Source organism: Lynx rufus, unplaced genomic scaffold (genome assembly GCF_022079265.1).
Source record: "Lynx rufus isolate CCGP_SWC_20201006 ecotype Redwood Valley unplaced genomic scaffold, mLynRuf1.p SCAF_6, whole genome shotgun sequence".
Lineage (NCBI taxonomy): Eukaryota > Metazoa > Chordata > Mammalia > Carnivora > Felidae > Lynx > Lynx rufus.
Genome location: NW_025814878.1, coordinates 41460972 through 41605150, shown reverse-complemented (window position 1 = coordinate 41605150; position 144179 = coordinate 41460972). Strand labels below are relative to the sequence as shown.

At 38.0% G+C, this 144179-nt stretch overlaps 1 protein-coding gene across 1 annotated transcript; it reads right to left on the bottom strand.

The window, feature by feature from the left end:
- Nucleotides 1-31607: 31607 nt before the first annotated feature.
- FRK (fyn related Src family tyrosine kinase) lies at nucleotides 31608-137286 on the bottom strand. The gene is made up of 8 exons (XM_047102488.1): nucleotides 136916-137286; nucleotides 86722-86843; nucleotides 50638-50801; nucleotides 48796-48964; nucleotides 44085-44243; nucleotides 34051-34232; nucleotides 32787-32952; nucleotides 31608-32398 (listed from the first exon to the last, which is right to left on the bottom strand). The coding sequence occupies exons 1-8, from the start codon at nucleotides 137284-137286 to the stop codon at nucleotides 32187-32189; spliced, it is 1545 nt and encodes a 514-aa protein (XP_046958444.1). The 3' UTR covers nucleotides 31608-32186.
- Between the last annotated feature and the right edge of the window lie 6893 nt (nucleotides 137287-144179).

The following is a 144179-nucleotide window of genomic DNA, read 5'->3' as shown; positions in this document are numbered from 1 at the left end:
CTCTCAACAATAGCCAAATTATGGAAAGAGCCTAAATGTCCATCAACTGATGAATGGATAAAGAAATTGTGGTTTATATACACAATGGAATACTACGTGGCAATGAGAAACAATGAAATATGGCCTTTTGTAGCAACGTGGATGGAACTGGAGAGTGTGATGCTAAGTGAAATAAGCCATACAGAGAAAGACAGATACCATATGGTTTCACTCTTATGTGGATCCTGAGAAACTTAACAGGAACCCATGGGGGAGGGGAAGGAAAAAAAAAAAAAAAAAAAGGGACGTTAGAGTGGGAGAGAGCCAAAGCATAAGAGACTGTTAAAAACTGAGAACAAACTGAGGGTTAATGGGGGGTGGGAGGGAGGGGCGGGTGGGTGATGGGTATTGAGGAGGGCACCTTTTGGGATGAGCACTGGGTGTTGTATGGAAACCAATTTGTCAATAAACTTCATATAAAAAAAAAATAAATAAATAAATAAATAAATAAATAAATAAATAAGTGGCTTAGTAGTGGCTATAATACTAACTACTAACATTCTATAGGGAAAATTTTTATTTTCTGCTGTGTAATTTTTTGCAAGCTCACTTAATTAAAAACATAAACTGATACACTCGATTTGATTCATGGTTTCTCCATTTTAGCATCCTTTCCTGAGAGTGACACTGATGAGGGAGCGTGGGGCGAGCTGAGGGCAAAATACAGACTGACACCCCACCCCCACCCCCACCCCCCCACCTGCCCAGGTGGAATATGTGTGGCATTCCTCTGACACTCCTGGCTACTCAAGAACAAAGGAAAGGGGATTAAGTGCTTGCCACAGTTCGGGAAACTAAGGCAAATGAAAAATTAAATTCCCTTACTGCTTACAGCCCACTGACAAGTCCTCAAGACTGGCAGAGTGACCTCCCTCTAGGAGCTTAGCTGCCTCGATGATGACACTTTGCGAGGGGCAAAAGAGAACCTTAACTTAACATTTTCCCAACCTTGAGGATCCTGTAAGTCTACTTCCTTTATCCCAACTGCCCCAAAGATATACGCTGGCAATCATATTCCAAGCTTTTGGACCCCTAATATACATCTGAAAGGTCTCATGACTGAGGTTTTATTAAATGGTAATGAGTGGCATTTCCCTAGCAACAGCTAGCCCCTCAACGTCCTGGAAACCTTGCTTCCAAAGTTCCTTAGAGACTTACTCTATCCCTGATCCCCTCCCAATCTGAGGGTATATAATAAGTTCTCCGTCATGACCCAGTACAGCTCTTCCTGCCCATGGGTCCTGTCCCCGTGCTTTAATGAAATTACATTTTTGTACCAAAGACATCTTCAAGAATTCTTTCTTTGTCGTCTGCTCCAGACCCCATGAACCCCGCATCACCCCAAACTTCATCAGCACCAAAATAGATTCACAGGAGCTGCAATTGTTCCGTAGAAAGTAGCTCCAAAAATGTCATTGATACATTCCAGGTAGCCTTAGCTCTCTTAAATTACTTATTAGTAATCCAAAATTATTCCACTTATTTAGGCTTTATGTGGAGTTCTTTGTATTTCATGTTTTCTCTTCTCTTCGAAGCCAAAAGCAACCAGAAATGCTCACGAATTACAGATGCAGATGTAGGCCATGTTTTTCAAGATTATGTTTTCTATGTCATTTCATGCATTTGGTTTCCTGCCACAATATCACACTCCAGACCCTGGAGTCAGAGCCATATATAGCATACTTATATGTTCAGCTGTGAGAATAGTTAAACCCCAAGGCAGGGATGACACCATCTTCTGGGTGCCAGTATTCAGATCCTAGGTGAACCCATCCTGCGGTTCCTGTGGACCACACATTCCAGTAGTGGTGCACCCCAGCTCCAGGGTTGGGTCTCCCTGTGTGCTTTCCTCGGCCCCTACCTGGCTCTCTGTTCCCTCCCTTCACCCTTCCCAGTTCTGTCCTGGCACTGGAGCCTTGTTTCACAACCCCAGTTCTTACAACGCTCTCTGCACCTGTCTACAACTAGCCCCATGGAGGTGTGTGTTAAGCTCACCCAGCTGCAACTTCGCTTTGCACATCTTGTTGGACCTTTCCCTCACCTCTGTGCTACCTGACGGGATCCCTTTGGTGCCCGAATTCCAGCCTTCTCCGATTTGGTGCTAACACACATATGCTGGTTAGGGCAATAAGTTCTGTGTGCACATCACTGACAGCTTTACACTGTGTCCTTACATTTCATGAAATTTCCCTCTGTCGGGTTAAAATGGACAGCTCCTTATACTTGGGACTGGAATTTGATGAACGCTTCCTCCTCACATCCTTTGTGTTTTTTTTACACTTTAGTTAATTGTCCTTTCAGATTGGCTGACAAACTAGACGATCCCAATTCTTTCTAAGCCCACCTTTACATCCGGCCCTCTTTTGCTGCCCTTTTGTAGTCCTTATCCCATCCCGTTATGTTTTCTTGAGTTTTAATAGCCAGCATTACACATAAAATCCAGAGACATATATCCCACATATACCTGGAAGATTATGTTCTCTATTACTTGCAATTTATTAATAGATGTTGCAAAGCTTTTCCTGACATTTTTGTATGTAGCAGCATATCCATTCAGCCAATGAATATTTCCCAAGCAACTACTATGTGCCATACCTTGTTCTAAGCATTTGGGATGCTTCCATGAGCACAATAGACAGGGATCCCTGCCGTAGCAGAGCTGATATTTTAGCAAAAAGAGACAGACAATAAACATAACACAAAGGAAATTATAGAGTAGTGAAAAAGTGATAAGCATACAGAAAAAAAGGAAAGAGAGAGCAGTGTAATATAACTGAGATTGCTGAAGGGTGGGGAAGAAATATTGAGGGAATCAACTAGACTGATTATGATGCACATATAATGATATATGGAATCCACACATTATATATGCACACGGATGTATAAATGGGATCACTTTTCTGATGTCATACAGATGAGGGCATCAGCATAGGGCTGCTGTGGAAGTTGTACAGTGTAATCAATAGCCAAGGCTGGCTTTCTGCTTGCCATTTTCATGGCACCAATTCTCAGAGCCACCTTGTGATCGCAGATAACCACTGTTCTCCATCCATCACATCTCCATTCCAGGGGAAAAAGTAAAAAGAAAGAGGCATAAAAAAGGCACCTGCAGCCGAGTAAGCCCCCGGGGTAAAGGTCTGTGTTTATATCTCACTAACACCTGTATCTAAAGGGAGATTGGGAAATATTTTTTAGCTGGGTTGATAGTGACTCATTGATATTGACATTCTTTTAGTGAAAAAAAAGGGAAGACAAGTGGATATTGGGTAGGCAACTAACAATTTCTGACACGATAGTTTTAATATAATGTTGTAATAGCCTCCCCTAAGAGAATCTTAAACTAATAGTATAAATTTTAGTATCAAGTACTTAGGTGTTTTTTTCTCCCTAATTATTGCCTTAAACATTCACACAAAGAACCTAAAGAGTCATTTTCTTGCTCACATGGCCGGTTGGCTTCTTGTCGAAGTTTGTTCTACTCGTTTGGCATTTTGTTCCTGGTTTTACCTAATTGCTTAACTATCACAAATTTTTTTATATCTTCCTTTAGCAAAAAACATGGGAGGACCTGTCACATTACTGCCTATTGAATTTATAACTGATTTGTAACAACAAATATCACCACATATTGTGGACATTTTAATGATTTTAGCATAACAATTATTAACAGGAGGCAAAGTTTCAAGTTTAGTGACTACCAGATAGTGAGACTTTTATAATTAAAGATCTCCTCAGATGAATTTTGTCTACTGGGAATCAGCCTTTTCTCAGCATCCCCAGCCCACCTGTAACACTTCCTAATTTTCTTATTAAATGTTAAATTTTTTATGCCAACCTATTATTTTTAAGTGTCATGACGTGATTCTTGTTTTACAAGTCGTTGGGAGAAAAAAATTGCTACCTAGATATGTAAGACCAAAACAAAACCAATAGTTTTCTTTTTCCCGTTTTGGAGGAAGGAGAGAGGAAGCCAACAAGTAAGCCAGAGCGAGAAAGAGAGAGAGACGTGGATACATAAATACATAAATGGGGATATAGAAATAAAAGTGGGGATGAAGAAGGAGATGCAGGTGCAAACGGAGATGCAGATGGAGTAGATATCCTGACCGCATCGGCCACGCTAACTAAACAAGCTGTTGGCAAAAGGAAGAGATACTACTGGTCCCACAGTCAAGCACGACAAGACATTCTGGCCACTAAGCTCGCTCTTGACTTCTCAACTGTTTGTCAAACAAAGACCAAAATCTTTTGTTCTACCTCAGGGACCTACCTCCCAGTGCCTCAGAGAGACTGATAAGAAAATGGAAAGAGTAAGAGATTCACAGAACTGGTGAAGGGGAGAAAGATCGATGCTGAGGGAAAGGGAAAAGAGAAGGAGTGGGGACGAGAGTGTATGGATGAGAAGATGGGAGGAGAGATCCAAGGAATTCTGGGGGATTCTGTAAAGTGTTCTTGTCACATCCCCTCTCCATTTAGGAAGTAAGTTGTTTGATCTTTCAGCTTCTCCTGATTTTTATCATGTCTTCTAGAGTAACCAAAAAAGCCAACTCTCAGAGAAATGGTGCTTCCAACAGAACAGCAGTGAACAGAAAATATTCCTGGAAGGCAGACGAAAACAGTCGAGCCCACCCCCTCCAGATACTCATCTACTCCCATCTTCCACTAGCGTCTTTTATTCCTCTTCTCCCCCTTGTTTTAAATAGCTGTACACAAAGCAGCTGTAAATAGAGAAGACAATGGCCTGTGCCACTGTTCCTAGTAACTGAGATAAATATCCCCCTTCCGAAAAGCAAGATAACGCCATGATTGAAGCTCCAAACAAAAAATCTAAGGCCATCTTCCATCTACCACCTGCCAACCTGCAAGGCACTCAACTTCCCTGAGCAAATACGATAGCTGTAAAATGAGACTCATTATTTCAATGAGCAAACGAATTAGGTGTTAAAGCTCTTTTAAAAGTATATAATGTTATGGCAAATTGATAATTTAAAAAACAATGAAATGATGAGCCAAATAATGGTTTCCAAGTGTGTTAAATTCAATCCCTTCGGCAGTCGTATAAGGTCTTTGAGGTTAGGAACATAAGAAGAGATAAAACTGAATGTTGTCATAATTACAATCTCAGAAAAGCTGGAATAAAAGTTCTTGGAAAGTCATATTTTCAGGCTTTCTGTGTAGAAAGAAGATGGATAGAAAATTATAGCTATGTGAACTGAAACCAACTTGGTGGGTTTTATGTTTGCTTTTTCTTCTTGTTTGCTTCAAGAAATGATAGCTACGGGGTTGCATTGCTGCAGAATTTGCGAGCACAATCACTCAGGTGAGTAGAGAGGAACTATCATACATAAGAGGAAAACACCCAAAATTGCTTAAAGTATATTCTTGGAAACTCATTGTTATAGTACCGTATGTACCGGGTATTGCAGCTTCTCTTATGAGGTAAAAATTAAAAAAAAAAAAAAAAAAAAAACATTCACCTCAAGTGTTTCACTATAATGACACACATTAAAAATGCTAGTAATTAGTATAATCACTTTTGCCCAAGAATGAAACACATGCAAGATTGTTTCCAGTGTATTTATAACTACCCACATCAAAGGAAGTACGGTGCATCGGCTGAGCTGTGTGAGAGACAGCATCCTGCTGTGAGGCGACAGTAGTTTGGATCCTTCCTTTTCAGGGACAGCGTGCCCCAGTTGGTATCAGTAGGGTTCCCCATTGTTATCACTTGTTCCTGCCTCCAGGACAGCTCCTTCCATGGCCCCCCACTGTGGGGCCCTCCATCTTGCAGTGAGCCATCTGGAGAGGAAAGACTGGCCCCAACTCCCTCTGGAAGTTGTTAGCTCTGTCCCACAGTTGGCGCCCAGGGCCTCCAGGGAGTTGACCTCTTCACAGGCTTTCTTCCCATGTCAGGAAGCTGATTGTACCCTTTTCACCACACTGTCAGCTTCTACCGGTTCTCCAAATTACCGGACAAATCTCTGAAGCAGACATGGGCTTCCCATGAGGAATGCAGGCTGCTACCCTTAGAGTCCTTCTTAACAAGCGTGAGGGCCTTGCGGTTTAATTGAAGGGGAAAGTGCCCCATCTTGTTTCCTTTGTGTCGCTTTTGAAAACAATTAAAATCTAAAAAACATAAAAAGAGAATAAATAACAGAACAAGCCAAATAAATCTCTCATTACTATAGTCCGTGGCCATGAGCTTGGGAGTTAGAAAGGCTTCTGTGTTCCATCATTGACTAGTTGTGTGAACTCAGCCAACTTATCTAACCTTGCTGCTCCTCAGCTTTTGCATCTATAAAAAGTGTGTGCGTGCGCACATGTGGGTGTGTGTTCAAAGATTCCTAGAGCTGTTAGGCATTAGTGTAAACATAAAAGACATCAGAAGACCACTGGCGTTCCTCTGCCACATTTATTTATTAAAAGAACTTATTTAATGTCCCTGCTAGGTGGCAAGACCCTATGTTAAGTCCTGGGGAGCAAAGGCAAACAAAAAACCTTCCTTCCCCTCAAAGAGATTCTTTCTATAAGAGTGATAAGGGGGTATATGGTCCTAAGGCAGATTTTAACAGCAATCCTTTAATTACTGAAATTCAGGACTGTAAAGTGTCGTAAATGACCCTCTGGTCCAACCCCTTACAGCACGCTTAGATTTCTTCCCTTTACTGTCCTTACTGAAGAACAAAAAGCCAGCTCCTTTGTAATAAGACAGATCTATATGACAGTCCCTGGGGAAAATTCTAAGCTTCAACAAAATAATAGCATTTAATGCTTTGTTGGCTACAAGGCCCCTTGCAAATGTGTGTTATCATCACCCTTTGCAAACAGCCCTTTTCAAGTTTACTCGCTTCAAGCTCCACCTTCTCCCCACTGCTGAGTATCATGAGCATGAGGTCTCCCCTCTGTTACCTGAGTGTCATGGCACCTCTCCTCCCCTGTTAACCAGCAGGGAAGGGGGGAGATGATCTGAAGTAGCACTTGTATAAAAGAAAATATGCAATTTTGATGTGTCAGGGAACTGGGGTGTAATGGTCCCACCCTCCTTTTTTTCTGCAGTGCAGTTCTTTTAAAGACAAGCTTCTGTTTTATTTTGAGCCCATGTTCTGTTCTTTTCTGTAGCACTAATAAGTGGTCAGGTCACCTGCCTGGGCTTGAACAGGGAAACCTTCATTAAGGCCCATTCCCTCTTTAGACAAGGCAGGCTATTAGAAACATCTTTCTTCTACTGAGTTCAAGGTTGTTGGTGTACCTTTCTTGTCACATATCCTGCCATCCCTGCCTGACATCTGTGTTCCCACCAACATGAACTGCTTGAGGTTCCTCACAACACACTCTACTCTTCTCTGCCCTGAGTCTCTGTTTTTGCTAGTCCTCTCTCTGGATTACCCCTCCCTTCTCCCTTTCCCCTTCCCCTTCATCTGAAGATTGAGCTCAGGCCTGCCATTCTCCAGGAAGCTAACCATGACCACCCCAAACCCACACATACACCTTTATGTAGCTTTGCTCAGCTCTCTCCAAATTGCTGTCTGTCTCCAGCATTGGGCCCATTTGCCTATATTGTGATTGTCTTTGCACCTGACGCCCTGATTCTAAACTGTGAACCCTGTGAAAGCTGAAGCCATTTCTTATTCCACCTGATAATGCCAGTCTCTGCTACAGAATAGTCTCTCCAAAATGCTTGTTGAAAGAACAAACTGGTTTTTCTGCCTTCCTATAACCGTCACTCATTCCTTCTTTCCTTCTGCTTTGATCACGTAGAACTGAAAACAGGGCTAATTCCTCCTTGAAACAAGAGTCATTCATACATTTGAGCAGAGATATCATCTCATGTTGCATCATTTACATGTTCAATCATTTGTTCATTTGAGCAGCAAATATTTAATCGATAGCCTTGTACATGGCAAGTATTATTGAAGATACTATGGAAAAGAACAGATAAATGAAATGTAAACCCTATCATTAGGAAGAAGATAATTTTGGATAGTGTTCCTGAACTTCTCCATTGTTAATTTCAACCAACCACCAGTCTCATGTTTTTAAATAATTTTTAATTGGGCAACTTATTCAAATGGTCAAAATAAAATAAAATATAAAAGGTTACATTGAGCAACCTGATTCCTATCCTGTCCCTGCCTACTCCATTCCCACTCTGCCTACTATGGGTAACCATATTTTTAAAATTTCTTTTGTATTTTTTTGGAATTTTGTTTTGCAAATGAAAACAAATATGATTCTGTATTCTTATTTCCTCTATTTCATGGATAAAAGGTAGCAGGCAATATATACTATTATACACCTTCTTTTCTTGCTTAACAATGCATCCTAAAACTCTTTCCCAATTAACATATAGATAGCTTCTTTATTCTTTTTCATAACCGCAAAGTATTCCATTATGAGAATGCATCATAGTTTATTTAATCAGTGCCCCCCAGTGATGAGCTGTTTCCTCTGCCTCAATTTTAGACATTTCACATATCAAATTACAGATTCTCCTGAGCTGGACCCAATATTCTCCCAATTCATTAAACTAGTTTTATATTAGCTTTAAGGCAATCATGTTACCCTCGTAGCATCGTTAGTATGTAAGCTTTTCATCAAGTAAAATGCTAATCTTTTCCACATGAAGTAATATTAAGCCATTTCTCCTCCATTCTCACTTTAAATGATTTACTTTAGTATAAGGGGAAATTTTTACATTTATCACCATTAAACTTCATTTTGTTTGTTTCAATTTATCACTCCCACATTCCAGTATGACTTCTCGAATCTTAACTCTATTATCAATCATATTAGTGACTCCTCACAGATTAGTAGCATGAACTGATTTGATAAGTGTGTTTTCTATGTTTATCCAAATAATTTATCTTCTCACTCTACTACAATAAATCTCTTCCCCAGAGGATGAGGTCTCCTTCCTCATTCCTACGACTTTCCCTTCTCCCTAGACCCTTGGCTTCACTCTTTCCAGGTTTCCCAGTTCCATGTTCTTTGGTTAGTCCTGTTCTCCACAATACTTCACTGTTTCCTCTCCACTCACACTATTCATATCTTACCCTCCAATCCTTCCCTCCCCCTTTATGGCCATCTTAAAGAAAATCCACCAGACCTTGCAAACATCCTATTTTCCTCCTTTCATAGGTAAACCTCTCAAGTGCACAATCTGCACTCAGGGTCTCTAATTCCTCCCTTGCTGTTCAGTCACCACATGACTGAAACATGACCACCAATGGTACCAGTCACCTCCAAGTCACCAGACTTCCTTGCAGTCTCCACAGATTTGGAAATATCAGTGATTTGGCAACACGGGGCCCAGAAGTGTCCCTGACAACATCTGGCTGTGGCTGAGTAGCAGCTACCTGCTCTTAACGGCCTCGTTGTTAAACCCACCACACTTTCTGTTGTCTTATCCCCGACCCAAGTCACTCAGTGAGCTTATGACCCCTGCTTTGAGGTAACAGACTGAGTTCTAAACAAATACACCAAAATCACTCCCTGTGACCCCTTCAGAACAGTCATCTTTGCATAATACACATTTATTCCAATAATATGGCCACTGCTTAAAATATTTTAACAAGCTGTCTATGGTGCATTTTTTTTTTGTCTATGGTACATTCTTAGCACAATAAGTCTTTTCTTTTCCTTGAGGGGAATATTTAAATTCATCTTTATCCAAAATTTATTTGAAAAGGCAAAAATTTTAATTTGGCTAATCATGCTTTTAGTCAAAAACAAAGAGTAAGTAATTAATATTGTAGAAAGTTTTCTCGTGAAATTGTTTTAAAAAGCAATTCTGAAAGAGGAAGGAAAGATGTTATTTGAAAAATGGCATCATCCTTATTAAAATGAGCATAGTTTTTTAAGGAGACTACTTTGAAGATCAACACTTCTAATGTATATGGTTTGGTTTGTTTCAAATAAAGTCTCCTTACTTACCTAACTGGAATAATGAAATTACCATCCCCAGCTTTCCTAAAAACATCCCTAATGGGGACTTGTGAATTTAGTACAACATATGAAATGATGGCACCAGCCTTCAGGCATGCCACAGAGAATTTCATACCATTGTTTTGTTTTACTTTGTTTTAAAACAGGAGAGAGAGAGAGAGAGAGACAGAGACAGAGAGACAGAGAGATTGAGAGGGATAAAGAGGAATTGGCTGCTCCCACAATTCTAGAGACATCATTTCAGACAATGAGAGAAACTAAGAAGCATATACACAATTTATATTAATGGAGAGACCTCAAAAGAGAACAAAACTGAGGTGCCAGTGACCATACCAATGACTTCTAAAAGATTTGAAATGCCAAGATCCCTTCGCCTTCCCCTGACTTCCCTAAGGTGCAGACAGTGACAAAAGGCACCCCAGACTGTCTTACTAGAATTCCTGGGGCATTATTCTAGACTGAATTATGCAGACGCAAGAACATGTCATGTTGGGAGAAAGGGACTAGATCTTGAGGCAAGACAATAAGTCCTAGAGCCTCTGCATTGATTGAAATAGAAGTGATACTGAAAGTGAGTAAATGCCCTAGGAGATTGGTTACTAGGCACTTTTTTAAAACATCGATTTCTCAATCCTTAATTTCAGACAAATATTGGCTGTTTCTTAATGCTAAGAGGCATAAGTGAAGATTAAGCACTGAGCCAGAGAGCAGCTTTGGACTACAAAGAAAATTAAACTCCATTACAAAGTGGCGAATCCAAGCAGTGAATCAATTAATAAATGGTATCTACCTGCCTAGGTTCCTGGGTTCCTCTAACACCTCCTTCCACTGTTCACCAGGAACCCTCCAAGTAGCCTGTTATAAGCTTAATTTTGAACTCTGGTGGGCTGTAAGTTCCTTTAGAGGGAAAAGCATATCATATTTTTATATTCCCCATGACTCTGAAAACAGGATTTTCACATAATAATGGCTCAATAAATATGTATTAAATGAATGGATTTAATTTCCTTAAATAGATTCTTCATAGCTGAATACAACGTTCAACTGAGCAAAAGGCCTGCTGTAAAGAAAATGAAATTGCGATAGATAATCACACATACATACATACACACACACACGGACACACACACACACAACACCAGTTAAAGACACTCTACCTTGTTTTTTTAATCAGCGTGTTGGATGCGGGAAGAGGGAGTCAGTTCTCACATTTATAAATGTGTTAGGTACATGTGCATAATCCTTTTGTAACATATAGTGATTGAATCTTCCAAATATAGATTCCTAAATTAACACATTTTTCTCCCACAACCAACCTGTTCACCTAATTTATACTTGAGGGCAATGGTACACATGGAATTTCTGATTCTTTCATGTGCTGAAAATAGTAAAGAAATCAGAAGATCAGGTGCAGAACACCCATGTTAAACACAACAGAAGATTAAGGATAAAGAGCACAGAGCTAGATTGCAAACACTCTAATGATTTGCAAGGACTTTAGTGGTTTTTTTAAAGGGGAAAAACATGAACTGTTTTTTTAGGAAGAACTAATCTGGCACTTCTTCAGACTCTCCCCTTCTAAGGCGGGGGGGGGGGGGGATAGTTGGATGATGCTACAGGAATGCCCTGATCCAGGTGGGAGGAAATGGCTTGCATTAGTGCATTGCTGAGAATGGAAAGACAGTGACACATGTAAGAGATGTGTTGAAGGGAGAGGCGCCTGGGTGACTCAGTCAGTTAAGCGTCCCACTTCAGCTCAGGTCATGATCTTGCAGTTCACGAATTCGAGCCCCACGTTGGTCTCTGTGCTGACAGCTCAGAGCCTGGAGACTGCTTCAGATTCTGTGTCTCCCTCTATGCCCTCCCCATTCATGTGTGCACGCTCTCTCTCTCTCTCTCTCTCTCTCAAAAATAAAAACATTTAGAGATGTGTTGAAGGGATAATTGACAAGGATCCATGCCTGATATAGGCAATGAGAGACAAGGGGGAAAAAAATCAGTGCAGTATCTAGGGCGTATGGGTGGCTTAGTCGGTTGAGCTTCCAGCTTTGGCTCAGGTCATGATTTCATGGTTGGTGAGTTCTAAGCCCCGCATCGGGCTCTGTGCTGACAGCTCAGAGCCTGGAGCCTGCTTCAGATTCTATGTCCCCCTCTCTCTCCACCCCACCCCTGGTTGTGCTCTGTCTCTCTCTGTCTTTCAAAAATGAATAAACATAAAAAAAAATAGTGCAATACCAAAGTTATTACCCCATGGGATTGAGATAATGAGAATTCCATTGATATAAATAAGACTGATAGAATTAGAAGTAGTAAAGTAGATCCTCAATCTGCCAAGTCTAAGGTGACCATAAGATGTATCTTTTCTGTGGAGAAAAGAGCACCTGTTTTTAAGATTTAAATGAGATAATATAAAGCACTTATGACAGTGCCTGGCACAGGGCAAGTACAATCCAAGTCTTAGTTCAATGTATTAAAATATATACCTATAAGCAGTTTCAGATGTCAGAGGAGAATTTAAATATGAGGCCTTCTACTTAGATATAGATTTAAGTATCACCAACCTCTTTTCCTGCCTCAGGCCCTTTGTATTTGCTGATATTTTTCCCCTGTCCTTCAATGGCTATTTTACTTGTCATCATTGATGTCTTACCTCATAGGCTACCTCCACAGGAATATATTTGCATATCTAAATTAGCTTGCTCTGCAAATCCCCACATCTGTCTGTCCTTTATGCCACCCTGGTGCTAGCATAAATTTCACCACAAACAGTAATCTTTTTTTTCACTAGTTCACTAGGATACTGACTGTGCCCAGACACCAGGGTATAAGCTCCACAAAGACAAACACATTACCTCCTTTGTTCACCATGGAATCTCTAACATTTAACATGATTTCTGGCACCCAATGAGAAGCTGTCTCTATTGGGATTCGAAGTGTGGGCAGGATGAAGGGACAAGAGAGAGAGCGAGAGAGCGAGAGAGAGAGAGAGAGAGAGAGAGACAAGGGGGAGAGAGAAAGAAAGAAAGAAAGAAAGAAAGAAAGAAAGAAAGAAAGGGTCACAAAACTAGGAACAGAAGGAAGCTGCTTTAATTCCAGATACCCAGGAGCAAGAGGAGGATGTGATGTTACCTGAGCCCAGTGGGAGCTGCCATGGAAGAGAAGGGGGCCAGCCAGCAAGAGCTGAAACAGAATAACTGTTCAGCAGTGAGAAGGGAAGAAAAATAATTACCCAAACTCACTTTCCTTCCATCCATCTATTGTCTAAATCCAACGAGAGGCCAGGGCAAGGAGCCAGCGATGTAGTCTATGGAGATCAGCCTCCCATGGCACAGATGCAGCTGGAGAAAAACCTGAGGGCAGGCAGAGAATAACCAGCACAGTTCTCAGTGAACACTCACAGTTGTTCACTCTACATACAGATGATAGTTAAAGCAAAAGAGTAGATCAGGACTCTAGCAGAAGTGCATTTCGAGATAAACAGAAAACCTGGGTGCAAATGGGATACCCATTTCTCATTTAGGGAATGAGAAAAGAAAAAGGAAGTTTAAAAAAAGGAATATGACTTTTGCTGAGGGCCACCCCATTCTTTCACTGATATTTCTCGTGTGCTGATTCTATAATGTTAACTGTGAATACTTTGAATAGCCATCTTTCCTATCCCACATTTCAGCTGAGACTGGTTTCTCATCCATTTTGAGGCTTATGGTGTTCATTTGATTGTATTAGAATGTAGAGTTCTGCTTTTGACACCACTGGTAGGAAAACAAATGACCGATAGAACAAAAAGAGGGGAAAAGTCAACTGACTGCAATCACCACAGTGCTAAACAAATTACTCTCACTAACTTTAAAGGCAAACTTGGACAAGGTGAGGTAAGTAGATATGCACATATCCTGCTTTCTGGAAGAAGTCAGACAGGGGAGTGGAAAAATGAAAAACATAACAGACAAAAGATGGATATCAATTTTATTTTTTATATATGTATTTTTTTAATTTTATTTTTTTTATTTTTTTAAACATTTATTTATTATTAAGAGACAGAGCATGAGCATGGGAGGGGCAGAGAAGGGAAGAGACACAGAATCCAAAGCAGGATCCAGGCTCTGTCAGCACAGAGCCTGACACAGGGCTCAAACTCACAAACCACGAGATCATGACCTGAGCCCAAGTCGACACTTTACCGACTGAGCCACCCAGGCGCACCTTTAATTTTAGTTTTTTAATTTACATCCAAATTAGTTAGCATATAGTGCAACAATGATTTCAGTAGATTCCTTAATGCCCCTTACCCATTTAGCCCATCCCTCTCCCACAACCCCTCCAGTAACCCTCTGTTTGTTCTCCACATTTAAAAGTCTCTTATGTTTTGTCCCCCTCCCTGTTTTTATATTATTTTTTCTTGCCTTCCCTCATGTTCATCTGTTCTGTGTCTTAAAGTCCTCATATGAGTGGAGTCATATGATTTGTCTTTCTCTGACTAATTTTGCGTAGCATAATACCCTCTAGTTCCATCCACGTAGTTGCAAATGGCAAGATTTCATCCTTTTTGATTGCCGAGTAATACTCCATTATACACATATATATATATGTGTGTATACATATATACACATATATATAAAATGTATATACATGTATATGTATAATGTATATACATGTACATTATATGTATACATATATATAATATATATATATATACACATACACACACACACACACATATATATACATATATATATATATATATACCACATCTTCTTTAAGGATGGATATCAATTTTAAACCTGAAAATTTTAACATAAAAAAAAACCTGCCAGTTGTTTTACCAGCAAAAAATGGGTTTATTTAGGAATAGCAGAGAATTGTAATCCAGGACAAGCCAGCTACAGGGAAAACCATAGGCAAGTCCAGAGACCAAAAGAGAGAACCACTCTTTTCTAGAGAAAAGCAGGGATTTAGGAAGGGCTGTTACAAACTAAAAGTCCATTAAGAGTAAACTAGGAGCTGGAAGTATAGTGGTTTTTCATTGGCTTAGCTGCCACTGTCTCTCACTGGCTGGGCTATTGCCCAGAAAACTTCCTTCTTCCTGCTGAGGTAATCAAGTAGTATCCAGAGCAATTTCCCTCTCTTCCCATTGGATTTGCAATGGTGGTAGGGGGTAAGAGCTCCCCCTGCTGGCCTCCCAACTCCATTCTAAATGAGGTTTCTTTTTATTAATTTTCACAAAGGAAATGCTTCTCTACACAAAGGAGTAAGCTTTAGACTGAGTCATTCGAAGGGAATCATACCTATGGAGTACAGTTGTTACCTAGAGTACAATACCAACACAGAGTTAATTAGGACATTGGTAAAGGTCTGAAAATCCACAGTCCATGGTAGGATTTAAGTTTCTTGGCAACAAGAAGTCTCATAAGGCTCTTCCAAGCTTTGGTCTACTGATCAGATGTTTAAAAGAACATAGGGATTTTGTTGCTGTTGTTGCTGTTACAGCTACAGAAACACTGCAATTGACAAAACTCAGATAGATCTTCATAGCAGAACTGAGTGAAATGTTTGTCCAGACATCAACGGGACTTATATTTTCAGTTTCTCTTCAGAAAGATTTACCATTGTCAACAGTACCCTGTTGTAGGTACCCTAATGTAAAGCATGATAATCTAAGCTTGAAACATTACATTTTTTACAAAAATGTAGGCACTTAGATAATTTCATATAAATTCTACCTAAAATATCTCTAGAAAGTTTCTAGAATAAAAAAAAAAAAATCTAGGAATTATTATTGAACTAAGAGATAGGATTACTAGTTCTCTGCTTTCCAGGCATACGGCAGTCAAGACTGGTTTCAAATAATCATCAAACCTTTGGAATTTAGTTCAAAAAAAAGCTCAACTACATGGCAGTGTAAGTAAACAATTTTAGAACTTCGAAGATTAACTATAATTAGAAGCACTTTAGTTCCATTTCACCCTTATATGCCCATAATATTGTCCTTCTGGTTATGGAAACTGCAGGATTCAGGCAAAAATACTGGGTCAGAATAAGGGCAAGGGTGAAATCATACTTTGAATATGGGACAGAGACTTGTTCCATTTTTGTTTGTTCCATTATCCCCAGGGCCTAGAAAACACCCAGCACATAATAAGCACTCAATAAATAGTTGCTGAATGAAAATGAATAAATGAATAGTCACTTTAACCTGACCTAAAATATCTATCCCCAGAATGGAGAAAAGCACTAAAAGTGACTCATCCTGGGACCTGGAAAGAAGACTTAGCCTGAGGGTAGCTGAATTATATTATAATGATAACATTTGTTTGACCCAAAGTTTCCTTTATGGTTCAGGAAGCTCTTCTTATAGGACCAGCCCATAGTGTGGAAACTCCTCAGTCCAAGATTTGACAAAGCATTTCCTATTGTGACATTCCAGTTTCCTCAAATTATTAAGCCTTTGTCACAAGCCTGACAAACTGATATCAGCCATAGCAGGCTTCATGTATGTGTACTTAATTTTTGTCTCAGCACAGATGAAAATTGAGACAATAAATTTTTTTTTTTTTTACCTGGCTTATGTAAATGAGATGATCTATCTTCATATTGAAAGAGCGGACCTAGGCCGGCCGACTCCATTTTGTTCTGTGTCCTCCATCTTGAGTGACTATGTCCCCGGCATGGTCCCCTTTCCGGGAAAACCGCAGAAAGAAATTCCCGCTCAAACCTCAGAGCACGCCTCCTTCCCTTGAGTAACTTCCCGCTCACCTGTTCAAACTTCCTGTTCAAACCACGCCCGGCAACCTGCGCAACTGGACTCTGACCCTTCCCCAGCCAGTCGGCCAAGGCCACGGCCATTACCCCACCAACTGCCCCTAGATCCCTATAAAACCTTTGTGCTTTTGAAACTCGCTCTCTCTCTCCAGCATCTCACCGCTGCGTCAGTGCAGGTAGGGGATTGAGCTCGAGCCAGCTCAAATAAAGGCTCTTTGCTTTTGCATCGGACTCAGCTCCCTGGTGGTCTTTGGGGATCATGAATTCTGGGCGTAACAATATTAAATTTGGTCTCTGTTGATGCCAATCACAGGTAACTTCGTGATTCTACCTTGAGATAGAAGTATCTATCTGGAAGATATCTGGAAGGTACCTTCTGGAAGCAGGTATCCTAATAAATCAATCAGGAACCCTATCCTGTGCTTCTCTGCAGAAAGCTTTCCAGGGAAGATTCAGCACCATGTGACATTTTGTAGAAACAGAGTTGTGAGGAGATGACCAGGGGAGAACCTTTGGACTCGGCTTCAGGCTACATTCTTCACATTTACCAAATGGCTCCAGCTCCTCCTGGAGGTTACCAGGCGGTTACCCCTCTTGACCACCAGCCACTAGCTGATCTGGGTGTCAGTAAACCATGTGATCTTTGGTGTGCTCTTACAGACATGATTAACTTGCTACCTGCTGAGAAGACAGAAGCTGTGATTGTAGTTGTGGAGGTTTGGGTTATCCCATTCTTTTATTTATTCGTGCACACAATATATACTGATTACCTACTAAGTATCAGCACTATGCTAACATTAGGCATTTGCAATGTAGAAGCCAGCTCCCTTGAGACAAGGAAATCCTTGTCAACTGCAGGATGGGGGATGGGCTCTGTTCATGAGCATGAACTAGATGCAGCTTAGATTGTTCAGAATATTCTGTGTGCTGGCCATTTCCATACTCATTATTCCATGTGATACCCATATTTTAGAAAATTTTTAAAATGAGTTAGAGTCATTAATTAGTCAGTTCAAGGTCACAGAGTTAAGGAACAGGCCTCCTCCTCCGCATACAGAGTTCTCTGTACCAAACCTGACTATGCGCTGCAGTTACTACCCTAGAACCAGCTCTCCTAAACCAGTGCTTTCTCTTCTATAATATATGCCAGACTTGAAGAAAAATCTGGGGCAAATAAACACATTTTCTAAGGGCCAAGAAATTCCAAAATTGTCCAAAGAAAGAGACTAAATTGTAAGATAGGGATGAAATGCAAAGAATTAGTAGTAATTTGAGAAATATGGCTAATGAAAGTAGATAAAAACAGTTTAGGGGCGCCTGGGTGGCGCAGTCGGTTAAGCGTCCGACTTCAGCCAGGTCACGATCTCGCGGTCTGTGAGTTCGAGCCCCGAGTCGGGCTCTGGGCTGATGGCTCAGAGCCTGGAGCCTGTTTCCGATTCTGTGTCTCCCTCTCTCTCTGCCCCTCCCCCGTTCATGCTCTGTCTCTCTCTGTCCCAAAAATAAATAAACGTTGAAAAAAAAAACAGTTTAAACATAAAACTAATTTTTAAATTTTTGGTGAGATAAAGGGCCCCATAAGAACTAAGCCAAATCTCTGATGGACGAAAAGGGTCAAACGCTAAAGATGTAAAACTAAGTTCTTTCATGTCTTAAGAGAGGGATTAGAAGTTGAAAACCCTAATTAGAGTTTCTTGGACAAAGATCTCCTGAGCTTGAAGCTCAGACTAGAAGTCTATATGCTGTGTACTGTTATGCCCAGAATTCATGATCTCCAAACACAGCCAGGGAGCCGAGTCCGATGCAAAAACAAAAGAGCCTTTTATTCGAGCTAGCTCGAGCTCAGCCCCCTACCTGCACCTACGCAGAGGTGAGATACTGGGGAGAGAGAGCAAGTTTCAAAAGGACAAAGGTTTTATTGGGGCCTAGGGGCAGTTGGTGAGGTAATGGCTGTGGCCTCAGCCGATTGGCTGGGGAAGGGTCTGAGTCCTGTTAGGCAGGTGGGGGGGGGTTACTCAAGGGGAGGAGGTGTGGTCAAGGTGAAGGACACAGAACAAGATGGAGTCGGCCGGCATAGGCCCGCCCTTTCATATACCAATATTTTTTCAGACTACATACAGTATAGGTCCTTGGCATGCAATTCCCTTCAAAACCTGGTGTTAACATCCTTTTCCAACTTTGACCAACCATTCAGTCTGATTTTTCTGCATCTCCTGAGGCCTCATAAAGGCCTATGCAAGTCTGGGTTACCACACTGTGTTCTAGTGATTCATTACTTATCCATATTCCCCCTCAGATGACTGTTTTAGAGGACAGAGACTGAATCTTCATAGATTACATGTAGCGAGTACATAACCGTGTGCCAGATACTGTTCAAATTGCTCTCTTCACTTAATTTTCAAAACAAGTTTGTGACCTGGGTAATATCGCCATTTTGCAGATAAGAAAGGAGATAAGAGAGGTTAAATAACATGCTCAAGGCTAGCAACTCTTAACCAAATTTAGAATTCAAACCCAGTAAGTCTAGCTCCAAAGACTTATCACGTAACAACACAAGGTTTCCTCTATCACTCATATTTTTATTCCCAAACCCTAATGTGGTCCCTAGCTGGAGCAGATGCCCATTAAGTGTTGAAATAATGATTGAATGAAAGCCCAAAGCAGTTCCTCCTCCACTACTCCCCCACCTTTCATAGCGCAAACTTTCATAGCACAAGATTTACTGCCAATACGGAAATTAAATTAGATGGCTCTCCTTAACTACATAGTGACTAACTTGTAAAAAGAGACAAGCTCAGAAATATGTTATGTGGAAAGAAGATATCAGTCCAGAACTAAGTTCTCCACACATAACCCACTAAGTGGTTTCTGAGAGTTGGCTGTATTTGGTAACCATACTCAGATCTAAAAATCTCAAGATCTTCATGAAATATTCATGGATTTATGTTTATGAAACCCTCTTTGCAATTCATTAATACTAACAATAATACCTTTAAATGAGAAAAAAAAAAGGGGGGGAGGCTTATAAAATTAAGTGATTTGATTTGGCAAAGATCTGTCCGTAAATCTCTGGCTAAGACTGAAATGGGTACTATAAATCTGACTATATAGTCTCAAGAGGGAAGAGTTAGTTTTCTCCCACTAGCTCACCATCTCAATGCTTCACTACATTATTTCTTCTTTCTAATGCCCTTTTTTCTCCTTTCCCTCTTATCTCATTCCCACCCTCAGCCAATGCTTCACTACATTATTTCTTCACTACATTATTTCTTCTTTCTAATGCCCTTTTTTCTCCTTTCCCTCTTATCTCATTCCCACCCTCTGCCAAACAGAGTATGAAGTAGGGAAAGATAGGACAACCCCTGTGGGATGCATAGAGAAGAAAATTCCTAAATTTCTTTGAGAACATCCACCCTTTTCCTTTCTGCTACCCTTGTCTTTTCCCGAAACTAGTTAGTATTTATAAAGGTGTTACTGAACTTGCTCTGTAGGTAAATCAAGTGTTCTCTTAAATGGTCCCAGAGGCAGATTTTCTCTTAGCACAGCAGTCTGTCAGAACCGTACTGGGATTCTAACATTCTATATTTTTTTCATACATCTTACCCCAGAAACAATAAGACCAACAAGATATGAAGTCAACCTTCCACTGGAGTTTTTGCAGCATTAATAGAGTAATGCTTTCCTTTCCTAAAACCTTCTCACCACATAAGAGACCACCAGAGTTTAACTAAGTAATGTCAAAATGAAAAAGAAGGGGATCCTGAGTGGCTCAGTCAGTTGAGCATCTGACTTCAGCTCAGGTCATGATGTCACCATTCAGTTCATGAGTTCCGAGTCCCGCATCGGGCTCCGTGCTGACAGCTCAGAGCCTGGAGCCTGCTTCAGATTTTGTGTCTCCCTTTTTCTCTGCCCCTGCTCCCCTCTCAAAAATAAATAAACATTTAAAAAAAAAGAATCTTGTTTAAAAAAATGAAAAAGAAAATATAATTGTATCATTTATGCAGAAAAAGTACATGATTCTTTCTAAGTCTTCTTCACAGTATTAGAAATCTGATTATCATAATAGAATGAACCTGAAAGATACAATTCTTCTTTAGTCAACAAATTAACTTAAAATCATAATATTGAGCAGATAATAAAGTACACATCAACTGGCTTTCAGATCCACCAAAAAGTGTCAATGTGATTTACGTAGCCTTAAAATGTTAACACAAAATCAATATTTGACATAGTAATATATTTAAATGTTATGCTGAAAGTGCATTAAAGATTTAATGGAAGAAATAAAATTATTCTAAGTTTCCAAATTAGGTGGAGTTAATGCCACAAACAACATATCATTTTCACTGTTTCCTAAACTAAAAGTTCTAAAACACAGTGGGGGGAAAATGTGCAATTTTTCACTTGCATAATAATCACTTAACTCTCTTATGATTGAACAAAAAATGAACTATGATTCGTTGTCAGTTTTGCAAGGTAGTATTGAAAATGTTTTACTTTTCGTATTAGTAACAATATGCCTATAATTTTTTAAAATTAATTTCACAGAAGTCTATTCATACTTCTTTGTCACAAGAGTGAATAAGCAAAGAAAGCAAGCAATGACATGTAAAGAGTATGTCAATGCTTTTGGAATATAATTGGGCATGTGGGAAGATATTCAGGGTATACCATAAAAATACATATAAAAACAAGAACTGAAATATCAAAATCTATATTCAAAAAAGGAGCATTCATGAGGGCTCTTTACTTTGCTATTAAGTCTACTTTGGTGAGCAAAGTTATTTTGATAAGTAGCAGTTTGGGGAGGAGTAAACTGCATAATTGTGCAGTTCTCTGAAACTGTGGGGCACTGTGTTATAATCCATAGTCAATGTCTTCATTGCAGGTCTGAGCCTAGGTACCTATGATCAAGTGAGCTACCTCTACTATTTTTTTCATACAAATTAAATATTAGATGAGAATTTAGATTATTTTTAAGGTTCTTTTCTTTTCTTCCCCTTCCTCCCCAATCATAGCTCTTCGGCAGCAAGCTGGGCCCCCATCTGCTGGTCAGCTTGAGAACTTGTGTATTTCATTTATCCTGTTGCTTTGATTTCTGCTATTACTTGATGTTGGCACCCATTCCCATTTGTGCAACATTGCACATCTTGCAAGCTTTAAAATATTTTTAATATGCAGCCACAAAATCAGATCTTGAATTTTATCTTTGGTTTTTCTCTAAATTCAGAGCTATAAGTTTCTCTAAAATACAGGGGAAAGGCAATTAACTTGAGGCAATTTTATTTATGCCAAGTCTTTTCTTGAAGATTTGCAAATAATTCTGCAAGGATTTAAAGAGTCTAAGAAGCAGTTTCATTTGAAGAAAACTATCTCTCGAATGATTAAATACCCCTTGCTTTTTATTATTTTTGCTTCTGAGTTTTCATTTCAAAAGAAGGAAAGAACTCCTGCGAGACCAGCTATATGATCTCCAAGGTGCCTACCAGCTCTAAAATTCTGCAGTTTTATGAAAATAGGTTGATGAAGATAATGCCTAAAAAAGATTTTATTGCAAAATCACGTCTGTCTGACTCAAGTCCCAAAACTTAGGGTTTGAACTAAGGATATTTTAAAGCCAAATAAGTACATTTCTGCATTATTCATAAGCTGATTAGCAAGATAAATGAAGAAAGATTTCTCTTAAGATTTTGATGGCATGTTTTCTTAAAACAGCCTTGGCTTCCTTTATTTTATTTTTCTTTCACTTTTCCCTTTTATTCTTTCTTATGATTATATTCTTTGGGGTGGTTCAAATGTCCTCCCCCTGAAATATTAAAACTCCAGCTTCTTTTTTTTTTTAAATTTTTTTTTCAATGTTTATTTATTTTTGGGGCAGAGAGAGACAGAGCATGAATGGGGGAGGGACAGAGAGAGAGGGAGACACAGAATCGGAAACAGGCTCCAGGCTCTGAGCCATCAGCCCAGAGCCTGACGCGGGGCTCGAACTCCCGGACCGCGAGATCGTGACCTGGCTGAAGTCGGACGCTTAACCGACTGCGCCACCCAGGCGCCCCAAAACTCCAGCTTCTTATCACCTCCTTGACATTATTGTACCGTGCTCTGAAATGGATTTCCTAATTCATTTGCAATGAGCCATAGTGTTTCATTTTGAACAATTAGACCAAACATTCATATTCAAGGAAAATGAATAGATATTTTACTTGGGATTACTTGAATTTTTCTTTCTTTCTTTCTTTCTTTCTTTCTTTCTTTCTTTCTTTCTTTCTTCTTTTTTTTTTTTGTTTCTCTAATCCAGTTAAAACTTATGTTTCCAAAGAAAAGCCTTCTATCTACTCACAGAATATTAGCAAACTAAATCAATCTTGGGGAAACAAGTAAGAAAATTTCATTATGAAATCTTCATGAAAACAAAGTTAAGTGGTTCTGGCATAAGAGATGTATCCATTCAAAAATATTTTTACTACATTCCAGAACTTAATTCCCTTAAGGTAAAGATATTTAGCTTAACAACTAAATATCCGTATTATATAATGCACACAAATTCAGTGAGCAAGGCCAGAGTTATTCTTTCAGAATTATTTGAGTTGCAACATGTTCCCACACTACGTACTACCCTACTCCTGCTCCTACATACTCCTACTCCTAAAATAACCTCCAAAAACCATCCTAACAGCATTCAAATAAGATCTAGTCTCTAGAGCTGACTTTTGGAATTGCACACACCCGCCTCTGAATCCTGTATGCACACTCCCCTATGGAGAAAAACCATCCAGGCCCTAAATGTCCTCACCCATCTCATGCTTGTGCCTCAGCCCACTACAGTCTCACTTTTGATACCACTTCTCCAGTGAAACTACACTTTCTAAGGACAACTGTGTTTCTAAAACCTAATGGAAACTTTCACTTTCTCTCTTCTCCGAGCTCTCATAAACATTCAGTAGACTGGCACTCCTTAATTCTTGACTTTCTGTGATAAAACACTCCTGATTTCCCATCCACTTCTCTGGTTCCTTTTTCTTTGCCCAAATTTTTTTTTATGTTTATTTATTTATTTTTAGAGAGGGGAGGCGCAGAGAGAGAGAGGGAGAGAGAGAATCCCAAGCAGGCCTCGTGCTGTAAGTGCAGAGCCCCACACAGCACTCGATCCCACGAATCTCGAGATCATGACCTGAGCAGAAATCAAAAGTCGGTCGCCCAACCACCTGAGCCACCCAGGTGCCCTCCACCCAAATTTAAATGCCCCATCTCCTCAGAACTAGTCCTCTTTTGTTCTCATGCTCTGCTCTCTTCCTGAGTGGTTCCCTACCTTTGCATGGATTCCTGTAACAAGTCGTCTTCAACTTACATTTGGCTTCATACGTCACTTCTGAGCTCCAGGTACAAATATTCAACTCTTCAATTAATATCTCAAGTTGGGTACTTCATGACAACTCATCAGCTCACCAGCTTCTATGATCATTGTTCCCCTAAACTGCTTCTTTTCCACTGTTCCATATATAGTTGCTCCTAGAGGACACATGAGGTCATCCTTGAGACCCAATTATTCTTCACCCGCATAACCAGTTATAAGGAACTGTTGGCTCAACCTCCAAACGTCTCCCATGTGTTCAGTTTTCTAGATCTCCTGCCATCCGCTCATCTGACTCACTATCGTCTCTTTCCTGTACAATCGGACCTCCTAAATTGTCCCCTCATATCCATTCTCCATATGCTGGTGAAAAGAATATTTTAAAAATCAAAATTAGGTCATGCTGTCAATTTAAAAGTTTCAACGTCTGCCCATTAGGATTAATAATAATATTATTAACTTGGACTACACAGCCCCCATTATTGGAACTGAACTTTCCAGGCCAGCCGTAAATTGCATCTTTCCCCCATTCCACATACTCCAGGCAAACTTGATTTCTTTTAGTTCTTCAGTTGTCCTGTGCTCTTTGTCTTTGCTGTGCCTACCTTTCCCCTGGAGCTAGCAAACACCTTCTCGTCTTTGAGACCGCAGTAAAACATCATGTTCTGCATTCCCCCCCAGACCTAGTGATGGGGATGTGTTTTATTCACTGCCACAGCACCCCACATTTCTCCTTAATGATACTCAGCACAACCACAGTTAAGTAATTACTTGTGTAATTTTTGTTGAATTTCCATGTGTGGCAGGATACTACTTTAAGATATTAATGGGTGTTTTTCCCAGGTATTTTCTTTTATTTATATACTTTTTTAATGTTTATTTATTTTTGAGAGAGAGAGACAGAGTATGAGGGAAGAAGGGGCAGAGAGAGAGGAAGACACAAAATCTGAAGCAGTCTCCAGGCTCTGAGCTGTCAGCAGAGCCCGAGGCGGGGCCTGAACCCGCGAACCCCGAGATCATGACCTGAGCCAAAGTCGGACGCTCAACCGACTGAGCCACCCAGGCGCCCCTTTCTATTATATTTTGGTCTTCCCATATCAGGCAACTAGACCATGAGGCACTTATTATCTAAGAAAAAGATTATTACAGTGGAAAACAAGCTCAAATTCTTTTCTTTTAAAATCCAAGGCTTTTGAAAGCAATCGGCCTTCTGGTCCACCCCATCCAACTCTACTACCTTAAAAGACAAAAGATTCCAAGGACAGGGGAAGAATGGAGCCAAAGGGATGTACGATATACATGAGGTTTGTAGGACCCTATTCTGATATGTGAGGAGGGGGAATCCGGGAGAAGTATTCCCAAGTAGAGCCCAGAAAGGAGGAAAGCGTTGGAGTACTTCCTGACACGTGTCTTGGTGCAGGAGAGAACAGCTCCCGGAGGTGGAAGCAAATGGAAAGATGGGCCAAATGCTTCTTTTGGACCCAGGAAGAACATGAAAATAGATGAGAAAGAGCTAAGACCAAGACATCACTTCAGATGAGAGGAAAGACATTACAGGGGATGGCCACGTAGACAAGAGATAACCTGATACCAGCACTAGACAATTCCAACTCCTCCAAAACCTTAACATATCATAAGCACCCGTACTTAGGAAAAACTCCTAGAAATAGCAGGATGGGCACATGGATGGCTCAGTTGGTTAAGCATCTGACTCTTGATTTTGGTTAGGTCATGATCTCACAGTTTGTGGGATCGAGCCCCCTCCTCGGGCTCTGCACTGACAGTGCAGAGCCTGCTTGGGATTCTCTCTTTCCCTCTTTCTCTGCCCCTTCCCTACTTGCACTCTCTCTCTCTCCCCCACCCCCCAAAATAAATAAATAAACTTAAAGAAAGAAAGAACGGACTAAGAAGTTATTTTCCTTGGGACGCCAGGGTGGCTCAATCAGTTGAGCATCCGACTTCAGCTAAGGTCATGATCTCGTGGTCTGTGAGTTTGAGTCCCACATCGGACTCTGTGCTGACAGCTCAGAGCCTTGAGCCTGCTTTAGATTCTGTGTCTCCCTCTCTCTCTGCACCTCCCCCACTCATTCTCTCTCTCTCTCTCTCTCTCTCTGTCAAAAATAAATAAAACAGTAAAAAAATTAAAAAAAAAAGAAGTTATTTTCCTGGCAGAATACCTGGTAGAATGGAGGTTTTCAGTAGACACTGTGCCATTCAGAAATTGGCTGTCTCAATATCTAGAGAGAGAAATTGGAAATAAGAATTGCTTAAACAGCATAATGTTGGCTTATTTTTCTCTCCTCTAGTAGAATTTCTGAGGTCAGCCATCCAAGGCAGGTATGGCAGCTGCACTCTTATCAAGAACCCAGACCCTACTCAGACCCAACTATAAGGTTTCTTCATGATCTAAGATGGTTACTGAATTTTAGGCCTAAAGTGGTCAAAAGAGGGAAAGACAAGAAAGAGCTCATGCCAGTTGTCTCTCCACTTCTTATGGACTCTTCCTAGAAGTCCTTCTGAGCAATTTTCTCTTACATCTCCTTGTAACCCTTAGCTACAGAGAAGTCTAAGAAATGTAATCTTTTAGCTGGCCTCCAAGAAAACAGGTTCTTCTATTAAGGAGCAGCGAGAGAATGGATATGGGATAGGAGCTTTCAGACAATAAGTTTATTCTCAGGGAGAAAATAGGAAGGTAAATTGTGCACATAGATTTGTGAGCTGAGAGTCACATACTCCAATCTGTCTCCCCTGATAGATTGTAACCTTAGAGAAAGCAGGGTCTATTTCTCTCTTGTTCACAGTTTTATTCAGTTATGTAGCCCAATGTCTGTTACTCATTGGCAATCTACATTTGCTTACTGAATGAATAAAATAATTAAGGGAATGGGTAAATAAGAATACATGGCCTTTTACCACTCAGTACCACGTAAAATTTGCTTGATGTTCTTTTGTGGTATGACAGTGATTAGTGCTGCTTACTGAGTATTTCTGGTGTTCTGTCTCTGGATACATGGTAGGATGACACATCCAATATGCCCTGTGTCTCGGGGAAGCCATGCGATTATGGTCAATGAGTTAGTTGTGAACAGAAGTGACAAGTGTATCTTCTGGGTACAAGGATTCGATTGCCAACACGAGACCCACCAGGGCTCTCATTTCCACTGCCAGTACAGCTGACAACGTCAGAGCTGGGGGCCTCTCCGTCAGCCTGAGTCTCTGACAAAGGTCACATGAAGCAGCTGACCTGCAGTGAGTATGTGGCATAAGCAAGGTCTATTTCCTAGATTCATAGACTTACTTTCCCCATCATATAAACGTAAGCTCTTTTAATGCAGCCGACTGAGGAAACATTTTAAATACTATAAAACACATTAAATTTATGTCATGGGTCCACAACCAGCTTGACCTCTGAAACAGTGAAGTCAATTTTTAAAAGTCAAGTTAAAAATAATCAGTTACAGGGGTGCGTGGGTGGTTCAGTTGGTAAGCTTCCCACTTTCCATTTTGGCTTGGGTCTTGAGTTCAAGCCCCACGTGAGGCTCTGCACTGACAGCCTAGAGCCTGCTTGGGATTCTCTCTCACCCTCTCTCTCTGTCCTTTCCCGCTCACACTCTCTCTCTCTCAAAAGAAATAAAATAAACATTTTAAAAAAATAATAGTCATTTCCAGTGTAAATAAAGATAGAACACTTAGATTAAAATATATTTTCAAGAAAAGCCTTTGCCTTAATATTTTAAAGAACACAAAATAGAAATTTTAAAAAAATTAGTTGCATCTGAATCAAGATAAGTAACGGCATTGTAACAAGTGGCACAATTAAAAGAAGGTTGTTTTTTTTTAATTTTTCTTTTCTTTTTAAATAGGTTCCATGCCCAATGTGGGGCTTGAACTCATGACCCTGAGGTCAAGAGTTGCATGCTCTACTGACTCAACCAGTCAGGCACTGCTAAAAGAAGTCTTTTTTATCCTTCTTGTTGAATACATAAATGAATCATGTATAAATACACTCACATGTAATTGTGCAATATAAGTATGATTAAAGGGTATAATATAGAAATACTCATTTCTTTAGAGACAAATACCTCACAGTGGCACCTTCAAAGTATAGAATAGGGCTAATCGGCTTTGTTTCCCACTTTCTGAATCTATTATTAAATGCAGATTTTGAAAAACAATTAAAAGCCATAATATCCTTTGCTCTGAAATTGTGTGGACCATAAAAGTTAAATGCGATTTGGTTAATATCAAACAATTTTACCTTTCACATATAGTACAACATAAGCTCTATTCTAAAATCTCAGAGAATTATTACAAGACAACGTTTAGCTTCTTCCAAGCCAAGCAATTTTAGTTGCTTTTAACCATTTTTCCCTAACATATGATTTCAGGGCTATTATGTTATATGACTTGAATCCCCTGCACAGAAATATACATAACTAGATCCTTAACGTATGTTTGAGATTTGTTACCCTTTTCTGGAAGAGCCAATTATTTTCCATGAGGATGAAAAAGATGTTACATTGAAGTCTGTTACTTCAGATGACTAACAGATAAACTACCCAGGCAAGAAGAGAAAATGGAAATAATTGGGTGTTTCTTTCCTTATAACTTAATCTTATAACTCCTATGTAGACAGTACCATCTGAGTGCAGACTGAAGTTAAACTTGTAACAGGCTCTGATATTCAGAATTTGTGTGCTATTTTTATTCTTCAATTTATGTCTAAATATAATAAATAATTTAAGAGATTTACCACCACTTCCTTAATATAAAAAAGGAAGAATCTTAAGGAGTTTAATGGGGCAGTGTAGGCAGTAAAAAGATGACACTATGAAAATTAAAATATTGCTGGAGCCACGGATTTAAAAGATTTATAAGTATTCTCTCTTCACCAAGCTTCCCACCAGCTTTTTTTTTTTTTAATCCTACAACACTAAAATTTTGGATCATGTTGGAGACTATAGACCGAAACTTCTCCATAATGATGCCAAGGAAATACAAAAACATCTCCAGATGAGCCCACAGGCAATTCCAATATCCAGGTATAAACCTCATTTATTATTTTTTTTAAGAGTGGACTTTTCCAATGGGAGAACACAATAACACAATTTGAGTAAGTACCTACATTATCACCATTCCAGTTCACATAATGTGTCTTTGCAAAGAGTCCTAAAAAGTCATCACAAACACTGTAAGATAGGCTTTTGGTCCAGAAACCATATGCCCAACCAGACTATGAGAAGCCTTATTGCAGATAGGGCATATGCTTGACAAAGCCACAGATCACCAGCTGGGCCCTGCTTCCTCAAGGAAGCTCCAGCTGTGTGACATTATGGCATCCTTCCAAGGGCAAGGGTTCCCTCTGGGCCATCAGAGAATCAAAAGAGTGTAGGCCCCTTGTGATTGAGTTGACCCATGTAGTCCCATGCAGACATGTGTTGTGAGTACATGTTGTGAGTTGGCCTAGCCTGATAACTTCCCCACACTTGTTCTTCAGTGTCCTTTAAGACTCCCCCACAGCCCAGTTTGTAGATTGCTGGTCACTTTGATTTTACTTTTTTTTGATGATACAATATTCAGGTTCCACAACTATTAGGAATCCATTCTGTGCCTCTTTTGACCTTAGGTAATGTAAACCTATTTCCTTTCTAACCTTCTTAAAAGACGTTTAATGGAATTTTGAATTTTTCCTATTGCAAAAATTCTTAGGCTTTTGTCAAAGGAGATTTGAAATACCACATGAAATGATGTACTCACATCCCTCACCACCACCTCCAAATAACTGAATTACATAAATAAAACATTACATAGAAAGTGCTTTGCTACAATTTATGGGAGGTAAATTTAACAAGAACTGGCTCATTGTAGGAAAATTCAACTTATCTTTTCCTGATCTTTTTATTCTATACAGGAAAAGAAATTTATGTCAGCTTAAAAAAAATCTATTACTGCTTCTCATAACTGAATCCATTATTTTTCTCTATGATCCATCAGGCAAAAACAAGAATAATAGATTGCTTTGACAGAACCTTGAACATAAATGTCTCTAAGAATCAAATGTAGTAAGTAAAATGGGTTTCAGGTGTTATTAAAACAAAAGAGGATAACCTCCTTTATATGTTTCAAAATCAGATCTTACTTAGAAATTTATATAAGACAAATTATATAGTAGTTGAATTTTCACAATTAGACTCTGACTTTAAATAAAGTTGTCTTATACATAGTCAATTGATTTAAATAATTAATGCTGACCTTAGCTTGCAACTATTTTCTATTTATAAAAAAGTCAAAAGTCTCTATTATTGTTAGCTCTACATGACACATTTTAGTTTCAGAGAAGTTTGAGTGTCTGTATATACACCTACTTAAGTCTCAGGGGATTTTCTCCTTAATGGATACCTACCCAGCATCTAATTTTATTCAGATAAGTCAACCTCCCAACTTGTCTCCAGAAAAAATGGTCACATTCCCAGCTTGAGTGGCACAACTTCTGCCAAGCCAATCAGCACATAACATTTACGTTAAGTCTATCATTCATCCAGGGAAGGGCATATGACCCCGATTTGCCTGAACATAAAAAGAATGGTTTTTATGCACGCTAAAAATGCATAGAGAGATATTTCCCATTTTCTGGATGAGGAGAAAAGAGCAGGGAGCCCCAGCTGCTACCAAGCCATCTGTGACTATGAGAATGAGGACAACGCTGGTGACACAAGAGAGGATGGGAATAACATGAGTCCTGTCAACATCGCTAAAGTGCTAGCGGTCAGGTACCTAGAGCCCTCTCTACCTCCAGCCTTCCAGTTGGAGCTCACACATAGTGCTTCATCCACTTTGAATGTGGGTTTCTGTGATGGTTTAAATATGCTCCTCTTCTGCTTTAAAGATGAGAAAATATACTCAAAATCTTCTGTTTCCTCATGGCTTGTTTCATTCATATTACTTTATGGCAGAAGATCTTTGTATATCTCCTTGATTTTGAAACTACCTTTGAGAACCCTCCCTCATCATCTAATGAAACACAAAAATTTGACACACCCATTGCTTAAGAAGACAGTAACATTCTTACAAAGGTTAATGCCATTTAAGATGAGTAAAAACCCTTTTGTCTTACCAGACAAAAATACAGTTTCATAACCAAGGTCAGACATTATTTCTAGCCTCTAGATCTAAAACCAAGCTTGACCTATATTGTAGTCAATTTAAAACTCCAGCCTATATGTCAAAGGCCCATTTTTAAAAAATTATTCAGAAACCCAAGCTATAGCAATCCTACTACTCTCTTCTCATTTTCCTAAACTATTTTATACTTATTTCTCGATTTCGCGGGCTATTAGATGTTTCTCACATATTTCCAGAGATAATAACTCATCTGCCTTGCAATCTGATTTTTAACATTAGGAGATTAAAACTAACGTAGATGATTCTCATATGACACATACTGAGGTAAAGAAAAATCCCATGATTTCCTTCTACAAAATGAGAGAAATTTTAATTCTTTTTCTCAACAGCTGCTTCATTATTTTATGCATAGGAAAAAAAAATATGTGCAATTACTCCAAGTACAATCAAGTCATTTAACATGGCTTTACCATCATTGTAGTTACAGGATATTTTAAAAGAGAAAAAAAAATCTCAAAGCACAGGTCCTGCTGTGCAGCAAAGCAATCAGATTCCTTCATAATAACATCCTGATGGGATTCAGCAAACCGAGGAATAATGAATAACCACTTTAATCAGTAAACAGGAAAATGCTACAACAGTCACTGAGTAAAAATTGACTATCATCTGTTGATCCTCTTGATAGGTGATTCAAACAATAAATACAAATATAAGTACTTTTAAAAAAGAAAAATAACTGGATTTAGTGTGCTTGATTTTGCCAGACAGTGATAAAATATCATCATAGACTGTCCAGCAGTGTGGGCCAGTCGATAAAATGAACATATAATCTTTTTCATAATACATGGCCAAGTTGACCCTATCACTTGAATGTGTCAAGGTAAGCTCTTTTCACAGTTGATTAATAAGCTTTATTTCTGGACTGATTATTGAACTTTTTTGCTACTTCATTATTTAATGTTCCTTTCCGTGTTCATCTGATGAAGTTATTTGCCTCTGAATATGAAAATTCTGTTTCATAATAGTCTTCAAGTTTCCAGTGCAGTGTCTCAAAAGTTGGCCGTTCTTTAGGCTCTCCATTCCAGCATTCCAACATGATGTTGTAGAATTCTTGTGGACAGTTAGGTGGTTGAGGGAGTCTGTAGTTTTGACCCAACAACTGGATTACCTGAGCACCTGTCATGCCTAAATAATACAGAATGGGACCAACAAAAAACAAGTTAAAGATCAGGGTCTTAAATTCATAGATAATTATACTCCAGATTACAAAGCAAACTGATTTCCTTGGTGAGACTATGAGGTCTACCATCCCCTTCCCAGACTGCAGAGATTAAACTAAATCTTGCAGCAAATAATGTCTATAAGACTGCAATTTAAGAGCAAAGGATACAGAGGCAATAAACCACCTCATTAATGCAAATCATCGTCATCAAATTTTATCTATTATGCTCCCACAGGCACATGGTGTGGTCAGCCTCATAACTCTGCCCTCTAAGCCTGGGCAAAGCAGTTAAAGTCACACCTAAGTAAGTGACCTGCAGCAGAAAGGCTCATTTCAGGATTAATTACTCACCACTATAAGGTATTTTGCCATAAGTAATGATTTCATAAAGAAGGATTCCAAATGACCACACATCGGACTTAATGCTGAATTTATTAGCACGAATGGCTTCAGGTGCAGTCCACTTCACTGGCAGCTTTACTTCGTGTTTGGATTCATAGATGTCTTCATTATCTACCTGTTAATGCATTAAGGAATCAAGCCACGTTCCAGTGATATATATATATATTTTTTTTTCTACCCTCATTCATCTGTAACCTGCTTCACATTAAAATTTAGAGGGAAAAGATTCAAAATGAGCTTAGGTCAATTGATGATTACAGTAGCAAATTCCAAATCTGGCTTATAAGACTGAGAAATCTATGAGAAGTCATTAATGCAATGTCATATAAGGGCCTACTATGTGCTAAAAATAGCATTGGCAGGAGCACTCTACTACATATGAGAGAATTCATGTGCGATGGTATTTAGCAACCGGTCTTTAGCAAATAAAAAAAGAACAACAAAAAAATAATGAAAGCAAAGCCTGTCTGTTTTCAAACTTACTGCTGGGTTTGAAGAGCCACCGAGTTTAATAATTACCACATTACCACTTTTTAATACTGAAAAGTAGAATCCAAATGATTTAAATTAATATATCAACTCACTGGGGTTCTAATTAATTTATCAAGAAAAGAGATGATGAATTCATGAAGATCAAAAAAGAATCACTTATATGTTGTGTTTCATGTTCCACATCCATATTTTTAGGGCACAATGTAGAAATTGAAAATGAGGAGAAAAACACCTAATACTATATCTCTTATATAAGTTTCTTTTGGCCTGATGTCATGAAATGAGGGGAGGGCCGGAATTAAAAAGCCAATGATTACTGAAGAATTCTGGCGGCATGAAATTTTAGTTGGCATAAAGTAAGCAAAGGGGGATGGGGTAACTATAGAAAATGTGATGCCTTTTGTAAGGAAAACAGAGACAGACAACCAGAGGCTTCCTGGTACTGAAAAATGGATCATTAATTCAACCACAAACTTAATCACATACTTTCCCATCTGTGTGGGCATCATTTTCTCTGTTTTTTTTCTCCTTGGTGAAGAAATAGAAACAGGAGGTAGTTTATCTGTAAGGCTTTAGGCTACCACACAACTGCGGACAAAGATTGTGGACCACACAACTTGGACAAAGATTATTTTGAAGAATAACAGCAAATCTATTAGACTACTAGTATGTTAGTCTTTTAACCCATGACAAAACCTAAATAGAACAAAACAAAATTCACCTTAAAAACCCTTGCAAGTCCAAAATCTGCAACTTTGTAGATATTATGTTCACCAACAAGGACATTTCTGGCAGCCAGATCTCTATGGATGTAGTTCTGGGACTCCAAATAAGCCATTCCAGAGGCAACCTGTGCTGCCATGTCTACCTGCTGCATCAGGTGGATTTTTGTTCCAGCATCATCTGAGCAATAAGAGAAAGTCAAAGGTTTACTTTGGAGAACATTTGAATTATTAAAGTGAATTCTGAGAATTACGATGAATGAGCTACCAGTGGGCTTAAGTGCCATAGCACCGATCTGTTGAGCAAGAAACATAATACAAACTATTCATTTCCTGTGAAGGACAACAATTTTCAGAGTCCAAACACATTCCAAGGCTGTGGCCCTTCCTCCCCTAAAGGAACATTACACTGAGAAAGAAACAGCAGTATCACATGATTCAAACACAGCTATAAATACCTGAAAGAGTCCAGGTATTGTCATTTTCCATAGCACGCACCACTGACTCATCTCTTCATGGAAATTATTTACTTGGTTGCCTCTAGATTTCCTTCAAACATTGCACAGTTTGTTTTAGTCCTTGACGCTATAAAATAATACTAATTTGCATGGCTGAGCCAATGAAAATTTCTCATTCTTCCATCATATTGTTCTTAGAAATTAGTTCAGTAACAAAAATGAAGACTCTATCAGTAGTTATAAAATGTGTGTGTTACACTTGTACTTCATTAAACTTGATGCACTTTTTTCATTTCCCTTTTTAAGCCTGTTAATCCTAGAGATGGTTTGCTCATCTTTCCAGGCATGGACATGCCTTTGATAGACACAGTTTCTCCCACTACTCATAATCAGAAAATTATGCAGGAGAGTCAGTTTGGCCATTAGTAGAGAGGTTAGTTTTACTATGTGGGGACTTTGTGCAATGCGGTCAGCCATCCTGGATACTGTTTAGCTGCTATACTGGTTAGTAGATGTCTTCAGATTTCTGGAGAATTAAAAGGTCTCATATAAATCCAAACTATCATCATCCCTGACCGAATAAGCCAAATATCACCAAAAGTGTGTTGGATTCATGGTCAAGAGTCTTAGGCACAACTTCTGACTTGAGAGGCAACTATAGCTCAGGTGTTGGAAAACTGGCTTGAAGTTAGAGTACCAGAATCTGGATCAGGGCTTTCACAGGGCTCACATTTCTTCCTAACCTTAGGCAAGCCGCTTAACACTCCTGTGCCTCAGTGTTTCCATCTATATTGTGGTAATTGTAATTACCTTACGGTATTGGTTGTTAAAATGAGTTAATACATGTAAGGCACTTAAAGCAGAGCCTGGCACCTAGAAAGAACCAGGTAAACCCTACCTGTTTTTATTCTCATTGCTGCTGCCTAAATGGAATTAAACAGTTTAAGCTTTGTCATGGTAGAGATACATACACATTACTCAAACGGAAATGTCTAAATGAAGACATGCACAAGGGTCTGGAGCTCAGGAGAGAGCACGCAGCTAAAGATGTCAACTTAACAATCACAGTTGATGAGTAGGAGTTAAACATTAAAAGTGGGCGAGACTGCTGGGAAGTGACAGAATCATGAGAAACATCAACATTTAGGGTGGGCAGAGGAAGATAAATCTGCACGAAAACTGAGAGGAATCAGTTAAAAGAATGAAAGAAGAACCAGAAGAGAACACCCTAACAGTCAAAGGTTTTGAGAAGGTCACCACCATTGCCAAATTCCACAAGTAAGTCCAGCAAGGTAAGAACTGAATGCCTTAGTGGCAGGATGAACAACTTCACTGGAGATGGGGGACAAGGGGTTGAGGGCAGAACAGAAGCTGAGGACATGGAGACAGCAGGAGGAGATGTCAATTTCCAAACCCTAGTCAAGAAAGGAAGACAACAAAAGAGTTGGCAGTTGGCAGAGGAAAGTGTGAACCATGGGAAAGTGATGATCAAGAAATTCATACTGTGAGGGGCTGTCAATGATATGGGACTTAGGGAGTTTCTGGTGTGCTAGCCATGCTCTCACTCTTGATTTGTGCAGTGGCTATACCATTATTTACTTGCTCACTCTTAAGTAATGATAAATTATGCTCTATGATGTGTGCTCTTTCTATAATGTATGCTATCTTTTCAATAAAAAATGAAATAAACAGAGTTGAGGAGATTTTTTTTTAACGGTGAAGACCTAAGCACAGTGTGTGTATGCGTATGTGTCGGTAAATACATATTTATTTTTTAATGCAAGCAGCATATTTATTTATTTATTTATTTTTATTTTATTTTAGAGAGAGAGAGAGAGCATGTGCAAATGAGAGAGAGGCGCAGAGAAAGACAGAGAGAGAATCTTAAGCAGGCTCCACACTCAGCATGAAGCCCAACGTGGGGCTCAATTCCACAACCATGAGATCATGACCTGGGCTGAAATCAAGAGTCAGATGCTTAAATAAATGAGCCACCCAGGCACCCCTGCAAGCAGTATATTTAAATAGGATATGCGGTGAAACTAACTTCTCACTGATCCATTTGTCCTCTTCTTCCTGGGCAAACACAGAGGACTATATTCCCCATCTTCCCTAGCAGTTAAATTGGATCATGCCACTAGTTCCGTGCACTGCAATGCATGCAAGAGAGGATGTCCGTCACTTACAGGCCTAATCCTTAAAATCTCCCGCAGTTTTGTAGCTAGAAGAAATAAATTTTGAAATGGCAGAGCCACACGATGAAAGGAGTCTAAATCCCTACGTCACCATCTAAGGCGTGCCACTCAGAAGAGCAGTGTGATGCATATCAAAAATGCATATTTTTACAGCAATGTGCAGAATGAACCTGGACCACTTTCTTACACTGCACACAAAAATAAACTCAAAATGGATGAAAGACCTAACCATAAGACAGGAAGCCATCAAAATCCTAGAGGAGAAGGGTGCCTGGGTGGCTCCATCAGTTTAGTGTCCGACTTTAGTTCAAGTCATGATCTCATGGTTCATGGGTTCAAGCCCTGCGTCAGGTTCTGTGCTGACAGCTCAGAGCCTGGAGCCTGCTTCAGATTCTGTGTCTCCCTCTCTCTCTGTCCCTCCCCCCATGTATGCTCTGTCACTTTTTGTCTCTCTCAAAAAAAGAAAAAAAAATTTTTATTTTTTAAATCCTAGAGGACAAAACAGGCAACAACCTCCTTGATCTCAGCCACAGCAACTTCTTACTTGACGTGTCTCCAGAGGCAAGGGAAACAAAAAAATGAACTATTGGGACCTCATCAAGATAAAAAAAATTCTACACAGCAAAGGAAACAATCAGCAAAACTAAAAGGCAACCAACGGAATGGGAGAAGATATTTGCAAATGACATATCAGATTAAGGGCTAGTATCCGAAATCTATAAAGAACTTACCAAGCTCAACACCCAAAAAACAAATAGTGCAGTGTAAAAATGGACAAAAGAGATGAATAGACACTTTTCCAAAGAAGACATTCAGATGGCCAACTGACATATGAAAAAATGCTCAACATCACTCATCATCAGGGAAATACAAATCTAAACCACAATGAGATACCACCTCACACCTGTCAGGATGGCTAAAATTAACAACTCAAGAAACAACAGATGCTGGTGAGGATGCAGAGAAAGAGGAACCCTTTTGCACTGCTGGTGAGAATGTAAACTGGTGGAGCCACTCTGGAAAACAGTATGGACGTTCCTCAAAAAATTAAAAATAGAACTACCCTATGACCCAGCAATTGCACTACTAGGCATTTATCCAAGGGATACAGGTGTGCTGTTTCGAAGGGACACATGCACCCCCATGTGTATAGCAGCACTATCAACAATAGCCAAATTACAGGGAGAGCCCAAATGTCCATTGACTGATGAATGGATAAAGAAGATGTGGCATATATATATATATATATATATATATATATATATATATATACACAATGAAATATTAGTTGGTGATCAAAAAGAATGAAATCTTGCCATTTGCAATGACGTGGATGGAACTAGAGGGTATTACGCTAAGCAAGTCAGAGAAAGACAATTATAGGATTTCACTCATGTGGAATTTAAGAAACAAAACAGATGAACACAGGGGAAGGGAAGCAAAAACAAGATACAAACAGAGAGGGAGACAAACCATAAGAGAACAAACAGGGTTGCTGGCGGGGTGTTGGGTAGGGGGATGGGCTAAATGGGTAATGGGCATTAAAGAGGCCACTTGTTGATATGAACGCTGGGTGTTATATGTAAATGATGCATCCCTGAATTCTATTCCTGAAACCATTATTATACTATATTTTTACCAACTTGGATTTAAATTTTTTTTTTTGAAACCTTTATTTATTTTTGAGACAGAGAGAGAGCATGAACAGGGGAGGGGCAGAGAGAGAGGGAGACACAGAATCTGAAACAGGCTCCAGGCTCTGAGCTGTCAGCACAGAGCCCGACGCGGGGCTTGAACTCACGGACCGTGAGATCATGACCTGAGCCGAAGTCGGACGCTTAACCGACCAAGCCACCCAGGCGCCCCGGATTTAAATTTTTTTAAATGCATATCTTTGTCACATCACTAAATTTTTTGAATTGTATGTTATAGCAGCTAACATTGATTCTTCAGTGTAAAATGAGATGTAAGCAAAACGACAAAACATAACTTAGTGTGCAGCATAATGGCAAAGCATTGCTGCCATGACAGTCAAAATAGCTATGCCTTTTGATATCAAATTAACTCGATACAAAAAGAAATGTGAAAAAGCCAAGATAAACTGGTGACTAGTCCTAGGCCAAGCGGTAGACAGTTTCTAAAATGGCCCCTAATATTCTCTGCCTCCTGGTATTTGGGCTTCTGTGACATTCCCTTCTGTTTAATGTGGTCTGGACTACTGACTCACTTTTAACAAATAAAATATGACCAAAATGATGGGGTATCGCTTCCAAGATAAGTTATAAAAGACTATGGCTTCATCTTGCAAGAACTCTCCTCTCTCTTGCTCTCTCACTTGCTCAGTCTGATGAAGCCAACTGTCATGGCGAAAGTTGCCCTATGGAGAGGTCCATGTACCAAGGAACATAGGGCAGCTTCCTGCCAACAACCAGCAAGGAACTGACTTCCTCAATCCAACAGCCCTGGAGAAGCCAACTCCTGCCAACAATCACCTGAGTGAGCTTGGAATAGATCAACTTCCCCTAGAGCCTTCAGATAACTGAAGCACCTGCCAAGACCTTGACTGCAGCCTTGTGAGAAACCCTGAGGTAGAAGACCCAGCTCAGCTGCACCTGGATTCCTGACCACAGAAAATGTAAGATAATAAATGCTTGCTGACTTAAGCCACTAAGTTTTGGGTAATTTTTTGTGCACGATAGATAACGAATACAGGTTCACGTTAAGAAAATAATGTCAGTGCTATGCACACGGTTAAAAGCATGGACTACGGAGCCAGATTTCCTGGGTTTGAATTCTGGTTCAACTACCTTGGATAAGTTATAAACTTGTCCATCCTTCAGTTTCTTCCACTATCAAATAGAAATGATAATAATAATAATACTCATTTCATCAGGTCGTTAGAGGAAAGAACTAAGTTAATATTTGTACAACATTTACAAAAATGCCTGGCATATAGTAAGTACTATACAGTTTCTTCCACTATCAAATAGAAATGATAATAATAATAATACTCATTTCATCAGGTCGTTAGAGGAAAGAACTAAGTTAATATTTGTACAACATTTACAAAAATGCCTGGCATATAGTAAGTACTATACAGTGTGGTTTTTTTTAGAAAAATAAATTGTAAATATATGCACCTCTCCTACCACTATCTCATTTGGTTTTTTGGTACATCACCTCATTTTATACTCACAGCTACATGAAGTAAGTGTTATTACTATTTGCCCCCTTTCATAGGTGTTTCTGCTACTTAGAAGAACAGGTAATAAGTTGTAGAGTGGCGATTCAAGTTCAGGCATGTTTGAGGTTGAAATCTCATGCTCTTAAAAACTATTCTATACTCCTCCCTAAAACCTACGTTACACATGATTCCTGAGGACCTGAATGTTGGGGCTACAGTTGTAGCCAGCTGAAGGGTATCTTAGTAAAAACGCTCCTGTCTACCTCAGTCCACTTTAGTGAACGGTCCATGAGAATGATGAACAACATGCTGGAGCTTGATTTATTTTAAACAGTATGTATATATGCAAAAAAAAATGCAGATATTTATTCTGTTTAAATTTCAGCAGGAAATACTGGACATCAATTACCCTCAATGCTAAAGTTTTTTGGTAAGCCTCTTCTATTTTGGAGAAATTTATTACAAAAAAAATATTCAGCCAAGCTTAGGGTCTACAAAGGTGGTTCCATAGAAAACTATGTATGTCATTTCAACTATCAAATTCAACATCTAATTCTATTACAGTGGAGATAAAGTTTTCACTGACCGGCACAATAGTGAAGGACATCGAGTACTAACATATTTTCTACCCTGAAAGAGTAGAATGGCCTAGGAACTCTCCAGGGGAACCTCAGAACACACTTCTAATGCAACAGTCAGTTGTTGTCAAAACTGATATAAAGGTTCACAATTCTGTGACAATTTACATCCGCAACAAGAAAATATTTTCAACTATGTTCCATCACTTGAGTCTTTCAGCTTATAATGTGTATCATGATGGGCTGTTTAAACGTGGCAGATTCATTTTAAGATCACTTTGTTGAATTTAAGCCCTCTTGATTGGGAAGGGATCGTCTGTAATGAGCATCTCTTCATTATTTCTCATAGCTACTAAGTATCTTAGCAAATGAAGGCCTTGGTAAACTTGACCCTGATAGCCCAATCCACAATATGACAGGGTTTGTGATCACCCCTGAGTAAAACACATTAACAAACCACAAAAATTCTCAGTGCCAGAGGAGTTCGTAATTAATAAGTGGATCTTGTCAAGCTGACACCAAGAGTCTCAAGACAAGCTCAACCCCAAGTCCTGATCATATTAGGTTTAGAATAGCCCCAGTTAATCTATCCATTAATTTTTTTTCATTTATTCGGTCAACACATAATTAGAGCACACTTTCTATGTGCCTGACACTCTTCTATCATTAAAATAAAGAAAAATCTCTGTCCTCAGGGAGTTGTATTTGAGAAGATGCTAACAATAAGCCATATTAAAAAGTCATGCATTGGGATGCCTGGGTGACTCAGTTCAGCATCTGACTCTTTTTTTTTTTTTTTCAAGTTTATTTATTTTGAGAGAGAGGAGGAGAAAGAAAATCCCAAGCACACTCTGCAGTGCAGAGCCCGATGTGAGGCTCAAACCCATGAATTGTGAGATCATGACCTGAGCTGAAGTTGGATGCTTAATCAACTGAGCCACCCAGGTGCCCCAATCATCTGGCTCTTGACTTCGGCTTAGGTCATGATCTCACAGTTTGTGAGTTCAAACCCCACATTATGCTCTACGCTGGCAGTGAAGAGCCTACTTGGGATTCTCTTTCTCTCCCTCTCTCTCTCTGCCCCTCCCCAACTCGTGCACTGTTTCTCTCTCTCTCAAAGTAAATAAATAAACATCTTTAAAAAAGCAATGCACTATATGATGATTAACAGCTACGAAAAAGGAAAACAAAAAAGCGGAAAAGAGGAATACAAAGAGACAGGAGAGGGAGATTAAATTTTAGAATTCAGAGGTTGACCATTGAAAGACTCACTGTAATGGGAATGTCTGAGGAAAGACTTTTCAGAAGTGAGGAAATGAGTACATGGGCAAGTAATGGGAGGGGGGTGGAATTCAGATAGAGGATGGAAAAAGCACAAAGGGCCTGAAGCAAAGCGCACCTGGAAGATATGAAGAGCAGCAAAGGACAGTGCAGCTGACACAGACTCAACAAGGGAGACACTGGGAGAGATGTGGTCAGTGAGGTAATGGAAAGCTGGGCCATGTAGGACCTTATGGGTTATATAGAGAAAACCAGTGAGTCACAGAAGGCTTTGAGCTGAGGGGGGAACACAATCTGATTTACCTTTTAACAGGCTCTCTCCACCTCCTGTGTTGAGTGGAGACTGAAGGGAGCAAGAACTAAACAAGGGAGACCATTTAAGAGACTGTTGCCTAATCCAGGAAGGAGATGATGTCAGCTTAGACCAGGGTAGGAGTGCTGAGAGGTGACAAAATCCCGGATATATTTGGAAAGAAGCCAATGGGGTTTTCAGATTAGTTAGATAGAAACTGTGAGAAGTAGAGATGATCAAGAGATTAGGCCTGAGTGTTGACATTGTCAAAGACGGGAAGACCACAAGAGTAGCAGATTACTGGGGATACATAAGATCAGTTTTGGACATGGCTGTTTTGAGACTTTTTAATAGACACCTGGAGTAGAAAATTCCAGCTGTTCACAAACATTTTTTTTCCTCCTTGCAACCACTTTAAAGAATTGTACTTCCCTATTCCTTTTGACTTGATTTGACCAAATGAAAAAGGGCACAGAAGTTATCTCTGCATCTCCTGGTTGGAACTCGAAGAGCCAGAATGAGATTAGTCCCATCCCTTTCCCTGCCAAGGTGATCAAAACACCTGAGCGACCAACCAATCTATTTTGCACACATAGCATGAGCAAGAAATAAGTGCCTCTGGGATTTGGGAGAGGGGAGTGTTGCTGCATCATACCTATGTTATCCAGAGAACGGTTCAAGTAGAGTAGTCAAGAAAGCAGTTGGATTTATGATTCTGAAGTAATGGAGGGATGTAGTTTCAGGAGTCTTTGATACATAAATGTTATTTAACATTGAAACTGACTGTGCTTAGCAAGTAACTGGTGATGTTACAAAATTCCAAGAGGTCTGAGAGATAAGAGAAATCACACAGATGGGAGAAGAACCAACAAAAAAGACAGGAGGAAAAGCCATTGAGTGAAGTGTCCTGGAGGCCAAATGAAGAGGTATTTCCAAAGGGAAAGAGTATCCATTGAAATAAATGCTAACAGGTCTGAAGACTGAGAATTGAGTATTAGACTTGAAACTGTGCCCTTGACAAATCATTTTTGTGAAAGATGGACCCAAGATAATGACTGTACTTTTGTCCCAGGGAATAAGGCAAAGGGGGCAATGGCTGAGGTTAGTTTTTCCACGGTGGCTAACATATTCTGATACTGTTAAATTTGAAATCCTCATGCAAAGGAGCTAGGCATAATTTTTAACAGCATTTAACAGGCCCAGGTCCTTTGTTCTTCCCCAGTTTTGCAATTTAATACCGCCAGCTTCACAAGTCACCCTGAAATCAGAGAATACTCTTATCTTTCTAATATCTTTGTTCCATTATTCTCACCTCCCTTTACCTCTGCACGTTCTATCAATCCCACTCTGACATTTCAGGAAAGCAATAGAAAAAGTCTCTTTTTTAAGCATGAATTATTCTCTCAGTACTTGATCTCCACTACTTTGAACATCTCATTTTAATACTCATTATATTGTTGCTTATTAAATTATTCATTTGCAACAAACATCAAAATTTCACAATGCCCTTAAGTCTTCTCCGACTACAGGAAGCAGATGTAGAAATAAAGCAATTGTATATTTCTGCTTTTTAGTCTGAAAATTCTAATGCTGCCTAGCAGTGGAAGAATATTAAACACCAACAAGTATGATGTTCACACTGGCAAAGGAAAAAGAATGAGGGTACCTCTCCCTCTCTTTCCCCCAAAGTATCCCATGTTCCCTAATTCTGAGCCATAGAACAAATTGGCCCGTGACTGATAATGTTCCATTAGTTACAGCAGGAAACAAAGCATCACGCAAAACACCTATTCTTCAATTTTCTACATTACATTTACGTACTCTGATATGTCTGCTGCGAACAATTTGTTCTTCACTACATAAATATTTTCCCTCCCTTTGAGCACACGGTATATATCCTATTAAAAACTAGTTGAGCCATTCATTCTCACAGATATACACATAGTAAATATCCTTTGGGTTATAGAAGGCTTGCTAAATTGACATTTATAGGACTAGTTAAACTAAATCCCTCCTTTCTTCCTTTTATTAAGTCTTTAGCTTACTTTGGAGATATTCTTGCAGACTTCCATGTCTCATCAACTCTGTAATAATATAAATTGGATCTTCTAAAGTGCAAACAGCATAAAGCTGGATAAGCTTTGGATGTCTTAGGTTCTTCATTATCTGTGCCTCCCTCAGGAAGTCATTTGGATCCATTGAACCTGAAACAAGAAGAGGAGGAAATCACTTTCTGTTATTGAGGCATTCCTATCCTCACAGCAGTCTGGTGGGAATCACCAAGATTGCTTCCTGCTTCTCAGTAAAATAAGAGCATTGGTGTCACAAATCTTCAGATTTATCAAAGAAGAGAATCAGTCCACCCAGGGCAACCTAATAACTGATGTGTTGGTGCATCAAGGGTGTGTAATTTATGTGTTATGACCTGTAGGTGAGGAGAGGTTGATTCAGGTCCATATGAGAAATGAAGGAAAAAGGAGAGACTGGCAGTCTAACTGATAAAACAAGGCAAGCAAATTAAGAGCACGAAAAGAAGGCATTCTGTTAACATGAATGCTGGAGGACACTGAATGTTTAATTACTGCAGCCAGAGCTTTTTGGTCCAGGATTCAGGGAAGACTGATAGCTGCCCTGTCCTTGGTACCCACTGTGGGAACAGCTGGATAACAATCCTGAAGCCATGACATTCTGCCATATTTATGTCCTTAACTCTGTAGGGACATATGGTATAGGCCAAACAGAAAATATTCAAGGGCTACACCCAAAACTGAGTGTCTTTTTGCACTAGTCTTTTATGTCTAACTTGAAATTGATCTTCAACATTTTCTCCTATGTTATTACTTCCATAAGTCAGACTCTTAACAGATTAACCAAATGATAAGGGAGAAGTATTGGGACCTATTTTGAAGACTCACCTACAATTAAATTGTATTTTAATGGTTCAACTCTTACCTTGCAAAGTGCCACGTAGTTAATAACAAAATCTAAGAAGAGGAAGGATACCTGGAGTTTACACTTTACCGGTAATTTTCAAAAATCTTTCATTATTTTTAAAGATATGATGTATCAGAGGCATTGCTGTAATTGAAGGAATACTGTCATTTCATATCTCAGTATTCACTATGGATAGTGCAAATATCATTTCCACTGATGCTCAAAGAGACTGTCCCATTCATCAGTATCTCATGATGAAGACTTCACAACTGATATTTGAACCCAGGCATGGATAAGCTTTGACATTCTAAAATAGCAGTCTGACTTATTTATTAATATGAAGTCAAGACGAGTTCCATGTGACTTGCAGATCATTTCACATAAACCATTTAGGCAGTCTAGCCTTTGGTATTCCCTTGAGAGTCTAGAAGTTCAGAACACAGGCTTGATTAAACTCCAGATTCTGGTCAAATCCTAGCTCACTGGGTAATCTTCAGCGAGTTACCAAACATCTCCAAACTTCACTTCTTCATCTGTATAACATGGCTAATAACCCTACTGATACCATAATATCATTATCAGGAAATTGCAATAACAGGAACATATATGTTCAATGACTGTAGGCCATTATTTGTATTATTATTAATAGGCATATTCTAGGAAAAACCAAACAGATCAACTGTATTTTTTTCACAGACTGAGGAGAGGAAGGGGCAAGGACTTACTGAGGAAAAATAGAGAAAAATGACCTATTCTCATTTCCATCATGATCTTCTGTACTTCCTCAATTCCATCCCTACCATTGGAATTGGAATTATCTACATAATCAAAGAGGATTAAAATTTCGAGTCATAGTGGCAAAATGGAGCTGAGAATAAAAGAGGCACCCAAACCATAATGAAGGACTTTCTTCTTGTTAAATTTAGTTTGGCCTATGGTCAAATATGGATATAGTGGGATTCTTCCCACCACACCCTCAACATAATCTGATTCATTAAGTTTCCAGTGATAATAGTCACCATTCAGGCAATTTATATACACAATATGTTTCTACTCTAATGCTTTGGTAGCCATCAGATTTGTGAAATGCAGGACACTCGAATCATTGCCAAATCAGACTACCCACAAGACCTGAAAAACCACGGTACATCAGGAGCCTCTGCAGGTGAAGGCTGCTTAGAGCACTCCATGGCTACAATGGTTGCAGCTGACCAGCTACACAGCAGAGACCCAATTTCAAGTCAGCTAGTAATGCAGCATTAAATATTAATTTTTGCCTGTCAAAGCTACTATGGGAGTTGATTTCAGGCTCGTCTTTATTGCGTGGTAGTCTGCTAAGCAATAAATAGCTGCTAAGATTGATTAATGGCCCCGGTGAAGTGAAGACATTTAACCAATCACCAAAGCTGTTTGCTGCTATTACACTGTAAATCAATAATAATTATTCCTGTTGGAGAGAAAACTATCGTGGCGCTTTTTTTTAATATAAGAAAAGTGATTTTTTTTTTTTGTTCTTTTTTGACCTCCAGAAGGCCTTCCTTGGAGAGCAGTGTTAGGATGAATAGCTAGCTACTTCGTTTTGAGAAAAGAATGATTAGATTGAACAATAAAGTTTAGGCTCAAGTGTCAACGAGATTACGATTCAAAATAATATATATGCAGTGATTGTGAAAATCTCGGGTGCTGGAATAGATCATTCTCACCTGGAGTGCTCACACGGCATCAGCCACTTAAAAGTGCTTCTCCATCACTTCATGAGGCAGGTGTAAATGCCTGACAGACGTCCTGCACTAGCGAATCTGCACTTCCGTGGACATCTGTCAGCATCCCCATTGAAGCTAACATTTATTAAGAACTCACTGCATATATTTTATGTACGTTGACTCAATTTGTCCTCATAAAACTCTATGAAGTAGGAACTATTATAATCCCCACTTCCAGATGAGGAGATTCAAAAGATTAATACATTGTCCAGTGTCCCAGAGGGCAGAAGCAAGGTTGAACTCAGTTCTATTTTATACTAAACTTTATGCTCTTACTATAACACCAGAGGGGCCCAGACTTTCTTGGTTCATGGCATCCTCATTGTCTCAGTAACTTTTTTCATGATATGCCCTTAAGCCAAAATGAATACCTAAGAGTTCTATTGATTATTTGGTTAAATCAAAGCAACTTTAAAAGTATTTGTGTTCTAACAACTTAATACCCATTTAAAAAAGTAATACAGAGAAATTTTTGTGTGGCTCTTGAATGTGATCCCAGTCACCACCAAAAACCCAGTTTCACAAAGATATGATGTCACCAAAGGAATGGTGCTATCCAGCAGCACCCAGGTGCTCAAGTTCTGCCATCAGGAGGCTTTCAAAACCCTTAAGAATTCTGGTTAAGTAAAGAATGAAGGTCCCCTAGAGAACTAATTTCTAGCCTCTAGTTATTATTCTTACCTATGTTATTAGATGTAGATATGAGGTGACTACAGTAACGCTGTACTTTCATAGACTGTCTCCCCTGGGGTGTGATGCAATAGTGATAGATGTGAGTTCAGATCCTAGCTCTTCCATTTACTGACCTTATAATAATAATAATAACAGTAATAATAATAATTAAAATAAAAACAGTTTTTCTTGGTCACTTACTATGAACCAGACATTATTCAAAGCACTTCCACTAATGACCCAGTTTAATCTTCGTAATAATCCTGCTGGGTTGGCCTTATTAGTATCTCTTTTTTGCAAATGATAGAACTGAGGCACAGAGTAGTTTAAAACTTACTCAAGATCATATGACTAGTACATTTCAGGAAAGTTACTTAATCTTTTTAAATTTTCTTATCTCACTTTTAAAATGGAAGAGATAATGCCTGCCTGAATAAATATTATTTTAGTACACTCACTTTTAATTTCCATGATAGGAAAAAGGAAGATGGAAGAAAAAATAGTTCCTACATTTCCAAATATGAGGTCTTTTAGATGGACCATTTTACCTTTTAACCATAAACAATTAGTATTTAATAAAATTGTTTCTCCCTGAAGATCTCCAAGGTTCTATTGATTTAAGTATTGTTTTAAGTACTTCCAGTAAAGTCACCTTTTTAAGAGTTTATTTTATTTATTTTAAGAGAGAGAGAGAGAGAGAAACACGTGTATGTGTGGGGGAGGGGCAGAGAGAGAGGGAGAGAGAATTTTAAGCAGGTTCTGCACTGTCAGCATGAAGCCCGATGCGGGGCTCGAGAACCGTGAGATCATGACCTGAGCTAAAATCAAGAGTTGGACACTTAAGCGACTGAGGCACTCAGGCACCCCTAAAGTTAGCATTTTTAATGAAGGCTAGGAAAAAATGTGGAGAGGGACAATCCTAACTCCAGAGAAGAGATGCCTGGTTGAAATCTTGCATTGGGGATATTTTAAGACTTAGCTGATTCCAGGCACATGCTCTTGCCTTTAGAATCTGAAGCATGTTATGCTTTATGGTCACCTGGGCCAGAAAACATGATTACAGTGCTTGCTTGGTGCCTGCATTGGCTGTCCTGTGACCTTGCAGACATTTACAGTGGCAAGTTGAGCTTATAAAAATTAACAAATGCTGGGGCATCTGGGTAGCTTAGTCGGTTAAGCATCTGACTCTTGGTTTCAGCTCAGGTCATGATCTCACAGTCTGTGAGTTCGAACCTCACATCAGGCTCTGTGCTGTTAGCACAGAGCCTGCTTGGGATTCTCTCTCCCCCACTCACACTGTCTCTGTCTCTCTCAAAATGAATAAACTTCAAAATAATTTTTTTAATTAACATATGCCATTTAACCTTTGACATTCTCATTCTCATACCTGGTTTTAATGTTTTTACTGCTACTGGAGTGGTGTTGTTCCATAGGCCTTCCCATACTTCACCAAACTGACCAGATCCTAATCGCTTCAGAAGCTGTATGGAGTTGCGGTCTATCTCCCACTGGTCCACGGTTTTGTAAGACAAATCAAAAGGCGCTGGTACTTGTACCTGTTTCACAGAATAATTAGAAAAACTGTAAGAAAAAGATTTAACAATTTTTTGGTTGAAAATAATAGCCTAGGTACTTTTAAAAAGAGAAACCATTTTTAAAACCAAAATATTGTAAATTTTATTCTAATTACTTTAAAATGGAAAGCAATTATGGCAGAATCTGTATCATTACCTCTTTGAGCTGATCTCCTCCCTAAATCTTGCTACATGAGGCACCTTGCTGTCCATCTGCCCCACCCCACACCCAATGCCATCCCTGCCTGGGTCTGGCATGGTCTTCCTCTGCCTCTTTGCCTTCCTCTGCCAAGCTAAATCCTCCCAATGTTAAGACCCATTTGAAGTTCCACCTCATCCACAATTACTTCCCAGATTCTTTGGCCTATAGCATTTACCATATGTATCATATACTTTTGCATAATTAAATTTTTCATCTTATTTTGAATTCATTTATTTATTTGTTCGTTCATTCATGTACTTGTTCATTTAATAAATAATAATTTTTCAAGCACCAACAAAGTGCCATTCTGTAAACAAAGTAGGCAAGACCCCTGCCCTCCGAGAGTTCATAATCTAGTTTACTATCTACCAGAGGAAATTCTTAGCCCCTCTGCCAAGTCATTAGCATTTTGAGTACACAGAAGATCATTTATGCTTCTTAGTGAACACTTTTCAACAATATTGGTTAAACAGAGTATTTTCTAAGCCACAGGTAAGCTATTCTTAGCATGAGCTTAACCATTCTTGTGGGGTCATTCATACCTATTCCATCCAACATGTAATACTTACTCCAAAGTTGCATGTTCACTGGGCAGGATTTAAGTCAATGAATTCCCTACATACTGGACAAAAGTCTTCAGCTTCTAATTGTCCATAATATTTTGGTCAGGCATCACCAGGAAGCTTTCAGTGGTCATCCAGGCAAAAACCATAGGGCTGGCTGTCCCATGGACAGTACATGAGACCTGAACTCAAGACGAGGAGCTGAGGTTTTGCCCCACTACCATGTAAGTCCACTACATAACTTTAAATCAACCTAGGTAAAACATGCAATAATTGAATACTGATAGATTTAATAAACTCTATAAATGTTGTTTGGCCTGGCCAAACTATTATAACAGTTACTTAAATGATATTTCTGTATAGATATTTCAGCCAGATAATGAGCCTAGCAATTTCATATTGATATCCTTGAATACAGAGCTAAATAAGAATTATATTCCAGCACTTTTTTTTCCCTCCAGCCATATGAGTAAGTGCTCCAGTGTCAAGATACCAGATTAATTTCTTGGAGCAAAGGATGAATATTTTCTGGCTTCAATGAGTGCCTAAGGTCAGGAGTTGGCAAACTTTTTCTGAAAAGAATGAGATAGTAAATATTTAGGTCTTTGTGGGCCATAAGGTTTCTGTTGCCACTATTAAATGCTGTTCATACAGAGAAAAAACAAAGGGAATTTTTAAATAAATAAGCATGCTTATGTTCCAATAAAACTTAATATTCAAAATGTAAGTGTGGGACAGTATTGGCTCATAGGCCATGGTTTCTCTATCCATGCCATAGGTAATCAAATGAGTTTTTTTTTTTCCTGAACAGACATATCACATGACTAATACTCCAGTATCTGAAGGGAAAGAGTTAACCTCAAAATCAACACAGCTTGAAAGCATTTTACCTTTAAGCATGGTTTTCCCAGCTGGACACACAGGCCATCCCTTGTCTTGGTGTAATGGCTCACAAATTCATTCAGTGTTGAAAAGATTCTTCTCTGGGTAAGGAAAAACCCCCCTTCATCCAGTCTTCTGATCCTGTAGTGTTTCACAATCCCTTCATCTAAAACTGGAACCCAAAATAAGTCCTATTAACATACTTCTTGCCAAAACCAAGCAAATCTACTTATTTTGTGGTGATAGTTTCAATGCATGGAATAAAATTTTCATAAATTCTGTTCATTTCTCAACTTTGTTTCAGAAAAGACTTCAGAAAGTTTATAAAGGATATATAGCAAAATAAAAAGGGAAAAGAAATGGGAAACCACATTAAAGGAAATAGAAGATAAAAATAACAGAGTGAGGTCACCACTAAAAATCTAGGCTTTGAGGCCTATTGAACTTGATTAAAACAAGCCATAAAATTGACTCTATCATTCTAAGGGTTCCTGCCTGACTCGGTCAGTAGAGCATGTGTTTCCTGATCTTGAGGTCGTGAGTTCAAGTCCCACTTATAAAAAAAAATTTGACTCTATCATTCTGGCAATGCAAAGAGGGAAATATTATCAGTTTCAGAAATCACAGCGTTCATAAGATAAAATCACAAAAGTTGTTTAAAAATAGTTCAACTCTTCCTGGCACAGAGACCAGGGAGAATTTTCTCCCATGAGATCCTATGAAGGGGACACTGAAATAGAATAAAACGGTGTCCTCAGGACTATCCGACAATAACATCAGGAATTCTGCAGGGCCGCTTATTATTCTGTCTCTTAATGCCGGGTGATAACAGAATGTCCAAGCACAGTTCAATAAAAGCTATTCTACAGGGCCCAAAATAATGCAATCCATGTATACAACATCCCAGCACTATTGCTTGATCTCGTAACAGCCAGTGGAATGAACGGATTGCATACCCTTTTTCAAATCATCTGACTATAGCAGATTTCTTGCTTTTGCCTGCCACCAACAATTCTCCCTTCTTCTTGTAATAGCACCCCAATTTTTTTCAGAGAATCATTGCTCCTCTGAGAGCATGTGGTCCAGAGATTATCATTGCCAACCCTGAGCCAAGGAATGCACAATCAGAGCCAAGAAGACTCAATTCCAGGACTTGTGCTACAGAGCTGCAGGAAAACAGAAAGCAGTTGTTAAGATTGTTGTTTTGGTTTTGTTTCTGTTTAACTGCTAGGAGATTGGACCTACAGGCAAAATCTTGCCCCAGGCAGGGAGAAAGCTTTGCCTGGGAAGTTCTTTCCTTGATATGGAAAGTGAAGCTTAGACCCTGGAGCCAATCACACTGGCTTTTCAGCTTGAAGAATCAGTCACCTTTTTTACTTAAACTAGTAACTTTTTTACTTAAACTTTACTTAAAACTTTTTTACTTAAACTAGTTTTTGCACTTGCATTCAAAAATATTGACTAATACATTTCATAAGCTATTCTTTCACTTAGCCAAGTTATTGGTAAGTATTGAGCAGCATTTACCAGGATACAGATATTCTTAATTCCTTGCTAAATATAAAAATTATACTTTAATAATGGGTCATGCTAGAGCAATGCTCTCTTGAAAGAAAAGAAGACTAAGAAAACAGCTCAATTCTAGTTTGGAAGTTTACTGAGGGCATGCCAATGACTAGGGCAAAGTTTTCCTCACAAGAGAATTGGCGCACATCACAATAGCTCAAATAAAAAACAGACAATATCACACGTTGCCAAGGAGGTAGAGTAAATGGAACTCTCACACACAGATGATAGAAGTGTAATTTTTACAATCACTTTAGAAAACCGTCATGCTCTACTAAAACTGAACACAGTCATACCTATAGTTTAGTAATTCCACTCCAACATATAACCAACAAAATGTACAATATATACACCAAAACACATGTATAAGAATGCTTTTAGCAGTATTATTTGTAAGAGTCTAAACCTGGAAACAATCCAAATGTCCATCAACCATAGAATAGACTAATAAATTATTTTATGTTTGTCTAGGGAATCCTATGCAGATTTGTAAATAAACCGTAAATACACGCATCTACGTGAATGAATCTCACAAACACAAAAATATAGTTCCCTTATTTAAAAACTAGCAAAACTATTGATATTAGGAGTCAGACTGGAATGTTGGTAAGATTCTCTTTCTTGACTGGATGCTGGTTTACATGCATGTGTTCACCTCATAAACGCTCATCAAACCAAACTTTTATAAATTGTGTATTTTTATTACACATGTCATACATCGATTTAAAAGAATTTTTTAGGGGCACCTGGGTGGCTCAGTCGGTTAAGTGTCTGACTTTGGCTCAGGTCATGATCTCACAGTTCATGAGTTCAAGCCCCACATCGGGCTCTGTGCTGACAGCCCAGAGCCTGGAGCTTGCTTCAGATTGTCTTCCTCTCTTTCTGCTCCTCCCCCACTCATGCGCTCTCTTGCTCTCTCTCTCTCTCTCTCTCTCTCTCTCAAAAATGAATAAACACAAAAAAATTTTTTAAAGAATTTTTTAATGGTTATTTGCTCTAGTTCATGGACAAATAGAACATCAAGTCCCTAAAGTGCTACATCATGGCACATGCTGAATTATTTCAGTCTAGAAAGTTTTTAAGGTAAATGCTACCTAATTCTCATTTTGGATATCAAATTTTCTCAGTAAAGTATTCAAAGAACACTAATTTTAAGCAAAATAACTTTCTGATAAGCATTGTGAAAAACCTGGTTACAAAATGTCCTCCTAAATAACTGAGTTAATTTTTGATATAAGAATATAGGTTATAAGCCAGAAAAATACAGAGGAATATCAAACATAAATGAAAATTTTTTTGAGTGCGTGATGCTGAATTTGAAGGTAGCCTTTCTATTACATCAACAATACTAATAATGTAACCAACACACCACACAAGCACAACTAATAATGTAATAACATCTTTTGTTCAATGCTTTTTGAATAATATTGAATAAGAAAGACAGTTCCCTGCACCTAGATGAAAGCTCCAACAGAGCTTTTCTGATCACACTTAATTATAGGTTCAGCTTTCACTTAAAATCACAAATGCAGTCTCAACTCAAGCTTAGATTGCCCAGTCCAAGATATTAATCAAAACACTCTGCTATTCAGTTTAATAGCTAATCTGTCTGTTCAGGTGTACATCAGGCTGAAAGGCAGCAGTGGGAAAGGTAGGTGTGGGTGGCTGTCTTTCTTTCTCTGCCTAGAGGTGTTCTTTCCTCATGGCCTTGCCAGCCAGGATTTGAGTATCTAGGGTAAGAGCATAGAGAGGAGGAGATAAAGAATGAGGAAGTTCTTATTGGACTGGCAGAGTCTAAATCAGCTTCAACTCTCAGCCTGGCAGACGTTCAAGCTGATTCTTCTGTCAAGAACACTTCTGTAGCCCCCTCCCTCCTAAGATGCAGGTGTCTGCTAGGCCACCTCTGCCCTAATTGCTTTTCAGCTTCTGTTTCTTTAGCAGTTTACCCTCCACTCCAATGCTTACAGGTCCCCCCTCATTTTCTGGCAGAAGTCCTCTTGAGCAGAACCCAAAACTCCTCCAGACCATTTATCTACAGCTCCCTGGCACTTTTGCTCATGGACAAGGTCCACTTATGGTCTAAGATAACACTCACACATCCTTTACCCCGACAGTTGCTGGGGACTGACTGATGCCATGTGGCACCTCCATCCTACTGCTACAGGCTGCTTTAGCCTACTCAGCCATTGGAGTCAGGCTCGAGTGTTGCATCTGACCAACTGGAGAGAGCAGAGAATAAACTCTCACAGTGGACTTCTCACTAGGTTTGGGGTTCCACTCATCTCCCTGGGAAGATCAGAGGGACTCACAGCTTTTTCCAAAAGCAAAATGCCTTGATCAAAGCATTCCTCCCTCTTACTATTAGCACCCTTTTAAGATCACTAACAAGCTGAAGGATCCAAGAGCTGCAATACCTGTCTTTGACCAATTTCTTGGTAAACTCTGGGTACGGTGATTTGGCATTGGATTTTACTTCCATTGTATCTTCACAGCTATAGTCAAAAATTCCATCTAACATTCTGTAATACTCACACTCATTGAACCAAATGCTATGCTAAGCACTATAGTACATTATCTCTTTTTATCCTCATAATAGCCATACAAGGTAGACATTAATAGGCCTGTTTTGTAACTCGTAAAAGCAAGTAGTGATATTTCCAGGATTCAAACATGGGGACTTGTGATTCTAAGATTCCTTATAACTGGAGAGTTTCAGATAGTAGATCTAGTTGTCAAATAAGACACATCCAGTTCATGACCATAAAATCATGTCATCTGTTATGTTAGTATTACGTATAACAAATCTAAAGACTCCACCAAAAAATTGTTAGAACTAATGAACAACTATAGTACAGTTGCAAAATACAAGTCAATATAAAAAAAACCTGTTGTTTTTCGATACACTGATAATAAACTATCAAAAAGAGAAATTAAAATAAAAATCCCCTGGGGCACCTCGGTAGTTCACTTGGTTAAGTGTCCAACTTCAGCTCAGGTCCATGATCTCACAGTTCATGGGTTCGAGCCCCGCTTTGGACTCTGTGCTGACAGCTCAGAGCCTGGAGCCTGCTTTGGATTCTGTGTCCCTCTCTCTCTGCCCCTTCCCCGCTTGCACTCTGTTTCTCTCTGTCTCTCAACAATAAATAAATGTTAATAAATAAATAACATAAAATAAAAATCCCATTTACAACGGCATCAGCAAGAATAAACTACTTAGAAATAAATTTAACCAAGAAGGTGAAAGGTCTGTACTCCAAAAACTATAAAATATTGATGACGAAATTTGAACATACACATAAGTGGAAGGATATTCCATGCTCATGGATTGGAAGAATTAATACTATTAAAATGTCCATACCACCCAAAGTCTTCCACAGATTCAATGCAATCCCTATCAAAATTCCAGCTGCATTTTTCAGAAATAGAACACACAATCCTAAAATTTGTAGGGAACCATAAAAGACCCTGAATAGCCGAAGCAATTGAGAAAGAACAAAGCTGGACTCATCACACTTCCTGATTTCTTTTTTTTTAATATAACATTCTTTTTTATTTTATTTTATTTTTTATTTTTTAAAATTTACATCCAAGTTAGTTAGCATATAGTGCAACAATGATTTCAGGAGTAGATTCCTTAGTGCCCCTTACACATTTAGCCCATTTAGCCCTCCCACAACCCCTCCAGTAACCCTCAGTTTGTTCTCCATATTTATGAGTCTCTTCAGTTTTGTTCCCCTCCCTGTTTTTATATTATTTTTGTTTCCCTTCCCTTATGTTAATCTGTTTTGTCTCCTAAAGTCCTCATATGAGTGAAGTCAAATGATTTTTGTCTTTCTCTGACTGACTAATTTCACTTAGCATAATACCCTCCAGTTCCATCCACATAGTTGCAAATGGCAAGATTTCATTCTTTTTGATTGCCGACTAATACTCCATTGTATATATATACCACTTCTTCTTTATCCATTCATCTATCGATGGACATTTGGGCTCTTTGCATACTTTGGCTTTTGTTGACAGTGCTGCTATAAACATGGGGGTGCATGTGTCCCTTCGAAACAGCACACCTGTATTCCTTGGATAAATGCCTAGTAGTACAATTGCTGGGCCGTAGGGTAGTTCTATTTCTAATTTTTTGAAGAACCTCCATACTGTTTTCCAGAGTGGCTGCACCAGTTTGGATTCCCACCAACAATGCAAAAGAGATCCTCTTTCTCCGCATCCTCGCCAACATCTGTTGTTGCCTGAGTTGTTAATGTTAGCCATTCTGACAGGTGTAAGGTGGTATCTCATTATGGTTTTGATTTGTATTTCCCTGATGATGAGTGAAGTTAAGCATTTTTTCACGTGTCAGTTGGCCACCTGGATGTCTTTTTTGGAGAAGTGTCTATTCGTGTCTTTTGCCCATTTCTTCACTGGATTATTTGTTTTTTGGGTGTTGAGTTTGATAAATTCTTTATAGATTTTGGATACTAACCCTTAATCTGATATGTCATTTGCAAATATCTTCTCCCATTCTGTCGGTCGCCTTTTAGTTTTGCTGATTGTTTCCCTCGCTGTGCAGAAGCTTTTTATTTTGATGAGTAAAATAGTAGTTCATTTTTGCTTTTGTTTCCCTTGCCTTCGGAGACGTGTTGAGTAAGAACTTGCTGTGGCCAAGATCAAAGAGGTTTTTGCCTGCTTTCTCCTCGAGGATTTCGATGGCTTCTTTCATCCATTTTGAGTTTATTTTTGTGTCTGGTGTAAGAAAGTGGCCCAGGTTCATTCTTCTGCATGTCACTGTCCAGTTTTGCCAGCACCACTTGCTGAAGAGACTGTCTTTATTCGATTGGATATTCTTTCCTGCTTTGTCAAAGATTAGTTGGCCATACGTTTGTGGGTCCACTTCTGGGTTCTCTATTCTGTTCCATTGATCTGAGTGTCTGTTCTTGTGCCAGCACCATACTGTCCTAATGATTACAGCTTTGTAGTATAGCTTGAAGTCTGGGATTATGATGCCGCCTGCTTTGGTTTTCTTTTTCAAGATTGCTTTGGCTTTTCGGGGTCTTTTCTGTTTCCATACAAATTTTAGGATTATTTGTTCTAGCTCTGTGAAGAATGCTGGTGTTATTTTGATAGGGATTGCATTGAATATATGTAGATTGCTTTGGGTAGTATCGACATTTTTTTAAAAATCTTTTATTTTTGCGACAGAGAGAGACAGAGCATGAGCAGGGAAGGGACAGAGAGAGAGGGAGACACAGAATCTGAAGCAGGCTCCAGGCTCTGAGCTGCCAGCACTGAGCCCTATATGGGGCTGGAACCCACGAACCATGAGATCATGACCTGAGCCAAAGCTGGACACCCAACCAACTGAGTGAGCCACCCAGGCGCCCTGGGTAGTATCGACATTTTAACAATATTTGTTCTTCCTATCCAGGAGCATGGAACCTTTTTCCATTTTTTTGTGTGTCTTCTTCAATTTCTTTCATAAGCTTTCTATAGTTTTCAGCATATAGATTTTTCACCTCTTTGGTTAGATTTATTCCTAGGTATTTGATGGGTTTGGGTGCAACTGTAAATGGGATCGATTCCTTGATTTCTCTTTCTGTCGCTTCATTGTTGGTGTATAGGAATACAACCGATTTCTGTGCATTGATTTTATATCCTGCAACTTTGCTGAATTCATGAATCAGTTCTAGCAGTTTTTTGGTGGAATCTTTTGGGTTTTCCATATAGAGTATCATGTCATCTTTGAAGAGTGAAAGTTTGACCTCCTTCTGGCCGATTTGGATGCCTTTTATTTCTTTGTGTTGTCTGATTGCAGAGGCTAAGACTTCCAATACTCTGTTGAATAACAGTGGCAAGAGTGGACATCCCTGTCTTGTTCCTGACCTTAGGGGGAAAGCTCTCAGTTTCTCCCCATTGAGGATGATATTAGCATTGGGTCGTTCATATATGGCTTTTATGATCTCAAGGTATGATCCTCCTATCCCTACTTTCTTGAGGGTTTTCCCAAGAAAGGATGCTGTATTTTGTCAAATGCTTTCTCTGCATGTATTGAGAGGATCATTTGGTTCTTGTCCTTTCTTTTATTGATGTGATGAATCACGTTAATTGTTTTGCGGATATTGAGCCAGCCCTGCATCCCAGGTATAAATCCCACTTGGTCGTGGTGAATAATTTTTTAATGTATTGTTGGAGCTGGTTGGCTAATATCTTGTTGAGGATTTTTGCATCCATGCTCATCAGGGAAATTGGTCTATAGTTTTCCTTTTTTTTTTTTTTTAATGTTTATTTGTTTTTGAGAGAGAGAGAGCCAGAGCATGAACAGGGGAGGAGCAGAGAGAGAGGGAGATACAGAATCCGAAGCAGGCTCCAGGCTCTGAGCTGTCAGCACAGAGCCCGACGCGGGGCTCAAACTCACAAACCATGAGATCATAACCTGAGCCGAAGTCAGACGCTTAACCAACTGAGCCAACCAGGCGCCCCTATAGTTCTCCTTTTTAGTGGGGTCTCTGTCTGGTTTTGGAATCAAGGTAATGCTGGCTTCATAGAAAGAGTTTGGAAGTTTTCCTTCCATTTCTGTTTTTTGGAACACCTTCGAGAGAATAGGTGTGAACGCTTCCTTAAATGTTTGGTAGAATTCCCCTGGAAAGCCATCTGGTCCTGGACTCTTGTTTTTTGGCAGATTGTTGATTACTAATTTGATTTCCTTACTGGTTATGGGTCTGTTCAAATTTTCTATTTCTTCCTGTTTCAGTTTTGGTAGTGTATATGTTTCTAGGAATTTGTCCATTTCTTCCAGATTGCCCATTTTGGGCATATGATTGCTCATAACATTCTCTTATTATTGTTTGTATTTCTGCTGTGTTGGTTGTGATCTCTCCTCTTTCATTCTTGATTTTATTTATTTGGGTCCTTAACTTTTTCTTTTTGATCAAACGGACTAGGGGTTTATCAATTTTGTTAATTCTTTCAAAGAACCAGCTTCTGGTTTCATTGATCTGTTCTATTGTTTTTTTGTTTTGTTTTGTTTTGTTTTTGGTTTCAATAGCATTAATTTCTGCTCTAATCTTTATTATTTCCTGTCTTCTGCTGGTTTTGGATTTCATTTGCTGTTCTTTTTCCAGCTCCTTAAGGCGTAAGGTTAGGTTGTGTATCTGAGATCTTTCTTCCTTCTTTAGGAAGGCCTGGATTGCTATATACTTTCCTCTTATGACCACCTTTGCTGTATCCCAGAGGTTTTGGGTTGTGATGTTACCATTTTCATTGACTTCCATATACTTATTAATTTCCTCTTTAACTGCTTGGTTAGCCCATTCATCCTTTAGTAGGATGTTCTTCAATCTCCAAGTATTTGTTACCTTTCCAAATTTTTTCTTGTGGCTGATTTTGAGTTTCATAGCGTTGTGGTCTGAAAATATGCACGGTAGGATCTCAATCTTTTTGTACTTACTTAGGGCTGATTTGTGTCCCAGTATATGGTCTATTCTGGAGAACATTCCATGGACACTGGAGCACACTTCCTGATTTCTAACTATACTACAAGGCTATGGCAATCAAAACAGTATGGCATTTGCATAAAAATAGACACAAGGATCCATGAAACAGAAAAGAGAGCCCAGAAGTAAACCCATGCAGAAATGGTCATCTAGCTTATGACAGACAAAGAAGCCAAAAATATACAATGAGGAAAGTTCTCTTTAATAAATGATGCTAGGAAAATGAATAGGCACATGCAAAGAATGAAACTGGACCCCTACCTTACACCATAGCAAAAATTAATTCAAAAATGGCTGAAAGACTTGAATGTAAGACCAGATACCATAAAACTAGATGAAAATATACAGGGTAGCCTTGTTGGCATCAGTCTTGGTGATGATTTTTTGGATTTGTCACCAAAAGCAAGGCAACAAAAGCATAAATAAACAAGTGGGACTATACCAAACTAAAAAGCTGTAGAGAAAAGGAAATTAATAACAAAATTAAAAGGTAGCCTATAAAACAGGAAAAATATTTGCAAACTACATATTCAGAATGAATAATGAATTCTTACAAAGCCACATCAAAACAAAACAAAGCCAGTTTAAAAATGGGCAAAGGACCTGCACAGACATTTATCCAAAAAAAAAAAAAAAAGACAAACAGGGGTCTCTGGGTGGCTCAGTTGGTTAAGCCTCTGACTTTAGCTCAGGTCATGATCTCGTGGTCCACAAGTTCGAGCCCTGCATCAGGCTCTGCGCTGGCAGCTCAGAGCATGGAGCCTGCTTCAGATTCTGTGTCTCCCTCTCTCTCTGCACCTCCCTTGCTTGCATTCTGTCTCTCTGTCTCAAAAATAAACAAACATTTAAAAAAAAAAACTATTTAAAAAAAAAAAGGCAAACAAATGACCAACAGGTACCAGAAAAGGTGTTCAGCATCATGAATCATCAGGAAAATAAAGATCAAAATGACAATGAGACATCACCTCTCACCTGTTAGAATGCTACTATCAAAAAGATAAGAGATAATAAACACTGGGGGGTATGGAGAAAGAGAACTCTTGTGTTGTGCACTGTTGGTGGGAATGTTAAATGGTGCAGCCACTATGGAGTTTCCTCAAGAAATTAAAAATAGAACTAGCCTATGATCCATCAATCCCACTTCTGGGTATATATCCAAAAGAAACACAATCATTATCTCAATGTTCACTGCAGCATTATTCACAATAGACAAGGTATGGAAACAACCTAAATGCATTGACAAATGAATGGATAAAGAAAATGTATACAGCATTAAAAAAGAAGGAAATCCTGTCATTTGCAACAACATGGATGAACCTGGAGGCCACGTGCTAAGTGAAATAAGCCAGAGAAAGACAAATACTGAATGGTCACACTTAACATGTGGAATTTTTTTTAAAAAGTTGAACTCATAGAAACAAAGAGGAGAAAAATGGTTGCCAGGAACTGGGGGACAGGGAGAAATAGGGAAGAGGTTGGTAAAGGGTACAGACTTTTAGTTATAAGATAAATAAAGTGTGAGGATCCAAAGTATAACGTGGTCAGTATAATTGATAACACTGCATTGTGTAATTGAAATTTGCTGAGACAGTAGAACTTCAACGTTCTCTTACAAAAACAGAAAAAGTAAATATGTGAGGTGATGGATGTATTAATTAACTCAGTGGGAGTAATCCTTTCACAAAGTGTATGTATATCAAATCATCATATTGTTCACTTTAATAAATATCTTACAGTTTTGTCAATTTTTCTTCAATAAAACTGAAAAAAGAAACCTGTCATCTGCATATACAAAAATCTTGTAGTTTTAGTTTTTTTTATATAATACAGAGTACATTTAGGTCCTCCCAAAGCCACGTAAGTTTTCTTCCATTTCAATTTTTGAAGTTTCTGCGACACATTCTTGTACCCTTGTGTCAAGTTACCATTCCCACTGAACATGACTCTTGGGACAATGTTAGTTGCCCTGTATAATCATCACCAAGTAGAAGGGTTTTATTAGGATATAGAGCAAGGCTCATAACAATTCTTATTAATGGATTAAAAGGTTAACAAAAAAACTCAAAGAGAGCTGTCAACAATATTAGTCCAATTCATTTCTCCACAAAGTAATAAAAATATTAGAAGTAGAAGGGTAGCTAAATATAAAGCATACCTGAAATTTATAGAAATGATTGGCCTCAAAAATTCAAGCTTTGCCATTTATCAAAAAGAAAAGTACACAAATTATAGCTGAGACCTCTAGCAAGCCAATAGGTCTATAACAGGAAATGATTGGAAGCAATAAAAAAATTCCCCTCTTCTGAACAAGACAGACAATATCTAGTTTCAAACTGAAATGGACTATGTGGAAATTAAACATAAACAGGAATTTTTTCTTAATGCACAACAAAAAATCTAAAAGATCTCCAAGCTAGAGGCTAAAATCAATAAATGACTGAAGAGTTAAAGTACTCCTTGTGATTTTCTTAATAAGGATGCAAATCACAACGATTGATATGTGTTTGGCAATTGTTATTGATTATAAAGAAAGCCTAAATAAATGTTTGCCAACTCTGTAAAGGTTTCAACTCGAAGTTGTAAAAGCCAATACTTGAGAGATCCGACACAACAAAAGTAATTTTGTTTAATAGAAAAAGCAATAGAGGGGCGCCTGGGTGGCTTAGTTAGTTAAGCATCCGACTTCAACTCAGGTCATGATCTCATGGTTCAGGAGTTCAAGAACCATGTCGGGCTCTCTGCTATCAGCACAGAGCCTGCTTCAGATCCTCTGTCTCCCTCTCTCTCTGCCCCTCTCCTATTATCTCTCTCTCTCTCTCTCTCTCTCAAAAATAAATAAACTTTAAAAAATATTTTGGGGCACCTGGGTGACTCAGTCGGTTGAGCGTCCGACTTCGGCTCAGGTCATGATCTCACAGTTTGTGGGTTTGAGCCCCTCATCAGGCTCTGTGCTGACGGCTTGTTCAGAGCCTGGAGGCTGCTTCTGATTCTGTGTCTCCTTCTCTCTCTGCCCCTCCCCTGCTCACGCTTTGTCTCACTCTGTTTCTCAAAAATAAATAAATGTAAAAAATAAATTAAAAAAATAATAAAATAAAAATATTTTTAAAAAGAAAAAAGAAAAAGCAATAAATTGGGAGATGGGAGACCCAGGTCACAATTGAACTTGAAAATGACCAAAAACACCTCAATCTTACCTGGCCTCGGTTTTTCCATCATTAAAATAAAAAAGCTGGCTTTAAGAAATCTCCAAATTTCCAATTGTTTCCACCTTAGTGATCAAACATGTCTGACTGTTGATTTCTCTCCTTGAATTCCCATTACTTTTTGTAGCCCTTTGATAAAACAAGTAATTCTCACCTCAGAGCCCTTAACACCACCTTGGATGCTTTTCCTACTAATCTTCTTGTAGCCTGCCTCTTCCTTCAGATCTCAGTTTAAATCCTCAGAACCACCTTTGTCCCCCGACCCTATTGAATGTACCTCTCCCAGATCCCTCTTATCACCTTGTTTAATCGTGATAGTATTTATTTAGAATGGATCCATGATGGCAGGGACTCTGCCATTTTGATCCAAAACCTAACCAGAGCTTGGCACAGAGTAACAACTAACATAAACATCTGCTAAATGAACGAACAATGATTCACTAACTCTTGAATTTGAAGTGAAATATAAGCTTCTGAAATGTCTGCTGCAAAATTAAATAGGTAATTATACAAATATTTCAAGATAAGACTTCCCTGGAATTTTCTTTTTAAAGGGAGGAAAACACACTTGGCCCCAGAATATACATACTGTTAGAGGACAGACATTCATATTTATATCCATTTTTTTTTGTACATAACACAGAAATAACTATTCCATCCCCATATCCAGAATGGATATTTATATAAGGTTCATTCAAGTTTTCAACCTAAACAAGACTAAGAGACTATATATATATATATATGGTTATGAATATATATATAATATACATGATTTACAAATTAGACCACAGAAGCTACATCAGAAAAATTCAATATATTTTAGTCTGGATGAAGGCACTTTTCATATTGTATTTTTGAGTAATCAAATCCGAAATATATGATTGTTTTTTAAAAGTGGTTTTAATGTGTTAGGTGAGCCCCAAGTCATCATTTCTAATAAAGATTGAATTCACAGGGTCTCAGAACTAGGGAGAAATGAATTTTCTATTCTTTTTCTGGTTTTCTGTGATCTTTATTATTGAGCCAAACCTATTTCAAATTCCAGAGACTATAAGTGAATGATAATGTTTGTGCCATTCTTACTGTGAATGACGGAGTTCAGACTAGTTAAGCATTCTAAGTAGTTCATCTGCAAAAACCATAAGGCTAACTATAAAATATAATGAAGCCATCAATCAACAAACTCAGGAGCATCATGACTGAATGAATTTAGCTAAAAGGCCAGGCATCCTGAGTTTACATCTTGACTCTCATGTACGCTGTTTGACCTAGGGGAAAATGTTTCACCTGTCAACAGATTAATCTACCAGAACATGTCCAAGAATTAGGATATATTGCAGAGATGTAGGTAAGCATGTAGAAGGAGCAGACTAAAGGATTGTTGACTGTTGAAAGAATTCAACTCTTTCTTCCCACTAACTTCTGTAAGGACTGTGGCATAGGTCACGTGATTATTTGGCTACCTTCACATCCAGAGTAACTAATTGTGGGGGAATATGTGTGATATAGATGGAATCTTATGATTTCAGTCCTATTTGCCAGACTCAAATGCTTTTCTTTTTTTTTTTTTTTAAGATTATTTACTTTGAGAGAGAGAGAGAAGGAGAGACAGAGAGAGAGAAAGAGAAAACCACTGGGGGAGGGGCAGAGAGAGAGGAGAAAGAATCGCAAGCAGGTTCTGTGCTGTCAGTGCAGAGCTGGATGTGGGGCTCGAACTAACAAACCGTGAGATCATGGCCTGAGCTGAAATCAAGAGCGATGCTTAACCAGCTGAGTCACCCAAGCGCCCTAAAATGCTTTTCTAAGTGGTGGATGGCAGATACAGAAGTCCAGCTTTCTCCTAATGGCGAGATCCTAGTTGATATGGTCTCTGATGGTAGAAAAGTGTTTGCTGCTACACAAAGCAGTGCTGCAAGCTTTCATCTAAAAGCACTTTCAAGGAGTTCTGTCCCCGTTCTACCACACCACTAACACATGATTCAGTACATATTACATCATTATGAAATCCAAGATATTCCAAAATTAGGTTTTTTAAAAGACGCAACCTCCAGAAATGAACTTCAGAATGCAATATGAATGTGAAGTTAGAGACTGTCTGCAACACACGAAGACAACGTAGAAGCCCAGTGAAAAATGCCAGTAAAATGAGTAGTCTGGCATCTTACAGGCAAACAAATGGTTGATTGAGCAGATGTTCATTTTTCAGCTGATCTTCTGGCATCATCTGGGCACAGCCTTATTCCTCTTGACTGATAATAATCTGTTCCCATACTGAGTAAAACAATATGACTTAGTTGATTGAACAAAGGATTGAAAATCAAGAACTCACTGCCCTAATCTTATTCCACCAGTGATTTGTTCTTTGACCTTAGGCAAGGAATTTCATTTCAGTTTCCTTATCTAGAAAATGAGAATAATGATCTTATCTATAGACCCCCACAGGGACCGTTTGAGTGTCATTATTCACAAGGGATGATAGATCCATCTAAATGTGCAATGTGTGAGCACTATATTAGAATATCAGTACTATCAAATAGCTTTGTCAACAAAAGAGAGCCACTTAGAAAGTAAAATTTTCCACTCCTTGCACAATAATGATTATGTTACGCAGTGACCACCAAACATTAAGTGAAGAAATTGTTATTAAATCTGTGTGAGAGAGCTCCCGTACTTGCAAACTCCTGCTTATTAGTACTTTTCAAAACTATTATGAAGATAATCACAATAACTCCTCCTATACCATTGCCTCAGAAATCATGCTGACATTGGTCTACACCAATAAGTAAATAACATTCAATTGACTTATTATATCGTATCCCTATTAAAACAGAATTCAAGACACACACTCATTGTGCACTCTATTTTGTTCTACAGCAGATACAGTAGGATCCCAGTATGAACAGTTTTGAAAGCAGAAAGTACATCTATCTTAAAAGATTTTAAAAAGTATCATGCAGAAGAGTTGTTATCTTCTTTTCTCGGAAAATAAAACACACACAATACAACCAAAGGGAATAAATGGAACTACTTTTTACGCATATGACTCAACTAGTGCGTCCCCAAGGACTTTTGCCTTCCAGACAGGCATATTTCAGAGTGCTGTGGACATTGGTCAGTAAGTCTATTAAACTGGTAGGTTGAGCTAAGTGAAGACCCATGAAGAAAATGTCTTCATTAGCCGACTCAGAAAAATTTACTACAAGTGCTATTTGAAGATACACCCCAATACTAGGTACCTTTGTAAGTCAAAGACTACATAATCCGTTACCCTAAACTGTATGTCTGTCCAAATACTTATGACATTTTTGAGGAAAATGTTGGTCTTATCCACAAGACCCTTATGATCCTTCTAAAAGTAAGCCAAACTCCCTTTCAAAGCTGGCTCTTAAATTTTCAGAACAGAACACTAATTTTATTGTTTACACATCTTAAGAAGATGAATATCTGGGGGCACCTGGCTGGCTCAGTTGGTAGAGCATATGACTCTCGAGCTCAGGGTTGTGTGTTCAAGCCCCACATTGTGTGTGGAGCCTACTTTAAAAACCTAACTAACTAACTAACTAAAATAAAAAATTAAAAAAAGATGAGTATCTCTTTAAATTAGTAGTACATAGGGGCGCCTGGGTGGCTCAGTCGGTTAAGTGTCCGACTTCAGCCCGGGTCACGATCTCGCGGTCCGTGAGTTCGAGCCCTGCGTCGGGCTCTGGGCTGATGGCTCAGAGCCTGGAGCCTGTTTCCGATTCTGTGTCTCCCTCTCTCTCTGCCCCTCCCCCGTTTATGCTCTGTCTCTCTCTGTCCCAAAAATAAATAAACGTTGAAAAAAAAAAAAAAACCTAACTAAAATAAAAATTTTAAAAAGATGAGTATCTCTTTAAATTAGTAGTACATAATTGTAACATTGGATATGTTGCCAGATGACTGGGAAGTATCTCCCACAGTTTCACGTGAAAATGGCTTTTTGCAGCATCTGATATTGCAGAGAAAGTCTCCAGGAAACAACTTGACTCTTTATTCCTCTCGGGACTCTAATGTCTCACTCAATATTATATCTGCAATAAATCACCAGGAATTTACATGCTCGGATTATATTATCTCAGTTTCCTACAGAAAATCTTTCACTGGGTTAAGATTTAATATGACATGTGAGCCAGTGCTTCCACTTTTCAAAACTTACCCTAAGGAAATAATCCAAATATTGACATGCATGTATTTAACTGTATCCCTGCTTTGTTCCAGAAAGACTCAAAGGCTTGCATAAATTATCAAAATAAAATAAATTTAGAATAAGTGGATGAAGGAAATAGGACAAAAGGTGAAGGAAAGGACGATACTCTAGGAACAAGGTTGGTATGCTTTATGTAAGAGGTGCTTTTTACATTCCAATCCATGTTTGCTAGATACGCACCAAAGATTCAACTCTGCGTTTCTGGCAGCTCACAGCCATGAGGGAAACAATTCAGTTACCTGATTCCCTGAAGAAAATAGTAACTGTTACTCAAAAACAAAAACAGAAAAACAAAGCCAAAAAAACCACAACCATTCCTGGAATCGAAATGAGAAATTTCTCATTTGGTCCTCACAAAGAAAACACAGAAAATGAAAAAAACAGACAAACAAAACAAAACAAAAGAAACAAATAAACAAACAAAACACAGAAACTGTCATGAGTAACAACAGCAGCAGCATTCTTAATATAAATACACCAACACATTGCAAAGGGGTGGCTCTGACAGTGTCCATTAATGTGGGTCCATTTTCAACCTGAAATTCAACGAAAGCATTTATATGGGAAACTAAATGCAGTTAATCATCCAAAATAGGAAAAGCTATATGTATAAGGATGCTCACTGCACCATGTTTATAGCACTAAATGACTACTAAATTGTAATAGCTCTGAAAATTGAGAGTTAAAAATATAATCACAAAAATTATGAAGGAACAAGAAGAAACATAATGTGTGAAGGAAATAAGAGGGGTACAAAATTAAGAGAATAGTACAATTGCAAACATGAGGATACATCTGGCAGCTTACATATCCTGGGGCCTTTAGCGCTAAAGGAACCCTACTGAGGTCCCTGTGAAAACCATAATTGCATATGGGAAAAGATGATTAAATTTGCCAACATGAAAAGATTGCCAGATTTGTGAGTATTTTACACCCTCTGTTTTCCAAACCAACGGAAATAAAGGTACAGTGACTTTAAAATAAAAATGCATACATAATGTTTCCAGCTTTTTTAGAGAGGCAATATAAGAATTAACCATGTAAGACAATGTTCACACATTTAGCTCAAGACTGTCTATTCTGATACTTGATAGTCTTTATATAAAGACCCCCGTGAATTCATTTCTCTTTGAACTTAATGCTTAAAATCATAATGCATCTCTTCCTACATTAAGCCAGTGAGAAACACAATGTGTTCCCCTTTTTGCCTTATCTGCCAGAAAACCCGTGGCTAAACTGACTTCTAAACTGTGATAATTATCTCCCATTAGAGGCTCAGCAAATTCTATTTCTCTGTTCTTTTTCATTGGTTTTGTCTTTTTTATGTTTTGCTGTGTTTGACACTGTGTTTTGGTAGTGTAAGCCAACTTAAAACCTTTTGTAGAAGGAAGCAAACATGCACAAATGAAATGATAATCAAATGAAATGGTGCATCTACTAAACATAAGAAGGAACTTCAAATGGAAAAAAACTGTCCAACAATGGAATAGGCTAATTCTCTAGCTTTCTGATCATGGGAAGTTGGAAGCTCCTTTACAAATTATAAAAAACTCCTCAGGGGCACCTCAGTCGGTTAAGTGGTTAAGCATCCGACTTCAGCTCAGGTCATGATCTCACAGCTCATGGGTTCAAGCCCCACGTGGGGCTCTGCGCTGACAGCTCGGAGCCTGCTTTGGATTCTGCCTCTCCCCCTCTCTCTGCCCCTCCCCCACACGCACTCTGTCTCTTTCTCTCTCTCTCTCAAGACTAAATTTAAATAAATAAATAAATAATAAAAGATTCCTCAGAAAGAACAATATTAGACTAGTCTTTGCAAATTCTAGTAGTCTGTCAACAAAAAGAGAATGTGATATGGGAAAGACAAGACATTTTAAAATTGATTTAGTCTAAATCCCTCTTGTACTGATTGGGCAAAGTCCAAGGTTCCAAAATAAAATCCCTACTTGTTTGCAGGGCTGGAAGCCAAGTCTAGTCATCTGGGGTGTCAGCAAATGACAGTAGAACAGCAAAGCTTTCAACCACTTATTTCCTGTTTCCTGGCTTGTTTGTTTAACAGAGTCGTAATTTACTAATTTCTCAGGAGAATGTTTTAGATCTCAAAGGTTTCTGAATGGTATCTTTCTTTCCCTTCCTTGTAAAAATTCTCTCAAAACCCTCAGGAAGCTTTCCCCATGCTGGAGAACTCCTCTTCTCCCTGCTTTCAGTAAGTAGCAGACATATTAATCTGAGTGAACATCTAAGTCACTGTGGAATGTAGTGAATGATAATTAAAATACCCTGAAATCAATTTTTATCTTCTTGTGAAAATGGGAAGGACTTCTTGTGTATTAGCTGATTTACTTATTCTCATAGCAGAATATGACCTCCTTCCACTTTTTTCATGCTGCTTACATATGCATGACAACTACTGGTAATTTGCTCATTATTCCTTCACATTTCCAAGAGACAATAGCTCTCATTCTTGGAAATTTCTTCATATTGAATGAGGACCCAGGATATAGGATATGTGCCTGCTGTGCACTTCAGATAAGTATTTGATGATAGTTACACAAGGATCTGTCTGGTTACATTGCACTTGTCATCCTTCGGTGCATACGTACTACAGGTCACGTTCAGGTAAACACTCCACAATACAGACACACCATCCCCTAGTCACAGGCTGCACTTGGAAGGCTGGTCAATCATCTTCCTAATGACTCACCAGCTCAGGGGTGAAGCAGGTGAACAACTGTGAACACTCAGCATGATCCATCGCTACTCCCAGAAAAAGTTCAAAGCGCATGATCCAGGGCCAGGTGCGCCAACGCCTCCATCTTTCCGTGCAAAATGCAGCGCTTTTTGTGCATAATAAAAAGAGCAATTGGATTTTTATTGAGCATCTGCCTTAAGCAAGCAGTGTGCTCAGTGCTTTTTTTATGTAATATTTTATTTAATCCTCCTAACAACCCTGTGGGATATGGATATCATTTTCATCACATTACTGAGGAGAAACTAAAGTGTACGAAGAGATTAAGTAATTTGCCCCTGGATACAAAGCAGGTAAATATTAGTGCCATGAGCAGGTGATAAAACCCTGAACGCCACACTCTTACACCAACTGATCCTTACACCAACTGTCTCCCTTGATGGCCAGGCAGCTCTCGAAAGGCAACGCTCACTTTACTTGCTCTGGAAGCACGTGAATTTGTTGCTACTTCTTAATCATGAGATGATGATAATGCTGCAGATAAGGCCTATTTCTGCAATTGACATCTTTTAAAGGGAAACATAGCTTGAACATTCCCTCCTTGAAACATTGCACTCCATCTAATACCATGATTGTTTCTCATTTTTACTGCTTCTCAGGCTTCTGCCCCTCCATCTGCTCCTTCGGCTTTGCTCTGACCCAGGACATCGCATAATCTGTCACAACTTGTTCTTGATGTTACTGCAGACATTCGGCTTCCAATGACTATAATGAATATGCGGTGACTCCCAGTCTCTCTCTGCAATGCTGCCTTCACTCTTGCCTTCTAGATCCCTCAGGCACCTCAAATGTACCAAGTCAAAATTTTAACTCCCATTATCTTGCTTCCCAAGTTTCCACCCCAGCTTGAATACTCTCAGTGAATGGTACTGCCATCCTGAAACCCAGATGGTTAAACTAGAGATGTGGGGGTTACCCGTGTACCCCCTCTCTTCCTGACTTCTCATCTCTGACTGAGCATTGCACCCACCACCACCACCTCGTGGAGTGCCCCTCCATTTCTCTCTCCTGGACTACTGGAGCAAGCTCCAACACTGCTTTCCCTGTCTCCAGCCTCACTGTCCATCTGCCACAGTCACCCGAGTAGCCTTCTAAAACCTGAATCTGAACTTGCCATTCTACTTGTTAAAGCTCTTCAAGTGTTTCCTATTGCTAAGTTCAAATGCCTGAGGAGAGCTTTCTGCTGCACTCTACCTTCAAGGTTTAAATACCTATCTATAGTTTCCTGAATGCACCATACTGTTTCCTTTTTTTTTCCTCCCCACCCTCCCCAACCATGCTGGTTCCTTTGTTTTTGCTTTTTGTTTCCTCCCTGTCCCCCTCCAACCATGCTGGCTCCTGTCTGTGCATTTGCACAAACTGTTAACTCCAACTAGAATGCTATTCTATTTATATATTAGAGCTAAATTCATGTTTCAAGGCCCTGCCCAGGCATCTCCTACTCCGTTAAGCCTCTGGCCTAAGCAAGCAGAGCAGCTCCCTTGGTCCTTTGTATCTCACTTCTGTTATTGAATTCATTCCACACTATTGTTCCTATATATTGTTGGGGAGCAAGAATTCCTGTCCCCTCAAATGTCCTTCTAGCTGGACTAAGAATCAAGTTGACATGAGACAGATTAACAGGAGAAAAATCAAATTTAAAATAAGCGTGCATATGGGGAGGGGAATCCACACAGACAGGGAAATTCCAAAGACAGTCAAGCAAAATCAAGTACATACGTCATTCTGAACTGAAGAGAAGGGGTTTGGGGTCTGGGATTGCAGAGGAAAGAAATGCATTTGACAGGGTGATAAGAAGAGCAGATGTTTGGTAATTAGATGTTTGCCCTGCCATACAGATGGGTCACTCAGATAAAATGTATCTTTGTTGGGGCGCCTGGGTGGCCCAGTCGGTTAAGCGTCCGACTTCAGCCAGGTCACGATCTCGCGGTCCGTGAGTTCGAGCCCCGCGTCAGGCTCTGGGCTGATGGCTCAGAGCCTGGAACCTGTTTCTGATTCTGTGTCTCCCTCTCTCTCTCTGCCCCTCCCCCGTTCATGCTCTGTCTCTCTCTGTCCCAAAAATAAATAAACGTTGAAAAAAATAAAAAAATAAATAAAAAAATTTAAAAAAAAAATGTATCTTTGTTAATAACCCGTATTCTGGAAAGGCCCTAATTTAGATTCTTCTGTATGCTTAAAGGAGGGACAAAAGTTTCTCTTGAGCCCACAGGGTCTAAAGTGCCTTCAGCTCAAATAATCCATATGCCAAAGTGGCACACTCAGTGAGGGGGAGGGAAGCTGTCCTGAATGCCTTCAATATTTACACTGTACCTCTTCTACTGGATCTTGAGCCTTTAGGCTGCACTTATTGATACGAGGCATGTCAATGAATCATTCTCTCTTGGCCCTTGCAATGGCTTCCAATAGGTGCAACATACCTCCCCATCACACTGGCTTAGGATGCGGCTATGTGATTCCTTTGGAGTGGGGGCAAACACAACGTATGGCACTTCCTAGCAGAAGCTTTAAACAGTCTGAATAGTTTGCCCTCCTCTTCTTTGCTCCACCCCATCTTCTGCTCTCCACCCTGAGAGTGCCATACTCAGACTGCCCCTGCTCCCTCGGCCTGAGTCCCAGAATGAAAGATACATGGAGTTGAACCCAGGTCTGGTACCTCTGACAGAGCCTCACCAACCAACAACCCTCCCGCAAATGAGTAAACCACTGAGCTGAGGGACAAAAACTGACTAACAGAAGACATTTTAAAGAAAGCAGCATGATTTCTGAACAATATTTAAAAGATGTCAAAAGATCCAATTTTGCAGCTAGCCACCCTCACACCAACTTGTGTTACCTTGGACAAGTAACTTACCCTATCTGTCCTCTAATCCCTTCAATTGTACAATGCGTATTTTGACTGGATGATCTGAAAATCCTTTCCTGTCCAAATTCTAACTCTACTATTCTAGCAAGGGACTTTATAGAAATACATACAGTCATCACAACATTGGAATGTGGTGGAGAAAAATGATGATTTCTTCCTTCTGAAAGAGAAAAACTAAAACCCAAATTTAAACAGATGGAACCTAAGAATTCTGGAGGTTGATCATTGTGACAAAGGCCCATTCAGGGCAACATGGTGGGTTATACGTGGTCATATGTGATGATAAATGTGCTTGACTTTTGAGACTCTGCCCTGTTCACTGGGCATCCCTCCCACCCTGATAGCAGCTCCATTATCACACCTAATCCTTGCTTTTTACAACCTAAATTACCAAAGCTAACAAAACAAAATGCTGAAACTACACTGCAAATTTCAAAGAGATGAGAACAAAACTAGTGTCTTCTTAGGTCCATCCCACCTAGCAATTAGCATACTTTCATGGTCCTGTTGTTATATCACAACATGCTAAATAGTCTGAAGGCTCATTATTGCTTAGGTTTGAATGCTAACAACAATGGCAGATATATATATTGCCTGCCTGGTACCAGGCAGTGTCTTAAGTACCTTACGTGTATTGTAGTAACTCATCTAATCCAAAGGACACCACCAAGAGGTAGATGCTATTTTTAATTTCCATTTTGCTGAACAAGGAACAGAGGCACAGAGAGGCTGAGTGATTTGCCAAAAGCCACCCGGTATAAGAGGAAGAACCCAAACCAAACAACCAGGCTACAGAGCTCATAATCATAAACCGTAATACCTTTAATGGGAGAATCCAACTGAAGCTCTGATGACCTCATCTTCCCAGCCTAGATATTCTTAGTGTAAAATGATGCTTCCATATTTCTTTCAAATTGTCAGTGTTAGAAGGCAATTTTCATTTCTACTCCAATCCATCATTATTCTGTATAGGAAAACAAAGTGTTTTCCTTGATTTCAACTGTTTGCTTCCTCTTATAGAAACCAGAGTAACACAACAAATATATAGATATCTTTCCGCATCTCCCTTCCACTGCCAACTAGAATGTATGCTTCATGAGGGCAGAGACAATCTTGTTTGCCATTGTAGCTCAGCCTTCTGAATACTAAATGCACACAGTGGGCATTAAATAAGTATTGAATGAATGAGTGAATGAATGAATGAATGAATGAAAAGTTCCTGAAGGCCTGGGTCATCATTTTGTTCAGAATTATACACAGAAGAGATATACAGAAAATGATGCTTACTAAAATTATATAATAATAGGAATATAATTTTTGTTTTTCTCCCTTTACATTTTTGCCTCTTCCATATTTAACTTCCAGAAAAATATTTTTAACAGCATCTACAGGTGATAAGGAGCTAACTCTGCAGAGAGAAGGGATTTAAGAAAGTCTCTGCCCCACTAACACAAATAGGAAAATAAATTTAGTACCTGCCATGCATAGGCTTTTAAGACAACAGAATACTTTCTCAGATTGTAGCTCCTGTGCCAAAATTTCTAACAACTTAATGCAAAGCACGTTTCTAAAATGCATTAGAAATGACTTCATGATTGATGTGATGCTGATAAATAGTTATAAAGTAGCTAAAATACATATATCATTTTAAATATGTAGTTTAAAATCAAAGCTACTAACTTATTAAATTGGATTGTATTTATTTCATTCACTTATTACATCATGAACACATTTTGTGTAACTATCACCACACAGTAACTAGATACCTGAATCATTAAGAAAATTTAAACCTTGGTCAATTTTTTGAAATTAATAAAGTAAAATTACTGCCAGTCGGGGGTGTTTTCATTTATAGCATAGATTGCTAAAGATATTTTAAAACTGTAAACTTGTTTTCAACTAAAATCAGGTATTCTTTCCCATCCTATAAATTAATGAGTCTTGAAAACTAAAAACAAAACAAAACAAAAATGACATGTTATTTCCTGATGTGCCACAAGAGGGAGCAAAGCCCCAAAGCAAGGGGCTTTGACCGAAAGCCCTCCAATGGCCCAATGTTGTAAAGAGTATAAGCAGACAATAGAAGCCGGCATCGTGTTTTGGTTTTAAAATAAAGGCAGAGGTATAGCATTCAGCACTGTAGACAAAAGTCTTTGTTTGTATAAACACCATATGAAATACATTGGTTGGGCTTAATTCTACAGGATTTTTTCAAATACTTTTTTGTCACTTAAGAGTAACTAGAAGAAATTGATTACATGCTTAATTTGATTTAAGAATCAGGCAGCCCTGAGATGCAAACATTTATTTAGTTATTATTTCCCTGAAGTATAAACTGGAAGAAAATGCTCAGGACAAGTGGAAAAGAGAAAGAATTAGAAGGCCTGTGGGTCACAGACTCATTTACAAAGCCAAGATTCATTTCCTATTCAATCCAGAACTCAACACCATCTCTTCTCAAATGTTCTTCTCTTTGCTTCCTGCTGTCTTCCACTGCTCGACTTTTCTTTTAATCTTTCCTCTTTTTCCCTCTTTGAGATCATTAAGTTTGTATGTTATCTGGGCCCAAGATCCAGAGAGACCTAGGTTCAAATCTCAGTTCTGGCACTATCATGCTATTCAAAAATAAAACTCATATTGAATTTATCATGATCAAATGTATAATATATACAGTCTACTACCTTGATAGTTATTCAAGAATATGGGTAGTAATGGATGAATAATTTACAGATCTCTACCTTTTTTGTCAAAGGGTTCAAAATAATTCCTATCTCAATCTAATGAGCATAATCTGATTTTTTTTTCAGAGTAGGAAGGTTCTTAACAATGCGCATTATCTGAACAAAAAAATTAATTTTGTGCATAGTATTTTCCATTTACTTCTACTCACTATTGGGTAGTGTTGACTGTTGTCTCATTTCCCTGTAACGCCCTCCCTTATTTTATTTATTTATTTATTTATTTATTTATTTATTTATGAGAGAGAGAGAGAGAGCGAGTGAGTGCATGTACGAGCAGGAGTGGGGCAGGGAGAGAGGGAGAGAATCTCAAGCAGGCTCCACATTCTGCATGGAGCCCTGACTCAGGGTTTGATCCCTCAACCACAGGATCATGACCTGAGCCGAAATCAAGAGTTGGACATTCAACCAACTGAGCCACCCAGGCGCCCCTGCCCTCCTTTATTAATCCAGGAAATTACTGTTCTCTTCTCTCGGTTCTAAAAGTATTTTGCATATAACCGCTTTCTATGCATAATAATCAAATGCTTGTGATAGTGTGAGCTAGCTGTGTGTACAATTATGCCACATAGCATACACAAATTAAAGTTTTATGATGAATGAATCAATGAATAAATGATTTTTAAAAATTCAAAATATTCCTCCCAATATTTTTTAAATTTGCTTTTCTACATAAAGAAAAGGTGAGGTGAGAAAAAAATTAGTAGCAAACTGTTACAACAATTCAACCTTTAGTAAACATTTATCAAAAAAATTTTTCTACATGCAAGACACTATGCTAAGTCCGAGTACCCTGCTTACAGAAAGTTAAAAAAAAGGGTTAGGAAGAGAGGAAGTGCAAGGCATGGTCATGTAATAGCTGGTGTTCATCTTGCAGGAAGCACAGTTTGACTAAGAAGAGTATGAAAGATTAGGCTGGGAGACAGCCTTGAGCAGTACTATGAAGGGCTGAAATGTCAAGGTAGATAAGAATTTATGGGGTATGCAAAGGAGAGTTATCAAAGGCTTTGACTCTGCTAGATAAAAGAAACTAATGAGATACAATAACCAAATGCAATGCATAATCCTTTATTGCATCAAAACGCAAATAAATAAAGACGTAGCAAGGACATTTGGAGAGATTTGAGTATATACACTATAATAGATGATATTGTTCTATCACTGTGAAATTTCTCAAGTTTAATGGTATTATAGGAATGTAAAAGAGTGTCCTTATTCCTAAGACATACATATTGATACTAAAGTTTTTAAAGGGAAGGGATATGATCTCTGTAATTTCTATATATATGTCTATATAAAGAGACATATGAATGCGTGCCTGGGTGGCTCAGTTGGTTAAGTGTCCAACTTCAGCTCAGGTCATGATCTCATGGTTCATGAGTTCGAGCCCCACATTGGGCTCTCTGCTATCCATGCAGAACCCGCTTTAGATCCTCTCTCTCTCTCTTTTCTCTCTCAAAAATAAATAAACATTTAAAAAGAAAAAGAGGGATATGAATGATGGGAGAGAAAATAAATGTCACAAAATATTAAAACTGGTGAATTTAGGTAAATGTACACAGTTATCTTTTCAACTTTATTAGTAAAGTTGGCGGGGGAAAGAAGGAATACTTTATATGGTGGAGGTTTTCTTTTTCTTTCTGTATTTCTTTCTTTCTTTCTTTTTTTTTTTTTTTTTGGTCTTTTATCAGTGGTTAAATTTTGTTTCTTTTTTTCTTTTTAATTTTTATGTTGATTTTTTGTGTAGAGAAAGAATTCTTAACTCAATTTTCATTCTTTTGAAATTATTTTTTTCCTGGATGCTGGCAGAATTCTTTGTTTATCTTTGATACTAAATTATTTTGAAAAGATACACTAGGTAGGCAACAATGTGAGTCTTCTTAATTTACAAGCACAGATTTTTTTTTTCACCTCAGGAAAATTTTCTTCTACCACATATTTAACTGTTGCTTGCATTTCATTATCCTTATAAATTTCAAGAAATGTCTCCAGTTTGTGCATTATCGTCCCTCACAAATTTTCATCTGTTTTTCTTCTCTGTCCAAGAGCGCCTCAACTTTCTCCTTACATTCCTAAAGTGGCAATTTTGTTGTTTGCTATCTCCGATCTATTACCTTTTCATGCTGCTTTTTATGGCTAATTTCATGGAATTTTTATTTGCTTGAATTTTATAACTGCAAATCAAATGCTTTCAAAAAAATTTTCTGTTCCTTTTAGTGAATATCTCATGAGTATGAGTTTTCTCTACATCTTCTGATTATTGTTTATCATCTCTTATACTATCATTTTTTCCTAAACCATGTTTTATAGAAAAAGAAATGGTTCTCTAATCAAGTGATTTTTGGAAACTCCGGGTTGAAAAGTTAAATTTCTTTGCTGTAGGGCTTCTAAGACTTTTATGTGCTTTGTCGAGTCAGGGCTGAGGGAATGTTTTTCAAATGCATTTAACTCCTAAATCTTCTGTTCTATGGACCACTTCTGGCCTATCAAAGACTTCACATTCTGGAACATAAGTTGGGAAAGGTTGTTATTGCATATACAGAATCTCATTACTTCTATTTATTTTTCCCATTATACTCATCGTTGAAAGAAAAAAAAGCTTGGCATTTCAGAAGAAAACATATGCACTGGTCTTCCTCTCCATCCAATTCAATGAGTGTACATTTCTTTCTCTTAGAGCACACACAGGAAGGCTGCTAAAGCACCAAGCCTCTGAACATATTGCCAGTGTTTAGCAATTGTTCAGCCCCCGTGGCTTTGCTGGAAGAAAGGTGGATCTTCTCTTGCCCCCTTGGCATTCCTGCTGACAAAGAACAGAATTCAGTCCTTTGTGATCGTTACGGACTGATGCTTGTCTCCTCCTCAAATTCGTACATTGGAGCCCTAATCCCCAATTGTGGTGGTATTGGGAAATGGGCCTTTGAGAGGTGATTAGGTATAGGTGAGGCCATGAAGGTAGAATCCTCATGAAGGGATAGCGCCCTTATAAAGGAGAGGAAGAGACGAGAGCTCACGTGCAAAGCCTCTCTCTCTTTCTCTCTCCCCACCATGTGAGAATATAGCAAGAAAGCAGCCGGCTACAAACCAGGAACACTCATCAGACATCGAATCTGCTGGCAGCCTGATCTGGGACGTCCAGCCTCCACAACTGTGAGAAATCAATGCTTGCTGTTTTAAACCACCCAGTCTATGCTAATTTGTGATAGCACACAAAACCGACTAAGACAGTAATGCTGAGTTGTTTGTTTAACCAGAAGAATGGGTGAAAAACACAATCACAAGAGAGCAAAGTTCTCGTTCCTTGCTTTCTATGAGGTTAAATTCACCCAGTTTGCAACACACTATCATTGTCTGTCATCTTCCATCTGTACAGCATTTGCTGTGCTGCAAGCAGCTGTCCCATTTGGATGCAGAAAAGGAGGGGACTACACATGGTTGCCAAGGGACAGCCCGAATCCCCTGTCATTCTACTCAGGAGGGCAATGGCTGCCTGGTTTCCTGGTAGCTGCATGTCCTGGCTCTCTAAGACAGAAACACACACTGATGTCACACAGGTCAAATCATCCCCCCTCCTCCTTCGTCGCTAGCCCTGATCTGATGTGAAAGTCAAAATCTGCTCCTGCCACTTATGTCAGATCATCTACAGTCACACTGAAGTCGGGAGAATATCCACCCAGAGTCTGACAAATTATCGATTGATAGACTCAGTTTCCAGAGCCGCTCTGATTCTGGCTTATGTATGTTCTTGAATAGAAAACAGGAGGATGCTAACTCAAATAATTCTTACCTAGCCACTACCTCCATCTAGAAGTATAAAAATGGGACAAAATATAAATAAGAATACAGCTAATGTGGCAACTAATAAAATGAAAAAAAAATAACGGAATGGAAGACTTCATGAATTACAAAAAGGAAACAATTTCACCGACCTCCACATGACTTATCAACTTCCTACTTATTTATTTAATATCTGAAATGTATTATTATAAGGTTACATTCAAAAAGCAATAATATGCATCATTTCTTTTATTGTGTTTTCCTCCAAATAGCTCAAAATATTCATACAGAGAGGGGTTTTTTTTTTAATAAATAAAACAAGGTAAGCAAAACCAGAAAAGAAAATGTAGATAAGTTAGTATGTAGTATTCACAGACAAGTGAAAGAAGAATGCTAAAGAACTGTGACTTCTAGAAATGTTAGTCATAGATTTTCAATAGAGAATATTTTTCCATAAGCCAGTGCTCTAGAGAAAAGCTTCTTTGTCTATGCATCTCTTTGTGTCTGTATATGTACAGACATAAACACAGATATATGCACTAGATAATAAAATGTTAATTTAACTTTATAGAGTATTTAAAACATTTGAAATATAATTTATCAGTAGTAGTGTTAAGAAAAGGAAATGTTAAGAAATATCATAACTCACAAAAAAAGCCACTTGCTACTACAGGCAATGATATTTGCAATTAAGCTGGATACAACTAAATTATGACTTTAATTAAAAGGCATTTTCTAAGATGGCACCAACATGTTTAAAATTTAATATATTTTATATGAGATACTGGAGTTATTAACATAAAAATTTCTTTCTGCAGCATGTGCACTTTTTAAAAAGCAAAACATCTTTAACCAATATCAAAATGCTCCCAGAATCCATAGAAGTTTCATTGCATAATAAATTCAAGGAGCAATCTTCTCTAACCATTTAATATGGGCTCCTACTTGGGAGATACAATTGTATTTACATTCATGGTTAATAGTAATAGAACTGTTGACACACTCTTGTGGCCACGATGTCCACATTAATTTTAAGTGAAGAATGAATGGATAGCTCAGGGGACTGGTAACAAAACACACAGCCTTTTGCCATTGGGCCAGCAACACATTAGAACGAGTCAGCAGATCTCAAAAAGTTTGGGTGCAATAATGGCATCTCAGTGGTCAACGGAAGTGAGTTTGGGTCTGACCCCTATGCCAGCAGAGAGACAGAGGCCACAATAGAAGTGATGTCCTTTTCCAATTTTGTCTGCTCTACAAAAGTCTTATTACCTGGAAACAACTAACCTGTCAAGGTTAGAAATAGTCTGTCTAAAATAAGCCTGAAGCACAGCAAATAAGAGGATTATTTGTGATCTTGCGTGGTCCAGATTTTAGAAGTTTAAGAAAGTGACAATGGTCTTGCTTGTCTTTGTTCCTGGTAGACTATAGGGTAAAGAGGTAAGTATTTGAGCCTCTACTGGCTTTACAAAGTATATGGCAACTATGGAGATAGAGGAGAAGAATGTACCAGAAAAAAAAGTGTCTGTCTTCTGCCCAACGAGTTTATAATCTAGTGTGAGAAGCACATATTTACCTACAGTGAAAGAGTTACTCATAAATATAGATGAATCTTTGAATACGTAAGTTTAATGTGAAGGATACACACAAGGTCAACATGAAAGGGTGCGCATCTTCCCTAATGATGCCACTGTTGTTCTCATTACCTTTTGAATTACCATCAGAATTAATTTATAAGACATGCAGAAATATTGAAAAAGTTACAGCACTTTGTATCCATGGTATCACTCAGGTTACTCATCCATATTATTCAGAAAGTTGCTTGAGATAATTCTGGCCACTTTCAAGTATCAAAGTTGCCCTCAGTGAATGAACACAGAGTTGCCCCAGCTAAGGGCCTTTAACAAAAGTGATATCCTTTCTGTAAGACACTTTTACCATCTGTGCAATACTTTAAGCAATGGCATTCTATTACTTTGAAGAGTGGGGCACCTGGGTGGCTTAGCTGGTTAAGCCTCTGACTGTTGATCTCCACTCAGGTCAGAATCTGACCGTTCATGAGTTCAAGACTCCCATCGGGCTCTGCACTGACAATGCAGAGCCTGCTGAAGATTCTTTCTCTCTCTGCCCCTATCTTGCTCTCTCTCTCTCTCTCTGTCTCAAAATAAATAAATAAATTCTAAAAAAATGTATTACTTTGAAAGGCAAAACATGTACTTGGTCTAAGTATTTCAGTATATTTACTTTAAAATTAAAATATATCCCAGGGTGCCTGGGTGACTCAGTCAGTTGAGAGTCAGACTCTTGATTTCAGCTCAGGTCACGATCTCCCAGTTCGTGAGTTCGAACCCTGTGTCGGGCTCCACACTGACAGTGCAGAGCCTGCTTGGGATATTTTCTCTCTCTCTCTCTCTCTCAAAACAAATAAATAAAACTTTAAATAAATAAATAAAATTAAAAATATGTCCCTACAGAGGCCTATTTTATATTCTGAAGAAGGGACTTCATAGTAATCACAAAGTATCATAAAAGTCATGCATATTCCGTGGGACCTACATGTTCACTGTAATGGAAATTTATCCTAGAAGCACTCTGCTCAAATTCAAAAACAAGTCAAAAAAGAGGTGGTGGCTACTTGTATGTCCACCATATGTCCATTGCTTCAAACATCTCTAAGCTTTCTTCCCTTGGTCTTCTCCCCTCTCTCCCTGTAAGCCATCTCCTCCTATATACCTCATTTTGACTAAAGTCACATTGTTCCCCCATCACTCAAGTCAGAGGTACAAGAGTCATCCTAATTTTTCTGCATCCTGATTGTACCCTACTTCTGATCAACTACCAACTCCCGTCGGTTCCATCTTCTAAATATTTCTCACTTCCGTTTCCTACTCTCCATTCCCATACCTCTGCCCCGCTTCAGGCTGTCATCATTGGAGATAAGCAGGACTCTCTAGTAAAGAACCCTAGGAGCTGTTTCTTGATTGTGTGTTGAGGGCCCACTGAGCCGGTTTCACTATCACCCCCTATGGCCAGCAAGAGGGACTGCACCCGACCACAACTTGCAACAGGCCCCATGGTTTCCTCAGACAAAAAATGAGCTGCAGTTTCCCACAGTGCCCAAAGCCCATACGTGCTGGGATTTCCAAATAGCCCTGCAAGTAGTTGATACCCACACTCAGATTGCTTAGCACCAAAGCAAAGACTGCTGTTGTGAGTCCTCAGTGATTCCCACACTTGCCTCATAAGAAAAGGAGAGCAACAGAGGGGCCCTGTGGTTTCTGGGGATACCCTGTGCCAGGGCAGAACCTTGGTGTGACCAGCTGAGCTTGGGTCCCATTGGTCCTCTGTGCAGAATGCTGATGAACTCTGCTGCCTTGCACCTGTGATTGCAAACAGCTGCAAGGGATGCCACCGTATTTGTCCTAACATTCCTCAGACTATCACCTGCAAAACTCATCCCTTCTCCATATACTCTGAAAGGTCAGACCAGGTCACTTTCTGTCTAAAATTTCCCTCTGTAGAACAAGATCCAAATTCTTCACGTGGTCTACAAGGCCCTGAACAGTCTAGCTCCAACCTTGCTTTCCAGGTTCATTTTCTGCCATTCTTTCTCTCCTCTTCTCCATCCCTGCTACACACACACACACACACACACACACACACACACACACCAGACATACAACTCCATTCACTTGCCTTGCCAGGAATAATCATTCCCACACTGCTACCTGGTAACAATCATTGGTCCAGAACACAAATGCTTCCTCCTCTGTGAAACCTTCTTGCTCCCCCTCAGAGACTGGGCCCCTGCCTCCACTCCTCTCACTAGACAGCTGTACCTTCCTGAAGACTGGGTCCAGGGACTGTGCCTTGCTGCCTTTGCTGCCCTTCACCTAGCAGAGGCCTGGCACATGGTAGGCACTCGAATGTTGTTGAAGAAATAAGCAAATGTATACATAAATGATATCAACTTCTAAATGCATCTCCCTTAATATTGCTGATGAGCTTTTTTTGCCTCGTGTCCTCAATGTAGTCATTTTTCAACTATCTCCAATCTATTATCGTTTGCTCTTAAAAGGGTTTCATTGACAATGAATCTGGAATTCTCTCTACAACTTTAGAGGTTTTTATATGCAGAGTTGCCTAAGGTAAAATTACAATGTGCAATGCAGAATCTCTTCTGAAAAACCCACCTGCAGCTCAATTTTAGCCTTCAAAGTGTATTTTCCTTAAAGTGTACTTTAAACAGTACTATAAATGCTTACAGAACTCCAAACAGCAAATTAATATTAATGGTAATAACAATAATATTTCCTCTGAAGTACTTGATTGAAGTCAAAAGATAGCCCAACAAGTTGACATGCAATTGAAATTTTATATTTTTCATCAGAAAAACAATTCACTACCAATGACAAATAACAGTAGGGCTACTAAAACTACCTGTCATGCATCTAATGAAGACAGATTCTCTGGCTACCACATATAATATGTAATATCCAAAAGTGCAGCTGTAATTCACAGCTAATTAGTGCCTTGCTGTTAGGAGAAGTGTCATGGCCCTAACTCTCTTTCCAGATCTACTCAGACCTCATCAGAGCCGACAGCCATGCAAGGATCACAACAAACCAATTAGCACCACCCCAACCTTGGGCCGCTGCTTCGAGCCCGCCCCAGCATCAATAAATCATGCTTCTTCATGAAGCTCTTCTCTGACAGCTGCAAGCCATTGCCGCCCAAGGAATAAAGACAATACTTCTAAGGAAAACTCACATAGGAAAGACAGAGATAGAAAAGGGGTATTATTGGCCCTCCTTTGGCAGCATAGCAGTCAGCAAAATTGAAGACCATCAATTCAGGCTGATTAAGGGGACAACTGCACTAGAAAATAAATCTATGACGGGTATATCTGAAGGTCCTTAGTGGTAATCAACAGTCAGTAGTTGGGTTGTTTGTTTGTTTGTTTGTTTTAATGTAGACATATTGAAGACCTTTTCTTTCCATTTTTCTCTTGGATAGCCCTCCTTCCGGCTAATAAGAAAATTTTCCTTTCAGTAGAATATAATGGCCTGCATTTACTTTGTCCCCCAGTGAATACACAGCAATCAGATAATTCATTTGAAAGACTCTAAATTGTTTGACTTCATTCAAAAAGAATCCATAATGATATGCTGGTTTCCGAGCAAGGCCTACAAAGCTTCCTAGATCCATAAGCAAGCGCTAGAGTATTCTCAGCACATAACAGCCAATATCCTTGTAATTTTGTTCTAAGCCCGTAAAGCTGTTTTGTTCCATAATATTCTACTTAGAAAGTGTTCAGAATAGTCACTGTAGTCTGGGCATTATTCAAAGATATGACTCAAGCAATTCTACTTTTAGTTTGTTTTCCTCATAGAAATATTCTTCTCTGTGTTTAATGCTAATCTAAAGCATTTAATCTCGCTTTTAGCCAAATAATGATTACCTAATTTTACATATAAGTATTGGGAAAGCCAAATAAACAAACATGGATACATTTAAATGAGAAATCCTCTTATATCTCTTCTTATCATTAAGCATAGAGATTTCCAAAAGACATGTTTTTCTTCCTCTGAGTAAATATTCTCATGGAAATTTTCAAATATTTATCTATAAGGATGTCCACTATATCGTATTTCATAACAGCAAAATAACTAAAAATAATGAAAATATACAAAATATGAAATAGATTAATACCCATTCAATAGATACCCATTCGATGGAAGATTGCAGGGTTTCTAAAAATAATGATAAAATAGACGAATATTAAAGGACATGCAAAAAATATTCAAGGATACTGAAAGAATAAGAAAAATGGAGCCTAGAACCATTGTGTGAGTTTGTACACATACAAATAGGTGTGTATATACACACACATATATATATTTATACATATTTTTCTGTACAAGATGATCTCAATTTATTTTCTGAATATGAGTGTGTGTGTTTGTTTAAATAAATATGTTTAAAGGTTAAGCACAGAAAAAAGCTTGCCATAAAAGCTATTCAAATATTAAAAATATATCTTCAGAAGGTGATATTTTAGATTATGATATCTTAGATTATTTTAGATAGTTCATATAAAAGTGTTTATACTGCTTTCATAATCAGAAAAAAGTTATTATACCTAATAAAATATTCACTTATGTCAGCTGGGTATATATAGGTGTGCACTGGTATGAAGTCACAGGCTGATAGGGCATCAATTCTGAGTGGCTAATGCCCAACCTATACCAGTCATTAAATTCTTTGATTATTACCTTAGATATAAGCAAGATTGGAAAGGTCAGAGGCTCATCCTACTTGGGTACATTTCAAAAATAGTAACCAGAAGAGCATCCTCTAACTAAGTAGGGGTGGAGCTGGAACCAAACAATTTGAGAACACCATATTAACTTGATGCTGGAATAGGCAGGGGCTGAAGGATGGAGCTTCTGAAAAAAAAACTGCCTCAACACCACTGTCCTTAATCCTTTCCAGCTCCAATACATCTGCCCTAATATTTGGGACTTCCTGGTGTGAGGAAGAAAACTGGGGACCAAACACATATAGACTGGCCTGAGTTCAGGTCCAATCAAAGTTCCTAGGACACGTGGGCTCAGGGCCTGCTTCACTACTGCACCATGAAGGCCATGCTGACTTCCAGCTCAGTGAGCCAGGCAGACACAATAAGATATGATAAACATTTACCACAGGGCCAACAGGATAAAGGAAGGCAAAATCTCTTCCGCCAAAAGGTTTATGTCTAGTTGGAGAAACAGAGTACACACTTTAAAGGGCATAATAACATACAATGGGCCCGCACAATACAGAGGTCAGAGCACAGCAAGGAGAGAAAAAGTCTCACGTGACAGATGAGTCTAAATGGTCTTTAAGAAAGGACATTCAATACCTTTGCAACCTACACTGAGAGACAGATTCATGAAAGCAGAAACATGCATATTAGCACCTGTAACTATTAAAGATAATTCTCAGGCCTTTCCTCCTTCCTAAGACAATGTAAAGTCAACATGTATTTGACTCTTTAGCTGAAAAACTACATTTGACCAAATTTTACAAGTCATGGGATTAACCAAATGCATTTGTATCCAACATTTCAATTCATTTTCTATCGACCAGGCAAAGACAAATGAAATGCAAAAATTGAAACTGTATTGTGGAAAGATCAAATTTGACAACAATGTAGTTTCTACTTTTTGCTTATCATTTCCCTAGAAGGAGAAACCCCTAGATAATACAAAAGTGAGAAAATGCAGCCAGACCTATTTAATCTTCATTTCATATGGAAACTTCTATCCATAGTTAGAAACTGTTTGTTAATTTCTATATTACTCTTGGGTAGTTCAGATTTAATTTTGGTACTATGAAAATAAGAAATAAGGCAAATTTCAAATTAACCTGTCCATGTTCACACAGCAGGTTCATGACTACAGACTCTCAAACCCATATTTAGATCACACAAACAATGCCCATACCTGAAAGGGCGAAATCTCCTTTCTGGCTTTCACTCTCTCTGATTAGAAAGGCACCAGTCTGGTTTTCTGAATATAATAGTTGTTTTTCTGCATCTGTTCTCTTGATTGCTCCAAAGAACCACCTAAAAAGAAACAGATGTAAACTTTAGTTAACCAATCAACCATTATTTTTTAAAGAACAGGAAGTTTGGCAAGAAGTATTCTAACATCAGAAATGTTTAGTATTCTTTAGTGAAACTATCACAGGTATAAATGGTAGCTTTTGATACTTGAGATGATTTTTCTGGATGTCTGTAACCCTCACCAGGACTCTTTTAAAAATGATAAAGTAGGAATTTGGCTGATGCCTGCTACCACGTCCCTTCTCACATCTGCATTCTGTCTGAGAGGTCATGTGTCCTCCTTCTGTCAAATCCAAAGCCTCCAGGGTGGGCCTGCCATTTGAGCCCGCTGGGTTCCATGCTCTACAATTACTCATCATCACCATCAAACTGTTCGCTGCCTCACCCAACACTTTCTAGGTGTTAGGGGGCAAACATTCCAATCAAAGGATTCATACATTTCACATTAAAGTGTAGACAATTAAAAACGTAGTTTTCTGGACATTAATTCCCTCCCCTCATCCATTACTACCTAAACCTACCATAAGATGCAATGATTTTGCATGTTTAGGAGGAATTTATCAAATATAAAGGAAATTTTCATTGGTGGAGAGATTATGTGAAAAAGATACTTCCATCTGGGAAGTGTCTTCTTAGTGCCACCCCCACTTCTTATCTTTACCCTCCTATCCTGAACATTCCAGAAATATGAGTCAGATACTGAACACACAAATGTGTGAATGTGAGCAACCCTGGCAAAGAATTATGGATTTTAACATGACAGCCAGTCTAAGATGTATATCAAGTCGGTAGACACCAAGGTGATACTAAGAGGAAGCTGAGAAAATATGCTTTTCACTAATGACCTCCCACTCTAGGGTCAAAAAGTTGAACTTTATCATCTAAGATTTTAGACAAAACATTTATCTGTTCAGGTATCATCTTCTTATTTTTGTTAATGTTTATTTTTGAGAGAGAGAGAGACAGAGTGAAAGTGGGGGAGGAGCAGAAAGAGAGACACAGAATCCGAAGCAGGCTCCAGGCTCTGAGCTGTCAGCACAGACCCCGAGGCAGGGCTCAAACCCACAAACTATGAGATCATGACCTGAGCCAAAACCGGACACCCAACCGACTAAGCCACCCGGGCACCCCTTCAGGTACCATCTCCTAAAATGTAGACACTCAAAGAGAGAAAATATAGGCTTGAAGGAAGAAATACAGGCTGTGTGAGGAACTGTAGGCTGTTAGAAGATATACAGGCCATCAGAAATTGGCTCCAATTGGTTTGACATGTCATGGATATTGGGGAGTATGAGTGCACTGAGGGTGATACAATTGGAAGGAAGAGGGGAAAGGAAGTGAAAAGAGAGACCTTAAACTATAATCATTACCTGACAAAGCCAAGGTATTTGTTTACCATTTTGCCAATCAAGTTTCTAATTACACAGTATTAATTATACCATTCAGGATATACCGGGTTTCATAGGAGTAATGAACAATGCCAAAAAATCTCCATGGCTTAAGATGACAAAGATCTGTTTTTCATTCAGCTGCATGTCTACCAAAGGTCACTTGGGGCTCTACTCTGTGTCTATCTCTATGTCTACCAGGGCATTTCCATCTCCATGCTTCCACATTGCTGAGGCAGGAGATAAAACATGTGGCAAATCACAGGCTGGTTCCTGGAGCTTCTATTTAAAGCTTCTACATAAGAATGAAGCCATTGCAAATAAGTCATATGTTTGTGCCCAAATGCAAAGAGAGTAGGAAATGCAATCCCACTGTTTCCCAGAAGGCAAGAGAGCTGGAATCATTTGGTAGACTACACTAATGACTGCCACACTGATTCAACAGCAAGGACCAAATTGATGTCCACAGACTATTGTTTACCTGACTGAAATTATAGAAGGCATGGAAACATTCCAAGGGGCTATGTAACAAATTCATAGAAAAATTAAAAAATGCATGCTTTTCTACAACTGCAGAAATAAGTCAATAGAATAATGGGACAACAACAACCAAATTAATTAATTAATTAATTTAAAAAAATTTGAACAGACCCAAACACACAAATTAGAGGTAAAAGAATGGATAATTCAGGGGCACCTGGGTGGCTCAGTCGGCTAAGCGTCCGACTTCAGCTCAGGTCATGATCTCACCATTCATGAGTTCAAGCCCCACGTCGAGCTATGTGCTGACAGCTCAGAGACTGGAGCCTTTTTGGATTCTGTGTCTTCCTCTCTCTCTGACCCTTCCTGGCTCGCAGTGTCTCTCTCTCAAAAATTAAAATAAACATTAAAAAAAATTTTTTAAGAATGGATTATTCAATAACAAATGCCAGTGCCACAAATAATCCATATGGAAAAAATTAATTGATGCTACCTACAACATACAACATAGTCCTACATAAAGACCTAGTGCAAAAAGCAATCTTTAAAACTTTCTGAGGACACCAGACTAAGGAAGTTTTCTTAGATAAGAGAAAAAGAAAAAGACATAAAAACCTTAAGGGAAAAGATTGATAATATTTCTTACACTACAAAAACTTCAACAACTGCAAGATTACCGTGAAACAAAATTAAAATACAAGCCACAGACCTGGAGAAAATATTTGCAAAGTATATAACCAAGAACAGGGATAGTGGTCAGATTACAAAGAGACTTACAATCAATATTTTTTTAAAAAGAGACAAAACAGTAGAAAAATTGGCATAGCATAATTGTACAGTTCACAGAAAAGGAAAACCCAATTACTAATAAAAATAAGAAAAGAAGCACAGTCTCTATCGGTGCCAATAATTAGGAATATTAGGAATATTAAATATTAAAACAATGAAATGTCACACTTCGAGCTGGACAAAATTTAAAACTTTTACATTCAGGTATTGGAAAAAAATGTGAAGCAAGAACCTTCATACAGTACTAGATGCAATATCATCTGGTACAACTACTCCAGAGAGCAATTTGACAATATCTAATAAGGCTACATATTCGCATACTATTCAATTTCACTTCTAGATTACACACCATATGTGCTCAAGGAAATAAATCGTGACAGCATTCACTGAAGAATTCTAGCATTGAAAAATTGGAAACAATCTAAATGTCCACTGTAAGGGAATAGATAAACAAACTTGGCTATAGATATAAGACAGAATACCACACAGTAATTAAAACAAGTAAATTGTTCAGGGACAAAAGGGAGTTGAAGAATGATACGTACTCTTACAATGCCATTTACATAAAGTTTAAGTCAACACATAAAAAACACTACATATTTTTATGGACAGTTGAATGCTTAACGAAAGCTAATAGTTAATAAGTAATAGTATTTTTTTAGTCCATTTCCAGAAATGGCGACATTTCTTCGCACAAATATCTTATGCACATTAGCAACATGGGTCAAATATACTGATCAACCCCAATGCATTTTCCTGATTCTGAGTGCATTAATTATGGCATCAACATTAAAATGTTTGCTCTAAATGTAAATATTTAAACTTTTACAAGAATTATAATTTATCTAGCAGATTAAATTCTTAGAAGTAGGATTATGTCTCATATATCTCATTATTTTCAAGAATAAATATTCCATTATATGTTTTAGATACATACATTACATTTGTATTTTGGATAATTCTGTAAATGATGTATTTTCTCTGCCCAATATATGTATAAACATAAGGAATCTACTCCTGAAACCAGTTTCACTATATGCTAACTAATTTGGATGTAAATTTTAAAAAATAAAAAATAAAAATAAAAAATATATGTACAAATAAGCAGTTTTTGTAAATCAAATGGTTAAAGATATAGTAATTTTACACCATTTATAGAAAGGAACTCTGCAGTAATTTTTTTTGAAAAATCCTTTTATATGTCACCAATTTTAGATTCTTGAATAATAGTTTGGTACACTCATTTTACAAGGCAAATCACACCAGCACTGAATCCACAGTAACAATGAAATGCATGTAAATATTTGATTGGATCCATCAACTCAGTTAATACCTGGAATTTTATTTGGCCGGCTACCATCAGGAAGTGAATATAAATAAAACAATTGTTTTCTGCATGTAGTTGCATTACAATGCCATCTTTCATACTCAGTGGTGACGCAACCACTATAAACTGGATCGTAAGAGCATGTGCTGCAGCACAGACTAATGGGAAAACGACAGTTCTTTCCACCATCTGCACATGGGAGAATTGTTCCTTAATTTGTGGTTTGAGCCCATGGCAGAACTGTCATTCTCCGTTCTGCACATTAGAGTCCCTGTTGGCCCCATCCTGGAAGGTCACGCACACCCCAGCCCTGCGTGTCCGCCACAGCCACTTTCAGCACTTTCAGCTGTAGTTCTTGTGTGCAGTAAACAGTGAGTGCAGAGAAGGGATCAGGATATCCTAGGACTGATCAGGGAGAGTCTTACAAATCAGCGATCCTCCAAGTGTGGTCCCTGGATCGGGAGCATCAGCATGCAAACTTGTTAGAAAAGGAAATTTGCAAGCACGTCCCATATCTACTGATTCAGAGACTGTGGGATGTTGCCCAGCAATCTGGGTTTTAATAGATCCCCAGGTGCAGCTGATGCACAGTAAAATTTGAGAACTACTGAGTTATAGGAATAGTAAAAAAAAATTAAAAATTTATATGAGACAGCTGAAAATAATAAGTTAGAGTTTGGTTTACATGGGAAAAATTACCCAATAAAATGACACTACACACAGTCAGGCACACACATTTCATTGATCTTTAATGCAACTAACCTGTATTGCTATGCCATACTTGCCATGAAAGAGATCTTGATTAAGAATAACCAAAAAGGGGAAGGAAATGCTTCAACAAGATGAAAATGGAGCGAAAAGCATGATGTCTATTTTGGATGAAAGGAGTATGTGATTGAAGTCTAAGGTTTATTTTGTAAACATTTATCCAGTGTCTATGGTGTGTAAATTCTGTAGCTCAGACACAGAAAGATCTGCAAGGCATGCTACTCGGTGAAAAGGGGTAAGCTGCAGAGTAATCAAAATATTAATTTTATTTATATCTTAAAAACCAAAAATTACATGTGCTTACTGCTCTGGAGATGAGTGAACAATAACAAAAGTGATGGCAAAAAAAAAAAAAGAAAAAAACTTTCACTTTTTACTCTGCATTCTTCTCCATAATTTGGATATTTACAATAATATATTGTTTTATATTATTTTGTAATTCACTTAAAAAATTTAAGAAAGTCATTCAGGGGGTGCCTGGGTGGCGCAGTCGGTTAAGCGTCCGACTTCAGCCAGGTCACGATCTCGCGGTCCGGGAGTTCGAGCCCCGCGTCGGGCTCTGGGCTGATGGCTCAGAGCCTGGAGCCTGCTTCCGATTCTGTGTCTCCCTCTCTCTCTGCCCCTCCCCCGTTCATGCTCTGTCTCTTTCTGTCCCAAAAAATAAATAAACGTTGAAAAAAAAGAAAAAAAAAAGAAAAAAAAAAAAGAAAATCATTCAGGAACATGCTATAAAAACTACATACTATAAAAGATCTGAAGCAGAAACTTTGGCAGTTAGAACTGATAGCAGAAAAATCTCAAATCAGTATGAGACAAGTGCTTACGGATGAACAGTGAGACCAACGGAGGAGCAAACATGACCCCAGGGTTCCAAACATGGTTGGCTGAAGAACAATGCGCCCAGCAACACATTAAAGGCACAAGACGATAATGATTAAGAGCTACAGCATCTCACTGGGAACGTTAACTTCCCTGTGCCTGGATTTCGTCATTTGTTAGTGAGAATAATAGTAACTGCCCTGTAGGTTTGTTTTGAAAGTAAGAAAAACGATGTGTGTAGACTGTTTGATGCCTGGACGCATTCTTGCCTGATAAACAGCACCTATTTTAAGAAAACTAATTTAAGGGAGAAATTATTTATTTGGCTTTAGACATGTTAGGTTTGAGGTCATGATGAAACATGAGTAAATATGGGAACGTGATCTCACTTCTCTAGATGTGTTTGTATCGGAAGTTTCCTCCCAAGTGATTTTTCTGTCCTGCCTGTCCTCTCTGGACTAGGACACGCTGCCACCAGGTGGCAGTAGGCCATTTTACTAAGTCAAAAAGGCTAAAGCTATAGTGTGATAACTGGAGGTTCTTTATTTTACAAAAAAAAAGACAAAATTAGGCTTAAAAAAACAGAATTTATGCATTGTTACCTAATATCAACATATTAGATAATGTAGATGTCAATCAAAATTTAAGAAAATCAACATGTAAACAGATGTGGTGCCTCCGTCAATATTTCTTCATTTCCTCTAATAGTCTTATTCTGTCCACTCTGCTGCCTTAGTGACTAGCACAAAGTAGGTATCTAGCACGCTCATAATTCCAGTCAAATGGTGATAGTTTCCTCCTACATTTTTTAAAGTAAGCTCTATGCCCAGTGTGGGGCTTGAAATCATGACCCCAAGATCCACAGTCACATACTCTACAGAAGCAGCCAGTCAGGCACCACTCTTCCTATATTTGGAAAAAGAGAAAACCTATTCCCAATAACTGCTGGCTAACATTTACAAAATTTAACATATAATTTCTTTTCCCAATGCCTCCCTTACAGCCAAGACAGGTGGCCTTACACCACAGTAAACAGACCCTGAAAAAAACAAGTTTGTAAAACCTTCCCCAGACTACTACTGGTATCCTCCCAGAAACTGCAGAAAGGGAAATGGGTAGATCAGCTTGGCCTATCCACCCATGAGGAAAGTCACCTGAAAGGACTGCCCAGGTGGGAACTCGCGGTTAGGTCTGTCTTTTTGTTGTCCTCACAGTTACACATGTGACAATGGAGAAAACCACCAATCATCTTCACCAGTGTGGCTTGGGGGACATCAGTGACACTAACATTTTTGCAAAACACCTACAGTTTGCAGGGTATAATCATAATCACATTTATTCATTTATTGTGTCTAAACGTAAGGCTTGGATCCATGGTCCCTTGAGTTATGGCAGTTCCATAGGACTCACCTGCATCTATGTGGGTTTCAGCAACACTGCCAGGAAAGCCTCTGTGCGGTTCCTTCCTCTCCAGGTAGTCACATCCCTCCCCTTCCTTAGGCTCAGCATCCCTCTTGGCTCACAGCAAGTGAGCCCTGACACTCTCTTCCCACTCACAAGCATGAGAAGGGCAAAGAAAAACATAAATAATGCTCATATGTATTTTGTTATTCATTCCTTCCTTTTCATTTCCCTCATCACAACCTTTGTCCAATTTGTCATCACCACTTAGATTACGGCAATATTTTACTATTTGTTCTCTTTCATATTAACAGCTTTTGCTTATTGATCAGGTACAGGGAGCCAGGAACTGCTGCTACAGTGTTGCATGCATTATCTCAGACTCTTCCCCCTTGCTCATGCCCCCACCACTAGATTAATCATTTGATAATATGATCTGGTACATTTCACCAATGTATACACATTAATAAGTTGTTGGGGCGGGGGGGTCATGGTCTCATGGTTTGTGGGTTCGAGCCCTGTATTGGGCTCCACACTCACAGCGCAGAGCCTGCTTGGGATTCCCTCTCCCTTCTCTCTCTCTGTCCCTCCCCAACTTGCACATGCAGGTGTGCTCTCTCTCTCTTTCTCTCAGAATAAATGAATTTTAAAAATTAAAAAAAAATAATAAGCTTTAAGGGTTCCCTTTGCTTCTGGAATAAAATCCTTACTGCTTTGGAATTTCAGTCTGTCATCAGGACACCAGCCATTTCCTGCACAGTATCTTCCCCACCATCAATTCTTTAGATCTAGCTAAACTTCTACTCTTACGGTTATTTGTACTGGCATCACTTAAATTTGCCTGCCCAGAATCCCCACAGTGTTCACTGACTACCCTTCTGGTGGTTTTGCATGTAGCATACAAAAGCTATAGCTCCTTTTTTTTTTTTTTTTTTTTTAAGATTATTCTGTGTTCACTTGAGGCTGACGACCTCCTGGGCACAAAGCCTAACTGAGAACATCACATACGCCTTTTAGAATAGTTAAATAAATGCCTGTTGATGAAACAATTAATACATTGTACCTCGATGTGGGGATTTTATATGTCTTTCGGTTTATACTGAATGTTGAACTAGATAAAGCCTGTGTGTTCATGTAATCTTTTATTTGTGCTTGCCACATAATTCTGGTGTGTTAAGTGCTTAGGGGAGAAGCCTTATCTGCTCTGGGCCAGATTCGAATGTTAATTGGCCACACACCACAAATTCCAATCTGATCAGTCTTCTCCAAAAGAAAACATTTGCCTATGAACCTAAAGATCGAAAATGAAGCTTATTTTTCTGTCCTCCAGAACACAAGCCTATCAGGGCTGCACACATGTAAAGAATGCGTGACAAAGTGATAATGCCGCCTCCAATATCTGAGGTAGGACTTGCGGTCACATGGAAACCAGGAAGCTCCTTGCGTGGATCATATGATAAAGCTTTGTTGTTGTTGTTGTTGCTATTGTTCACCTGTGTAGTCATCATAAAAGGGGAATTTTGAAGGAACTCTTTAGAGAGGAAGTAAGATGAACTAATTGGTACTTTCACCAGTGGGGAAAGTGTAGTGCTATGTGTTTGTAAGGATATGATTATAACCTGAACCCACTTCCCAGTACTAGTAATCAAAAACTTTTAATGACTCACTTGAATTTTTATAAAGAACATAACAAAGTTCAAATAGGGAGTCAATCTCAAGGTACTGCTTTGGTTTCACAACCGTCTTCTGTTTGTGTGAAAGGAAATGGAAGCTGACATTGATTTCTCTTTTAAAATAAAAAATAAAGTGTGGGCATATATAACGATATTTCCAATCATCAAGCCTGAAATGTAAGTGTAAATTTTAACCCGTCTGCTTTGTTTTTGTACAACATTTGTGATAGTTTGTCCTAGAAACTAGAGAAATATGGATTAGAGTCAAAAAAAAAAACATTAGTCATGGGGCACCTGGGTGGCTCACTTGGTTAAGTGTCTGACTCCTGAATTCAGTTCAGGTCATGATCTCCTGGTTGGTGAGTTCAAGCCCCGTGTCAGGCTCCGTGCTGACGGCACAGAGCCTGCTTGGGATTTTTTCTCTTTTTTCTCTCTGTCTCTCTTTCTCTGTCTCTCTCAAAATAAATAAATAAACTTCAAAATAAAAGCATTAATCATTAAGAAGTTTCCATCTTTGTCACATCCAAAGGAAGTAAATGCAATTGATTTTATAATGCTTAGGAAAATGCCTTACTTCACAAAACACCACAAATGTTCACTGCAATTCTTTATTTGAATAAGCTTTTGGGTAGGAGTATGACTTTTGAATAGTTACAGGGCGGACTAATTTCAGAGGTGACTGCTCCACTTAGTTTCCTACCAGAAAAAAACCCACTAGTTATCTCCTCTCATGAAACACTTCCTTTCTCACTTCCAAGATAAAAAAAAAATGAAAGGAACTTTTTAATTCACTTAATTTTAAAGAATTTATTTCCCAGTGTCATGAATGATATTCTCTCATCCCACTTCATTTAAACCACTGAGTATTCTTGACAGATCTACAAAATATGGGGCACCTGGCTGGTTCACATGCCAGTACCATATGTGACTCTTGATCTTGGGGTAGTGTTTTCAAGCCCACGTTGGGCATAGCGCTTATTTTAAAAAATAAAAAATAAAGATCTATAAAATAACTTGCTCTTTGGGATTTTTCATAAAATAAACAAGATCAAATGTTGAGTCTAGTAAGCCAATAGTTCATGTGCCTACTTTGTTCATGATTGGTTAATAATGATATACTCTAGGAACTAGAGGGTATTATGCTAAGTGAAATTAGTCAGAGAAGGACAAATATCTTATGACTTCACTCATAGGACTTTATTTATTTATTTATTTATTTATTTATTTTTATTTTTTTAATGTTTTATTTATTTTTGAGATAGAGACAGAGCATGAACAGGGGAGGGTCAGAGAGAGAGGGAGACACAGAATCTGAAGCAGGCTCCAGGCTCTGAGCTGTCAGCACAGAGCCCGACACGGGACTCGAACTTACGAACTACGAGATAATGACCTGAGCCGAAGTCAGATGCTTAACCGACTGAGCCACCCAGGCGCCCCTTCACTCATAGGACTTTAAGACACAGAAGAGATGAACACAAGGGAAGAGAAGCAAAAATAATATAAAAACATGGATGGGGACAAAACATAAGAGACTCTTAAATATGGAGAACAGAGGGTTACTGGAGGGGTTGTGGGAGGGGTGATAGGCTAAATGGGTAAGGGACATTAAGGGGCATTCAGGAATAAATGATCCTGAAATCATTTTTGCACTATATGGTAACTAATTTGGATGTAAATTAAAAAATAAAATTAAAATTAAAAAAATTATATACTCTATATCATCATGTACTCCCATTTAACCCTTTACTCTAAATAAGATAGTAAACATCTTGAAGGTATCTTAACCTTCTTATTACCCTACAAAGTGATATTAATATAGTTTTCTAAATGTTTCATATGCTAAAATATGTCATTAACATTCATTTCATACTAACTGTATGGAGAACAGATGAAGAATCATAAGAACAAAAGAAGGGTATATTTCTTTTCCTTTGAAAATTTTAGAGTATCAAGGGAGGGATAAAAGATCATTTCAACTGAGTAATAAATAAAAAAGAAAGTGACAGAAACAAAAGCATTTAAGTGCTAAGGGAACTACAATCCAAGAAATAAACAACCAACAGTGTGTCAATAATGGAAGACATCTTAAAGAAAATAAGAATTCTTGGGGCGCCTGGGTGGCGCAGTCGGTTAAGCGTCCGACTTCAGCCAGGTCACGATCTCGCGGTCCGTGAGTTCGAGCCCCGCGTCGGGCTCTGGGCTGATGGCTCGGAGCCTGGAGCCTGTTTCCGATTCTGTGTCTCCCTCTCTCTCTGCCCCTACCCCGTTCATGCTCTGTCTCTCTCTGTCCCAAAAAAAATAAAATAAACGTTGAAAAAAAAAATTTAAAAAAAAAAAAAAAGAAAATAAGAATTCAGAAAAGATGAGAAATCCAAAGAAATGAAGGGCAAGGGTATGTCACAGGTGAAGAACCAGCAACGTGTTCATGAGTAGATTGGCTTGAAGGACAATGAAGGGGAGAAGGGTCAATTAAATGAAGAAGAAACAAAACCAGTTCTTTAATGTTTATAGGCAATTCCATGTAGAAACAACCAACTCTATGTGGGAATTATATCTTCAGCAAGATAAGATATTCCATCGAAGATTTAACAGTAAAGAATTTTGAGTTCTGGGCACACCTGCAAAAATGACAGGAAAATCTGACCTCTTCTTTAAAAAATTGTTTAGTGAACAAATTTAAGAGGTGAAAATGTGGAAGGTGAGGAAGGGAGAGCAAGAAAGAATTATTCTATGGGAGGAACACAAGAGAGGTGGTCAGAATTTTAGAGCTAGAAATAAATTTTTATGAGGGTCCCTGGGTAAGCCTCTGAAACTTATTGTAAATGTGTTTTACTGAGCATGTGCATTCTCTGGGAAGAGTCGTGTTTCATTAAATTCTCAGTGACGCCTGTGACAGAAACTACCCATCTCCTTCAATAAGGCTAAGTGGTTTTTTTTGCTGGTTCACGAAAGAGCTGGTAACAAAGCTATAACCACAGCCTACCACCGTAAAATCCCTCCACTCATTCATTTTTCATTCAACAATTATTTACTGAGCACTTACTATGTGCCAGGCATGGTTCCAGTTAGTAGAAATATAGCAGTGAATGGAACAAACAAAAAGTCCTGTTTTTATGGAGCTCAGATACTAATGGGGAAACATAGACAACGAATTAAAAACATGCATAATTATACAGTGTGTTTGAAGGTGATAAGTGCAAAAGAGAAAAAAAATGAAGCAAAGTAAGAAGAAAAGAGACTATATTTTAAAACTCACTCTTAGTCAGCAGCAATATGTGGCAAGGGGAATTCCAGAGGGTTTTTCTGTATGTTCCTAAAGTCAAAGTAACCAGAATAGATTCAGCTGTGGAGAAAAATTGGATAGAATCTTTGAAAGGAGTAGACAAGTGAGGATGGTAATCCACTCTAGGATTGAGACAATATTCAGATTTCCCAACTGCAGCTTGGCCAATATCTATTAGCATTTTTTTCTAGTTAAGAAATAAACAATATCCATCAATTTCACTGATTATCACTGATGTTCATGGAAATGCAAAACACCAGAAGCTACAAGTATCCTCCAAGGCTCTCCTTGGGCGTGATGGCTCTTTAGCCAAAGAAAAGTGAGCAATCTGTTTAACGGGAAGAGCATTCTTTTCTAAAAAATAACTATACATAGAATAGAAATAATATTTCTGATTATAAAGGAATAGTTGAGGTAGGATTTCTTTCTAGATATCTCTTAAGTCCATACAAAAATCAAAATGCTTAAATGAAATTGTCTTCCACGTTTGGCAAACGTACAATGAAAAACAAAGCCTTATTGTCTTAACCCATACATAGCACAGAGACATACACATATATGTGGATGAGGATGTATGGGTATGTGTGTGTGTGTGTGTGTGTGTGTGTCCACAGCTACAATCACAGATGTGCGCTAGTCCCACTGACTTTTTAGGGGTTTAAATGAAGCAGGTGTCCCAAGACAGACAAGAGGTGGGACAGGGTCCACAAAGATCAGAATGGGCACACACATTTTCTTTTTCTTTCCTTTTCTTTTTAATAATTTAATCCTGTGCACCCAGCTACCAACTAAACTTTGCTATCATTAATAATTACCAATAATAACCCTGGTATTAATAACTGAAGGTTGTTTATAAGCCACATAAATGCCACCCAGTGGACTTAGAAATGGTAGAAGCAGGGGCGCCTGGGTGGTGCAGTCGGTTAAGCGTCCAACTTCAGCCAGGTCACGATCTCGCAGTCCGGGAGTTCGAGCCCCGCGTCGGGCTCTGGGCTGATGGCTCAGAGCCTGGAGCCTGTTTCCGATTCTGTGTCTCCCTCTCTCTCTGCCCCTCCCCGTTCACGCTCTGTCTCTCTCTGTCCCAAAAATAAATAAATGTTGAAAAAAAAATTAAAAAAAAGAAATGGTAGAAGCTGAACATATCCACAAAGCGGCTTGTTCTTAACAAAAGGAGAGCCAGAAATGGTGCCAGAAAAATACACCTTTTGTTTTCAGTGTCAACAAGCTATTTGTCAGGAAACAAACGGAAGGCTCTGCCAGTACTGGTGGATTTTTCTGAAACCTAAAAATTAGTTTCCGACTTGTTTTTACTTAAAATTAGAGGAAAGCAATTGCCCAAGTACATCCCCCACTCCTCAGAAGTACAATGGGGAAAGGCTGCCCAAGAGAAAGGAAACAGTCCCTCCCCACCCACCCTGTCACACACATCCCATCACTTCTCAACCTCCTCTGGGGCCTGTTTCTCAAACTTTGTTAAGAAAGCACAGGAAGAGTGCGTATGAGGCAATGCTCTCAGGTCTGAGGTGGAGCTCTGGGTGCTGTAGCTTTTCAAGTGCCTCACAATTCTCTGGGAACCTGGTACTGCGTTTGAAAAGCACAGCTCTTCTTTGAAAGGAAAGACATTCTCTCATGTCTGCCATGTCTCCCACCCAAAACCTTTGTTCTCTCTGGTCCCTTCTGCCCCACACTGGACCCCACTCTCTTATTTTCAACCTGACCAAAATATTATAAATTCAGTCCAAACTTTGTGTAAAATTTGTGAAGTATAAAGCTTTCAGTACAGTTTAGAGTGGAAAACAAGTTCAAAAACATCAAAAATCTCTCTTCCTAGAAATTTAGTATCACTTACCCTGAAGAGGGAATTTCCCCAAACCTTCTTTACCCTCAGGTCCAGAGCTCCCTGTGTTGTTGCCAAGTCTACTTTCCCTTCCTCTCTCCTCTGGACCAGGCTTTTACAACAAAACATCCCTGGTTTTATATGCAAAGCAATTGAGTTCCTTATCCCACTCAGACTCCAAACTAGCATTCTCAGCATCCTTCTGTGCATATACTCTAACAGACATTAAATTGTTCTGCTCCATAAAGGCCCATCCACTCCAAGTCCTGATTCTCAACAGCACAAACAACCAGAGCTTTGAAAATAAAATTTTCTCTAGCAAATTAAATCCTTAGGCAGAGCACCTCTCAAGCCACTCCCCACAGCAGAGGGTAGCAAAAGAAATTACACATATTCTTGCTGTCAAGAACAAGTACACATCTGAGGATAAGGGTGAAGGGGCAGAGCTTTTTCTTTTTCTTTTTTTTTCAGTTATATTTATGTTTTAAAGAATGCAGTTTTGGGGCACCTGGGTGGCTCAGTCAGTTAAGCGTCCGACTTCGGCTCAGGTCATGATCTCACGGTCTGTGAGTTTGAGCCCCACGTCGGGCTATGTGCTGACAGCTCAGAGCCTGGAGCCTGCTTCGGATTCTGTGTCCCCCTCTCTCTCTGCCCCTCCCCTGCTCATGCTCTGTCTCTCTCTCTCTCTCTCTCTCTCTCTCAAAAATAAATAAAAAACATTAAAATTTTTTTTAAAAAAGAATGCAGTTTTATTAAAATTATGAATTTCTTGAACTAGGTTGAAATATTTGCTCTCTCAAAGTGTCTTCGTAAGAGGATAAACTCTAATGATATACAAGGTAAATATCATTTGTAAATAGCACATAAACTATTTGTATGCAAATTTGTGTTCAAAGAAACTGAAGTAAGTCCTGCCCAGATGGCCACCTTACTAATTAGCAAATTGCAATTAAGTAAGGTTTTGTTCCATAATTTTGGTGATACAAAAAATTATCCAGTTCTGAAAGCACAAAAGCCTAGGATTTTCTGAAGAAAGAACTCAATGAAATACATAGAGTATAGTAAATTCTGACCTGTCAAGTTGTGACTCAGAGATTTTTTTAAATCTTATAGATTTGAAAAGACTGTTTTTGGAATGAGAGCCCAGGACAGGAACACCCTAGAGTCACCTGGGTGGCTCAGTCTTTTGAGTGTCTGACTTCAGCTCACATCATGATCTCACGGTTTGTGGGTTCGAGCCCATCGTTGGGTTCTGTGCTGTCAGCGCAGGGCCTGGAGCCTGCTTCCAATTCTGTGTCTCCCTCTCTCGGCCCCTCCCCCACTAGCTTTCTGTCTGTCTGTCTCTCTCTCTCTCTCTTTCTCTCAAAAATAAAAATAAACATTAAACAAAAAGTCTTGTGCCAGGAAATCCTGGTCTGCATAACAGGTGAGATGAACACCCCATTCGTTTCCTTCACATCTCTTTCCTTGGTTTCCTATTTTTGGTATTATTTGATTAATTCCTACTTTCCCACTATATTTGCAAGCTCCAAGAGAGCAAAACCCTATCTTTTTGCTCATTACCATAATTCTCAGAGTCTAGTACGGTACCTGGTATTAATATGCTCTCAACAAATACCCTTGAATGAATGCATGAATAAATGAACAAATGATTGCTTGGGGATGGGAGTCTTAAACATTAAGGCTGACCAAATAACTTCAAAAAATAGGACAAGAATGTAAAGAGAATCATCTGAAGGTTTGAAACAGAGCAAAAGAATAAGTCAGATTTTATCAGTCATGAATATACTCATAGCCAATCAAACGATCACAGTCCTATAAGGTACGTAACAATAACAATCACAGTGAGAATAACATTTGGATTCCACTTTATAATTCACAGGGTCATCATCTACATTACGGCACTCATTCTCATGGCAAATCTTAAGGCAATCAGAGCAGGTGCTTCAATATCTCCATTCTGTGGAGTTAGAAACTAGAGCTGAGAGAACAGAATAAGCAGTGCCAGTGTGCAAATGTGCAAAGCAGTTACGTGTGACATCTCTAAAATTGTGCAGAATATGCAGTGGGAAGTATGGACTTGTCCTCACATTGTAATTCCACTCCACAGAGTGGGTCAGAAATATAAAGAAACCATTGCAGAAAAAGGAACACCAGGGTGAAAACATTATAAACAGGTATCAAAAATAGTTTCACCTAACTTCATAGAAACCACCCCACAATGTGACCATAATAAAAAAATAGGATTTGGGGGGCATACCACTTTCACTGTGAGTAGATAAGCTCTCTTTTATAATATCTCTCAGAGAGAATGCTAAACAGAGTAAACCATTGGTTTGCACTAGTGTAACAAGTCATATATTTTCATTTCTCATTTTTAAATTTCTCTTCAACTTCATTGATTTTCATGAAAAAAAAAAAAGAAAATCACACAGAAGATTTGCCTTTATTCTTTTTAGCATTTTGTCTGAAAAGATTTTATGTAAAACACAAAGGATGGATCGCTTTCAATACATAGTAAGAGCCTAATTTGTTTCTAAAGCTGTTCCCATAGAAAAACAAAATATACTTTTATGAAGTTAAACACTAGTTACTGTTTGTTATTTAGATATAGGCTTAGTTGCATAAGGATCAAAATTTGAAAATTAAAAGCAAAATAAGATTCAAATAAATATTTAAATAAGTAAAACAATCCTAGAGTTGTAGATGATATTACAAATAATGAATTATGAAGCTTAAAGTAGTTTTTCTAAACTGCAACAAAAAAATGTGATCAGACATTTCAAAAGTAGATCAAATTATCATTTATTCTTTCTACAGACAATGGTGTTACTAAATCAGTGTCACATGGGGAGCCAATCAAAGAAAATGAGTCAGAAATATAGGGGACAAATTATAAAAGCTAGTTCTTCAATATTTCACAATTGTGTTTATTTTTTGTCACCTTGCTTAAATAATTGTTAATGATTTCTTCTTCTGTTCTAAGTATCCCCTTTCTTACCAATTCTGTCCATATAGTTTTGTACTTATTTTCTTAAAGAGAACCTTCTCCTCCAAACCATATTAGCTGTAGACTCATGAAACCTAGATCCATCCATGTTTAGAAATATTTTCTTAGAAAATCTCAATCAGACACAATTTTTCCATCTCCTTGAGTTTCAATATGTGCACTCGCAATAGACATGTTGAAACTTTCCATTCATATTCCAAAGTGGAGAGAATAGCATAATGACCAACTTGTGTGCAACACACACTCAACTTCAGTAATTATCCACATTTTTCTGATCTTATTTCTTAGTATATATTTAACTGGTCAGAATTCAAATGATTTCCAAAATTTAGTTGGAAAGGTGGAGTGAAAAAAAAAATAACGACTAGTTTCATGTTCGTTTTTTAAAATACTTTACACTCAGTTTTTTTGTTCAATTAATTTTTAACCTCAGATCCTCATTCTTTAGAAATTAAAAGGATGGATTTTAAAATGTTTCAAATGTTGACAAACATCACACCTAAAAGGGAAAACACTAAAATAAACATTTATTGAAGTCTACAATAAGCCATAGGAATAATAACAAAAAAAGACTATTTGATTAAAGTTTATATTAAAATTGGAAAAACACACATATAGGCTAATACAAAAAGAAAAAAAGCCAAAAGTCAAAAAATATAAGCTACCTATCCCTACCATACATCATTTTGATGTCAGACAACTGAAGAAACATATTTTAAAAGAAACGTGAGGAAATGTTTTATAATTGACATTATGATCAATATGTCAATGGTGCAGACAAACTTTCACATATAATGTCTGATAAGGCAGAAACTATGAAAAAAAGGCCTATGCAGTGTAATTACCTGAAATATTTAACTATGCTCCACATTAAAGTGCTAAAGGATTTTCTGCCTCATGATTTCTCTATGCTGACTCAATCTTCATGCCCCTTATATGTAATTAATTGAGATTAAATTTACAACAATTGTCATTTAACTTTTTTTTAAAAACTCCCTTCATAATAAAACTAAGATTGCAGAATCTGTATATAATAATGCAAATCTTCCTATTGCTTTCCAAAGCAATTCCCTTTAAGAGGATAGAAAAAAAAAAAAAAAAAGAACAAATTAAACCTAAAAGACATGAAGAAAACAAACAATAAAAACAACAGTGGAAATCGCTCAAATAAAAAACAAAAAATAGAAAAATTCCACAAGGACAAAAAATTGATTTTTTGAAAAGATTAATAAAAGGTATAAGCCTCTAGCAACATTATTTAAGGAAAAAAAAAACACACTTGTTTAATTTAATTGAAGATCAATATCTTCAATTAAAGAGGGGACCATCACAGATTCTCATAGACATTAAAGTAACAATAAAGGAATGTTGTTAAAAACTATATGCCAATAATTTTGACAACTTGGATGAAATAGACATGTCCCTTGATAAATACGTCTTACACAAACTAACACAAGGAGAAATAGGAAATCTTAATAACCTTAAAGAAGGTTGTTGAAGAAATTGTATCCACTATTTAAAACCTTCCCAGAAAGAAAACCTCACATCTCTGTGCTTCATAGATGAATTCTACCAACTTTTAAGGAAAAAAAAAAATATCAATCTTATACCCAAACTTTCCCAGAAAATTCAAGAAAAAGAATATGTTCTAATTTATATTAGGCCAGAGTTACTCTGGTATCAAAAGCAAAGACATTTCAAGAAAACTACAGATGAATATCTCTCATGAACACTGATACAAAAATCCTTAAAATGTATTGTAAATCAAATCTAAGGATCCATAAAATAAAAAATATATCCTAACCAAATGATGTTTATCCTAGGAAGAAAGTTGATTTATATTTTAAAATGAATGTAATTAACCATGTTAATAGATCAAAAATAAAACTACATAATCAAATCAATAGATGCAAAAAATGCTCTTGAAAAAATCAACATCTATTTGCTATTAAAAACAAAAACACTTAGCAAGTTTGCAGTAGAAGAAAAACTTCCTCAATCTGAAAAAGCGCAACAATGAAAAACCTTCACCTAAAGTCACACTCAGAGGCAAAATAAAAATAGAACAAAGATAACTAGCAGTTATATATCCTAAAGGAGACAAAGTTTGCTTTTAGACTCCAGGCTACTATCTACTAAACTATCTACAAAAACAGAAAGCCAGTAATTCTCAGAAGAATGTAATAGAATTGAGGATAGCTACAACAATGCCCTGCACACAACCAATAATTAGCAGTATTGCAAAGAAGCAGGGAGGTATGACCCAAACCCAAGAAAAAATACAGTCAATAGAAAGTAACTCCAAATAGGCCCAGATGTTGGATTTTTAAAATGGGCAGAAGACTTGAGCAAACACTTCACAAAAAGAGACCTAGGATTGGCCAATATGCACAGGAAAAGGGGCTGAACATCATCAGTCATTAAGGAAGTACAAATTAAAATTACAGTGAGATATATCATTCCTAAGAGAATAACTAAAATAAAAGACTGAGAACATTAAGCATTGACAAGTTGTAAAGCTTCTCTCGTATGTTGTTGTAAGAGTGAAAGATAGTACAAACCCTTTGGAGAACTATGTGGCAATATTTTACACAGTTAAACACACATTAACCCTATGACAAAACAATTCCACTCTCGGGTATTTACTTAAGAAAAATGAAAACATATGTCCACAAATAGACTCGCACAAAAATGTTGATAGCAGCTTTACTCATAATGGGCAAAAACATCAAACAGCCCAAATGCCTATCAAGAAGATGCAAAAACAAATTTTGGTATGGTCATAAAATAAACTGGTACTCAGCGCTAAAGGGCAAACTAATGATAACACTGAACAACAAAGCTAAATCTCAAAACCATTACATTGAGCAAAAGCAGCAAGACAGAAAAGTAAATGTTGTAAGACTGCATTTATATTAAGTGTCAGGATAGGCAAAGCTACAGTCCAGGGGCAGGAAAAGGGGGAGTGTCTGGAAAGGGACTATGAGGGAACTTTCTGAGGTGATGGAACGTTCTACATCTTAATTGCTGTGTTCAATATATGGGCATAAATATTTATCAAATGTCATCAAAATGTAAGCTTAAGATCTGTGTATTTTACAGTATGTAAACTGTACTTCATAAAATTAATTTTTAAAAAACTATACTATGTGGCTTTTATAGCCCCACTATCTCCTTAGTTAGACTTGAAAATAACTAGGTTGGCATTTGCAAAAAACATTCAATTGGAAGATCTAACCTCAGAAATCTTCCTTTCATAAAGTTTGTGTCTGTGCTGTCAGGGGGCACCTGAAAATGTCCTCCAATCCTTTCCCCCGTTATTAGACTGCTGCATTTGAATATAACTGCTTCCTTTAGGTCCTATTCTCACTTAAGGAGTGGGTGTGGAAATGTGAGTCACCTGAGGATATGAATATTTGCTTCCCAGTAAGATATTTACCTCTTTAGAAAGATCTTCTGAAGAGAAGACTTTCACTCGAAGGACAGCAAAAATTTTACAGGAGAAATTGAAGTTAGTGAGGCCCCGGAACATCTGTCAAATGATACCACACAGACTGCCACTGCTTCATTTTTTTAAAAAGATATAGACTGACATAATTTTCAGATGACTAGCTAAAGCTCAAAGCCTGGAGTAGAGAATGTAAACATCTAATCTGCAATACATTACGTAAATTTAACTTATAATTAACTTTAACTTATAAGTTTGACCTTTAAAAAGACCAGACTCATTAGAAGACCCCAATACCCAAGGTATGTGGTTACATCTTTCCTTATTATTGTCTATTTCTCAAAAGTGTCCTCACTTATTACTAACCTTTCATGTGTTATAATCCTTTGTTAATATGAGTCATCTACCATTGGTTCCATCCAGGATGGTAAACACTCTTATGAGAATAAGCTACAGTTCTGTTTATACTTGACTCCAAAGTATGCCAATTATTCACTGTACATGAGTATGTTTCACATGTCACAAGACCTCTGGCCTCCATTTCCTCCTTGACATTTCTGTTGGATGCCCCTCATTCTAGTAATCTACCAATAACTCTCCAAGGCATGGAGAACAGGAGTCCTATCTTTCCATGCTCTGCCTTCCTTCGTGAAAGTACCTACAGAAGAGGCACTTTGTGCTTTTCTATAATGCTAGAGCCATCAAAAATACTTTTTAAAGATCCCAGCTATTGAGACTATGGCTAATTCATCCATGTATTCATTTACATAGTTTTTAACTTTGGAATGAAGACAACTGATTTCAGTTGAGAAGTGTGCAGCAAGCAATTCCTAAGTAAAATGCACTATTGTAAAAAAAAAAAACAAGGAGAAAATCTTCAGGATCTAGAGCTAGGCAAAGAAATCTAAACTTTTTACCAAAAGTATGATTCATAATAGGAAAACATGATAAACTGAACATCAGCAAAATTCAAAACTTGTGCTCTGTGAAAAATCCTATTAAGAGGACACAATAAGAGGACACAAAAGCAATCTACAGACAGAGAAAAATACTTCAAGTATCTGGAAACCACATATGTAGGGCTGTTGTCTAAATAAATAAAGAATTTTCAAAAGTCAACAGTAGAAAAACAAATCCATTAAGGAAATGGGCAAGGGTGCCTGGGTGGCTCAGTTGGTTAAGCATCTGATTCTTTTTTTTTAATTTTATTTTAATGTTTTTAATTATTTTTGAGAGAGACAAAGTGTGAGTGGGGGAGGGGGAGAGAGAGAGGGAGAAACAAAATCTAAAGCAGGCTCCAGGCTAGCAGCAAAGAACCCGATTAAGCTTTTGATTCTTGATTTCTGCCCAGGTCATGATCTCATGAATCGCGAGATCGAGCCCTGCATTGGGCTCTGTGCTGACAGCATGGAAACTGCGTGAGATTCTCTCTCTCCCTCTCTCTCAGCCCTTCTCCTGCTCCTGCTCTCTCTCAAAATAAATCAACTTAAAAAAGAAATAAAATGGGCAAAATACATAAAGAAATTTCAGGGCAGAGGATATGCAAAGGATAAAGAAACACATGAAAAGATGTTCAACATCATGAGCCATTTAGGGAAATGCAAATGAAAATCATGAGATATTATTACCACTTATCAGAATGGCTAAAATAAAAAAGAAGGTCAAAACCAAATGTTGGTGAGGATGCAGAGAAGCTGGATTGCTCATACATTGCTGGTAGGAATATAAAATGGTGTAGCCACTCTGGAGAACAGTTTGGCAGATTTATAAAACTAAACGTGCAGCTACCATATGCTCGGCAGTTGCACTCTTGGGCATTCATCTCAGAGAAATGAAAATTTAGATTGACACAAAAACCTGTATAAGAATGTTCACAGAAGTTTTATTTGTAATAGCCAAAAATATGGAAATGACTCAGAGGCTCTTCAAGGGGAAAATGGTCAAAAAATTGTGTAATCCATATCATGGAATACTACTCCATGAAATAAATAAACAGCAATAACAATAAAGAGGAACATATTGATACATGCACAATTTTAATGAATTGCCGGGAAATTAATTATACTGAGTGGGGGGGGGGGGGAAACAATCCCGAAATGTCTGATTCTATTTAGAACGTTTCTGTATAGAACGTTCTATATAAGGTTCTTGTAAAAAAAAAAAAATTAAAGTAGCAATTAGTAATTGTCAGGGGTCAGGGCCAGGACTGGAGGGGTTGGGGTAATGGGGTGGTGAGAAGCAGGGTGGTGGTTAACTATAAAAGAGTAAAAGGGAAAAAAAGTAAAAAGAGAGATCCTTGTGGTAATAGACTGCCTACAGTATCTTTACTATTAAGAATAACATACTTGGGGGCACCTGGGTGGCTCGGTCAGTTAAGCGTCTAACTTCGACTCAGGTCATGATCTCACGGTCCGTAAGTTCGAGCCCCGCGTCGGGCTCTGTGCTGACAGCTCAGAGCCTGGAGCCTGCTTCAGATTCTGTGTCTTCCTCTCTCTCTGACCCTCCCCTGTTCATTCTCTGTCTCTCTCTGTCTCAAAAATAAATAAACGTTAAAAAAAAATAAAAAAAAAAAAGAATAACATACTGGTTCTGATATTGCAGGATAGTTTTAAAATATGTTAGCATAAGGCAAAAGGGTAAAGGGTATACCAAAACTTTCTGTATTATTTCTATCAACTGCATGTGAATCTACCATTATCTCATAATTAAAAGTTTAATTTTAAAAAAGGCACTAATGTCTACAAATTGCTCACTCTCTTAAAACTCAGAGTGGAAATCAGTTATCCCACTTGATTATATTTCAATGTGCTTTTTTGTTTGAGAAATAAAAGAGGAAGAAAGAAGAAATTAGGTTTATTTTATCTATGCTGCAAGCATTAATGGTTGTAGCGATTACAAATTAGTATGGCACCAGATGCCAAAATGTCAATTGTGGCTTATTTAAAAGTAATCAGGGACACCTGTGTGGCTCAGCCGGTTGAGCTTCTGACTTCAGCTCAGGTCATGATCTCAACGTCCATGACTTTGAGACCTGTGTCAGGCTCTGTGCTGACAGCTCAGAGCCTGGAGCCTGCCTTGGATTCTGTGTCTCCCTCTCTCTCTGCCCCTCCCTTGCTCACATTCTGCCTCTCTCTCTCTCAAAAATAAACATTAAAAAAATTTTTTTAATAAATAAATAAACATTTAAAAACAAGAAATTAAAATTAATCAAATTATTAGTTGTAACTGAGCTCCTCCTAATCTCAAGGAACATAATCTGAATAGCAAGCAAAAATAACATATATTGGCAAAGTAAAAAAAGAAAGAGAAGATGAGAGGCAATAAGTCTCATGACAATAAGTCATGTGAAATGCATGGTGTCACCACTTTAAATAGGATAGTCAGAGAAGACCCCACAGAGCTGGTGACATTTGAGCAGAGAATTGAAGGAAGGGAAGGAGCAAGCTCAACAGACATCCAGTCAAAGAATATTCCAGGCAGAGGAAAAAGAAAATGCAAAGTCCCTAAGGAAGGAACATGCCCAATGTGCCCCAAAACATGCAGGAGACCATTGCAAAGTCAGTGAAACAGAGAGTAGTAGGGTCCACATCTAAACTTTCAGTTCCATGAGGGCAGGAACTATATCTTTCATCTCTACTTGCAATGATTAGCCTAAGGCTTAACATAACAGGAATCACTACATAAACGCACTTGCCTAAATTATCAATAAATACTATCAATAAATATATTGATAAGTGAATTACTGAATGTTATGAGTTGAATTCTATCCCCCTAACTTTCATATGTTGAAGTCCTAATTGCCTGTACCTCAGAATGTGACTTTATTTGCAAACAGGGTCATTTCTGATATAATTAAAATGTCATATGGAGCAGGATGACGTTGGTTAATATTAGAAATCCTGTTAACCCCAATCTGATAAGACTATTGTTTTTATAAAAAAATGAAAATGTGGAGACTCAGACACACACACAGGGAGAATACCATATGAATATGAAGATAGAGATGGGGGTGATGATTCTACAAGTCAAACCAAAGATCACCAGCAAGCCCCCAAAAGCTAGGAGAGGGGCATAAAACATACTCTCCCTGATAACTGTCAGAAGGAACCAACCTGCCAAGATATCCATCTCAGTCTTGAGAACTGTGAGACAATACTACATTTCTGCTGGTTAAACCAACCACTTGGAGGTACTTGGTCACAGCAGCCCTAGCAAGTGAATACACTGAATTAACGTTTTTTTCTGACAGAGCCCGTACACTATGTCAAGGAAAACAAAAGAGATCCAATTTTTAAATGGTCAAAGGACTGAAAATTCATGAGGAAAATATAATTCATAAAAATAAAATAAAAATTTGTTACTGTAGAAAAAAATTTTTTTGAATTGTGATTTCTGGTTACTAGAAAAGATGACACTAAGTAGTGACTATGGTTTTAAGAGAGTATAAGCATTCTGTGTTGTGTCCGTGGAATCCTTTGAATCCTTTTGAAAGAAATTTGGTAGTAAACATGAACAGTCTTAAAACTGTTCATTACCTTTGGCTCCATGATTTGATTCTGGGAATCTATCCAAAAGAAATGACACAAAATCTGGAAAAACCTTTATATAGAAAAATACTTATTGCTATGCTATTCAAAACACTATAAAAATTTAAAATGGAACAAAACCTAAGTGCTATTAAGAGAAGAGTTAAATTGGGGTGCCTGGGTGGCTCAGTCAGTTGGGCATCTGACTTTGGCTCAGGTCATGATCCCATGTTTTGTGAGTTTGAGCCCTGCATCAGGCTCCCTGCTGACAGCTCAGAGCTCAGAGCCTGCTTCAGATTCTGTGTCTCCCTCTCTCTCTGCCCCTCCCCCGCTTCACACTCTGCCTCTCTCTAAAAAAATAAATAAACATTAAAAAAAATCTTTTTAAAAAGAGAAGAATTAAATAAATTATGGTACATTCATTGACAAGAATATTACAGAAATTTGAAAAATTAATATGAAGACTAAATAGTACCTTAAAATGCATAGTACTAAAAAAGCAGAATATATACACTGATTACTTTTAAAAACAAAAGACCTGTGCATATGAAAACTTAAAAGATATTTTGATATTTGTTATATATGTATATCACTTGGCAAATGTTTTTAATAATATTCAAGATTACCAGCATAAGACAAAATATGATTAAGTGCCAAAAATCCTTAGGAGAATTTCCAAGAAGAGAAAAATCACATCTAGCTCTACTGGTTAAGAGGAGATGTAATGTAGCAAGTGGATTTGTATAGATATATACAGACATAGAATATAGCTAGAGAGAGAGAGAAAGAAGAGAGAGAATTCCTAAAAGACTGATATGGAACAAAGGAAAAATTTCTAAAAGAAGATCCACATCAAAAATGTGGAGAGTTACTATCTCTGGATGTTTAGATGAGAGGAAATTTTTCTTCACATTTTCATTATTGTCTGAAATATTTTGCAGTGAGCATTTATTAGTTCCCATAGGAGAAAAAAAATCCCACAATCAGAAAAAAAGTAAACCTATGTCCATTTTGAAAAAAAAAAAAACAATACTAACATAACCAAACAAAAACCAGAAGGCAAAAAACAAAACAAACAAAAACAAAACAAAACAAAATCCCAAAAACCAGAAGGCAGTTTTGCTTCTCCCAGAACCACATCTCCAATCAACCTCTCTCCCTGGGGTAGTACTGTCTCAATCCTGCTGACTCAGACCATGGAGCCAATTCTCAATACCACCACATTTTAAGGAAGAACTAGTATCTACAGAACAAGTACAGCAGAAAACTCGAAATTCATGGCAGTAGGCATAATAAACTTGTTTAATGATGCGGCATTCAAAAAGAAATCTTTAATAGGCATAAGGTGTATTGATGAATATGCAGAACCTACTCAGCATTGTTATTACATCCCATGTTTAAGCACTTTACATTGTTAATTAATGTTGGTTAATATTAGAAATCCTGTTAATCACAACTAAAATGTCAAGTAGCATTACAGCAAACACATATTCATTTATATTTCACGCCTGTGTTTAATTTCTTAGGGGAGGGGGAAACATTTGAGGTGCAGAGGGTAATTTTACACGATGACAATACAGAGTTAACTCATTTGTGCGTGTGTGTGTGTTTAGAGCTATTTTTAGATGTGCATATACTTCATTGAATTCATTAAGAAAAATATTCTTTAAAAATATAAATAAAAGAAACATAAATGCAATGTCAAGGATTTTGAAATGTCTAGAACTGAAATCTAGATACCTGTCTATTAATAATACAGACTTTTGTTGATGTTATTAGAAGTACCAGAGGCTATTTTGTTCAACTCGCAGATTTTCCCTTCTTGCACTCAACATCCTTGAGCAAGAAAGACTACGTTCTCAAGACCATGCAATGGAACACAGGCTACCACTTACTAATGACAATGCGTTTGAAATGCCAAACACAGATGAAACATCAACACAAGCTAATTAAAAGGCTACTTTTCAATTCCAAACTCTAAGTGAAAATATTTTTAAAAAGTTCTGTGGCAGAAGTAGAAGCCAAGGAGAGACAATTGAGGAATGAAATCATTAAAGTAATAATGGAAATAGGGGATCCCTCTCAACGAGATAGGAAGCTGCTGGAGAATTTTGAGCAGAGAAGTAATTTTAATATTTTGGCATTTAAACAAAATGCAGCATTTGCCTGCTGGGTTGAGCACAGACTATATTTAGAGCAATAGTCAAATCAGAAAGGCCAGTTAGAAGACTCTCACACTAACCCAGATTGAAAGATTAAGGTGGGTTGGACTACGTGGTGGCAAGAGTTGGTGAGAGATGGTTGATTCATGGATATATATTAAAAGTAGAGACAAAATGATGTGCAGATTGACTAGAAATGAAGTATGAAGGGAAAATGGGAGTCAGGGTAAATCCAAGATATTTGGCCTGAGCAAATGGAGGCAACTGACAGAGCAGGGGAAGGCTTTATGGGGCAGGTTCATCAATGGAATGAAGGAGCTCAGTCTTGGAGGTGTTAGAAATGGCTAGAATTTGGAGAGTTACATTTAGATACAGTGATATCAACTAGACCATTGAATGCATATCTCTCAAATTGAATGAGATGACCAAGAAAGTCAGGACAGACAGGGAAGAGGAGTAAAGGTTAGAGGACTTGGCACTCTTAGTGTTCAGGGAGAAGAGAAGGAACCAGCAGAAATGTTTCAGTTGAGCTCTTTGATAAGAGCAGCTTCCCAGAGTGGAAAGAGTAAAAGTCTAATTGCAGTCAGTTCAAGAGATGGTCAGCAAAATTCAGATTGTGGGGAACTCTACAGGCAAAGGAAATAAATTTCAAGGAAATAAACACAGAGGAGGGATCCATGTTAAAAGAGATTAAGTAAGACAAATTAACCAACTATAATGGATGGATGTTGTTTGGATTCATAAACAAACCATAAAATAAATCCACAAAAATTTACAGTCAAACAAAGGATCAAAAAAGGTTTATAAGAGTAAGGGAAATTTCACAGTGACTGAATATTTGATGATATTAGGATTTTTTTTTTTTTTAGGAGTGATCATTATATTGTAATTAGGTTCATTTGTTAAGAGTTTTTCAGGTATTTACAGGTATCTACAAGAAGAATTTATAGAAAGAACTATATGATGTTTAGGATTTGCTTCAAAACGACCCAGTGGTGGGGTGGGAGTAGGGGTAGGAAAAAGGAATATAAGGATGAGATAAAACTGCCATGTGTTGGTAATTGCTGAAGCTGAGTGATGAGACATGGGTGGGAAGAGGGGAAGGGGATACTGTTTTTTTATACTTCTGTAAATGTTTGAAAATTTTCATAGTAAAAACATTAAAGGGGCACCTGGGTGGTTCAGTTGCTTAGGTGTCCGACTTTGGCTCAGGTCATGATCTCATGGTTCATGAGTTCCAGCCCTGATTTGGGCTCTGTGTTGATAGCTCAGAGCCTGGAGCCTGCTTCTGATTCTGTGTCTCCCTCTCTCTCTGCCCCTCCACCACTCTGTCTCCCTCCATCTCTCAAAAATGAATAAACATTAAAAATTTTTTTTAATTTAAAAAAAATTAAAAATGGGAGATAGAGAAAAGAAAAAAAGAGACCTAAGTACAGGCAACTTTTTTCAAAGGTCGGCTGTACAGAAGAGATTAAAGTACAACAGCCAGAGTGGAAGAGGAGTTAAGCATTGTTTTGGGGCACCTGGATGGCTCAGTCAGTTAAGCGTCTGACTTTGGCTCAGGTCATGATCTTGCAATTTGTGGGTTCGAGCCCTGCGTAGGCCTCTGTGCTAACAGCTCAGAGCCTGGAGCCTGCTTTGGATTCTGTGTCTCCCTCTCTCTCTGCCTCTCTCTCTCTCTCTCTCTCTCTCAAAAATAACATTAAAAAGTTTTTAAAAAGTTAAAAAAAAATTTTTAAGTTGTTTTCAGGAGTTAAGAATGTTAATTTTGTTTGCTGCTACATAGCTTTCCAATAAGAAATCATTTAATTCTTTACTAACTAGAATTTAAGTTATATTGGTGAATTTAAAAGAGGTCAATAATTTTTATAAGAAATCAATACCCGTTATTCAATTTCAGTTGAACCCACAGCATGCTTAAGAATCAGGCACGTTCTTACTGGGACCTTATGAAGATAAAAAGCTTCTGCACAGCAAAGGAAACAACCAACAAAACTAAAAGGCAACCAATGGAATGGGAAAAGATATTTGCAAATGACATATTGGACAAAGGGCTAGTATCCAAAATCTATAAAGAGCTCACCAAACGCCACACCCAAAAAACAAATAACCCAGTGAAGAAATGGGCAGAAAACATGAATAGACACTTCTCTAAAGAAGACATCTGGATGGCCAACAGGCACATGAAAAGATGCTCAACGTCACTCCTCATCAGGGAAATACAAATCAAAACCACACTCAGATATGACCTCACGCCAGTCAGAGTGGCCAAAATGAACAAATCAGGAGACTATAGATGCTGGAGAGGATGTGGAGAAACAGGAACCCTCTTGCACTGTTGGTGGGAATGAAAACTGGTGCAGCCACTCTGGAAACAGTGTGGAGGTTCCTCAAAAAATTAAAAATAGACCTACCCTCCGACCCAGCAGTAGCACTGCTAGAATTTACCCAAGGGATACAGGAGTACTGATGCACAGGGGCACTTGTACCCCAATGTTTATAGCAGCACTCTCAACAATAGCCAAATTATGGAAAGAGCCTAAATGTCCATCAACTGATGTATGGATAAAGAAATTGTGGTTTATATACACAGTGGAGTACTACGTGGCAATGAGAAAGAATGAAATATGGCCCTTTGTAGCAACGTGGATGGAACTGGAGAGTATGATGCTAAGTGAAATAAGCCATACAGAGAAAGACAGATACCATATGTTTTCACTCTTATGTGGATCCTGAGAAACTTAACAGAAACCCATGGGGGAGGGGAAGGAAAAAAAAAAAAGAGGTTAGAGTGGGAGAGAGCCAAAGCATAAGAGACTCTTAAAAACTGAGAACAAACTGAGGGTTGATGGGGGGGTGGGAGGGAGGGGAGGGTGGGTGATGGGTATTGAGGAGGGCACCTTTTGGGATGAGCACTGGGTGTTGTATGGAAACCAATTTGACAATAAATTTCATATGTTGAAAAAAATAAAAAATAAAAATAAAAAAATTTAAAAAAACCTAGGGAAAAAAAAAAAAGAATCAGGCACGTTCTTGGGAATGCAAGCTGGTGCAGCCACTCTGGAAAACAGTATGGAGGGTCCTCAAAAAAATAAAAATAGAACTACCCTATGACCCAGCAATTGCACTACTAGGTATTTATCCAAGGGATACAGGTGTGCTGTTTCGAAGGGACACATGCACCCCCACGTTTATAGCAACACTATCGACAATAGCCAAAGTATGGGAAGAGCCCAAATGTCCACCGATGGATGAATGGATAAAGAGGATGTGGTATATATATATATACAATGGGGTATTCCTCGGCAATCAAAAGGAATGAAATCTTGCCATTTGCAACTACGTGGATGGAACTGGAGGGTATTCTGCTAAGTGAAATTAGTCAGAGAAAGACAAAAATCATATGACTTCACTCATATGAGGACTTTAGGAGACAAAACAGATGAACATAAGGGAAGGGAAACAATAATAATATAAAAAGGGGGAGGGGGACAAAGCATAAGAGACTCATAAATATGGAAAACAAACAGAGGGCTACTGGAGGGGGTGTGGGAGGGGGGATGGGCTAAATGGGTAAGGGGCATTAAGGAATCTACTCCTGAAATCATTGTTGCATTATATGCTAATTTAGATGTAAATTTTAAAAAATTAAATTAACAAAAAAAAGTTAAAACTTTAAAAAAAATGAGTCTTTTGAAATAAAAATAAATAAAAATAAAAAACAAAAACAAAACAAAAAAGAAGAATCAGGCATGTTCTACACTTGCTAATGTTTTTTCATTCTTTTCTAATATGACCACAGTCATTACTCAGTCCTACACACCCATCAAAAGAACTTACAAAAAACTTCTACCTAATAATATTGATTGAAAATTCTGCTTCAAAGTTATAATCTGATAACATTTTATTAGCAAACTATTGTGCATAATAGTTAATAAACTTGAATTAAATGTAACAAATGTCTAAATCAAAAAAAGGAAGAAACAAGGAAAACTGTCATATAATTCATGTAGCTACTCCTTAAAATCAAATTTTCTGACTCACCGACCTTTAAATAGAATTATTGTTAAGTGTTTTCCTTAATTCTCCACTCTACTGATTATTTTTTTCCAATATTGGTGGTTAAGCTAACAGGTACTGAGTTTTTGTGTTGCAACAACTAGTGAATAAATAGTGAGCAGGTGAATATCTGTTTCTATGGTTTCTGTTTACAGTAGAGAACATTCACATTGATCTTTGACACTTGTTACTTTGCTTTGTAATAGAAATTTAAATATTGTCTTCTCCTCCCTTATTCATATCCTTAGTTTTCTCCATCTTGTCCTCAATTGAACTATTCTCTTTCCTTTTTTCTGGCTCTCTTTCTCAAGGATCATTACCTCTAAGTTTCATTACACATGATTACATTTCAGTTTTCCATTCTAGGAAGTGTCTGGATAGAAAAGGAACATGCAGGAGATCTATCTGCTCTTTTTTAATAAGTTTGTCTGAACAAATACTGAGTTTCTGAAAATAGATCAGCAATTTAAGAAGAAATAACAAAGTTTCCTTTTTTGCTGGGACAAAGCCTCTTTCCATGACAAATCCTCAGGAACAGGGATCGTTTTCTTCCCTCTTTCAACAGTGGCTGAGATCCCATTAGATAAGGTAAGCTCCAGGAATGCAGTGAACCTTGCCAATTCCTTGGGTTGCCCTCTGCAAATATACTTACTTTCTGCTGGATCAAACTAAACCATTCATTACTTACACTCGTACTTCTCTACAATGGCACAAAATTATAGCAACCAAAAGTTGCTAAAATTAATGTCAAATGGATAAAAACATAGGTTTCAAAAACAGGTTGAGATCATTTTTCTCATAATACCCACTGCACTAAACTGAATCGTGAAGTGTGCTGACTGATCTCTGTCAGGTATGACAATGTGTTTAAAACGTTAAACCAAAATGCTTATTGACATATTTTATATTCCCAGAACCATTCAGCAAAGATTCCTGGGAGATACTCCTTCTTTGCATTTGAAGATTAATTTTTGTCAAATTACTTTCAAAAATCAAACAAACTGAAAATATTCCTTTGAAAAAGATTTTTTTAAACGGTACTTTGTCCATTAAATAAATGAAATAGTTTCACTAGATAAATACCAGTCTACTTAACTGTAAATGTAAATGTATAGATAAGGTGAACAAAATAAAGTGAGCTCTGTCCTAGGAAAAGTCATCACGGGAACTCTGCAGGAGTTTATGTAAGCCTTCTCAGTATGTGTTCACCTATTTATTTTTTTTAGCTCCTCAAAAAGCAATTTCATATTCTGCCTGTGAACACGTCATCAGAAAAAAAAAAAGTTGTTTTTATTATTATGAACACAGCATTTTTTAAAAACTACTAAATCAGCAAATAACAAAGCAAGCCTTCAGGTTTCCCTAAGCGGGAATGTCAGACACACCCAAATGTGTCAGTACTTTTCTTTGTGAGACTGTCTAAATCACTGGGGGCCAAGGAAGGCTATTAACTTCTTTTAATTCCCTACAAAAGCCTTGTTTTACCACCTTGCCTATACAGTCAATTTTCCATTACTGAATGTTAAAGCCTTCTTATATCACTGTGAAGTTGCTTTAACCCAATTTGTCCACAGTACAGGAGGTCAATTCATTTTTAGGTCCCAGTAGTCATGTACTTGGTTTTATTTTTTGTACAATAAATGTATGCATTTTTGTCAGTTGTTTTCTTTTTGCCTTGTGAAAGATAATCAACACTGAAGTGTACTATATCACTGGATGGCAAAAAGAGGGTAGAATGAAGAAAAGGGTTTAAGTCACTTTGGTTGACAGTAATTGGCATTTTATTTTTCTCACCGTGGACCCAAAAGTAAAGCCTGAGTTGAAAAACCTCATCTTGTTATATAGTCTCCTCAGTATAAATGTTTATGTAACACAAATGTAAAAGCACAGGGATAATTTTTTAAACACAGTTAAAATAACATAAGCCTAGAATCATGAACTTTCCTACGTGCCCACATTTGCCCAACTTATTTCCATTCTCAGCAAGGTATCTGTATCTAGTCTTCCCTCAACTACAAACCAGGCCATGCTATTATTGACCTGCTCACCAATTTCCTTTCTCCTACTTTCTCACAGTCTCACTTCATCTAATTTCCTTAAACACCAGCTTTATACTGGTGTTTATCTTTGCTCATTTTTGCTCATGGGATCTTCTGTTTGTTCCTTACATCTTCTTTTGTGATGTTTATTAAAAATTCATCTGCTCTTTTTACCCACATTTTAAACCACTGAGTCCCCTCCTTCCCTTTGTTTCAATTCTTCTCTTTGTTCCTTGTGTGTTTCTCCTCAAATGCATGTGGGTCTCACACAGGTTTGAAGCCCCTACTGAGGGCAATTTCCTGCTTCACTCTGCAGATCAAGAGATAACCAGATTGAATTACACGTGCACAAACACACATTGACTACAATTCTGGAAACAAGTAGAAAGGGCGGGGAAATTGTGTGAAATTCTCCAGCAAACAAAGATGTATGCCTGGTTGAAACAGAGAAGGAAACAAACAAGGTAAGAGGCAGGAGAGACACCACCAACTAGTGTTAGAATGAGGGGGAAAAAATTGGGAGCAAGATAAAGGAGTGGCTAGGTAGAGTTTCGGCCAATAGTTGTTCATTGTAATCTACCCAACAACCTGTCATGCTGCTTTAGAATTAGTCTCTCAACTAAACTCAGAAAGACCATTTAAAAATGTATTCTTAATTAGTATATAAAGATACAAAATTACTTTTTCTTTATAAGTTAAGGTTTTAAAATATAAAACATGTCTAGAATGATAATTATTATTTATGTAATAAAGTAGGTTATAATAACAGACCCCTACAAAACTCAGTACTTGTTCTATAGTTTAAGAACCAAAAGGATTCTAAAAAAAAAGGAGAGAGAGAAGAAGGAAGAAAATAAACCAGACTTAAGGTCAAATACGGTTATTGTGAACAAGCATTTAACTGGACTCTGAGCTTCATGGTACTTAATTAAAAAAAAAATGTGATATGTAATAAAATTCTTATCTGCTATAAGGAAGTAAATCAATTTTTCAAGAGAAACAAACAAACTGTGCCTTTGCTAACTTTATAATACAGATTTGTATGCTTTTTTAACATGGTCCCCATTAGAACATTATAAAACCTATAACCCCTTATCCTAAAAAATGTACAAATATACGTCACATAAATTTCTTTTCTTTTTAAGACAGAGAGAGATCGTGAACAGGGGGAGGGCCAAAGGGAGAGGGAGAGAAAGAATCTTAAGGAGTCTCCATGACCAATGTGGAGCCCAATGAAGGATTGATCTCATGACACTGAGATCATGACCTAAGCCAACATCAAGAGTTGGATGCTTAACCAACTGAGCCATCCAGGTGCTCCTACATCACACAAATATTACACAGCGTTTCAGAGGATTCATGATTGTCTTAAGCCTATCTCTAAGAGTCTATGGTCTACAAGTTAAGGATTCTTGTCATTGAAATTTGAGGGAAGAGTATCTTCAAAATCATAGTGTATAATGACAACAGAAATTGCAAAAGCTATATGTTTTTATATCTTTCTTATTTATGTTAGGTGGGTAATATTAAAGGATAATTCAGTGAAAGTAGTTTTATGAGGAAGGTAAATCATGAACTATATATGTTCAATCATAATATTTGTATGTGGCCTTTTGGCCAGCATATTTGCTACCCTTTATGTCTCATGACCTAAGTGACTTCTAAGCATTTAAGTGTTTTGCAGAAGTATGGAATTTATAATACTCAGATGAGAAAATCCGATAGCTACTGTTTATCATTCCCTTACTTTATTTTATGCTTTACTAACCTGCATGCCTACCCAAACAATGTATTATTTGTTTTTCCTTTTTTGTAGACTTTATAAAATAGAATCTTATTATATGCAATCTCTTGAAATTTTCTTTTCACTCAACATTATACTTCCAAAATTCATCCATGCTGTTACATGCCACTTAATTCATTATTTTCACTATTGTCTAATACTCTACTGAATAAATAAACCACAAATTATCCCCTCTTATTAATAGGCATTTAGGAGCACATTGGTGGCTCAGTCAGTAGGTAAAGCGTCCAACTTCAGCTCAGGTCATGATCTCAAGGTTGGTGGGTTCAAGCCCTGCATCAGGCTCTGTGCTGACAGCTCAGAGCCTGGAACCTGCTTTGGATTCTGTGTTTCCCTCTCTATTTGCCCCTCTAGTTGTGCTCTGTCTCTCTGTCTCTCTCAAAATAGAGACAGAGCACAAATGGGGGAGGGTCAGAGAGAGAAGAAGACACAGAATCCAAAGCAGCCTCGAGGCTCTGAGCTGCCAGCACAGAACCCAACGCGGGGCTCAAACTCACAGACTATGAGATCATGATCTGAGCCCAAGTCGGCCGCTCAACCAACTGACCACCCAGGCACCCTTTAAGTTAGGATTGTGATGAGAGAGAGCACAGAGTTCAAAGTGATTCAGCAGCAAACCCAGTATCTACCGGTTTTCCTATAAACCATTGCATACTACAGATAAAAGACATTGAGTCACTTTTGTATTGCTTTTATCTGAAACATCACTGTATTCACTGTACTATAATAGCCTGAAGCTAAACAGAGGACTATCCTACAACTGTAATATACAATAGAAAACAGTCAGGGCTTACCTAACACAATCCCCATCTGTCTTCTAGAAAAATGCAAAGAGGACCATGTATTGCTTTTTGTATATAAAACATTACTGGAATAAATGGATCTGAGTGCACTCTTTTTATTTTGTAAAATAGTACTACTACTATGCCATAGAAAGTATTAAAAATGTAGATGCAAAAATAAAATAAAAATGTAGATGTAAGGTATATAATTAAGTATTGAAGCATTTTTAAGGTGCTGTTAAATTGACTCAGTATTTCCAAGTAGGTTCTTCTCATTAGGCCTCCTTAACACACTATTTTGTATCTCTCCTTTCCTTCACAAACTTCTTTAAAAGTTACATATATTTGCTGCCTCTACTTTATTTTTTTTTAATTTTTTTTTAAGGTTTTATTTATTTTTGAGACAGAGAGAGACAGAGCATGAATGGGGGAGGGGCAGAGAGAGAGGGAGACACAGAATCGGAAGCAGGCTCCAGGCTCTGAGCCATCAGCCCAGAGCCCAACGCGGGGCTCCAACTCACGGACCGCAAGATCATGACCTGAGCTGAAGTCGGATGCTTAACTGACTGAGCCACCCAGGCGCCCTGCTGCCTCTACTTTAAGACCTAGAATTAGTTCAATCTTCCCACATGACCCAAAATTTTAGGTGTGTGGCACCAAAGAGAAAAACTCATTAATTTTTCCAACAATTTTGAGAAGGCCAAACCGACCACCCTAAAGATGAACCCTCAGTCTATGCCCACTCTACCCCACCCTCCAAATGCCAAATATCCAAACCCACCAGAGGATGTTGAAAAGCTACCACTAACTTTGATGCCCTATGGAGGGTGAAACCTTTGGTAAGTCCCAGCCAAACAGACACAGTCCTTAGGACCATACATGCTCTGTTCAGAGATGTAGGCAGCTGGGTTCCACTGCCTCTTTTCATTTTGCTTTCCCTTCGCTGAATTTCAGGATGTACCCAAGTCACGTGTGTAGAGCCATATAATATAATACTCTTTCCTATGGCTCAGCCCAGCCTAACCCTCCCAGAGCAGAACCCTAGACAGAACATGAAGTTCCTCATTAAACTCTCTTTATCTCATGACATCATCCATAATTACTTTATAAAACTTCGTGTTAGTGTTATCAGTAATCTCCAAGCAATTCTAATAGTTTTTACCCCTTTCTTGTTACTCTGATCTTTCTTTAGCATTTGGCCGCAAATCTCTTTCTTGACATTCTATCTCCCTGTTTTGAAAAATATGCCCTTTGTTTTTTTTCTACTTTCATGAATTCTTGACTGCTTCTTTCAGGGGCTCTTCTATCTTGGATTAGTTAGGTTTTGCTTCAAAACAACTATATAGTTAACTCACAAATCTAATTTGGGAGTGATTTGGAACAGGCTCGGCTGATCTTAGCTAGGCTTGACCATGAGTCTCCAGTCAGCTAGAAAGTCAGGTGGGACAAATAAAACCTCTCTTCACCTGGTCTCTCACCCTCCAGGGTTTTTGCCTGGGATTTTCTCAAGGTAGCTGCAGAACTCCAAGGGCAATAAGAAAACAAGTCCCAACATGCAAGCACTTTTCAATCTCTGTTTTTGTCACATTTCCTATTGTTCTATTGACCAAAACAAGTTAATTGGCCAAATTGAGAGTTTGTGTGGGAGGAGACTTCCCAAGAATGTGGATGCAAGAGGGTGTGAACAAATGGAACCATTACTGTAATCTATACACTCACTGCACTTACCAAAACCATGAGCATTTCTAAAGAATTGATCTTCAGCCCCTTCTCCTGTTAGATTCTCACTGTATGGTTCTTATAACCCTTGTGAAGTCTATAATACTCTGCGATTCTTATTCCTGTCACATCTATAACACCTCTTATAATGCCTGCAAAATTCCATCTTTACATCCATTATTCTACTAACAAGAAATACAAAATTATAGGAAGAACAAATTATGAATTCTTCCCATGAAGGTAGGAAAAATTAGGAAAGGGTCTTATCAGCTAAACCCTAAAAGAATGGTGTGATTTTTTTTCCCAAAGCAGTACTGATCCACGTATTTGCTTCTTCATTCCATTAAATAATTATTTTTTTGAAGTGCAAGCTACATGACAGTCTGTGCTGCCCTTATGGCATGTATCAGCATCTGTCTTATACTAGCTGAGAAGGAGAAATAAAACCCCCCTGACATCCAAGAGCCGGCCTGGCACTTATAACTAGGCCTTGGTGTTCTTCTGTTGAACATAAACAGTCTCACAGAACATCAACATCAGACGAGGCCACCCTGTGACCATGATGGATCAAGTCAAAAACAAGATCAGATCACTCTTAATCACATCTGAATACCCACAAAAGCATGGACATTGTCCAACCACAAAAATGACCAAATATCTACCTATCTTGGCTAATACAAATGACTATTGTTTCTTTACCAATTGTAGCCTTAATCTTGAACTAGTCTCCCTCCTTCTCAACAAAATTTATTAAAATACCCAATCATATAGTTATCCTTACCTCCTGACAGCAGTCAATCCAGAGCAAAGCCCTGCTTCTTTAAACTCTCTCCAAAATTACACCCCAAACTCTATAATGTATCCTTCCTAACATGCTCTTACTGAGATGCTCCACTGGTGTCCATGCTGTGTTCTCCTTCCCTGCAATGAGTAATAAACCAGTACAGGTGTATTCTTGGTGGTCTTTGGCTGACGGGCACTATACATTCTTGATTTATTTGTCTTACCTCCAGAGACTGTTAAAATTCTGTGGAGAATGAGCACTGTCTTATCCATTTTGGTATCTCCCACTGTATAAAAAGAATGCCTTTAATAAAATAAATATACACAAAATGTTTATATTTTGTGAATGGATACATGACTCCCATAGACTCCATCTTTCTCAATCACTAGAAATGCTGAGCTAGATTTTGGAGAAAATGTTCTGAGTCCTACTTCACAGAAATGACAGGCATCCCCCAGAGATGACTTCCTGGAAGCGACTTTGCAAGCAGGACAATTCTGGAGCTTGCAAGATGATGTCCCTCTTGCAATGAGAATCTTGGCATGTTGTAATTGATTAATATTCATAAATAGAAAAAAGATATATGTGAGATTGGAAGAGCATTAAAGTCACTTTAAATCTACCAACAATACTGGCTTTCCATAGGAACCATATGGGATTCTTCTGAATCGCCCAAATCATGCTGCCAATGTGGTATGCAACATTTGTGTTAATGGAAATATTTATTTTGATATAAGATTTTAAATGCCTTTCAAAATAGATACCTAATATAAAGTTTAAAAGCTCTTAGTATTAGCATTTCTTGAATTACAAAAGTTTTTAGTTATAGCACTTCTTGAATTGCATTCTCATTTTACCCTTCAAAAAGCAAATAATTCATAAAAAAATCTCCAACTGAGAAATTTAGTTTGAATTTAAAGGTACTACAAAATATTCCATATAAATAAAAAAGGAGACATAAGTAAAAACATTAAAGAATTTGGGGCATCTGGGTGGCTCAGTCAGTTAAGTGTCAAACTCTTGATTTCCGCTCAGGTCATAATCTCACGGTTTGTGAGATCAAGCCCCACAAGGGGCTCTGTGCTGACAACATGGAGCCTGCTTGGGATTTTCTCTCCCCCTTTCTCTCTGCCCCTCCCTTGCTTGACTCTCTCTGTGTCTTAAAATAAATAAATATTTTTTAAAAACACTAAATAATCTAACACTAAAATTAATTCAATTTTTAAATAGCAAATAAATCTAATTGAGAACCTTTGGAGAAAAAAATGAAATCATGACAACAAGATCACACACAAGAGACAGTCCATATGGAATCTGAAATTAGTCAAAAAAGCAAGAAGGGGTATAATACAGATCACATGATCTACATTTATATCTATAAGTTTAGCAAAATTCTTGTTAGGTTGGTCTTCAAAAAAAAATCCACATAAACTAATACTAAAGTTATGGGCTTCAGGAAAATAGCTCCATAAGGAGGTCTAAAATAGCATTCAAGCTACTGTCAATCTGCATAACTATCTTCCCCCAGAAAAATTGGTCCAATCTTTCCAGTACTAACAAGTGTTAAGAACTCCCATTAAAAAAGGAATCAGAAAATGCTGCAGAGAAATCAGCAGTTAATTAGTAAGAAAATCAGTAAAAAGAACATATAATTATTGCGTTTGATAGTTTTAGAATGTGACAGAGAAAATCTATTAATATTCAGTAAAAGCATCAAACTTTCAGCATGCACAAACTGAAAAATATTTCATATACATAATAATTTGAAATTATGTATGTTAAGCATAAAAACTGAAATTATAAGTCTGGCCCTACAACATTAATTTTGTAAACTGGGTTTTGGTTTTCTATCCATTTAAGAGCTCAGGCCAATAATTCCTTTACTCTAAATATAACCACAGTATAGTTTAATATGCATGTCTGTGATTTTGAAATACCATTTCAATGAGATTCATAATCTGTTTCTGGTTTGATGATCATTCTACACTATGGACAATATTCAAATCAATTTGTGACCCCTAAGTATTTTTCCCCCAGAAGTAGATTAGAGTCATTAATTTCTGGGACCTGGAAATTATACTCTTATGACTACGAGTCTAACCAAAAATTGAGACCTGAACAATTCATTGAGAAAAGAATGCAAAATGCCCAATGCATGAGTGAGGAAACTCATTAGATATTTCTGGTAGGTAAAAAAACAACTCAGAGAGCAACTGTTAAGAAAAAAAGTTGGCTTTGTCAGCTGCTCTTTAAAAGATCTGAGATTTATAGATAAGCAAACATTCATTTAATTATTCATTTACCCAGCCAATGTTCATGAGTGCTTATTGTGCACAGGTACCACACTAAGCTCTGGGACCCAGGGCAATGGCTCCTTTCTCCACCTCCCACACCCAAAGTGCATAGTCTCGCAGAAAATGGATAAGCAATGATGATAAATGTTAAAGGCTCTAAGCAGGAACACCAAACCTAGTTCAACACGTCAAGAAAGGCTTCAGGGAGAGAACAAACAGAGTGAGACTGAAGATGCGTGAAAGTTGCTCAGGAAAAGAGGAGGGAGAGGTTTGCAGGCAGGACAAGTCTGACCATGTGGATGAAGCCCAAGACTACAGGTGATAGAAAGTATGGAAAAAAGACTAAAAGATGTTCAGCGTATGAAACCTGTTCTAGGGAAAGAATATTGTGAGCTGAGGCTAGAGTGGAGATGCACAAAGTATGATCTATTTAGACAGAAGTAAATGGGGAGCCATGCAATTCGATAATAGGTAACATTTATGAAGCCCTTATTATATGTCAGGTTCTCTGTGGTGTATGCTTTTTGCACAAATAATCTCATTTATGTTACATAATGACCTTACAAGATAGATGTCATTTTCATTCCTATATTACAAATCTGAGGCAGAGGGGTCAAATAATTTGCTCAAGTCATGACAGAGCCAAACTCCAATCTAGATCAACTGGTTGCACAGCCTGTGTTCTTAAGCACATAAAAAGGGCAATTAACATTATATTTCAGTTGAAACTCTGTGCCACTAACATTTGGACCTAGTTAAAATATCCAGCAGAAAAGTCCAAAGATTGCTCTGATTTTTATTTGTGACATAGTGGTATCTCATTGTGGTACTGAGAGTTGGAAAACCCAAAGGGAATTTTCTGAGCTGATAATCAGGCAGTTAGTTGAAGTAAAACCTTGTTTGTTTATTTGTTTGTTTGTTTTCTCTTGGGAGCTTCAAGACCTAGAGGACAAGACATAATAGCAGCTTAACAAAAGTTAGCCCTACTTTACTATATAGAAGTTTATATCTACCTTGACAATGTCAATTTGGTGAGAAGCTTGACCTTCATTTATCAAAAAAATAATACCAGGAAGGGCGCCTAAGTGGCTCAGTTGGTTAAACACCCTACTTCAGCTCAGGTCATGATCTCCTAGTTCGTGGGTTTGAGCCCCACATCAGGCTCTGTGATGACAACTCAGAGCCTGCTTTGGATTCTGTGTCTCCTTCTCTCTCTGCCTCTCTCTCTCTCTCTCTCTCTCTCTCTCTCCCTCTCTCAAAAGTAAATAAACATTAAAAATAAAATAAAATAAAAACAACATCAGGATGTATCTACAGAGACAAATTATACATTTGAAGAAATTCTCTTGAACAAAAACCAATTTGAAAAACCAACAGAATATTTTTCTTTCAAAAAATGAATTTGATTAAGTTGAAATCTAGGTTCTAATCTTTAGGATTGAAGCATAGCAGCTTATGCGTTATTTCACTCACATAAAATTTTTTTCATCATTAACTTGTTGAAAACCTGAAAAGAAAAATCTATACTGTTACTAGAAAAGAGTTTGAATGGCATATTGCAATTGAAACTTTCAAAGTATTATCAATTTTCTTAGAAAAGATTAAGAAGTGCCTGGGTGGCTCAGTAGGTTAAGGGTCTGACTTCAGTTCTGGTAAAGATCTCATGGTTCGTGGGTTCAAGCCTCACATGGGGCTCTGTGCTAACAGCTCAGAGCCTGGAGCCTGCTTTGGACTCTGTGTCTCCCTCTCTCTCTGCCCCTCCCCCGCTTGCACTCTGTCTCTCTGTCTCTCAAAAATGAATAAACATTAAAAAAATTTTTAATATATATATCATATAAAAGAAAAGATTAAGAATTGGGTGCCTAGGTGGCTCAGTTAGTTAAGCCTCCAACTCAATCTTAGTTCAGGTCTTGATCTCAGGGTCATGAGTCTAAGCCCCACACTGGGCTCCAGGCTGGGCAAAAAGCCTACTTGAAAAAAAAAAAATAATAATAATAAATAAAATAAATTAAAAGAAACTAAAAGATTAAGAATTATTCCTATTAACTTTAATGATTCCATACCATGTCACTTGATTACTTCTCAAAGATAACTTGAAATACTGTAATCAAATATTACTATCTATCAATTACTTTAAACTATTAATTACACTTAAATTTTGTGATTTTAATGCAGTTTAGTTGGATCCTCTTTTCCTCACTTCAATAACTTTGCCATTATTCTTATAAAATTTATTTTAATTTAGCAGTTACCTATCATTCGTCCCCAAAACGGTGACAATGTACATAAAAATTCGTTATATAACAAATTATGAGAAACACAGTTATGTTAACATAAACATAATAGTTATACTAACATGAAAAACCATATTATATCTGAGATGTAATGTTTTATAAATTAATTATTTTGGCACCATCTTGTTATTTCACAATAAAGGATTAGGAGAGAAAACATCATAATTCTTTTGGTAATACAGTCACTTAGTAATACATTTTTCTAATTAACTTAAATTATTTGTCCTAAAATTCTTATTTTGGATTTATCTGAAACATTTACTTTGATAAACAGCTATATGTATTCTTATAATACATTTTACTTTTATATGGAAACCTCTTTTTCACTTAGCTTCTAAAAGGATGGTATTTAAATATATTTTGTCTTAGTGGGGAGAAACTGAAAATGAATAATTTTCATTTTCCACATATATCCATTTAATCTTCCCTGAAAACTATCACAAAGGGAAAGAAATAAATGATCTGGAAAAAAGAACAATTATAGGATGAATTGCCTGTCGGTGATTTTCTAGTGATTTAAACTACTTAAAGTAGATATGTCAGATTGGTTTGTGAATATTACGATGCTTTTGGTATAGCCACTGTGGAAAATAGTATGGAAGTTCCTCAAAAAATTAAAATATAAATATTGTATTATCAAAAAATTCCACTAATGGGTATTTACCCAAAGAAAATGAAAACACTAATTTGAAAAGATATGCACCCCTATGTTTATTGCAGTATTATTTATAATAACCAAGATATGGAAGCAATCTAAGTGTCCATCAATAGATGAACAGAGAAGAATGATGGGGTGTGTGTGTGTGTGTGTGTGTGTGTGTGTATATATAATGAAATATTATGCAGTCATAAAAAGATGAGATCCTGCCATCTGAGACAACATGGATGGACCTAGAAGGTATTATGCTAAGTGAAATAAGTCAGACTAAGCAGACAAATACCACATGATTTCACTCATAAATGAAATCTAAACAAAACAAAATGAAAAACAAATGAAAAAATAAAAAAACAGAATCAGACCTATAAGTACAGAAAACACACTGATGGCTGCCAGAGGGGAGGAAGATAGGGGTTGGGCAAAATGGGTGCAGGGGAGTGGGAGATACAGGTTTCTGGTTATGAAATGAATAAATAACGGGGATAAAAGACACAGCATAAAAATATAGTAAATGGTATTAAAATGGGGACATATGGGGACAGATGGTAGCTACACTTGTAGTCAACAGAACGTAATATATAAACTTGTCCAATCACTATCTTGTACACCTGCAACTAATGTTACATTGTATGCCAAATTATACTCAAAATCTATATATTCTGATGCCTGTATGTATGTACGTATGTATGTATGTATGTATTTATTTATTTATAATAATTTTAATTTTTAAACCACATTGTTACTCTACCTTTAACTAACAAGATCAAAAGGTGGCTTCATTTCTCAGCTGAGAAAGAAGTCGACGGATACCTAGTTTGAAAATAACTAGGAACGCTATGTACAACTTGTATTGGATAGTTATTAAATTTAGCAGTATTCAAATAACCAAATAATGAGGCTCCAATTCTATTTTTAAATGGTGGGGTAAAAGAATTCTCTTCCTAAGAACATACCATTTTATTTCTTAGTATTTTCTTCAAGCCAAACAATGGCAATGTTAGATGAAATTTTGACATAACTCTAGTTGACACATTAAAAAGGAGCACAATTAGGAAAATATGTCCTAAATGGATAGAAAGAAGTTCTCTTACCTTTATACTTCATAAAATTCTAACACGTTTATTTCATAGCATAAACTACCAACAAAATTATAAATTACAAATTTTTTTTTCAAAGCAGTTCATAACATGATGAATAGGAGAGGAACTGGAAATAATCTGCCTTTACATGGCAATAATAGAAGGAGAAGAAACTTTTCACTAAATGCTTTCCCACACTTTTATACACACTTAACAATCAGGCAAACAACTTTTTAAACCCCCTGTAGATAAATGATGCTACGTGTAAATTACACAATTGCTGATTATTTTGCTTTTCATCACTATATTGCATTAGTTAAACTTTTTTACAATAAACTCATAGAACTTAAAGCCATTGTTCTTGGCTTGAAGATTTATGTGTAATTTCCATACCATTATTTTCTGGATGAACTTTATATCTCTAAAAACACTGCGAATAAAAAATATAAAGGGAGTTAGGGGCGCCTGGGTGGCGCAGTCGGTTAAGTGTCCGACTTCAGCCAGGTCACGATCTCGCGGTCCGTGAGTTCGAGCCCCGCGTCAGGCTCTGGGCTGATGGCTCAGAGCCTGGAGCCTGTTTCCGATTCTGTGTCTCCCTCTCTCTCTGCCCCTCCCCCATTCATGCTCTGTCTCTCTCTGTCCCAAAAATAAATAAACGTTGAAAAAAAAAATTAAAAAAAATATATATAAAGGGAGTTCTGAGTAATCAAGACACTAAGAGTAAGGGTTTTGAGAAATTCCATGTTGAAATGTTGAAGAAAAACACTCATCTATGAAAGAATCTAGGAATTCAAATTGAAGATGAGGTAATACAATGATTTTTCCTAGAGACAAAATAAGTCATTAAGAACGGGTTTATTATATCACTTAACGTAAGATATTCAGAAAAGGTAAAGCACTTCAAAGTTGAATAACAACCAAGTATTAAATTGGTTTATCTTTTAACAATACTATAGTTCTTTTTTTAACATCTCTACTTCTTAGTATTAAAAAAAAAAAAGCCAAATGCTAAAACTTTCAACTGGTTTGCCCTGACACTAATAACTCCAAAAGTATTTGCATTGTTTTCTTATTATGACAACTCAAGAATAAAGACACAAACAAATGAATACTAATAGGCATTGTGTTTAACTAATCTAATTAGAAATTAGATGACTTAATTCTCACTGGTTTCCCATTGCCTCTAATCTCACATATGTAAATGTAAATAATAATCTTAATACTATATTCTGAGCTCATCGTAAAAAAAAAAAAAAACAAAAAAACCTACATTAACTTCCACAGTATTTGAAAGTAAAAAATGAAGTATAACTTTGAAAAACTCAATGAAAAAAGACATTAAAAGACATCTTTGTGTAACTCCCCAAGTATTAAGGCACTGTGTGGGCCACTCGGACACTTTCACCCATAAGACTGTTAACTGCTTAATTGTTAAGTTAAAATCACCACTACCTGAAATAGACTAGAATTCTAGAGGTGACAGCTCCCTGCACTAAAAGTATTGAAGGAATTTAGCCTTTTGGTGGCAAGCACCCTCATTAACAACCTAGGATCATAGATGAAGGCCATGGTGTACACTTGAAAGAAAATGGCCTGAACTAACCAGGAGGCCCAGTGGCAACATCTGGGCAACAAGTTTTTATTCCAGTGGATGAAGATCCCAAGATATAGGTTGGTAGTGACACATTGGAACACTGCTGAGAACAAATTCCAAGAGGAATGAGGTCAGGAATTATGTGCATCAAAGAAAAGTATTCTTGGTTACAGATAGCCCATAAGAATAAAAAATAGTCACAAAATTTTAGTTGTCTTATTTTGTGTTTGTTAGGCAAATAGAATCCAAATAAGCAAGGACACTGTGCTTGAGCCTGTTACCCAGAAAGTTATCACTTTTGAATTGCTTATTTTATTTCAGTTTACTTGCTTTCCTCAGCATTGTCTGTCAAGTATGTAGCTAAACCACTACATATGGAACATTAAGAGCTCATGTTCCACAAAAAAAAAAAAAAAAAAAGCTCATGTTTCCAGACAATCAGAGAATCCAGAGATCTGTGTTGAAATCAGGCACCTTACAGAGGAGCAAACAGAGATCCTAAGCAGTAATATGAATTGAATGTATGTAAAATTAGTACATTATGGTTTTCAGAGAACGGGTCTCTCACCTCTTTGGTTAAGTTTATTCCTAGATATATTATTGTTTTTGGTGCAATTGTAAATGGGATTGTCTTCTTAATTTCACTTTCTGCTGCTTCATTATTAGTGTATAGGAATGCAACAGATTTCTGTGCATTGATTTTGTATCCTGCGACTTTACTGAATTCATTTATCAGTTCTAGTGGGTTTTTTTTTTGGTGGAGTCTTTAGAGCTTTCTATATATAGTATCATGTCATTTGCAAACATAAAACTATAAAACACTGATAAAAGAAATTCAAGATGACATGAAGAAATGAAAAGGCATTCCACGCTCATGGGTTGGAAGAACAAATGTTGTTAAAATATCTCTACTACCCAAAGCAGTCTACACATTCAATGCAACCCCTATCAAAATACCAACAGCATTTTTCACAGAACTAGAACAAGCAACCCTCAAATTTGTATGGAACCAAAAAGACCTCGAATAGCCAAAGCAGTCTTGAAAAAGAAAAACAAAAATTAAAACAATATGGTACTGGCAAAAAGCAGATACATAAATCATTGGAATCAAATAGAAAACCCAAAAATAAACCCACATTTATATGGTCAATTAATCTTTGACAAAGGAGAAATGAAGATACAATGGGAAAAAGACAGTCTCTTCAACAAATATTGTTGGAAAAACTAGACAGCCACATGCAAAAGAATGAAACTGGACCACTTCTTTCACCATACACAAAAATAAATTCAAAATGGATTAAAGACCAAAATGTGAGACCTGAAACCATAAAAATCCTAGAAAAGACCACAGGTAGTTATCTCTCTGACACTGGCCCTAGCAACATTTTTCTAGATATGTGTCCTGAAGCAAGGGAAATAAAAGCAAAAATAACCTATTAGGACTACATCAAATAAAAGTTTCTGCACAGCAAAAGAAAAAATCGACAAAACTAAAAGGCAACTTAGTGAATGGGAGAAGATATTTGCAAATGACATATCTGATAAAAGGTTAGTATCCAAAATATACAAAGAATTGATACAACTCAGTACCCCCCCCAAAAAATCATTCAATTAAAAATGGGTAGAAAACATGAACGACATTTCTCCAAAAAAGACACACAGATGGCCCACAGACACATGAAAAGATGCTCAACATCACTCATCATCAGGAAAATGCAAATCAAAACTACAATGAGATATTACCCCATACCTGTCAGAATGGATAAAACCAAAAACTCAAGAAACAACAAATGTTGGCCTAGTTGTAGAGAAAAAGGAACCCTCTTGCAGAGCTGGTGGGAATGCAAACTGGTGAAGCCACTGTGGAAAACAGTATGGAGCTTCCTCAAATAACTAAAAATAAAACTATCCTAAAATGTAGTAATCATACTACTGTGTACTTACCCAAAAAATACAAAAACACTAATTCAAAGGGATACATGCACTCCTTTATTTATTGCAGCATTATTTATAATAGCCAAACTATGGAAGCAGCCCAAGTATCCATCAATAAATGAATGGATAAAGATATGATATATGTATCTGAGATATATGTATATATATACATATATATACATATACATGTATATGCATATATATACATATACATGTATATACATGTACATATGTATATATATACATATATCTCATACATTTATATAATGGAATATTATTCACCCATGAAAAGAATGAAATCTTGCCATTTGCAACATGGCATGGATAGAGCTGGAGAGTATAATGTAAGTGCAATCAGTCAGAGGAAGACAGGTACCATATGATCTCATTCATATGAAATTTATGAAACAGAAGAGAAAAGCAAAGAAAAAAAGAGAGAGACAAACCAAGAAACAGACTCTTAACCATAGAGAACAAACTGGTTGTTACCAGAGGGGAGGTGGATGGGGAGATGGGGGAAATAGAAGATGGGAATTAAAGAGTCTGCTTATCATGATGAAAAAAATAAATAAATAGAATGATAAAAATATTAGATTATGAATTCAAGGCTCTAGTATTAATATTCTAGTATTTATTTGTCTAGTATGCATATGTTTTGCTGAATTTAAAACATACATAATACCATACATTATCATACCATATCCATAAATCATATAGTAGTGAAAACATAAATGCACATAAGCAAGCATTTGGTGAATGAATAAAGATATTTCCTATAGATTATCACAGAAAATACATGTTCAAACAGATGATTTTCTCATTTCAGAATTGATCAATTCCATTCATCAAAAGTCTAGATTTCAATTCATTTCTATTTAGGCATAAAATAAGACCCCCCCCTTTTTTTTTTTTAACACATATAGGTTCCTAGTGTTGGAAAGAATCTCAAAAATTACCAACCTTCCTTTTGTATTTGTATTTGAGTTTGGAATGCAGCAATACTGCCTGATTGGCACTTCCTTGCCATTTTATTCCTTAGGCCAGTAAAGGATGCTGCAATTCTCATAAAAAAGAGAAACATATGAGAAAATAAGTGAATCTTCAGTGGTTCCTCTACCAAGATACATTCCATAAAATAAGTCCTGGGAGACATTCCCAGTCTTGGGTTTCACTGGAACCAGGCAGTAACAAAGCTAGGGCCAGTAACAGTCCCCAATTGCTTCTCAACCCACCAAACCTCAAGTATCCATTGTCAAGACTGTGCTTTATCTACTTTATGTTCAACCACCACTAGCATAACCTACCCCTCCTCCACTTACCATGCCTCTGCTGTGCCTGGCACTTGCATGGATGGATGGATGGGTGTATATAAAATTTTCCTCTGTGGGTCCACCATAATCACAGAATTTTTTTTCCAAATATCAGATTAGTCATTATCTCCTCCTCTGGGGAAATACAGCCATTATATTTTTTTGGTTGTTGTTAAAACTTACTAAATATCTATAGCTGGTCAGTTTCTAATCATAATAAAACCCCAAACTATCACAATTTGGGTAGCCTAAGTCCATATCTGGAATTCAAAGAAAAGTGTCTAGTCATTATTTCACTGGGAAAATGCAGTGAAAAATTAGCATCTTCTAAATGCTACCCTGATGTTAATTGGCTCTGTGTGTGTCTAACAGGATGAAAAGGGATTAAAATTAGAGTTAGGGTTGGGTGTTGATGCTTCAAAAGTTTTAAAAGAGAGAGAGCTGAACTTTAGATTTGAAGGTGTGATTTATATATATGATATACCTGCAAATGAAATGCAGTTCTCTTTTCAAAGTGAGACATATTTTACAGCCAAAGAAAAGGTAGAGTATTAGATGCACCATTTGTTAATGTTGATGAACACCCAGGGCCCACGGGTATACATATGGTAATAGAAGTCATTTCAACAACAATTACCTGCCAGTTTCACTCTTAACAGTAGAGGTGTGTTTCAATTAAAAGGTTCTTGCCAGTACTTCCTCATACTTTCTGGGTAGCTCTTTGGAAATTACGGGGTTGCAGATAAGAAGGAAAACTCATTACCCGCCCTCAGAGAGTTGAGAAATAAAGTATGGGTTTGTACTACTCACAGCTCTGCCTGCAGGCTCCTGTCCTCAGCCACATAGTTAGAAGGAATATAGCCCTGCAGCAGCTGGCCAGAGCTATCTACCCTTTTCTCCAAGTGCCTGGCGAACCACCAGCCCTCCTGGGAAGTGTCCAGGACTTGGAGCTTGTCGCCCGCGAGGAAGCTCAGGTCCTCTGCAGTCCGAGCCTGGTAATCAAACAGAGCCACAAAGTAGTGACCACGACTTCTCCTGAGCTCCTGACTCTGTGACCTGCAAGCATCAGGGGAGCAGCGGGCCACTGGGTTCTCAATCACCACCGGCTTGTCGGCCTCCTGGAACAGGCATGGGAGACAGGGCTTCAAGTACGTCAAGAACCTCACACAAATGTTGCCCATGGTGCCCTGGGAGGGAGGAGAGGAGAGGGGCTTCTCCCTCTCCTTTCAGTCTCTGCAGATCCACTCTCTTCTTCCACCGGGCAACTTGGAAGTCAGCACCAATTCCCCTGGCTTCGGAGAGCGTGCAAAGCCCTGTTTCACAACAATGGGGCAGATCTGCCTGCGGCGAGCCCCGCTTGGGGACACTCACCTGCTTGCTTTTTGTGGCCAGAGCGGCTGCCCTAGAGCAAAACTGAGCAGGAGCTGGGCAGCCGCTCAGGGAAGATGCCTTTTCTTCTGGTCTGCTTAGGAATCCCACAGCAAAAACAAAATTAAGAGGGCTTTATTTAGACAAATGTCTGGGAACAGAAAAGAGTCATCTTGCTTTACGTCCCAAGGAAAAGTTAATACGAGAAAGAGGTTAACACCAGGTAAGATCACATCTTGCCTCTTCCAGGAGCTCTCTCCCTGCTTCAAGTCCGTCTCTGTGGTTTGGCCAGTCCTGACCTCCGCTGCTCTTTCCTTTTTGCTAATGATTAACCAACCAGCTGAGGTTACTGCCTTTAACATCCTGAGCTATGAGCAGACTGAAATAATTTCTCCTTACTTCCTGGTTTCCTTTCGTCTGTGATTTAAAAGAGATTCCCGGCCTCTCTACCTCTCCTTTCCCACACCCAAAAGAAACCAGCGCCCTCATCAGGGAGCCCAACTCTTAAAGCAGCTGCCAAAATCCATACTCTTGGACAAACAGACTAGCCCAGGGAGGTTTTTGTCTTGCTATGTTCCCAGCACAGATTTGTTTCCTCCACATAGATGAGGAGGATTATTTTGTCGCCATAGGGGAAATAAAAAGGCTAATTAAAGTGTTTAGGTATTTGTTATTGGACAAATAGCAATTGGGAAAGAACCATTGAGTTCCTACCTTTTTTCATCACTATGAATAGATTTTAATAGCTTCAAAATACATTTACAGTCTGGAAAAATATGACAGCAGCTGACTAAAATGCTGAGAACCTGAAACACTGCTTTTTCCCACAGAGACATTTAATTTCCCATCTCTTATGTACTATTTCTGAAACACACACACACACACACACACACATACACACACAGACTAGGGGACAAGGAGAGAGAAGGAGAAGAAGGGCCACATGTGTGCTACTGCAGGGGCTCTTTCTGTTCAACTTTGGCCTCCAGGTCTACATGAGTTCTTACTAAATTCTTTGGCAGGACCTCAGGAGCTAGTGAAGCTGAGATCAGGACAGCCATCCTGACAGGCAGTGGGGTTTGCTCTACTTCCCCTTATCTGGGAGAGCCGTCTCACAGATATGTGCCCTGGATCCCAAGTACAACTGGGCAAAGAGTTTGAATGGATCAACCCTCCGCCATTTTCACTAGTAGAGAGCACTCTCAACTCATTTATGATGTGTCACTTGTTTTCATATAAGGCACTTATTAAAAAGGTACACTCTAGGGGTGCCTGGGTGGCTCAGTGGGATAAGCGTCCGACTTGGGCTCAGGTCATGATCTCACAATTTGTGGGTTTGAGTTCTGCATCAGGCTCTGACCTGACAGCTCAGAGCCTGGAGCCTGCTTCAGATTCTGTGTCTCCCTCTCTCTCTCTGCCCCTCCTCTGCTTGTTCTCTCTCTCTCTCTCTCTCTCTCTCTCTCTCAAAAATAAATAAATAAACATTTTTTAAAAAGTTCCATTCTAAAAAACAATCTCTCTAAATGTTGGCAGAGCCTTGAACCTGGCTAACCTAGCCCCAGAGCAATCTCCAAATTCCTGTTCTTTGTCAAACAGCAAGGCATTTTTAGTAATCAGAATAATCAAACTCAAGAAAAAAGGAAAACAACAACAGGGAACCATGGTTTCAGCTCCATCTGCTCTAGGCTTGTACTAAAATCAGGCATTCATGGTGGACAGATCACTTGGTTAAGAACAAGATCTCAGGTCACATTCCCAGGTTTCTCTGTCTTCAGAGTTAAAGTAGAAGTACCATTTTAGCAGGAAAAGAAAAGCCAAAAGCTGAGCCAGTTTTGGTTGTCTGTTTGTGATATGAGACCCAAAATATTACTCTGTATATAAAAAGAAGAGAAAGTGGCAATTACATAATATTGAGAAGCCATAAGAATGTTTGGTTTCAAACACAACATTAATCGTAAAAGTGAAGGATTCTATCAATGCCCCTAAACAGAGGCATAGGATGCTATAGTCTTTCCAGAGACATCTGCATGACCCACAAATAAAATGAGATTTGGAAACAACCAGAAAGAGGTATTTAGAACCAATTTGTAAGTGGCATTTGAGACTTCAAAAATTTGAAGTTTTTAAATTTGAATATGCCTCCATTATGGTTATGACAAGGCATTCTGGAAAAAGACAAAGTGGCAGATGTGCACACACAGTCACTGAGCTAATGAATGAAATTGGAAGAGCGGCTAACCATCCAAAGATGTCAGGTGAGCAATGGTCTGAGAAAGCAGAGCCAGGGGTGTTTTCCTTGTGTCAACAGAACCAGAACTCTGCAGCCCCCCAAGCATGAAGCCTTGAAGTCATCTTTTACTGTCCCCCTGGTTTCTCTAAGCTAATCAATCACTAAATTCTGCTCAGTCTTCCTTTTCATTTATTCCATAAACGTTTTTTTATTCCTTCTGAATGACAGCTGGGTACTGGACCAAAAACAAATAATAAAAATAGAATATTCTTCCTTAGATTATTCCAAAGGTATCCTAAGCAGTGTCCCTTACTCCAGCTTGTCCCCTACCTCTGACTCACCTGCATACAACTCCCAGAGCAATTTTTACAATAGTAATAATGCTGGAGGTGATATGTGTGCTAGTAAAAAGCAGCTATCAGGTTTAGAGGGCTTTCTATGTACCAGGCACTGTGCTAAGAATGTGACAAATGGTATTCATTTAATTCTCAGAAAATAAAACAATAATACCTATGAGAAAGGTAGTTTTGTTGTTGCTGTGGTAGTGGTGATGGTTGTTTTTCAATTTCAAAGAAACTGAGGCTTAGGGAGATTAGGTAACTTTCCCAAGCTCCCATAGCCACCAGTGACTGCACCATTAATAACATCCTGGTCTCCATCTGTTTCCAAACCCTGAGATTGTAACTTCTCACTTTTGATGACTCCAAAAAGAAGCTAATGTCATTCTTCTGTGTAAAATCCTTCTGGACCCTCTAATGTGTTTGGAATAAAGCCTAAATTCTTTAGCAGGACACACACAAACGGGACAATTCTTGTTTACTTCTCCAACTTCATGGCCCTTCACTGTTGCACTCAAACCCTGTGATGCAGGTTCCCCAAGCAGCTAGCTCCTGAAGCCCTCTTTCCTGCACTTTTATTTCCCCCTTTCCCTACTCCCTCCCCCATCATGATTTCCTTGTGATTTTCTCAGGCTGGATTCCATTGATACCTCTCTCCCACAATAGAATAGAGTCTCCTACTCTGTGTACCCCCAAAACCTGACACACACTTCTACTTGGTTGAACTGTTGAATCCCACTTGGTTCTCTTACTTGTGTGCTTTTCCCCATGAGAATCATGTTTCCTTCTCTGAATCTTCAGTGCCTTGTACAGCATCCAGTATGTAAGCAGTAAATACTATGCAAGTATTTGAGAAAGAAAAAAAGAAAGAAAGAAAGAAAGAAAGAAAGAAAGAAAGAAAGAAAGAAAGAAAGAAAGAAGAAAGAGGAAGGACAAAGGAACACAGAAGGGAGAAAGGGAAGGAAGAAGGGAGGGAAAGAAAGAAGAAAACAAAAGGAAGGAAGAAAAGAAGGGAGGGTGGGAGGAAAGAAGAAAGAGAAAGAAAGAAAAGAAAAAAGAGATACCCCATTGGAGTCCCACTGGGGTGAGAGCAACATTATGCAAGTATTCACAACTTAGAGCAAAAATTCCTTAGTGTGAGAAGGGCTGGGAGCCCAGAGGAGAGTGTGACTTTCTGTCCTTTGACTCTATCCCTCTTTCCTCTCTTATAGTTTACTGAATGTCAGATTACTTTGCTAGCCTCCTAGACCAGTTTTCTTTCCTTCAGCCAATCTCCCTCCCATCCTTGGAACAAACTGCTACCATGATTATCTTCTTAAATAACTCTCCTGAACAATAACCTTCATCAGATCTCCACCACCTGGAGGATATGACTTGGAATTTGAGGCTAAAGAATATGTATTTTACCTGATTTTTATCAGATGTGCCCTTTCCATACCCTCCTTCCATGACAGCCTTCCTGTAGCCCTCCCACTCAACCACATTGCTTTACTGTGTCTCCTAACATGTCTTGTCCATTCCCACCTCTTCCTACCTCCTGTGTCATTCTTCTGCTTAATATTCCTTTCCCTCCCAATAGACTCCTGCCTGCATTTTGAGATCTTAATAAAAGTCCCACACCTCCTCTAGCCCTTCTGTGTCCATTTCTGCCAACATAATTTTCCCTTCCCTCAAGTTTTTCTAGCTTATGCAACCCCCATACCCAGCACCCATACAACATGAAATGAATTTCACCATGCTCCTGTATCCTATTTGCTGAACACTGCAACAGAAAATCCCACAGCTATTCAATTTTATGCCAGGAGAAATTAATGATCTCCAACTCCTGCTAAGCCCTTAACACTGCTCAACATTCTTTTATATGCTAGTCTGGTCAGCTGCTGTTCCCTTCATTTTCCTCTAAAACTACTGTAAATTGTCCACCATTCTTCTCAGGGTCTCTGTGGATACCCTCTTTCTCTGATGATGACCTTGCTGCAGACATTCACAGAAATCCCCAATATATTCAGCATTAACCAATTCAATTTCCTTTTCTTGCATCAAAAAAATGTATCTACATCTGTAAATCCTTGCACTTTCTTTCCTCCTCAGACAAAAGCTTCTACAGCCCTACCCAATTTCCAGTTTATTTTTCCTCACTAATAGAACCTTACTTTTACAGAAGCAAAAGCTAGAGACTACATTTCTCAGCCCTCCTCACAGCTAGGAGTGGCCAGTAAAAAAGTAAGCAGAAGTCCTCAAGTGGGGTTTCAGGAAAGTGCCTTAAAGGAGCTGGACTTAGCTGGGAGGTCAATTCTTTTCCCCTTTCCTCTTTTCTCTTTCTGCTTGCCTGGAACTCAGATGAGATGGCTGGGCCTCCAGCAGACATCTTGGACCATAAGGTGACCTTAAAAATGTAAAGAGCAAAAAGATAAAAAGAAGTTGTATCTTCGGAGTACCTACCTTCAGACTTGTTTGCAATATAGGAGACAAATTATCTGTTATCTACGTAGGAGATAATTCTTTTGACTCTTTATTATATGTACCTAAGACTGATTCTAATCAATATGCTTTCAGTGACAGAAAAGATGGTTAAATCTCCTGTCCTGTGCTCTTGGTATTATTTCTTTGTAGTATCTGATCCATCAATTAGCTCTCTTCTTGCCTTTCTTAGTTGGTGCCTTCCTCAAAGCCTATAATCATGCCACATCAATGAACTTGGTCCACTTGATGTCACCAACATCTTGCGTTTGCCAAATCAAATCACTCCTTTTCCATCCTCATTCCATTTGACCACTCTTCACTAACAAAGATTGTTGTTTTAAGCCTCTTACAACACTGTTTTCTTGATTTTCTCCTTTATTTGACAATTCTTTTCAGTACCTTGCTGGTTGGTCTTCCTCCACCTATCCTTCAGAATGAATGTTAACTGGGAGCCTTGGCTAGAAACCTTCACTGGATATGCATACCACTGTGTGGCCTTGCCCTCTGCATTATGGCTCTAATTGCTGATAACTCTCAAACCTCCACCTCCATCCCAATTTGATCTGTTGAGATACTAAACTGTATAATTATGGTCGATACAGAGTGCAAAGGCATTTCGATTCCAAATTAAACAGATCCAAAATAACATTCATTATGATTCTCTCAAAACCTTCCATTTTTATATTTTCTCTGCCTCAGTCAAAATCATGTCAAATTAGAATCTTAAGAAGCACCCTAAACTCCTCTTTTTTCCTTACCCCCTTAACTGATCAATGAACAAATCCTAAGAATTAAAACTGTTTAGCATCTGCTCTCATTATCTACTTCCTCTCTCCCCTGCTGATACTACCTGAACTTAACACATGTTTGGTTCTTTCTGACTCTCTAATAATCTTCCTCTTTCCAATCCTGTGCTTCTCCAACCATCCTTCACTCTGTAGGCAGAGTGTTGCACCCTTTTAAAAATGCTTTGATGAAGAGAAGAATAAAGTAGGAGTAATCAGTCTACCTGGTATCCAAGATATTACATAGCTACGGCAATCAGGATGGCAATCAGAATTGTCAGAAGAACAGACAAATAGACCAGTGAAATAGAATAGAGAACCCAGAAAGAGACCCACACAAATATGCCCAACTGATTTTGGACCAAGGTGGAAAAGTAATTCAATTGAGAAAAGGTAATTTTTTCAAGATGGCGCTTGACCAATTGGACATGCACAGACAAAAACAAATGAACTTCAACCTAAGTCTTATATCTTACATAAAAATTAACTCAAAATATATAATGAACTTGAATATAAATTGTACAACGATAAAACTTTTAGAAAAAACATTTAAAAGAAAATCTTCAGGATCTAGGGTTACACAAAACGTTCTTGGACTTAACACCTGAAGTACTATCCATAAAAGGAAAATTCATAAATTGTATTTACCAAAAGTAAAATTTTTGTTCTCAAAGGACCCTGTTAAGGGGAGGAAAATATAAGCTACAAACTGGAGAGAAGATATATAAAATATTTGCAAATCATGTATCTGACAGAAGACTAATATCTAGTCTACAAAGAGCTCCTCAAATTCAACAGTAATAAAACAAACACTCCAATTTGAAAATGGGTACAAGATATGAACAGACATTTAACCAAAGAAAATATACAGATGGAAAATAAGCATATAA

Excerpts from the sequence above, each read along its gene's own strand:
- FRK (XM_047102488.1), bottom strand. The coding sequence starts at position 137,286 with ATGGGCAACATTTGTGTGAGGTTCTTGACGTACTTGAAGCCCTGTCTC. Across the intron at positions 44,244-48,795 it reads AGTAAAAACATTAAAACCAG|GTTCAATGGATCCAAATGAC; the intron begins GTATGAGAATGA and ends TTCTTGTTTCAG. Across the intron at positions 34,233-44,084 it reads TCTGCAAGAATATCTCCAAA|ATGATGCTGGAACAAAAATC; the intron begins GTAAGCTAAAGA and ends CTTATTGCTCAG.